The sequence below is a fragment of the Leptosomus discolor genome, chromosome 3 (genome assembly GCF_034619465.1).
Source record: "Leptosomus discolor isolate bLepDis1 chromosome 3, bLepDis1.hap2, whole genome shotgun sequence".
In the NCBI taxonomy this organism is placed as follows: Eukaryota; Metazoa; Chordata; class Aves; order Leptosomiformes; family Leptosomidae; genus Leptosomus; species Leptosomus discolor.
The window spans coordinates 69,584,928-69,725,028 of NC_141393.1; the positions used below are offsets into that span (position 1 = coordinate 69,584,928).

The 140,101-nt window shown below is 47.8% G+C and overlaps 6 protein-coding genes across 7 annotated transcripts; 3 read left to right on the top strand and 3 right to left on the bottom strand.

Moving 5' to 3' along the window:
• Positions 1–18,596: 18,596 nt before the first annotated feature.
• UCK2 (uridine-cytidine kinase 2) lies at positions 18,597–38,799 on the bottom strand. The gene is made up of 7 exons (XM_086462822.1): positions 38,701–38,799; positions 27,903–28,062; positions 26,898–26,994; positions 25,933–26,075; positions 21,334–21,431; positions 19,274–19,322; positions 18,597–18,743 (listed from the first exon to the last, which is right to left on the bottom strand). The coding sequence occupies exons 1-7, from the start codon at positions 38,797–38,799 to the stop codon at positions 18,604–18,606; spliced, it is 786 nt and encodes a 261-aa protein (XP_086318948.1). The 3' UTR covers positions 18,597–18,603.
• Positions 38,800–43,300: 4,501 nt separating this feature from the next.
• TMCO1 (transmembrane and coiled-coil domains 1) lies at positions 43,301–62,820 on the top strand. 2 transcript variants are annotated; one of them, XM_086462438.1, is made up of 7 exons: positions 43,301–43,424; positions 44,963–45,040; positions 48,406–48,465; positions 51,878–51,924; positions 52,529–52,596; positions 56,118–56,262; positions 62,467–62,820. In XM_086462438.1, the coding sequence occupies exons 1-7, from the start codon at positions 43,355–43,357 to the stop codon at positions 62,563–62,565; spliced, it is 567 nt and encodes a 188-aa protein (XP_086318564.1). In that variant the 5' UTR covers positions 43,301–43,354; the 3' UTR covers positions 62,566–62,820. The 2 variants fall into 2 exon arrangements, with proteins under 2 accessions (XP_086318564.1, XP_086318565.1); XM_086462439.1 differs by having other exon boundaries at positions 56,173–56,262.
• Positions 62,821–65,091: 2,271 nt separating this feature from the next.
• ALDH9A1 (aldehyde dehydrogenase 9 family member A1) lies at positions 65,092–75,464 on the top strand. The gene is made up of 11 exons (XM_086462440.1): positions 65,092–65,272; positions 65,893–66,038; positions 67,342–67,471; positions 67,793–67,927; positions 68,443–68,639; positions 70,183–70,323; positions 71,066–71,254; positions 73,888–73,975; positions 74,356–74,497; positions 75,055–75,167; positions 75,278–75,464. Exons 1-11 carry the CDS (start codon positions 65,092–65,094, stop codon positions 75,370–75,372), a joined length of 1,557 nt encoding a protein of 518 aa, XP_086318566.1. The 3' UTR covers positions 75,373–75,464.
• A 1,037-nt stretch (positions 75,465–76,501) lies between these two features.
• MGST3 (microsomal glutathione S-transferase 3) lies at positions 76,502–82,916 on the bottom strand. Its single transcript, XM_086463176.1, has 6 exons — positions 82,887–82,916; positions 80,222–80,345; positions 78,974–79,047; positions 78,226–78,283; positions 77,015–77,087; positions 76,502–76,664 (listed from the first exon to the last, which is right to left on the bottom strand). The coding sequence occupies exons 2-6, from the start codon at positions 80,336–80,338 to the stop codon at positions 76,543–76,545; spliced, it is 444 nt and encodes a 147-aa protein (XP_086319302.1). The 5' UTR covers positions 80,339–80,345; positions 82,887–82,916; the 3' UTR covers positions 76,502–76,542.
• Positions 82,917–84,233: 1,317 nt separating this feature from the next.
• LRRC52 (leucine rich repeat containing 52) lies at positions 84,234–88,446 on the bottom strand. Its single transcript, XM_009946060.1, has 2 exons — positions 87,822–88,446; positions 84,234–84,493 (listed from the first exon to the last, which is right to left on the bottom strand). The coding sequence occupies exons 1-2, from the start codon at positions 88,444–88,446 to the stop codon at positions 84,234–84,236; spliced, it is 885 nt and encodes a 294-aa protein (XP_009944362.1).
• Positions 88,447–89,554: 1,108 nt separating this feature from the next.
• NUF2 (NUF2 component of NDC80 kinetochore complex) lies at positions 89,555–103,108 on the top strand. Its single transcript, XM_086462948.1, has 13 exons — positions 89,555–89,677; positions 91,391–91,465; positions 92,949–93,025; positions 93,710–93,771; positions 94,705–94,802; positions 95,388–95,461; positions 96,470–96,566; positions 97,548–97,610; positions 98,396–98,533; positions 99,484–99,624; positions 100,415–100,590; positions 102,426–102,561; positions 102,959–103,108. The coding sequence occupies exons 1-13, from the start codon at positions 89,555–89,557 to the stop codon at positions 103,106–103,108; spliced, it is 1,410 nt and encodes a 469-aa protein (XP_086319074.1).
• The last annotated feature ends 36,993 nt before the right edge of the window (positions 103,109–140,101 follow it).

Consider the following 140,101-nt stretch of genomic DNA (forward strand, 5'->3'; position numbering starts at 1 on the left):
CCACTTTCCCCTGGGTGCCTCCGCTGCTGACCTGGTCTGGGATGCACATTGCTAGGTCGGTATGATCCCATCCTCCTCCCTCCCCGGGGAGTCCTCTCTCTGTCCCTGCCCTGCAAATTGTTTGCCAACACTGCCACCAACAAGTTCACCTCCTGTTCCTTTAACTTCCTCTTCGCCTTCTGCTCCTCTGTCTTTTGCCTCTCTTCCATCATGTACAAACGTGGCTACCGTCGGAATTTTTGTAAATTCATTCCCTGCCAACCAGGCAAATGTTTCTTAAAATATTTTGGTATGTCCGGGGGCACCTGATTCATGAATACACAGATAGCCAGTGCTTCAACAAAATTCCAAAGGTTCATCCCTCCATATTTTAATAAAGCCTATCTGTCTTCCTCAGTAATCACTGGGGTGCTCATCCAGTCTCTGTCTGCATTCCTGTACCTTTGTCTAGTTTACCCCCATCTCAGCACATGCATGGATTGCATCTATTACATTTTGTATTGCTTGCTCACATGCTGCTTTATTATTTCTATCATTATAATCCAAATTTGGGTTATTCATTGGCCAGAGAGTTCTTCCCCCTCCAGCCCTCTAAGTTAATTCTATATCTTTTTGAAGGATCTTTTCTCACTCATCCACTTTAAAGAGTTCTTTCAATATTACTTGTACATCTCCCAGTTTGGGTTATATCCAGTACATGTATTTGAAAAAGGTTGAGCACATCTCTCGGCATCCTCTCTCAACCCCAGCATTGTACTTCCCCAAGCAGCTAAATCTCCTGGGGACCAGGGACAGTGGTTGTAAAATGCTGATAGTGGTGTGGTATTTGGTGGAGGATTGGGTCACATGGCGGCGGGATTTGGTATCACTTGCAGAGACATAGGGTAAAGCTCTGCAGTTTGGAGAGGTGGGGGTGCAGAAACAGAAGCAGGCAAACGATTAAGCTCCGCAGTTCGAGAAGGTGAGAAGCAGAAGCTGCAGTTTGAGGAAGTGGGGGAGCAGAAGCAGAATCAAGCAAAGCATCTGAAGCAGGTAGTAGAGAAGCTGCACTGTAGGAGAAGCATCTTTTCCGGTTTCTGTTGCAGGTCCCAAGACTGTATCCGTCGTTCACTTTCCAATTTTTGTTTTAGGGTTTTTTTCAATTATCCCATATATACCAATAATCCATTTGATCAGGATAAGTGTCCTCTAAAGACCTTCTCAAAAATGCTACTTGAATTTGATTAAATGATCCCTAGCCTGGCCAGGCATCCCATGGATTTCTCCTTGCTTTTTTAGTAATGAGTGACCATTCCTTTTGACACAGTTCTATAGCGCTTTCTTGACAGTTCCTTTGTCCCATTTATTTCTTCCCAATCCTGGAGAATCTCGGCCAAGGGTGTCCCCTTTTTTACTCTGGCCACATTCCCCATTCTTACCTTACTTAGGGGACTTGAACCCCTTTCATTCCTTAAAATGGATTGTAGGGACTCAAACTCCACCTCCTTTCTGATCTCTGTGTCAGAGTTTACACTCTTTCTGCAGCCTTCCACTCCAGAGTTCTCAGTTGAACTCACCTGTCTGCCAGCAATGTGAACATTTGGAGTTGAGAGGTTCCAGAGACACGTCCTCAGGTCCCATCTGGGTCACCATATGTTACAGAAGAGTCCAGGGATACCTTCCACCGAGTCATGAGGTTCAGACTGGACCCCCTTGCTTTCTAAACTTCCTCTCAGAGAGGAGTCTAGGTGTGGCTGAATCCTGTCTTAGCCCCTGACTGTAAAGAAGACTTCAGACCCTAGGTTCTGCCACAGAGTCAGTTTTTTGAGCTCAAGCTGGGACCCTCCAAGAGGGACCCTGAACGAAGAAATCCTTAGGCAATTATACTCTTACAATGTAAGTTCCCCTTCCCTCACATAATGGTTCAGTCCAGTAACAACTTTTTGGTCTGGAGTCCTTTGTTCTTCATTGGATGCTTTTTTCTGTCTCCATCTTTTCTTATCTTGAGGACGCAGCTTCTGCTGAGAATATGGGCATCTTATTTTCCACAGAATGCAGTTTCCACTGAGAATGAGGCTACCTTATTTCTCCCAGGATGTGGCTGTCTTGAGGCCTCCCTTCATGTATTAAGATCAGCATAAGTTCACCACTTGTGGCCTATGGTTTCAGTAAATCCAGCTACTCATGCTAAGCAAGTTATGCTAAGTATTATACCAAATCACACAAAGCGATTCGTTGCATGTAAAGCTTACTTGAGCTAAATGACTAGTATTCCTTAATACAGGCTAAGCAAAGTCACTCATGCTAATCAAAGTAAAGCAAGTTTCAATTCAGCCTAAATTTAAGTGAATACACAATTAATTCTGATATTCTACAAGTGTACTATTTTAATCCCCAAAACTCACCCCATGACACCCTCAACAAGAGGGTGCCAGTGCTGGTGGTACCATCACCTCTTGCCCATGGCCCACAGCTTAACAGCAGGGTCATAACGAGGACCTCACAGCAATGGGCTATATGTTGCCCGAGGGCAGTTTGTCCAAAGAGAGAGGAGAATACAGAACATTAATTTTCGTAGCGGATCCACACAGAGAATCGAAACAGGGTATAACACGACATGACATCGTGCCAACAGCTAGAACAAGAGTTTTATTGATACAGTGTGGCATGCTCAGGTTCCAACAACCGGAAACCAGGAGCACAGCCAAGAGCAGCCAGTTGATATACCCTCCAACACTGCTCGTTCATGAGCTAGCTGGTGAAAAAGGGCAAACTTGCTGTTGGATGACGTTTGTATCATGTTCGATCTGTTTAGACTCCAGTTCAACAACGCCTCGCTTTGGAATAACTTGAGCGCGTAACTGGATGGAATTCCATTTGTTGCGTTGCCAGGGGGTTCTCTGCATTACACTTTTTGTGTACACGGTAGTGGTTGCGTAAAAAGATAAAAGTTATTTTTTTGGATTGGAATATATAAGGAACAAGATGTGCTATAGCACAAGTGCCTGCCCGCCACGGTGGCAGGCTTTTATAGGCATTGGTGCCACAGAGCCAGACACTAGGGTGTTAGAATGGTAGGCCACCAGCCTCAGGAAAAATTTTTATGTGCTCAACATTTCTTATGCCATTGATAGGTTTAATCTTCATTGCTGGGACAACCAAATTTGACTAGTCAAGGATGGCTTAGTCAAATAATGCTGAAGGGGTTGGCACGTATGCAGCCAGAGTTGTCCTTCATAGCGCAGCTCTTCTAATTGATGTTAGTACTTAACCAAGCATTGCTCTGTAAAATGTAATACATGGAGTTAGGACCAGTGATACCATAATACCTATGACAACTGGTGCTGTTCATATTCCAGGTGAGATTCCGAAGTGGCAAATTGTTTTCTAAAGTGTTATCTATAACTGATAATTTGTTGCTACCAGTCCAAGTGGTTTCAAAATCAGAATTGTTCTTATTACTGATCAGTTCAAATCTCATTTGTGTTTGATTGTAATACAGGTATAATTACAATTACGAGTTACTCCCACTCCAATTGAATTGGTGACATTGGGGCATAGGAATGCACCACAGAGCTTGATCGTAACAATGTGCTTTAAAAGGCTGGTGTCAGTAATCTGGGTCATCATTACAGAATTTCCAGGTTGTACGAGGTTGATACCAGCAAGTTTCATCAATAGGCTCTGCCAACCATCCAAGGTCAGCACTGGCAAGTTGAGGATGTTGTAAGCAATACCAACAGTTTGTTCTAGAACCACAGAATCACTAGGATGGAATATACCTCTAAGATTGTCAAGTCCAACCGTTGACCTATTACCTGTTTGTGAAATGATACTCATAAGTTGAATGATACAGTTACTGTTCAATTGACAACATAAGGAACAGCAAGACACAAATGAAAAGAAGGCCAATACAGTAGATGCCATGGTCGTCTTTCACAGATGAGGTTTCCACATGTTGTGGTTTAACCCCAGTTGGCAACTAAGCACCACAGAAAATGAAATGGTGAAGACGACTGGTATGGCTAAGACAAAAGCACTGATTCCCTGAGTGTACTCCAGGTTGGTCCAAGCTAAAGAATCCGTCCAAGTACAATTCCTTACCTAAAAGGTAAACAGGGACAAAACTTTGTAAAAAGGGACAAAAACATCAGGTCTTGAAAATTACCCAAGCCTCAGTGATAGCTAAAGGAAGTCCCCATTTGGAGGTGGTTCGCCTCATCCTCAGTGAACTTATAACATGAATCATAGAATCATTTAGGTTGGAAAAGACCTTTCAGGTCATCGCTGCCAGCCTTTAATTTCGCCTTACTTCTCAATCCTTTGTTGAAAATCCACTCCTCCACTTTCTGATTTCTTCTTCTAACTTGTCAGCCTGTTTGCTCTCAATTTTCCATATTGCAGCTAACAGCCAGTACATCCCTGCCTTCCCTCTATCTGTCTGTATTTTACACAATTCCTTCCAGTTACTCAATTCATTCCATACGGCTTTCAGATTGTAGCTCTTTGCTCTGTCACTCCTTATCCCACCTAGGACCTTGCCACCCATTTTCCATAATCCCCTTTTGCAATAGATACAGTTTCTCAGGGGAATCAGTTGTCATTCTAGCCCAGGGATCCTGCCTGCTATACCACTTGATTCTGTCACCCAGAGCTATGGGGATAAACAGGTTTGTTGGGGATCCTCAGTAAACCAAGGACACAAGAAGTTGTTACAATCAGAACTTTATTTTAACCTGGACCCTCTGCAGATTTTGGGTCCTTTTACAAAGCTAGTATTAGAGACCCTCTGCAGATCAGGTTGTTTGAACAAATTAAACATAACTTGAACTCAAAGTACACATACAAAATTCACTCAAGCCTCAGAGGAACCAGCCGACGGTGAAGGCAACACCAACCACTGGGTGATCACAGGTCTGCCATCTGGTAGCAGCCACTCTGGTCTAAATCCCACCTAAGTCCCCAGGCACCCAGGACCCCTTTAAAGGAAAAGCGGGTACATGACAAGCTTGCCCATATCTAATGGCCCCCTGCCCCCCAGTATGGCACGCTAAGAGTTAAGAGTAGGGGGCACAGTTTAGAGGGCTCGATGCAATTCCCCACTGGCACAGAGCAGCAGGCTTCCGACACTGGCCTTCGCAGCCACCCCGGCTGGGCCATGGCTGTGAGGTGCACTGCGGGTGCGATGTCCCAAGAGGAGCAACCCACATCCCAGCAGGGTGCCCACGTCCCAGTGAGGACCCATGGGAGATGCCCATGAGATGCCTGGTGGGTGCCCATATTGGAGTGAGGTGGCACTGGCCGCTGCATGCCCAGGGCCCCGTGGGTCATGTCCTTCCAGGGCTCGACTAATCATACTCCCCATGGTCAACGGTTAAGAGCACCTGCATGCAGCAGTGCTGGCTGGGCAACACAGAAAATCTCCTGCTTAAATGCACCCGACTGTCTTCATTTTCTAGCCCACTCCAGATCAACAAAATGTACGCATGTGTCCCATGCAAAGTGAGACTTTTTTCCTATTGACTCATATACTGCCCGTCTCTGGGTAAGGAAGTTGCTGGGCTTTCTTATAAGATTCCTGGCTGGTGAGGCACACGACCATTTCTTGGTACTCCGCAGTAATACAAGAGAGAAAACAGCAGGCCTCTATCACGTTCAACTTCAGTTGGGTCAGTCATAAAAGGGCAATAAAGAAAAGCCTTGTCTCAAAGCAAGGTGTTTTGGCCCATGCAATTCTCTCTTTGAAGCAGAACTGGCTGCTGATGTACACAATTCTCTGATCTGACAGCTGGACGGCAGCCAGGTGACCAGGGGAGAAAGCAGCCTTGTAAGGACCGTCAGGGAGCCTCGCAGATGCTCGTCTCAGCTTTATGCCCCTACAATCGTCAGATCTGAGTAGTATTTCAATATTTCTCTCCAAAGATGAGCAACAGATAATATCTGTCCCAGTTGCAACAGCATCCATGTTTTTTCTCTGAGAGAGGCAGCAGGAGCTCACGAGGCTGCAGCAGGAGCTCACAAGGCTGCAGCAAGACTGTGTGGCTCGGGAGCGGGGTGGTGCTATGGTCACAGCCAGAGGCCAGCTCTTCACCAGAGCAACCCTGTCCCCGCCTCGGCAGCAGCACAGCCAGGAGAGGAGAGACCCACCAAGGCCTGATGCACCTCACTTCTGTAGCCACAAAGGAAAATGCAGATTTCAAGGAAAGGAACTGCACCCAGCTTGGGGCAGCCGTTGCTCTGGTTAGCTTGAGGGAAGGCCGCGGTAGCCTCTCGTGAAAGCATGCCTGACTGCTGGCGTCTGTAACACCATAAAAGCTGCCCAGACCTAGGACCCGCAGTGTACCCACTCAGTGTCACCGTCTCTTGCATAGATACCTCCAGTTGGCACAAGACACCTGTATGCACACATACAGCAGCGACAGCTGCTGAGGGGGATACTGACAGTGTTTGGACATTGCCTTATGTAAATATTTTCTAGGAATTCTTTTGTACTTTTTAGCTTGATATACCCTACATGGGATCAAGAGTGAAACTTTGTGTAAAAACAAAATAACAACCATCAGGACTTGCAGTGGACGATGCACAGAATGCTTCTTGTCTTGACATAACAGCTTCAAGGACCTGAGCTAACTGAGGAGACAAGGATGTCTGAAGGCTGGCAAAGGGTTTCTGCAAGAATGAACAGGGGGTGCTTACCCAAACGACCACCAACGACCACCCGAGACCCCCGCACATGTAGAGTATAGTTTTGCAACGCTAGCACTATGCAAATACGGTGAAAGGTGGAGTTGAGTATGACAAGTAATGATGTGTGTGGCACGTAATCGAGAGATGCAAATTCTAGTACATAAATATACCAAGTTTCCTGTTTAGCTTTGCACTCGGTTTGGAAACTTTCCGTGAGTGTTGAATTCTGTGCACTATTGAATAAAGCAATGTCACCTTCCTAAACATGGTTTCTTTTCTGCGTTTCAGGAGTTTGCCTGAAATGGGAACAGTTTTCTGGTGACCCAGATGGGACATTCTGCTTGGCCTTGCTGCATACCACCAGAGGTGAACTCTCACTGCTCGGACTCCAGCACGCACCAGAGGATTTTCCAGGGACTCCTACAGTGATCGCCCTGGCCGAAGGGTGAGTAACGGACCAGAGTCCTTTAGAGACATTGCAACTAAGAACTTTGGTGAACTTCTGTTTTCTCAGGTAAATCGTACTCATTAGTATATGTTGAAGGAATAAAAGGGTTTTGGTAAATCTCATACACTGCTATGGTGACAACTTGAGTCTGGCTGGGGGACGCGTCTCTTGGTAGTTTTGGTACTTGTTAAAAACTTTTGCTTGCATCTTGTATTTATGTTGTGAAAATGAGTAATACACCCTCAGCAGAAGGTGATATTGCCAAATGTTCACTGTTAGGATGCATTCTAGGAAATTGCAATAAGTTCAGGGGTGATCCCCTTACTCAGAAAGAAATTATTATATATTGTAATGATTGGTGGCCACTTTATACCCTAGATGATGGGGAAGAATGGCCACAGCTCCGGACTGTTGATTATAACACCATCTTGCAATTAATGTTGTTTTGCAAGAGGGAAAAGAAGTGGGATGAGGTGACATATGTTCAGTTGTTTTTCACATTGCGAAATAATTATGAAATCCGGAATAAATTTGGGTTAGTTTCGAAAGATTCGCGTGTGCTATTAATGGAGAAAGATTAGAAAGTTCAGAAAGGATTGCCGTGATGTTGTTCAGCTTGTAGTGTGGGGTTGAGGTGCAAAAAGCTTCAGAAAAGGATCATCCGGGATGGGAAAAAATAGGATGCTGAGAAGGAGGAAAGCAAAAGCGACACGGAAAGCAGGGCAAGCAACCCTGTAAGTCCAATTACAAGAATGCAGGCAGAAACCTGATGAGGACCCTAGTGAATTTTGGGGACGGCTCCGCCAAGCACTGCCAAAATACGGAGAGATCGCAAAGGAGAATTTTAATGATGGCCTTGCAATTAGTATCTATGTGGATCAGGTGGCCCCTGAAATAGGGAAATATTTTAAAAAGCGTATGCCTGGGTGGCAGGGAGCAACTTTGCATAAGATTTTGAGTGTCGCTGTGTATGTGTATGATGTGTGTGAGGAAAGGCAGATGAAAGAAAGGAAAAAAGTAAAGAACAGAAGGCAGATTTACTGACGGTGGCTTTAGCAAGGAATTTACAAGCAGGAGACAAGGACTGGGAAAGGAAGAGACCAGACAAGGAGTCTGGACTAAGACCAGGAGTAAAGAGTAGTGGCTAGAGAAGGAATACTGGAAAGGAGTGATATCGTTGTGGGAATTTAGGACACTTACAGAAGAAATGTCCACTCCGGCTGGAGTAGAAGACAAGACAGGAAAACTATTACCGGGGAGAACTGCCCTGGGAAGCACAATGACTACAGCAAGGGGAAGGGGAATGAATTTGCCCATTCACTCCCCTCTAGGCTTAAATCAGTGGGCTTATTGTAAAAGGGATGGGCATTGGAAAAACTAATGTCCTTTTAAGAAAGGAAAAAACATCCAAAGGAAAACAGTCCCAGAGGCACATATGGAATGAAGGGGACCATGAGAGAATATTAAATTTCCTCAGCTGATCCTCTGGTTCCAGTGAAGCTGGGGAGTGAAACTATAGGTTTTCTTGTAGATAGTGGAGCAACTCATTCAGTTGTAACTAGTTGCAGAGGACCTATGAGTAAAGCTGATACGCCAATTGTTGGTATTACAGGAAGGCAGGCTTATAGGCCCTTTTTGAAATCTATGGAATGTACTATAGGAAACACCATGTTAACTCATGAATTTCTATATGTACCAGAGCGCCCCATTCCCTTGTTGGGATGAGATTTACTATGTACATTGAAGACCCAGCTAACTTTTTCTGAAAAGTCTATCCAGTTACATGTGCTGGAAGAGACAGCTTGGAAAGCTCAACTGTGTTTGCTGACTGAAAAGAAACAAGAGAAAATCAGGATCCCTGAAGAAATTTTGAATGCTGTAATGCTTCTGGTGTGGGCCTCCAAGAAACCTGGATGAGCAAAGAGCAACACTCTGGTAAAGGCTAAATTAAAATCAGGAGCTCAGCTGGTAAGATCCTATGAAATTAGAGGCCAGAAAGGGCTTAGAACCGTTGATCAATACTTTTGGGCAGTATGGACTGTTGCAGGCATGTCAATCAGGATCCAATACTCCTGTTTTACCAGTTAAGAAACCCCACTCTCAGGAGTATAGGTTGCTGCAGGACTTAAGAGAAATAAGTAACATTACTGTTGATGTACATCCTGTGGCACCTAACCCTTACAATTTGTTGTCAACTATCCCTGAGAACAATGAGTATTTTTCAGTATTGAACCTGAAAGATGCGTTCTTTTGTATCGCTCAGGAGGAAGAGAGCCAGAAGTTATTCGTCTTTGAATGGGAGAGTCCTACCACAGGAAGGAAAATACAACTCTGCTGGATCGACATTGTTTGGTAACGTACTTGCCAAAGAATTGGAAGAATGGCAAGGTAAGAATCCTTCTGTTACTTTGCTACAGTATGTTGATGATATTTTAATTGGAACACAGACTGAGATAGAGTGTGAATTAGCCACAACAGGTTTTTTTAATTCTTTTGGGACTAGCCGGATATCGAGTAGCTCAGAAGAAGACACAAGTTATGCAAACTACTGTGACTTACTTGGGTTTCAGAATATCCCAAGGAAAAAGAGAGTTAGGGGCTGAAAGAAAAGAAGCTGTTTGTTGAATAGCTCCCCTCAACTCAAGAAGGAACTTCAAGCATTTCTAGGAATGGCTGGATGGTGTAGGTTATGGACACCTAACTTCAGCCAGATAGCCAAACCCTTACATAAGGGACTTACTTAAGGGACTTGGAGAAACTTTGGAGTGGACATCGGAGTGTTGGAAAGGATTTGATTCAACCCTGAATCCAGCTACTTTAATGCAAATAGATGAGAAGGGAGAGCTGGAGCATGACTGCCTGCAGGTTACAGAACAGGTATACTCTAGCTGTCCTGACTTGAAAGATGTACTATTAATCGATCCAGAAACTTTTTGCAGATGGAAGCAGTTTTATGGTGAACAAAGAGCCGGATATGCTGTGTGTCCTAGGTTACAGTGTAAAATGTGCCCAAAAAAAAGGATTCTATTACCATCTTCAGGAGCTGTTGAGACCAGGTGGGGCGGTGCTCCCTGCCTCCCCCCTCTGGACTATCTTCTGTTAATGGGCACAACAATGCCTTATCGCCTGACCCATCGATAACTTGCTCCTGGACTATCTCCTGTTAATGGCCCATCAAGGAACTGCCTCACGACTCCCCATCCCATGGTGAGATGCTCCGCCCGGGGGGAAGGAGCCAAGCAGTCCATGCTAAATAAAAACTGAGATTTTGAACACCCTAGCAGCCTTCTTCCACTGGATTCCCAGAGGAGTTTTTCCCCTCACTGGAGTTCCAGAGGACAAGAGCTACCTACCTACCACTGGACCTTCGGAGGAAGACCAGACCCTTTTACAAGATCGCTGCTTCCACAGAACTACACCCATCGCTTCAGGAGGACTGCAGCCAGCATCTTATCGGACTGCTACTGCCACCCTAACAGGGTGTCAGGTTGTATTTCTGACTCTGTCAGTGTAAACCAGTGGGTTGGTTTTTTTCCCTGCCTTGTGTTACATATATATATTAGTAAAGAACTGTTATTTCTGTTCCCCATATCTTTGCCTGAAGGCCTGTTAATTTCAAAATTATAATAATTTGGAGGGAAGGGGGTTGCATTTTCCATTTCAAGGGAGGCTCCTGCCTTCCTCTGCAGACATCTGTCTTTCAAACCAAGACACTGTGGTTACGCAAAAAGCCACAGCAGAAGAAGGGTTATTGACTAGAGCGCTGCTTCCATAGAGGAAAGTTCAGTGGACACCTCCAAAATATCCCGAGGAAGAAGACCAACTTGCTAAATGCCTGGAATGTATTAAGGCAAAGGATGGCTGGTGGGTAACTAAAGATGAATGAATTTTGATTCACAATGGATCTCATATGGGAGCAGATGCTTTAGCTGCCAGTGTAAAAAGATACGCCATAGGCCCAAAATTACAGAAAACAGATGATATCAGAGTTCAACAATGTTGTAGGAATAATACAAAAAACAAAGAAAACTCCCTTCAAGAGAAGTTAAGCAAGGGCGATCTCCGGGAGAATGTTGGCAAATTGTATTTTCTAAGTTACTGCGGTGTAGCTGTTCCAAGTACCTTTTAGATACTTTTTGCTGGATGGCCTGAGGCATTCCCTTGTAGTACCAATAAGTCTAGGGAAGTGACTAGAGTATTACTAAAAGAAATAATCCCAAGGTTTGTGGTTCCCCAAGGAATATCCTCAGAGCAGGGTCCACATTTTACAGCTGAGATAGTACAAGGAGTAGCTCCAGATAAAACGGAAATTACATACTCCTTGGAGACCATAATCCAGGGAAAAATAGAGAGGATGAATCAAACTTTAAAAAGACACACTAGCAAAACTCGCCATGAAACAAACATGAAATGGTTAGATACCCTATCCATAGTATTTATTAAGGATAAGGGTAACACCAAGGTCAAAAGAAAAGGTCAGTCCTTTTGAAATCATATATGGGAAACCTTATCTGGTAAACAGTATTGAACCTACAGCTCTGACCATAGTTGGAAGCCAAAGTGCTGAATAAAATTTAATATCTTTAGGAAAAGTGCTATATTCTCTTGACAGGTATTTGCAGCTGAGAGCTCCTCTAAGGCTCAAATCAGCGGTTCATCCTTTCCAAGCCAGGGCTTAATGAAGAACCTTTAGAAGTGGAAAGGGCCTTTTCAGATTCTACTGACCACATAAACTGCTGTGAAGCTTGAAGGAGTCAAACCTTGGATTCATTACACAAGAATCGAGAAAGCTGCACCTAAAGATACATGGACAGTAACTCCTATAAAGAACATCCATTATGAATAAAAATCAAAAAGAATAGCAAATTAATTGCACTTGGAACCAAGGACTAACTTACACAGAATTAGAGTGTCCACAAGGGATAGTATTGTTCTTTGTAGTATGCATTCTGTTTGTCATTCTTGTGTCAAGATGGAGACCAAAACTGATTCTTTGGGGAATGATCAGCCTAGGAACAATGGTACAGTCTTTAGAAGATAATCTGATTTTTAAACTGTTACAAGGTTTTGGTTAATTACAAAATACCACTAGTATAACTACGTGTCTCCCTTCGCCAAAATCCAGTAAAAACCCAGTAGAATGGGGAATCTTTATGCTAAACGACACCACTTTGATGGATGTTAGTTTCAAACATGTTTATAATTCCAAATTACTGACCAGAGAAGTTCTCCAGTGGAACAATGACAATGAATGTAAAAGCATCAAAGTCAAAGCTCCAAATGGAGGGTCCATATGTATGACTTTATAAAGAAAGAAGGAGACCTTGTAAGTAGCCCTGTCTGAACCAAGGTAGAAACACTATGGAAAGGGCCTGAAGCTGGTAATTGTCAATATATTAATACAACTTAATGGTGTTTTCAATGGACAGGAAATAAACCAGCTAAATCAGAAGAAACCAATAATTATAAGGGAACAAATCCCCAAGTGGATCTTGGCCAAATAAGACAGGGTGGGAATTGTACTGAGGTGTTTAACTGTCCCCACCTTGGACTCTTGCAAAATATTTCACAAGTTTCTGATGTGATTACCATAGGCTGCTTATGTAGAAATTTATCAACAGAAACAAGCCTTGCCACTAGTGATCCAGTCCAAGGTAGCCTTTTAACGACACCTGCCCCAGGATATACAGTGTGGGTAGTGAATGATGGTACATGGACCAATCGGTTACCAGTCATTGGGACAGTAAATCAAGTAACTTTAGGGGTGTTAACACTGTGTCCACTCTGGAGAAAGAATCCTCTCACCCTGGTATATTGGGGAAGAGTTAAACAAGATTCTGAGGATCGGTGGGAAGGACCTTCAACTTCAACCAAGGCAGGGTAGTTCTTTGAGGCTTTATTTGCTCTGGGAGTAATGGCCTTACAAAATCAATTATTATTGGATAATTTGACCTGGCAAATGAAATCTTTATCAAATGCAACTGATGAAGGAGTCCCGACAGCAAATGAACAAGTACAGGCCAATGGTGAAATGACAACGCAAAATAGATTAGCTTTAGACTTATTATTAGCTAGGGAACATGGGTTATGTGGATATTTGAATCTGGACAAAGAGCATCATTGGGACAGGCTGAACAGGGAGGTGGTGGAGTCACCATCCGTGGAGGTGTTCAAAAGATGTATAGATGTGGTGCTTAGGGACATGGTTTAGTAGTGGGCTTGGTAGTGTTGGGATAATGGTTGGACCTGATGATCTTAAAGGTCTTTTCCAACCTAAATGATTCTATGATTCTATGATTGTATACATATCCCAAATGTAACTGAAGATTTGACTAAGAGATTGGATAAGATAAAAGCAGTGGCACATAGTTCAAGAAACTTAAGAGAATTGTCCAAAACTAGTTGGCTGAATCAAATTCTTCAATGAATCACTGGACAGTCTCTAACAAGATGGTTATCAAGTTTGGTACAGAGTATTACAATTATAATTGTACTCATTATCATAGTGAGTATGCTGTTTGGGTGTTTAAAATGAGCCTTAATGCAAGTTTTATTTAATAACAGAATAATGATGGTGCAAGATTATGAAAGTCCTGAAGATAACTGGTAGTGCAGCTACAGGACTTCCAAAGGGGGGAATTGATACTGACAGTGTTTGGACATTGCCTTATGTAAATATTTTCTAGGAATTCTTTTGTACTTTTTAGCTTGATATACCCTACGTGGGATCAAGAGTGAAACTTTGTGTAAAAACAAAATAACAACCATCAGGACTTGCAGTGGACGATGCACAGAATGCTTCTTGTCTTGACATAACAGCTTCAAGGACCTGAGCTAACTGAGGAGACAAGGATGTCTGAAGGCTGGCAAAGGGTTTCTGCAAGAATGAACAGGGGGTGCTTACCCAAACGACCACCAACGACCACCCGAGACCCCTGCGCATGCAGAGTATAATTTTGCAACGCTAGCACTATGCAAATAGGGTAGAAAGGTGGAGTTGAGTATGACAAGTAATGATGTGTGTGGCACGTAATCGAGAGATGCAAATTCTAGTACATAAATATGCCAAGTTTCCTGTTTAGCTTTGCACTCGGTTTGGGAAACTTCCCTGAGTGTTTAATTCTGCGCACTATTGAATAAAGCAATGTCACCTTCCTAAACATGGTTTCTTTTCTGCGTTTTGGGAGTTTGGCTAAAAACGAGAACAAGGGGAACCACAGGCTCTGTGGAGCTGGGCAGAGTGCATCAGCATCGGATCCAGCCTCCCAGACCTCCTGTACACCCCTGAACTTGTCCCTACCGACGGCCCTCACCCCCCACCCCAGAGCCCGCCCTCAAGGCGCGCTGCAGCAGTTCACCTCCTCTGGGGAGGGGCAGCAACTCGCCCGGACGCACCCCTGTCTGCCCACAGGCCCGCGGCTGTGGAGGTCTGCGCGCAGGGCGCGGCTGCAGCCAGCCACCGGCCCTGTCCCGCCGTTCAGCCGCTCCCTCACGCCCAGCCCCGGCCGGCCGCGGCCATTAACGCCAGCCCCGGCCGGGGGGGGGCGCTCCCTCTGGCGCGCGCTCCTTCCCGCCACGGCCCGCCCCGCCTGCGCCCGCTGCCCTGTCGCCGCCATATTCGGCACTTGGTGCCTCGCACACGGTGGAACTTCACCGGCAACTGGGCTGGAAGTCCCCGTGAAGAGGGACAGCGGCACATCTCATAGCCAAGCTGAGGGACACCGGAGAAGGGATGAGCTGGCACCAGCTCACCTCCCAGCTGAACCTGGAGCGGTGGCCCGCCAGCGCCATCTACCAAGGCCTCCCAGGAGCCCGATGCGGGCACCCAAGGGTTGTGCTTGTGGGGGAGGAGGCTGCCAGCAGGAAACCCTTGGCATTTCTAATGCTGAAAATGGCTGAGATTCGAAGGCACCTCTGGACGTCAGTTTGTCCAACCCCCCTCACAGGCATGGCTGCCTAAAGGTAGTTGCCCAGGACCTTGTCCAGACAGCTTTTGAGTATCTCCAGGGATGGAGACTCCACAACATCTCTGGGCAACCTGTGCCAGTGCTCAGTTACCATCACAGCAAAAGAAGTGTTTTCTGATGTTCAGAAGGAACCTCCTGTGTTTCAGTTTGTGCTCAGTGCCTCATGTCCTGTCATGGGCTCTGTCCTCTTTTCATCCTCCCTGCTGGTACTCATCTACGATTCCTGCCTAGCATTCTCTTCTCTAGTCTTAACAATCCCAGTTCTCTCAGCCTTTCCTCATAGGAGAGATATTCCAGTCATTTCACCATCTTCATGACCCTTCGCTGGACTCTCACCAGTAGCATCATCTCTTTTGTACTGCAGAGCCCAGAACTGGACACAGTACTCAGGTGTGGCCTCACCTGAGCACAGGGGACAGATCACCTCCCTCAACATGCTGGCAACATTCTCCCTAATGCAGCCCAGGACACCATCAGCCCTCTTTGCTGCAAGGGCACGTTGCTGGCTCATGGTTAACCAGAACCCTCAAGGCCTTTTCTGCAAAGCTGCTTTCCAGCTGGGTAGCCCCCAGCATGTACTAGTGCATGGGATTATTCTTCCTCAAGTGCAGGATTTTGCACTTCCCTTTATTGAACGTCAGAAGGTTTTCTCCAGCCTGTCAAGGTCCCTCTGGATGGCAGCACAACCCTCTGCTGTACCAGCCAGTCCTCCCGTTTTGTGTCATCAGTGGACTTGCTGAGGTTACACTCTCCCCCATCATCCAGATCTTTAATGAAGATCATGAACAAAACTGGATCTAGTATTGACCCCTGGGGTACATCACTAGTTACTGGTCTTCAACCAGATTGCATGCCACTGATCACCACACTCTTGGGCCCAGCCATTCAGCCCGTTTTCAATGTGTCTCATTGTCTGCTCATCCAGCCCATGCATCAACAGCTTCACTATGAGGATCTTATGGAAGATGGTATCAAAGCCTCACAGAAGTCAAAGTAGACAATATGCACTGCTCTTTCCTCATCTACCAAGGCAGTCATTTCATCATAGAGGGTTATCAGATTGTTTAAATATGACTTTCCCTTCGTGAATCCACACTGACATAAAGTGATTTGCCACAAAGTGATTTACCTCTTTGCTAAAAGTCTCACCCTTATCTGATACTCTACTAGTGCTAAAGCCAACCTGCCTGTGAGGTCTTTTGATCAAATTCACTTGACTGACATCTGTTCAAGAGACTTACTGGGAAGGGCTGAACTTGTCCCATCTCTTTGCTGTCATGAGAGCACAGGGGTTTCACAACAGCACTCCAAGCCATGTGTGCACCAGGACTTGCTGAGAGCTGGCTGGCCAGCCAAAAGCCAGAGCCACTGCCTTCATCACCTCCTTCTTCACCAAAGCAGTCTGTGCAAAGAGCTTTGCTCCAGGTCTGGCTTTGACTTGCAGAACTAAGACAATGTTGGCCAAGTCTGCACCCACACTGGGACTGCGGCCAGCAACACGCAGCACCAAACAGGAGACAAGAAGCACCAGCATCCATTTCTTCTGTCTTTATTTACAGGGGAGAAGAGGCCAGTATTTCACCTTGAGAGCTGTCTTGGCTGCTTAAGCTCTGAGAAGCCTCACCAGTTCTGCAGAGCTTTGGTCCCTCTTACCTACAGCTGTCCCTAGAATTAGCCAGTGCCAGCTAATTACGGCAAAGCTGACAAGTCTTGGGGAGTGTCTGCAGAGAGGAAAGGGCTGCCATGTGCTGCCATCACAGATCGAGGGGGAATGAGTTTGCCCCAGCAGCAGTCACTGCGGGAGGTGTTTCCTTTCTTGTTCTCCTTGTTAAAAATAAAAGCTTGTCTCAGCTCACATGGGGCTGGAAAGTGATGGAGCATTGAGTGTCTAAGGTCTTAGGCTTTTAGACATGCAGAGCAAAATCAATGCTCTGGAAAGACTGTAAATCATCAGAGGGACCAAGGGTAAGGGTCCCAGCTCCAGGCTTTGTGGGATGCCTATGAAACTTTTGTTTTCAGTGGGGCAAGTCAGTCCCAGGAGGATGGGCCAAAGGATCTTTCCTGGCTACCATCCCACCACATCCCCTTCCCCGGCTCCTATCAAGCCCCTGCCCCAGCCCAGCTGCCCCACCTTGCTCTCCACACATCCCCAGACCTGCAGTACAATTGCACCAGGCTCTCCTGGGACACGGCTCTTGCAGCACTACCAGGTATGGGGAAACAATTCTCACCCTGGGCAAGGGAGGGCACTGCCTGGGCAGCCCTGGGGAAAACATACTGCAGGGACACAGCGTCCTCCACCAGGATGCAACAAGGGACACAGGCCAGGCAAGAGCATGCTCTGAAAAAGGGAAGCAGAAGACTCCTGGACATCCAGTTTCATGCTACCCAGCTGGCACTTGTGGATGTTCTATATTGAGATGCTAGACAGCCCAGGAACCGCTACACACTGCTGCCCACCACCCCCCAGACAGGCTGCTCAGCAGCTGCCTTTCATCATCTATTGCCCCTTTCAGAAGAAGCTGGTTCTCCCTTAACCATATTTTACAGACCCAAAATCCTCCATTCAAGAGCAAAACCATTCCAAGTGAGGAATGACAGACACACCTCTGACCTTCTGCAAGCCAGCCTCCAGGCTTAGGGCTGAGCCCAGGGCTCGGCTGTAAGTCCCACCACACACATGGCCACTGAGCTTCAGAGAGGCTGAAGGTATCCACGCACCATCCTCACCCAAGCCAGGCAGTGGGACTGCTAAAGATGCAAGCTGCCATGTTTATAGAATCACATACCAGCATCGCCTACCAGGTCCTTGTGGGAGGGTGTGACAGCAGACCCACACCTGTGGTGGGAAGGGGTGTCAGACACAGAAAGTGATGCTGTTGAGGGACTGAGACGTGGAGGTGCAGAGACAGTCAGGGGAGGTATTACACATCACTCTCCCAACTCCCTGTGGCATTGTGCAGTGCCTGCCAGCTTGGACCTCAACAGCAATGGCAGGAGGCAACCCCAGCCCAGTTGCAAAATCCACGCCACACTCAAGCTGCCACCTCCACCACAGCCCGTCCCTTCCCCAGGATGGAGACCACTGCAATACAAAAGCAGTTGTTGAATGCTCTTCCTTCCTTACTGCCTTTGAGGTGAAGATCCTGACACAAACATCTCCCAGGACCCTCTTTCCCAGCCCCCTCCCATCAACGCTTGAGCCTGGCAAATACCTTATGGCAAGTAATTTTACGTTATTCTGCATTTACACAAAAATAGAGCAATTCTATATTTATAGAGATTTATAGCCGGTTCCGTGCTGGAGGAGTTATTGAGCAAGGCCAGGAGCTGTGGGCGGTCCAGGCTCCCAAGCAGCCGGCTGCTTCTCATTCGGCATTTCCAACATACAAAATTAAAAGGCATTCGTCTCTGTCTGGTTTCTTAAATAGATAAGGGGGGAATGAACGGACAGTATGTACAGAGGGGCAGTGGCAGGGCCAGAGTGCCCTCTGCCCCCAGCCTCACGCCTGCCGCCTGGGGTCAGTGAGGCCGGCTGCTGGACTCTGAGGGCTGCCGCTGACGGGGAGGAGTGTAGCCATTCAGGTAGCCGTTGCTCTGACGTTTGCTGAGTCCTCCATTAAGAATGTCCTGGATGTGCTGCACTATCAGGTTGATGGCCACTGTAAGCAAAAGGGAGGGAAAGACATGGGGGAGAGATTCTATTAGGATCACTGCAAATAAACTTCAGCCAAGCCAGAGACGATGACCCTGCTTGTCTCCCCTGCTCCCATGCCCTCCTATCACACAGTAGGGAGCTGCAACCCTGCATGCCTCTGCCCCAGCTGAGCCCAGCACTCAAGCCAGTACAGTCAGGCTGATACCAGCTAGGTGGAGACTTGGCTGTCCCAGTTGCACATCTGGCCTTGGAAAAGCAAATTTCCCTTTGTGTGGTGTGAACCAGGAGTTTGCCTGGACATAGACGGGCTCCCACGCTTGATCAGAGGAAAGCACAAACTCCCCATTACTAATGGTCCAGGCAGGAGCAAAAGGGAGAGGCTCATCTCAGCGCGTGTGTGTGGTAACAGCACTCTCTCAGGTGGCAATGGCCTGAGTCACCTCCGTGGCAGGTCCTGCTACCTCCTACCCAACTCTGCCACAACAGCAACAGTCCAAAGCTGGCTGCCAGGATATAATGGCAAGGTCCACTCACCTTCATTATCTGCTCCTCTGGGAATGATCACGTCAGCATACTTCTTGGTCTAGGAGGAGAGAGAGCAGTGTGTTACAGAGAAAGCGGAGAGTCACCACGCTGGGGCATCATCCCCACTTCCTGGGGCAGGTCCTTCCCCTCCCCTTGCCAAACCCAAACCCGCTGGGTGGTTGTGTCATTGCTAATACATCTTGGATGCTCTTATTTGTCTTGTGCTCTGTGTTTTGAGGGCCACGCTTCGCGCCTTGACTCCATTTTCATGAGCTCATACAGTAAGAGGCACCCTAACAAAGCCAGAAATTAAAAAGCTTCTCCATCGCAAGACTCCAGTAGCTGATGCTTTTGGGAACAACCTCCCCCTGAATTCAGCCAGACTTGGTACAAGAGCAAGAGGTGGCACGCCTGGGCTGTGTGGACGTGCAGGGCACACCCATATGATCTGCTTGGGATGTGGGGAGAATTTTCTACCAGCATCGCTTGCAAAAAAGGTCTGATTCGGGACACTGGTCCTGACCTATTTCACCTGCAGGTGCCAGTCTCAGTTTCCTCCCCTTTGTGTCAGCTTTTACAGTCAATAAGCTTCCTGACAGCCAAGCTCTACCATCAGTAAACAAGCCAGCCCACTGGGCAAAGGGTGTCATCTGACACCTACAGGTGCTTCCAGCCATATCAAAAAATCACATGCTGGACCATTTCAGTGCTGGACCACCTGCCCCAGAGCTGGTTTAGGAGTCAAGTAACAGCAACAGTGGGTGCTGAGCCTGTTTGACATCTGCATGCAATTGCTCTGCAGCTAAGCCCCCCACCAAGTTGGAAGTGGGAGCAGACCATTGCAAAGCTGGTGGGCAGGGACAAAGCAGTTGTTTTCTACCCTTGTTTCACATTTCATCCTCCTACAGCATCTGTTGCTTTGCAAAGCTGTGGATTTACCTTGCTGGAGACTTGCAAGGAGGGAAGCCACCAAGTTGGACCTGCCTCTCAGGAAAAGCCTTTCTAGGATTACACTGGAATTGGACCTTGGTCCCTAGAGCAACAACTGAGTGAAACAGAGAAAAGGGTGCTGCCTAGGAGCCAGAAAAAGATCTCGCAGCACAGAAAGGATCAGCCCCTCTCATGGGAAAGGGCAGAGCTGGCCACATAGACAGACACAGAGATGTTCCTGAGGCTGGAGGCACAGGTTCAATTCCTGCCTGTAGTGCTGGCCAACACTTCCCAGGTTGCAGGACTCTGCTGGCTCAGTTCCTCCAGAAAAAGAAGAAATTCCTCATATAACTACCAGATCTGCTTGAAAAGCCTTGAGAACCAAGGCACAGGCTCCTAGCTCTACAAGAGCCAGGAGAGGCGTGCAATGGCTAGTCCTGCAAATGTGCTATTTCACCTGCAAGTTCTACAGGACTGCAGTGGTCTCCTGCATGCAAAGTCCCTGTCTGCTAGGGAGCCTTGCCTCAGTTATCAGCTCCCAAAGTAGCTTCCTTTCTCCAGGCAGACCTTGCAACCCTGGCCCTGAGCGAGGTCTGTCTGCTCTACACCTTGGCCTCTCACCAGCCAGGAAATGCAACCTGCAAGGCCACGTCCCGCAGCACAGAGCGAAGGAAGCTCCCCTGCTTTCCCAAGCATCCAGCCAGCAGCACTGCAGGGTGAAAAGGGCAGGCAGGACAGCCCAAAACAGGAGGCAGACACAGCAGACACTGCCTGGGGGCAGGATCTCCCCTTCCCCAGACAGATGCAGCCAAGGATCTTCCCTCCTGGGCTGGCATCTGCTGAGCTGCCTGGTGTTGGTTTGTCAGACCCTGTGCAGGGAGGGGTTTCTCCTGCGGTGTTGGCCTTTCCATAAGGGAGGGTAATCTCATCAGGGAGGCAGTGGCTGTATAAATAGTCCCCATCTCACCCTGCCCCAGCCAGCACTGGCATCTCCATTTTTGCCAGTGGGTGCAGGGAGGGAGCAAGGCTAGGCAGGCTGACCTGACCTCTGGGGCACAAAATGCTCCAGTCTGAGAAGCTGGGCAGGGTATAAGGCATTTTGGGCAGACTCCCGTGGGTGGCAGACTCCCCTTACTTACTGGCAAACAGAACTCCTCGAAGGCAGGCTTGACGAAGGTGATGTACTGAGACAAGATCTGCTCAAGGTCCCTGCCTCGCTCACTGATGTCTCGTAGCACTGCAGAGAAGATGTAAGGCACAGTCAGGAGCTAAGACACGAATCACTCCATCCCCCTTCCCTTCACTACAGCCTTTGGCCAGCCACCCGGGTATATTGCCTGAGGTCTCTGTTCCTGGAAGCCACTGCACACATGTCCAAGCACAACCCAGCCCAGCTACATGCTTTTAACCTGCTTCCAAGCTTTTCCAGGAGCCAAAGGCTGGCTGACGTGACTGAGGGCTTTTCTTGGCCTCCCTCCATTCTCAGCTCTGCAAGCAAATTCTAGCTGTAACGAGTGCCATTGCAGTCCTGACTATTCCAAGCCTCAGCCCTTGCATCCCTCCTGTCACTTTGCCCTGCCCTTGGCCTAAGGATGGGGTATTCTCCCAGTTGTCCCAATGCAGATGTGCCCAAAGAATACAAAAGCAGTGGGGTTCATCCATACACACATTAAGGCACAATTTAACTCAGGTCTGCAGAGGTGAGGAGAGTAAAACTCACCCACCTACCCAGCTCTGCCAGGCTCCTTGTGCTGTCCCCAGCTGAGTGGGACGGGAAGGTGAAACAGGCTCCCACAGATGCTGAGGGGTTGCTTGGAGGAGATCAGCTCAGGAGGAAGCCAGGAGGCAGGACAGCAAGCTGCCCTCCTGCTTGTTCTGCCATTTGGGCCTTACACCCTGTTTGCACACGGTATTTGGGCCATTGCCATCTCCGGTCTGAAGCCACTTCAGCATGGACGAGTGCCCCACTTCAGCAGGAATTCAATCCACAGGTAAGAGCCAAAACGGCCCTGTGGCCGAGCAGACGGTTCTTGGCTCTCCCCAGGGGACCAGCTGGCTTCTCCCCAGCATGCTAGCGCCTGGCGCTGCGTTCAGAGTGAGCCTTCTCCACGTGCCAAGCAGAGTTAAGCCACAGCACTGCCAGCCTGTGTGACCTGCTGGGCAGCCATTGCCCATGCGCTTGCCGGGCCAGGACAGTGCTGTTCTCCCAGTGCTGGTTTGGCACCGTCCCCACGGCTCCGTCTGCCCTTGGCCAGCAGCTTTGCAGCGTGCCCTTTCACAGTCCTGCACAGGGGAGGTGATGGAGGGAAGAAAGGACTGGCAGCAGGATGTGTGCCAGCTCCCTGCCTGCTCCAGGAATGGCTCAGCCCAGCCCAGGCTGCGGTAGCCAGGTCCTTGCCTTCTCTAGGGAGCGGGAGCAAGCCCCAGCTCAAACAATACAGAAAAAAAAGGAAAGGAAAATAAAACAGAGAGACTTTTGTTTCCCAGATCCCACACCCTGTTTGTTGGCTGCTCTGGGGCAGGGAAGGAGCACAGCGAGGGTGTATTTACAGCACAGCCGGCCTGGGACGGCGTGCGAGAGGCCTGCAAGCTGCACAGCATGAGTGCCCAGGCTGCAGGGGGTGGTCCTGACAGGGTAAAACTCTCCTGACTGCTCCCAGGGCAGACCACAGCAGGGCAATCACCCCCGACACAAACACAACTCAAATACCCACTGTCTTGTACCTGGCCTCAAAACAACAGGTCCCAGCAACCCAGGCTAAGACCATGCACCCTATCTGGAGGTATCGCCCTCTACTTGCAGGGCAGGCAAACGTCCCAAGGACAGATCGGCACCCGTCCAGAGCCAGCAGGCAGACATCACTCAAATCAGGCCCAAAAGATGCACATAACACCTGACTTAGCCTTTGTATTAGAGAAGCTGGCCAAGGACAGGGCAGTGAGGGACCTCAGCCAGAATCAGCTTTGCACAGACCATGCTGTTTGAGGCACCTGACAGACCTTGCCACTCGCGCTCGTTTTTCTTGGGAAACGTGCTAAGGTGGGGACAGTGCAAGTTGCACGTACTGAACCCCAGCACTACTAATTAACTGAGCTGTCAGCTACATTTCCAAGAACCTCATCTCCTGCTGCTGCCCAGCTGAAAAGCCCTTTGCTGCAACCCTTCAGGACTTCTGGGAGAGCAAGATGACTCAGGGCCATGTCGCAATGCAAGATCCTGACTTTTGCCACAAGCTGCCTCCAGCTACGTTCCAGGGACATGATTATACCTTCAGCACCTCACATAGAGGCCCTCCTTTCCCAGAATTGCCAAGGAGACATGCAGTAAACATATTTGCTGCTGCAGTGGTCCTACCAACTGCTGATGGCAGGCCAAGAGACTGCCAAATGGTCAGTTCCCTATCAAAAGGCCAACGATTTGCCCTAACTAGGAGACACGAGCACCTGAACCAGCCTACTTGCCCCTTTGCAAGGCTTTAGTGATTGATGGTGGGTGGGAGAAATACCGCAAGAATGGCCTGGGACCATGTGGCTGTCCAACAGCTGCAGCATAACAGGGTTTAGCTCTGTATTGTGGTTGGCAGCTGGATGGTATCTGTTCTTAGTCAATGGGATCTCAACCAGTTCTCAGGCCCTGAGCTCACAGTTCTGTACCAAGTCCGAAGTGACTGAACCACACACTCCGGAGTATGATCGGGATGCACACAGTCATGTGGCACTGCAAACACACAAGGCAACGCCTTGCCTCCACACAGCTGGTACAGGACACTGCCAAAATCCCGTGCTACCCCGTGGCCGGGTGTGAACCCAAGTTCCTGCACAGTACAGCCTGCTTAAGGGATAAGGCTCACACTGCAGGATCTTGCAAACGTGTTGACCTGCTAATACAACTCCCTGCAATGACTGTGCTGTCATCTCCCTGGATGAGTCATGCAAGAACAGTGGGCAGGGTCAAAAAGGATGCGTAGAAAGGACCTTTTAATCAGCACTGATGACATCCCAACAGCACAGAAGTCTGTGTATCTGTCTGACAGCAGGAGGGCAGGCAAGACCAGTTCCATCACAGAGTGGAAGTCCCATGCACACAAGCGGTCCCAGGCTGACGCACTGAGGCATGCTCCTCTCGTCACAGCACAGAGGTCTGGACAGGACCTCTCCTCTAAGTCATCTCCTGCAGCCCCAGACACCCTGTGGAGGCTGTTGGAGCCAGGAAGGGGTAGGGACAGTCCAGACAGAACTGAATTCTGCCCCAAGAGTCTCCAAATGCCTTCTTAACCATCCAGGAGACCCAGGTGCTACATCAGGGACCACACTCCTAAAGGCTGCTTTAAAATTAATAGCATCTCAAGCCATGCAGGCCCTGCAGAGCTGGAGTGCCCAGAGCTGGCAACCCGCAGCCAAGCCAGCTGGACACAGGGAGTTCTAGAGAGGGACATTCTGGTTCTAGGACTCTTTTTCCCCCTAAGCCATCACCCCAGTGCTAAGTGCCACAAAGAGGCTCCACACTGCACTGGCTGTGCTTGCATAGATCAAGATGCACAACCAGATTCCCTTATCTGCATCATCCACGATGCAGCTCTGCAGAGAAGGACCTGGGAGTCCTGGTGGAGAACAAGTTACCCATGAGCCAGCAATGTGCCCTTGTGGCCAAGAAGGCCAACGGCGTCCTGGGGTGCACTAAGAACATTGTGGCCAGCAGGTCGAGGGAGGTTCTGCGTCCCCTCTACTCTGCCCTGGTGAGGTCACATCTGCAGTACTGTATCCAGTTCTGGGCTCCCCAGTTCAAGAGAAACGGTACTATTCAAGAGTCCAGCAGAGGGCTACGTAGGTGATCAGAGGACGGGAGCATCTCTCTTATGAGGAAAGGCTGAGACCTGGGGCTCTTTAGCATGCAGAAGAAAAGACTGAGAGTGGGTCTTATGGATGCTTATAAAATATCTAAAGGGCAAGTGTCAAGAGAATGGGCACCACTGAAAAGAGCCTGGCCCCAATGACAGGACAAGGGGCAATGGGCACAATCTGGAGCACAGGGAGTTCCACCTGAACATGAGGAAAAACTTCTTTACTGTGGGGGTGGCAGAGCACTGGAACAGGCTGCCCAGGGAGGTTGTGGAGTCTCCTTCCCTGGAGATATTCAAAACCTGCCTGAACGTGGTCCTGTGCAACCTGCTCTAGGTGAACCTGCAGGACCAGACGATCTCCAGAGGTCCCTTCCAACCCCCGCCATTCTGTGATACCTTAGACTCAAATGCTATCCTTGGAGCACACCTATACCCCAGGTCCCAAGCAGATCCATCAGGCACTGCCTTCCGATTGAACTGTCAAGATGTCCCTTGCCCCTTGCACCCTTCCCTGCAGGCACCTGCTGACCTGGGGTATGTAGTAGTAGCTGCCATTCAGCTGATGGCACAGGGCTGGTGCCACTGGGCCATGTAAGGACACAGCACACTCAGTAGCCACACTGCTGCATGCATCAAATGAGGAATCCCAGACAAGGCAGCAAAAGTCCCACTGAATCCTAAGAGACATGGAGCAAGGTGCTCTCTAGTGCCATAAGCTGCCCTGTGCAACAGTCCGCACTGGGAAGGAAAAGCTCCCTGAATCTTTGCTAGCAGCAGCATAGCTTTGTGCCAGTTCCAGTTCTGCTCTGGTCACGGTCACCTGCCTCTGTGACCAGCTGCCCAGATCAGTTAAGTGACATTTCTGTCCCTGCTGCACAAGGCATGCTCGAACCTCACCTCTGCGGGACAGCCGAGTGTCTGCATCCGTGTCCACAAAGAGTTTCATGCGGAAGAGATCCCGCACCTCCTGGCTGTAGAAGGCCAAAATGCCTTCGAAGAGCACCACGTCGGCAGGGTAGACAGTCACCGTCTCCTCTTTCCTAGCAGAGGGAAGGAGAGTCAAAATATGCTGGTGGGGGGAAACAAGCCAAGAGAGGTGGGGGGGAACAGCAGTGCTCCTAGGCACTGCTCCAACCCTGGGACATCACTGCTGCACCAGGGGGGCGACCAAGGAGAGGGCAGACCTACCCCACCATGGCGAAGGGAATCCAAGGCATACGTACGCTTCCTAGAAGGACAAATGGCACAGCAGGAAGCAGACTAGCCCTTCTCCCCCCACCTCAGCCAGCTGCTGCTTGCAAGCATTATGTGCCAAGCCATAAAGCCCAGAAAGCCTATGCATGGGGCTTGACTCACAGGAACCTGCAAGGGCCAACTCTGCTTCCCTGACACCACAATGCTTTTGTGGGAAACGGAGCGGGGTCACACTATCCATGGCCAACACAAGCATGCAAAAACAAGCTGAACACATGCAAGGGAAGAGTTACAGGAACAAGAACTGTCGTCCTACTCCCTTCCTGGCAGTGCCAGGCTCTTTGAGCCTGGAACACTTGTTAAAGCTGCAAACACAGAGTTTATGTGGAGAGGAAGTATGGATGGAGGAAGAAAAGGGGGGTCATAACCCCCTTCCAATGATGCCCCTTTGTTGCTGGATGACACTGCAAGGCTGTGCAGCTTTCCAGACCCTCAGACTGCGCCCATATCTGCTCTGGATCCTCTAACCAAGGGGTCTGGAGTAGTTAGGATTAAAACTTCCTAAGAGCAGGCGCAAGCGGAGGGGCAGGCAGTTTGGGCTGGCAGGGCTGCGCGCTGCGCCACAGGGCGTTAGCAGAGGCACAGCAAGGCAGGAGCAGCTGTTAGACCTGGAGTGGGAGACAAAGTCATAGACAGGAATCTGGACCGTCTTCCCTTCCGTGATCTCTTTGAGCGTTTTCACGATCAGCTCGTTGTCAAAGGCATCTGAGGAGAGAGGAAACGTTACCCGAGGCAGCTTTGCAACCTCTCCCACCCACCAGATGTTGAGCTTAGCCTAGCCAGAGCCACTGGCACCCCACATGGGGGACAGAGACATCCCCATGGGCATAGCAAGGCCAAACTCTCCCGGAGGCTTTACTGCTTTGCACCAGCCTGGGATCTGGCCCGCTGACATCAATACTGCCCTTGTACGGTGGCACTGACGGCCCAGGCTTGGGAAGGCATCTCCTGCAGGGCTCCAACCCTTGGAGACTGGAGCAGTGTTTCAACCTCAAGTCGCTGGACAGACAGGGCTCTGTTTGCTTCGTGCTCACTGCCTCCAGCCATTGTCCTTGTGGGGCAGAAGGCACAGCGGCTCTGGAATTTCCCCACTAAGCTCAGAGATGGTTCAAAGAATGCCTGTTGTAGCAACAGGGTACAGCCCCCTCGGTGAAGGGATTTGCTGAGCAGCTGCACAAGACGGTTCCCTCCTTGAAGGAGGGACACAGAGCTACTGGCTGCAGAGGGCTGTGCCAGGCCAGATGTCCCTGGTCTCAACCCAGCTGCATCAGAAAGGTTTTCAAACTGGGGGATGTTTTTGCAGGGAGACGAGCATCTTAAGAAGTTTGAGGGTTCACAACCTGCCCTTCCTGATCCCAAACAGTCCACCCCAGAGGCAGCTTCTTTCCCAAAAGAGACAGAGGTTGTACTGCAGGGGACTCAGGTGGCCCCCAGCCACCCTGCCGGGGATGCACCTGGTTCCACAAGATCTTAACTAAGCCATCCACTCCTGCCCCATGTGGAGACAGAGTCCCAGTATCCTTGCAAGGCTCTTTGCTGGTGGAGCAGGGGGGTCCCACTCCAGCCCTCGCTCCCCACTGCGTGGCAGAGCCCCGGTGCTGTTCTCCATTCACCTGGGTGGTCAAAATTGAACTGGCCTTTGAGCGCTTTGGATTTCTGCTCTGAGGTGAGGACCCGATAGAAGCTGTCTTGGCTCACAATCACTACTTGCTTCTGGCGGTAGTCCACTTCATTCTGGCCCAAAAGCTGGACGATCTTGGAGCATACTGAGGACTGTGAAAGGAAGAGCAAAGAAGGCAAGTCAGTGGTAACTGGTGTCTGAGCCGCACAGGGAGGATGTCCCCAGGTAACAGCCATTCCTAGGTGCATGCTTGCTGGACCTCCAGTTGAGAGTTTGTGGTCCCCTCAAAGGCATAGCCCAAAGCCACTGAAGGAAAAGTGCTCCAGAGGCATCATCGTGGGGCCCTTCAGTGTGAAAGCAGCACCAAGCTTGCACCATGCCTCCCTCTCCTCCACCGCTATGGCCTGCCCACAGCTCCTATTCTGGGCACAAACGACAGCATGAAACCAGTCGACTGCCGCCTGGGTTCAGCTGTAACCCCAAGGCCCTCATGGCCAGCTCCAGCCTGCCCAGCAGCTCCCCAGGGGACAGAGCTGCATGTGGTACCAGGGCTGAGCCTCCTCCCTGGGAGGCAGCCTCAGTGCCTTGGTTCCCCCAGCCCTGGTCTAGCCCTGAAATCCCACCACAACAAGGGCAGGGAGGGAGAGAGTCCTCAGAGAGGAATAGAAAGGTTGTTTTTATATCCTAAACAAAGCCCAGGAAAAGACACCAGGAAGAGAGACCTGGGACTTTACGAGGGATCCGTCACAGCTGCCAGGGTTGGGAGGAGCAGCCACGAGCATATCCTGGTGCCTCTTGGCACAGCAAGGCTAAGGGCACTGCAGAGCCAGCAGCTGAAGAGCCACGTGGCTCTGACTGCCGGTGCAAGATCCGCACGAGCGCTGCTGGCACAGAGACCAGCACCACGCACACCACAGAGCAGGCTGGGTGCCGGTGCTGTGTGGCTGGGTGAGTATCACGCCGGACCCCACTCTCACGATACAAACTGGAGCCCAGCTTGGGGGACAGATCCCAAAGCCTGCTTCAGTCCCTTCTCCTTAGTCACACGAGTCCTTAGCTGATGTGCAACACAGCAGTGTTAAATGCATCACTAACTAGCAGCTGGCACGTCTGCCTCAGCCGGTGAGAGCCAAGGTCAGGCCAGCGGGGGAGTGCTCTGCTGCCTGTGGGAGCCCTGCGTGTCAGCCCTGATTCTGCCCCACAGCCTCCGCTGTTCACGGAGAAGCGGGTGCTCTTGGTGCCAAACTGAGCTGCTTCACCTCCTGCGAATCATGCTTGCTGCAAATGCCCAGCTGAGCAGCTCCTGGCCTCGGTTACCACAAATACTCTCTGCTGAGCAAAGAGAGGTCTGCTTGCCCCAGCCTGCCTCCCCCAGCGTGCCTGTGGCTCCTTCCATGCTCCCACCTCCCTGCTGGCTCACCCATCTGCTCTATACCTGGCTGGCAACCTCCAGATGCAGAGCCGAAAACAGTGGTGGCAAGAGGGAACAGGGAGGGGAATGCATGCCTGGCAGAGGAGGTCACCCCAGCAGGCAGAGGGCAAGGCTGTTTTGCCTGAGAAGCTGGAAGATTTGACGGCATTCCTGTCCCCAGAGACCGTCTCTTCCCCTCCAGGCCAGGCTGACCTGACTTGGCTGTGACCGCTGTGCTGTGAGTCAGCTCCAGCCCGGCTGGAGAGCCTCCCCGCGCACAGCACTGCTGCAGAGTGAACTGGCTTGGGCTGCCCGATAGCAGTCCTTGCGGCCCTGGGCACAAGTTTGGGTTTTGTGTCAGCGACGGGGTCTCCCTGAGCATCCCACCTTCTTCTCCTGCCTCTCATGGCTGGCAAGTTGTCCTTCCCCAGCCACGTCGGCAGTCCTGCCCTGCAGCAAGCTGCTACCACCCAGAACAAAGCACTGCAAGTCAGTGCCAGTCACTCACCCTTCAGCACGCACAGACACAAAGCTGGAGCCCATTCTCTGGTTCCTCTGTTTTCCCACTCCCCACATACTTCTCCAGCCTGTATCAGCCCTATTGCTTATCCAGCTGTATCCCACAGGTTTCACAAAAACAGGGTGTGCACAGTGCCTCTCCTCCACTTTTCCTCCCTCTCTCCCCCGGATACTGCTGCCTTCCCATGCTGCCCGTGCAGCGAGGAGACGCAGCGCAGCAGGGCTCAGCCTTGGCCACAGCTGCCGAGGACACCGAACTTCCCAGGCCCTTTGCAATCAGGAATAAACTACTTTCCGGCACAGCCACCCAGACACATCCCCAGCCTACAGATCAGCAGGTTCCATGTGGATCTGTGCCAGAAGCTGCTCTCTCCAGTCTGGGGGAGGGAACAGGGCTCCTTTACTTTGGATCAGTGGAAGCAACACACCTGTTGCACTCACACTGTCCCCTTGGACCTCAACATGTGGATGGACTATAAAAATAATTTGAGGGCATTGGACAGTTCCTGACAGTCTTTCTTCTGCCTTATGCAAACTAACGTCTGGTTTACTGATCCTGGAAAGTGGAGAAAGAGTCCCCATCAGCTCTGAAAATCACCCTCCTGTTCCATACCCCATAATTTGAGACACCCAACGGTGAGAAAAACCCAAGGAGAAAGTAGCCCTCGGCAGCTGGAGACAGGAACACGTCCTCCCACCAGGGCCCAGAATGAGGATCACAGCGTATCCTGGCTGCATTTACCATCCACTGCTCTGGGGCGGCAAGTGCCTCTTGCAAAAAGCATCCAAGCAGATGCTACAGACCTTTCCCTTTTCTCTGGGGGGCTTTGGAGAGCTACCAGAAGTGGTGGTCAAAGATGATCACAAGGAAATCCTGCTCTCAGGACCAAGCTCAGGTTCAATGTACCGTGTTGCCTGGGTGGGCAGGGATGTCATCTCTGGGCTCTGGGAAGAAGCACATGTGTCACCTTCAGTCCTATAGAAGGCAGAAGGTGTGGGCCAGGGCACTGCTCACGCATTATACCTGCATAAATTCAGCATGACGTAGGGACAGTGGGGGACATGGCATGTTCCTCCAACCCAAGGGTTGCATTCAGCTTGCTTTAGTGGGGCAGCAAATCTCAGCAAGGTCTAAGTTTGGACATTAGGACTTTAATATGAGGGTGGTGGATCACTGGAACAGGCTGCCCCGAGAGGTAGTGCAAGTGCCATCCCTGGAGACATTCAAGGTCAGGCTGGATGGGGCTCTGAGCAACCTGACCTAGATAGAGATGTCCCAGGTTATCGTAGAGGGGTTGGACTACACGACCTTTAGAGGTCCCTTCCAACGCAATACATTCTATGATTCTAAGTGAAGAAAGTTTTTCCTTTCCTCACGAATGGTTCATGAGGGGCACTCCCTGATGGCAGTCTGACTACCTCCTACAGCTGGACAGGCAGTTTTTCCCCTTGGTCGATAAACACCCTATGGCAGAACCAGGCAAGAAGGGGAAGAAAAAACAGAAACACGGAGGTTACAAATTCCCCTACACAGTGGGAACAGAAACTCCCAGCTCAGGAAGCATCCCTTCAAATGAATGACGCATGTCCCCTGCTTAAACCCCCTTCTCCTAAACCAGCACTGCATACATACATGTGACTGGTGTTTCAGAAGCGTGAAAAATTCACTAATAACTGGAAATGAGAGCAGTTAGGCTCTGGGGAGGCCTGCAGATGCACAGAAAGACCAAGACCAAAGCATGAACTAGATGATCTTTGAGGTCCCTTCTAACCCAAACCGTTCTATGATTCTATGATTGTGAAGTACAGTGCCAGGGTGCAACCAGTCTGGATGCATGGCAACCCAGGGGACACGTGGTGCTGACACATGCACTTAGCATGCACTTGAAGGGATGACCTGGGCTCAGATTCCTTCCTTCGCCAATTCCTAAATGCTTCTTCCAGGGGAGAAGATGACAATTATTTCTTCTCTGAGAAGTCCAGGACTGCAGAGGCAAACAGAGAATGACCTGAAGAAGACGACATGATGCTATAGATGAATCCAAATACAGAAACTCTGGGATTTGAGCTCCATCCCTAGCTCTGCTCTGCATGACACACCTCATCTGCAGGGAGACGAGAGGCACGACAGGGCTCCTTGCCTCTGCTCAGCCCCTTCCCCATATCTACACTGCCCATGCCACAATCCAAGGCAAACAGTGATGGTGATTCAGCCACATTGCACTCCCGGCAACAGGATGCTTTCTCAAGCAAGAGCCTTTCCCTCCTCCAGAACTTGTTTAAAACTAAATATAGACAGGACACAGCAGCCTCCAAGCCTCCATGTTTGCCAAGCGGACCTTTCCCATGTTAGCCACACAAAACCGATGCAGGACTTTCCAGGCATGCAGGCAGGGAGGCCTGGCCTCTCTGCCACCGCTCATGACTTCCCGCATGCCGCAGTGAGGGGAACTCAGCTCCAGGTCTAAGCAAACTGGCTGCGACCTACTGAGCTGCACTCCCCCAGACTTTGTGCTTGAGCTGCTCCCTGGGAAAGTTGTGCAAACCAACCCACACCACACACAGATGGTTGAGAGGGAGGTATCTGCACATCACAGTGCAAGAAGCGAGCTCAGAGATGTTATTCCTGAACAGAAGCAGCTGCAGCTCCCCTTGCAGGATTCCTCCTCTGAACTAAGCACACAAATAACCAGTGTTTAAGGAAGTACAGCTTTATTCTGCTGGGAGGCAAAGATGCAGAGGGCACCTGGGGAAGAACTCCAGCATATTTTCCCAACAGAGAAGAGGAGAGGTGTTGCACAAGGGAAGAAACTCAACAGACCCCTTACATTTATTTGAAAGATACTAATTACATTACATATTTAATTCATATTCACTCACAGCCTATAGCCAGCTGCTCAGATATTCTTCAGGAGTTGACTAATTCCCCCATATTATTATGCAGATTATCCCACAATTTCTGTTGGGTAGCTCTGATCAGCCAGTGAATTACAACTTTATATGGGTATTAGAGAGAAGGCTGATGGACAGCACTACAGTTAACTACCATGTGAAGGTACCTGGCAGGACACAACTGATGCTTTCAGCCCCAGGTTTGCTACAGCAGATGGGGCAGTATGGGTACTTCTGCCCTTGGCTGTTTAAGGCATGTCCTGGGCTAGGAGGAATCCATAAGCCTTGTGCACGTGGATATGCTAAAACCCACTCAGAGCAATCCACCTGTCCCCAGGGAGCCTAGAACTGCAGAGAGACATCTAGACCAAGCTGCTCACTTGGCTCACGACACAGCAGCAGGGAGGACCTCACATCCTCCCAAGGACTCTAGACTAGACACCAAGCAAAACTGACTTATACCAGATAAAGTCACTCCAGCCCTAAACAAATACTGAAGCTGCCGGTCTCCTCAGGAGCAAGTAAAGGGAGAAGCGCTGTGTCAGAAGCAAGACCTACCAGGAGAAGCACATGCTGGACTCCAGGAAGAGAGGCACAGATTCCTGCCACTGCTGCAAGCTGCTCGCCCTGAGCCAAGACGCTGCTCACCATGAGGACAGTCCTCTCCAACAGAGCAATGCCCTTGGTCCAGAACAAAGGCTACAGCCAGGAGCAAGGACAGTCTGCAGCAGTCCCATCTCACCTCCCACCTGGGAAAGAAGGCCAGAGGTTATCTCTAGGGACACCACTGCCATAACCCCCTTCCTATAGGATCTGGATGTGAGCAGGATTGGCAGGTGGCCGTCAATAGCTTTGCATCCGCAGCAGCCTGGCTGAGGTGTCCTCATCACGTGCTTGTGGATAAAACAGTCTCCAGTTTGGAGATCTGGCAGGATTTTCCCTCAGATCACATCAGGGACCACTAGGATTACTTGTGGCATTTCTGACGTCTCCTGTAGCATGGCTCCCTTTCCCGGCATCTTTTACTCAATTGGGTCCCTGAAATCAAGAGCTGTGGTAATGCTGCCCTTCTCTCCAGCAGCACACTAGTTATGGATTTTAGTCTCTTCTTGTAAGGTTATGTCAATTATAGAGTATTAGGAAGTGCTTGATGGACTGGGGTGACACACAGAACAGATACCAAATTGGGAAGGGTCCCAGAGCATCTATTAAATGTTTGCCTGCAACTGCATACAGCTAGTTCATGACCCATGCAATCCTTTCCAGTCCTAATGGAGCACATCCGTATGGCAGCACTGGGACTGGAAACTTGCTATTCTTGTACCAAAAGCCTGGGCCTCCACCCAGAGCTTTCCCAGGCAGGTTCACCATTCCTGCCTTTCCCTTTGTGAGCCACAAGCCAACCAGTTCAGGACTGGGGTAGCCAGGTTTCTGTCCACTCACCCTAGGACGCTGTGCATGTGATCAGCAGTCCTGGGCTGGAGCATAAACAGGCACATACAAACACAGAGGAACTGCACACAGATTACGCGTGGAGAAGAAAACAACCCCCCCTAACACAATCTCTCCCAATCCACCAGTTTTAGACACAGGATATTTTTCTCAAGCCCCTGCTGCAAACTCCATAGCCTGGAGCTGGCTGAGCCCATGGGACTACAGTAAGCAGGCTCCGTAACAAACTTGCACATATTCAACCAGTAACAGGAAAGGGCTGACCCATCAAAATGTCCTGTGTATCAGTCTGATCAGGGTCTGGCACGGAATAATGTTCTACTAGAAAGTTTGACGAGTCTCTAGCACACGTTGACATCAGTGTTTAACAAGTCAGACCTTGTGATTCAGGGCTCCTGCCAGCCACAGAACAAACGTCACCAGGAAATGGTGCTGAACTGACACAGGACTGCTGCAGTGCCTGCTCGTCCCCCACCCGTGGCTCACCCCCGGGTCACTGCCAGGTCTCCCCTCAGCTTCTTTGCCTGGCTTCCAGATGGTGACACAGTGGCAGTGACCTCCAGGCTGCTGTGGGGAACTTCAGCCCTTGCTAGTACAAGGGACTGAGCTCTGTCATGCAAGAATCCCCATGTGGAGAGGGAACTGCCTCATGTGGAGATGCACTACAGCTGGGGCCACTGCTTCCCTGGGGACCAACATGCTGGCTGTCCCACCCTGGCTGGGTGATAACAGCCTTCAGCCTCCTGGCTAGCTCACTCCAGGCAGCCAGCTCAGCCTCAGACAGCGTTTTTGGGGTTTAAAGTAGAAGTGCCTAACGGATTAACAGCGAAGAATACACCTGGCTGAACACATGCTGCAATTTTAGTGCGCTGCAGTCCAGAAACTCTCAGGCTGCATGTTCAAACAGACATTTCCAACTTCATGTGCTAACTCAAGACCCAAAAGATGTAGCCACTGGGCCACAGTGACACCCATACTCAGCCCTCGCTAGTTTGGTGGCCAGGCAGCCAACAAAAGCGTTCAGCCTTTTGTAAATCTGTCTTTTCTTACAACCTCCTGTCAGAAAGCAGCAATCACCACCTCACTTTGTGGCACATGGGGACAAGAAATTAATGCTTCACCTTGAGTTCAAAGAGCTCTCCCCACCCCTGTAACCACCCCAGCACCAGATACTTCCACTGCTGCTGGAAGTGAGCCACTCCAACACCGCCGTCAGAGCTGCAAGGTCCCAGAAGCTAAGCTGAAGGGAGGACACGTGAGGAGCTTAAGGAGGTATCCCAACACCTTCTAGCTCATCTCAGTAGTCAGTTTGCTGAACTTTCCTCCAGCCCGCAGCCTGGCTGCCTGCCTTACATGCAGCAGTCCTTGGTAGTCAGGAGTCTCTTGCGGGTGGGAGGGAAGGAGCTGTTAGCACAAAGATCACGGGTATAAGAAGGAAACAAGAACTTTAGCAGAGCACTTGAAAGCCTATAGGAATCAAAGAAAATGCTATAACCAGCCTTGGGAATCCCTCTGAGGAAATGAGGCAGTTGCACAGGAGTGGGTCTTAATGCTCTGTCATCTCCTCCACATCAGGAGACTGCAGCAAGCTTTGCCTGGGCTGCACAGTGCTTGGATTTTGGGGGACAGTGGAAGAAATGCTGCCTTCCAGCAAGCTTTTGGGAAGAGCCTGTCCCAGCTGAGCCGACACAAAACAGGCACCATGCAGCTGCCACTGCCCTTGCAGAGGCTGCAGCACCACAGTCTGCCCAAGACCTCTGCAGCTCCCCAGTTTTGCACCCAACGCAGTCCAGATTTCTTTTTTAAGAGCCAAAACCAGGAGAGTGCTCAGGTTTCTACCTCCCATTTGAATACCAAAAGTTCCTCAAGCCTCTTTTGCTCATTAGGGAACAGCAGTCAGCCTCTGAACTTCAGTTCTCACCAATTTGCCTTTAAGAAATACCAGCCAAACACTCCCCCCGAGCTCTTTGGGGAAGGCTGGCTGCTTCAGATGCCAGCTTTCCCAGGGCACCACAACAAGTTGCAGCAAGCTACAAACAGGATCCCTTCCTTCCACAGCCTGACTGTGCTAGTACATCAAACGGGATGGGGGGCGGTGGGGGGGAGCTGTGGAGCCTTTTTCCCCATCTTAGACTCAAATGCAGTGGGAGGAGCTGGGGGGATCCTTGGAAGGCAAATGCCCTCCTCCATTATCTTCAGACTGGTGTACTGCCAAAGGGGTGTGTTATGACAACAACCCTCAACTGGAGTGAACACGAGTCTGATGGATTTGCTACTCTCCCAGTGGGAAAGGTGTTTGCTTCACTTTCCCTTTAGGAGCATTTTGTTTTCACTCAGAACCAGTACACCAGCACAGCAGCCCCTGGGCTGGATTTTAGCTGCAGACAAGCCCTTAGCTGAGCAAACCACAGCAGCCTCATCACTGCTTTCCTGGAGCGTGCTGCAGCACTCTGCATGGCCTAGCACAGGTCACTGTCACTAGCCAGACGGGGGACAGCCCCACTGCACCCCCGCCTTGCAGCTGCATCAAATGTGAATTTGAAGGTCTGTGTGCACAAACCCCAGCTACGTTTTTCCTGACGCTTCTCCTCAGGCAAGCTTTTTTTTTTGCCAGCGTTTTTCTTGCAGTCTTTTCCCACAAACTTTGTACTGATCTGCTGGATTCCCTTCAACAGGCAGCACTGCGCAGAGGTTTTTAGCAGCCAGCAGTCACTGGAGGGGGGGGGGAATCAAAGCTGAGACAGGAAAAGCCAGTTAGTATATCTTCCTTGCTAGAAAGACCCATTTCCCTAATTTTTTTTTTTTTTTCTAAGGCAGCCTGCTGCTACTAAGCATTTTCACTCTGAATTTGAGAAGAACTCTGGCATATTGTACTGTAATCACTGCATTTACCTTGTGGGCTAGAGGCACAGTGTTGAGGCACATAACAGTTCAGCAGTGCCAGACACGATGTTATTGGGACAGCTACAGAGAGGCAGACCCACGCATCACAGAGCAGACAAACCCAGCACGTTTGAGTCACCAGGAGCTGTACTGCAGGAACAATCCAGCTTTGGTTCCCAGCAGAGGAGATTGCATCCTCTCTTACCATCCCTCCCTTGTTATATCTGGATTCTTCCCCCTTGCAGTAGCAACAGCAGTCCAAGAATCAATAGAGTACTTAGAGACACATTTTTAAAACACTCTTTTTATGGGCTGAGGTACAGCAGTTGGGTTACACTATCCTTCAAGAAAAGAAGGGACCCCCCTGCAAACACAAATCAACCCAAAATTATAAGGGTCTGTCTTCCTCCTGTGACAGTCCACATTCAATTTCCTTAGAAAGATGTATTTCAAAGGTATTGCTACTTCCAAATCTATTCATGCTCTCTCAAATGCATCTTAAAAATGCAGGTAGAATGTCTGTGCTGCCCTGCATAAGAGCGCTGATGAGCTGTGGCTCTGGTTTTACTGCTCTTAAATAAGAAAAATAAGTAAATTTGTTTTCATGATAGAATAGAAAGCAACCTACCTCAGGTTAAACAAATAAAGAAAAACCCACTGTATGAAATAACTACAAAAAAAAAAAATATAAAAAAGAAAAACCCGTAACGTTATCGGAGTTGCCCTGCGCTGCAGTTTGGGTGTAGCAGCCCTCCAGAGAAAACCCGCATTAACCCCGGCCGGATCGGCTCTCCCCAGCGCGGCTGGCCCCGCAGCCCTCCGCCCCGCTCCTACCTGCCGCTGCCAAGGACCATCCCCTCCCGGGCAGAGCGAGGAGGTCGTTCTGCCGCTGTGAGTCAGCATTTACTGCAGAATTTCCACTCCTGCTGCCCCAAAGTTGGCTAGAAAAGGGCACCCCCACGCACGACCGGCACCATTAAAAAAAAAAATTCAATAATTGCATCGCACCCACCGCACCCTGCGGGTCTGCCGCGGGGCGAGCAGCCCTTGGGGTCGCCGTAAGCGCAAGGGTGGCAGAGGGGAAGCGCTCATTAAAGCCACGGCAAGGAGGATTTTGCAGGGGGGATGCCGCCTCCATCCCCGCCGGGCTGGGGCCGCCCACGCCCCGCGCAGCCCCCAGCCGTGCCCGCTGTCCTCCGGCAGCCCCCCGCCCGGCGAGGCGGAGGGGAGCAGGGTCCCGGCCGAGGGGGGAGTAAAGCCTACACCCACCCCCCCACACACACACCCTCCACGTGTCCCCGGGGCTCCCAGCCGCCGAGCTCCCGCAGCCGCTGCCTGGGCAGAGGCCTCGGCGGCCCCGCTCTCTCCGCCGGCACGTCCTTCTCCGAGCCGCAACGAGCACCGCCGGGGCAGCGAGCCCGCCCGCCGCCTCTCCCGGCCCGGCCCGGCCTGGCCTGGCCCGGCGGGGCCCCGGGGCAGCGCACGTGGCGGGGCGGCCGCTCGGACCCGCCGCGCTGCCATGTGGCCGCCGCGCCCGGCGGGGGGAGGCTGCGCGCCGAGGAAAGGCGCGGGGCTCCCCCACACCCACCGCCCCGCCGGGGCTCCCCCAGACCCCGCCGCGAAGCCCCCGCACCTTGCCGCTGGCCGTGCCGCCGCTGACCCCGATAAGGAAGGGCTCGCCGCCGCTGGGCTGCCCGTGCTCCTCCAGCCTCTGCTCGCTGTCCCCCGCCATCCTCCCCTGCTAGTAGCAGCAGCGCCACCGCCTCGCCTCCTCCGCCTTCGCTCTCCGTGCGGGGCTGGATTTATCTGATGAGTCAAGGGCCTTCCTCCCCGCCTGGTTCACATCCCCGGCGCTGCGGCTCCCTGCCAGGTGCCTGCCGCAGCTGCACATGCTCCGGCCCAGCCTGCCGGCGGGCGGCACAGCACGGCACGGCACGGCACGGCACGGCGGCCACATGGGCCCGCACCTCGCCGCCGCCCTCCCCCGCCCGGGGACAAAGGCGATGCGGCCGCCCGATGCACCGGCCCTCGCTCCCTCTCCCTGCCGGCGTGGTTGGCCCCTCTGCCCGATGAGTCTCGCTGCCCACTTGCCACCAGCCTCCAGCGAGAGCTGGGACCACACCACGGTGATCCCCTGCAGGACCTCCATTAGATGTCCCCCACCCTGGCTTCTCCCGCCCCACCCAGGCCCTGGTCCTTAGGAACACTTATTAATGACCCAAAACCAGGAATAAAAATTAGCTTATGTCTTTGGCAAGCGCGACCCGGCTGGGACGAGACACAAGCACTCGGGAGGCCAGGATTCAAAGTCGAAATGCTCTTGACAAAATGGAAAAAGGCTCGGCAAAATGTAGCGTGCAAGTCCATGTGGTAAAGTGCCAAGTACCGTACTTAGGTAGGAGTAATCATCCATGAAAATGCAAGAAGGGAACCTGCTGAGTAGCCAGCCCTTTTACAGATAAAGATTCGGGAGTACAGTGGATCAAAGAGTCAATGCGTGCTGCTGTGAAAAAGGCAAACATCCCACTGGGATGTATAAACGTAGGCAGGACATGGTAGCTAACTCTGTGCTGAGTACCAACGCCACTGGGTACCATGTTTTGAGAAAGGTGAGGCCTGATGGAGAGACTCTAGCAGGGTCTGGGGAAGAGCCTGGGGTCTGGCTTTGCAGAAGGACCACAGGAACCGTGTGTGATTAGTCTGGGAAACAGATAGCTGCAGGGACACGTGATAACTGTTTCCAAATACATAAAAGGCCGCCACAAGCAGGAAGGGAATACATTTCTCTTACTCATGGGGATTAGAACAAAATCATGCCAGCTCAAATTGCAACAAGGGCAGTTCAGGATAGGTATTCAGGGACATTTTCTAAGCTTGAGAATGGTTAATTCCTGGAATAGGTTGTTTAGGGAGAGTAAGGACTCTCCACCACTGAGGATTTTAAAAAAATGCACTAGGCTAAGCTCCTGTATAGAAAGTTTTTAGTGCAGTTGATCCTGCGTTGGGGCACGGGGTGGCCTAAGCGATGCCCTAAGGTTCCTCCCAGCCCTGTTCATAATATCGTTAAGTTCAGTGAGGTTTTTAACTTCCCACTTCAATACAGCGAAACAGGTGTGGAAATGTTTGCCAGGTGGGTCCCACGTCCCAGCCCTCATCACGCAGGATGTGAGAGAGGCTCTCCTGGGAAGGTGAGGCCCCTTTCCGCTCACCGCTCTCAACTCCTCTCCCACCGTGCCCCTGCGGACTGCAGCGTGTGGCATGGGAGCGTGGCACCGTGCGCAGCCGGTGCCAGGGGAGGAAGCGCTATATGTGGACGGGAACTTCCTGCAGGGTTGAATTCCAGCGGATTCCCACGGCCCCATGCCAGTTTCCAAGTGCTGACTGTGGGCACAGCTCCCGTGCACACCACCGGGCCACAGGAGCTGTTCAAAGCTCGCTCTTACTTGCCGCCACACCTATGTCTGAATGGGAAAACCCCCTCAGCATGTCGTGACCTCCAGGTTATTTGGTTCTCCCTGTGCCTACACTCACTGCTGCCAGCTTCTCTGCTGCCCTGCCTGGGGACAGATCAAAACCTCTGCTGTGCTAGGGCTGTTTCAGACTGTGCTGTCCATCCACCTCAGAGCTGAGCGTCTCTGTAGGATGCCCATCGTGGCATTTCATCTCCAGTTCCCCTTCTAAACGTTTGACACGTGGCAGAAGCAGACACACTTATAGAGGGAAGGATAAGTAAATGCCTCTTGATGGGCCCTCAAGGGGTACGAGCTAAGGATATTCAAGGTTTATTCATACAGAACACAAGGAGAATTTGCAAAGGTCAGATTAACAGCTCTTTCAAAACCAGGCCAGGGCTGTAAACTGGAAGTGAATCAAATCCAAGTCCCAGTTAGTTTTAGATGGCATCTTTCCTCAAAACTTATCTGAGAATTTTACACACTCTTCTTCCTAGCTGCCAGTCACTAACATACTGTGCAAAGCAAATTAATCTTTTGTTCAGTCTTAAGTCTGGAGACTTCAGTATGTGAAATCTGTTTGGACATGTGTCTCTCATCTGGTTTTGAGGTTACCTCCATAAATATTACTTCTGCTGTATCTGGAATGTTTGCAGGCCTCTAACTCATACGTCCAGAGCTATGTATTATGAAAATGCTTTCCTTTTTCTCATATCCCAGGCTTGTTAGATCAAATCAAACTGCACTCAACTCTTCATCTGTCCTTTACGCATTGATCAAAGCACAGAATGCTGTTTTAAAAAGGAAATGCCATTGAGACTAATACGCATTCTGTTGTCTGAAAAAACCCTGCTGATAAGGATCCTGGTGTGATTCAAAATGACAGGATGAAATTACAAAGAGCCCATGTCACCTCTACCTCCCGTTCAAAGCACAGACAACAGAGAGGAAAGAGGTTCATGTCACTGTCTCTGCCTGGCCTGGCTTCTGCCACCCAAGTGTTCTGTGAAAGACCATGTTCGGTACCAATAACAGGTATCCTGTGAATCTTTTCCCATAGTGGTGGAAGAGAAACTATTTCCAAATATTGCCTTGATTGATACTGACACATCTCACAGGCAGGAAAGCCAGAGAGTTCTCAAGAAAGGGAGTGGGGGCGGAGGACAGCATACAGCACAGCCAAGTGCATGAGGTGGCACACAGCAGGGCACAAAATATTATCATGGATTCTGCCACATCACCAGCTGTTAATACGTTCCTGCTGCTCGCCCTAAACTGAAATACCCATCCTTAATTCACCCCCGTCTCCCTGATGGCTCTCACTCCCTCTGGACTCTGGTTGCTCACAGCCAGGTTCTGCTCCCAGTTCTCCTGCAATCTTGCAGAAAGCTCCCCGTGCCAGGCGGCAGCGCTGGGACTTCCCTTGGGGCACAGAGGCTGCTTCGCTGCAACTTCCAGTGACTCCCGACTCATTGCGTAGCCACCCGCACACACGGGGCTTGCGTGTTTCCTTGTATCCAAATGTCACCAGGCTCCAGAGGATTTGTTTGCTGCCAAATCTCACGCCCTCACTTATTACTCGTGTTTCCTTCTCCGAGCTACGGTTTTGTCACCATCTTTCTGCATGGAATGATTAAGGGCAACGATGGGGCCTTTTACCTTCCTTATTTTTCACTCCGCTCTGCGCATGTCATCCCACAGTGCATTGCTCTTCGCTGATGGCAAACTCCTCCATTATGCAAGGACAAGCACAAACCTGCCCTTCCCCGCCTGCCCTGTTTCCTTTTCTGTATTTCTGCTTTCTAGGTCTCCTCATGCCATTACAACTTGAGGATTTGGTCTAGTTCTGTTGCTCCAGGTGTAACCGCTGGAGCCTCAATAAAAGTCAATTAGTCTCTCTGCTAAATCCTTGCCATTATTTCACTGTCCTCGTTAGTGTTCTTCTTAGTCTCATCCCACCCGTGAATGTTTCACACACACAGAGCAATGTTAGATTTACTCCCCTGCTTCCAGCCCTTTGAATTACTGAACGCAGTACTCCGCTGCTGGCCGTACGAGAACTGGCCAGCAATGAATCCTGATAAAGGTCAGGCAACAGTATTTGTAAATATTTGATCCCAGAAAACGCCTTCCGCTGCTGTGCACTAACAGGATATTCATGCCATTGGCAAATTAACCCAGGGCACAATTTTAGAAACCAGGAAGGCTGCTCCACACAAGCCCTTGGCGACTGTGGTGGGAACGCTCAACAAAAGCAAACGCCCCGTGTGTCTTCCCCTGGAAATGGCCTCAGAGCGGCTCAGAGGGAGCCGTGTGGGCCGCCACGGCCTGGCAAGATGGTGGGCAAGGCAGTGTTGGCAGCAGAAGCCCCCCCACGGGCCCTGCGCAGGGCCTGGGCACCACCAGGCCCAGGCGTGCAGGACTCGTACGGTGCTGGGGCGGGAGGACGGCTCCCCCGGCCGCAGGGAAGGCGCCTGGTCTCGGGCCCGCTCCCCAAAGAGCACCGTGCCCGGGGACACCCCTGCCGCCATGACAGGCTGCGCGGCGACACCGGGCCGCGCTCCCCGAGGCCAGCGGGGAGCGGGGCCCCGCCACCACCATTGACAGTCGCCTCGCCCAATCAGAGCAGCGTCTCCTCGCGCTTTCCCCTCCCCTCGCTCTTGCCGCGGCTTCTCGATCAGCGCCGCGTCGATTGGCCGGCGTCCTCTCCCGGAAGCTCCCGCACTCGCTTCCGGCAGTTGCTAGGCAACGTGCCCCCCAGGTAGCTTCCGGGTGGCGGGGTCTGTTTCCGGGAGCGCGGCGGCGTTACCGGGGTGGGGGGGTGCGGGCAACACCATGAGCACTATGTTCGCCGACACCCTCCTCATCGTCTTCATCTCCGTGTGCACCGCGCTGCTGGCCGAGGGTGAGTGCTGGGCCGCTGCGGGGCGGGTGGCGGCGTCCCCTCCTCGGCGGGCCGGTGGGCCCTGTCGGCTGGGCTCTGGCGGAGCGGGGAGGCCTTGGGGCCCGTCCTGGCCCGCCGGTCCTGTCAGCGGAAGGCATAGGGAGGGCCCGGAGCGGCTCGGGGGTGGCCGGGAGGGGGCTGGCAGGAGGCTGCTCCTCGGCTGTGCTGCGTCGGCCCCTGAGCGCTGGGAGGGAGCGGGTTAAAGGCTGGGCTTGGGAACACCGGGGAGGGAGGGCGGGTGTCGGAGGAAGAGCAGGACGGTAAGGGCGTGAAACGAGGTTTAGTTACTCAGGGCTATCTGGAGGCCTGGTGCTTGAAGGCCGGTATAGGCAGCCCATGGAATACCTCTTGAGCAAAACCGATCTATGATGCAACGCGGTGGGAATTGGGCTTGTTTGGTCTAGATAAAAGAAGGGGGGGGGGGCGGGGCGGTGGACTAACAGTTTTCAGTGTGCCTGAAAGAGATCACTGGTGATTTTCTGTAGCTGTTGTGGGAAGCATGTGAAGAAATCGCTTGAACTTGCAATGATGGTGACTTAGGCTGCTTGAAAAGACTTTTTAAATTGTAGCGTATTCAAATAGGTGCAGCTTTTTAAGAACAGGTTGGATAGATGCCTTTTGGGGTAGTCAAAGTCAGAGGCTGTTCCCTCTTCCTGGCACTGAGCTATATCCCAAAATCTCCCAGAGCTTCCAGATGCTGTCTTGGGCATTCAAGGGCAGGGAGAGTCCCAAGTGGAATATGATACTTGTTTTTTAGGAGCCCTACTGCATTGCATTTGGTGTTAGATTGTGTACGTGTCTGTTGCCTTTCACAGCACAAAGCTGCCTTGACCTCAGAAGCATCTCCAGGGTTCCCTTCTCTGCAGCTGGTCGTCCCTGGGACCCGGTAGCACAGTCCTATTGTTAAACCAAAGCCAAGAAAAAGACACAAACCGTTGTGTAGGACCTTGGATTAAACTGTTTGCAAACCACTGGTTCTGTACTTGTGGCACAACTCATTTTGATCATGTTTGAGTGCAAGGAATTAGACTGGAGAATCTCTTGAGGTCTTTTCTAGCCTAATACCTCTATTTGGCTTTTCAAAATGTGCTACTCTTAACGGGTAGGAGCAGGAATTATTCCTCAGGCCTTAATTAAGTAGTATGAAAGTGCAGAACACAAAGATGGTTATTGCTCCTGGTTTTAAGGTGAGCAACAGCTCAGTAAATATGAGCATGAAGGAACTGAATTAGTCCCACAAAACAGCAGTGCTTGGTAAGATAGCCGATAACTTCTAAAGACATTTATTTTGATAGGTGCCATTGCTACATGGAGCTAGAGGCGGGGATTTGAAGGCAAGTGATAGCAGAACTTTCTAGTGATTTGTGGTACCTTTGCTGTATTATAATGTGGTTTTGTAGACATGACGTGTATTTTTTGCATATGTATTTGCTAACTTGTATCCCTGTTATTGCAAGAGGTCTTTACTCATCTAGTTACTTACTGACTATTTGTTTCAGGTATAACTTGGGTGCTGGTATACCGAACAGACAAATACAAGAGATTAAAGGCTGAAGTGGAAAAACAGAGCAAGAAATGTAAGTACTTTTAAGGCATTGGAGAACATGTCTTGCTGCTCTTGTTATATTGTGCTTTAGCAGATGTCAAATTGAATAAAGTCTGTGCTCTGAGAAATTCCTGCTGCCTCTTCTGCTGAGGGAGAGAACTTTCTTCAGCTTGGATTTCATAGGAGCCTCATTTTACAAGTTACACAAATCCGTGCTGAGGGGACTTATTTCTGTCCTTGTCTTTTGCTGGAGGGAAGGTTAGTACAAAGACCTGTTGCGTTGTCTGAATTGCCCCCCCTCTTAATGGAGGGCAGGAGGCAGTAAGAGATCAGTACTGGCGTCTTTTTTTCTAAACATGAGTAGCCAGTGTCTGTATATGTAGATTCCTTTAGATGCCTAAAATAGGTTCAGAGATGCAGTTTCTGCTTTTCAAGGGCAGTGGAGAATTTGAGATTTATAGTAAGAAAGAACTAATGGATACATGAGAGGCAAGCGTAATACGTAAAGAGTAAAAGTGATGATTAATGGTGGATGATGGGTAAAGACAAAGCCATGATAGAAAGGTCTGAGCCATCAGCTGATGTAAAAATAAACTATATGGAAACAAATGGAGTTGATTAGAAAAAAATCCCAGGTAACTTCCATAGAGAGGAGATCTGAGAGGCCTGGGAGGGGTTGAATGAATGACGAGGGAGGGAGAGAAAAGGGAGCAGAGGGTGAGCAGTCAGAAGATACGCATCAGGCATTAAGAGGAATGGTAAACCGGACAGTCTGAGCATGGAGTGCTTCAGTGGACCTAGCTGTATCAGAAGCCAAGGAGCAGAGGAGAAATTCATGTGATCTTTCAAACTCAATTGTATGTGCCCTACGCAAGTTGCAGCAGGAAGAGACAGCACACAAGAACTAGGGCCAAACCTGAGTGGTTTTACCTTAAAAATGTTTCACCATGATGCCGGCGCTCTTAGTGCATGAGAGAACAGTATTATCAAAGAGTGCTCTTTCCAGTCTAGCTTATTCCAGCCTTCCCCTGGGCAAAATAAACTGAAGAGTTGAAGTATAGTCATGCTTGTGTGTCAGCTCCTAAATTAGGGGCCTTTGTCATCACAGCAGTATCAGATGGGGATTGCATCTCTGCCTGCCTTTCTTTAATCCCACTTGGCTGACAAAAAACGTGTAGGCTAGAATTAGCCCCAGAAGAGCAAGTTAGAGAAGTAGTTGAAACCCAGCTGAAAACTTAAATGTCCTAGTGTGTTTGTGCTGTGGAGTTTAATGCTGTTTGGTTTTTGTAGCTCTCCTGATATGCAGGCTATAATTTGTGATGGGAAAGATGTGAGGTTCATGCATCTCAATTAGTTTCTAACTTCCTTATTTGATTCCCCATGTCCAATAACAACAACAAAAAAGTAGAACAGAAAAAAAAATTGCTAAAAATTCAGCTTGGATTCCCACCTCCCTGCCTCCAAGGACAGCTGGCTGACCTGATGGCTTACAGACAACTTGCAAAGTAGACCACTTGAGCCACACCTCTCAACTGTTACCTAACACATCTGAAAAAGGAAAAAAATACATTTGAGATCTTTAAGCTGTCCCATGAGAATCCTAGCAATCCTTAGTATTTGCAAAAACAGATGGGCTGAATAGTGTGCTTGAGCAGGCGTTGTTACTCATAGTCCTTAGTTTCCTCTCTTGCTGTCCTCTCATTTCTGTTGAGAGGCGCAGCATTGTCTGAGACTGCTGCAGAGATTATAGTAAGTGTTCTGGGGCAAATGTAGTGGTAAATTTGCAAGGCTGAAAGCTGTCTCTAGAATTGCTGCTGTGTTGTCATGTGTGTTCCCACAGACAGGTTTGCGAGACTGCCTGACAATTATTTGTTCTGCTCAAACCATAACAGAATTAGGGCTGTAGAGTTCCTGGGTGTGGGCATAAGGCTCAATAGTGTTATCGAGAGTGAAGCTGGGGGCTGGGAGCAACAGGTAGGCCTGAAAAGAGTCAAAGTGTTCTCCAGTTGGGTTTAGAGTTGGGGGCCATGGCATTATGTGGACTAGGGTTGGGATGGACTGATCAGGATCCCCCAGCTGGATTTGGCGTGAGGAAGGTTATGGAGCAAGCATTCTGTGAGTACTGGGCGTGTTGTGTCATCTGGCACCTCTCTCCAGCATTCCCTCTGAGCAGACTTCCCTGTTTTTTCCCCTTGTGCTAGCCTGCCTATCAGAGATACGCTTGTTCTTTGGAAAAAAACCCAGTGTGTCACTACATTACCGCAGAAGAGATGATGTTTAGGTATCTTGTCTGGGCTAGTGTGGTTTTCTTGGCGGTTATGACTGACTCGCGTATCACAGACACTTCAGAAAGCAGCACTACAAATGCTTGTGTGACTTGGAAGGCTGACTGTATTGCACCTGCTTTGAAATCAAGGATAGAATATCTGTGCTGAGCTAGTACTTCATATGGGAGAAGAGTCCTAATGCTCAGGTCTCTAAGCTGCTTATATGAGCTAACAAGGAGCCAAGTCTTTTCATTGGTAGAGTAGATATGGTACAGATACATGGAGTTTAGAATGAAGAGGGACTGCTGTCTGTTGTTAGACCATAGTCATGCTTTATCATCCTCACTTGTTGTAGTACTCTTGTTATAAGTCTTAAATTAAAATGTCTCTTACTTCATGGAAGAGCTCTTCTAGCTGTCAGCAGAAGAGCATTTGCAGATGAGCAGCCCATTTACTGCGTTACAAGTTCACTGTGCTGGCTTTGTTAGCCTTTTTTGCTGCAGTGGTAGTTGTTTGCAGATGCTTGGTGAGCGTCTGATTTGGGGTTTTAGTAACTTAGAGCTTAGGCTTCTACTTTAAAGTATTGGAAATGCTTCAGTACTAATTAATTGAAGAATGGAGAGGCTGTGACCGACTGCTTGGACAGCATTTCCCCTGAGAATGCCTGCCTGTGAAGAAGGGATGTATGAGAACACAGGCTTTCCTGTATTCTGCTTCCCACTGCAGATAATCGGGAGCAGAGCTTGCCACAAAGCTCTTTTCATTACACTTGCTGAATCAAAAGTACTGTCTAGTACTAATGACAAATCAGCAAGGGTCATTTGAGCCAAAACTGTCCCCAGACTGCTCAGTTAACAATGTGATGGGCTCTTGACAGAATTTAAAATTAACCCTTTAAGTATTCTGATACCTCGTCCAGGGTTTTGATTTTTTTAAATTATTATTTCTAAGTGTTTGATGGAGTCAGCCTTGGTGGTTTAAAATTTATTGATTCTAAATATGTTCTCAGTCATACTCAGCTTCCTTTTGTGCCCTGTTCTCTAAAGAAATAAAATGTTTTATTTGGTGTGTGGAAAAAGGGTGGTGGCGTCCCTGTGCAGAAATGATGGAATATCTTTTCGCTTGGCAGTGGAAAAGAAGAAGGAGACGATAACTGAATCAGCAGGCCGACAGCAGAAGAAGAAAATAGGTAAGACTGGTAGAGGAGTGCAGTGTCCCAAGAATGGGGGGAAGTTGAGAAGCCTATGGAAGTGATTATCCTTTCCTTCCTTTCAAAACTACTTATTTAAAGTGGTACTAGAGCTTATTCTTGGCCTGATGACTGGAATATGAACACTTCTGCCATACTGTTCCAAGACAGGAGATTTCTAGCCTCCTGATGGTTTTAGTCAAATGCAGAGAAGGGCAGCGTCACTGGGAGGAGCAGCACTTCTTACTGAACTGGTTCCCTTTCTCTCCAATTTGAGCCTTTATATCCATGACTGTTACTAACTTCTGTTGACAAAGCTCTTCGCTGCAGTGCACTGTCAGCTTTCAATAGCTATATGACTGTGATTTTTTTTGATCTTTCATTTTTTTCTGATTTGAACACTTCAGAGCTGAAGGTGTTTGCATGTTAACTGTAACTGTGCTTAGATTTATTTCAAGTTTGATAAATTAGTTTTGCTCGATGTTAAGTAGTGGTTTTTTTTTTACATTTTTTAAATTGTCGATAAGCTTAAGTCTTTCTGGGTAAAAGTAACTCTTAAGTACTGAACTATACAAGAACAAGGTGGTAGATGTTTAATGGACATCAGCTTTAGAAAGTTCTGTTATCTGCAGGACTCTGAAGTAAAACGTGCAGCAAAGCTCAGTTAAGTTATTACAGAAATCGTGGCAGGAACATTTCTGAGAGCTCCTGGGAGTTGGTTTCCTCATTCCTCTGTAACACCAGGTAGCTGGATTAGTCATTTGATCTGTACAAAGCTTGGGAATAATTATAAACATATCTTCAAACAGTTCTTCCTAGGTATAAAACCTGTTATCACTAGACTCTTGAAGGAACAGGAGCCAAAATTCTTCCTCTTGTGCGTTTTTGGTTGCTAATATTGAATAATGCCTGCATGGGATGAATACCACTTGGTGGATAAGGCAACTTTTTAATATTACGTACTGTTGTTACATACGGTCACTTTTCAATGTGGTGTTGCAGGGCACCATCCAAACTATATTCCTAGCAGAGAATATTTTACTTGTGCTTTGGACTAAACTAATAAACAGTAGAATCTGAGGAATTCAGATGCTCCACCAATTTTTTTATACACTGAAATAATCTTGTTTTGCAAATGAAAAACAAAGCACAAAGGAACTAAGAACGGAACTTAGGAAATGACCACTGATTTTGTTTGCTGTGATGCTTGCTGGCCAAGCCTAAGATACCAAGACTGATTTTTGTTTTTGCAAGTGCTGCATAACTTCAGTGTCATTTGTTTTGAGGCGTTTTCAGTGTTTCTGAAAAATCAGTCTGTAAATGTCAAGCTGGACATCCCAAAAATGACTCTCAGCTGTTAACTGCTTCTGAAATCTCTGATCCCAGTAACTTGTGCTGGAGTTCCTTTAAATTCTACCATAAGTCACAGCTGTGGTACACACCTGCCTTGGTTGCCATTCTGGTTTGTGCACAGAATAAGGCAGACGGTCTGTGTATGATATTAATTACTTGGTTACGTAAGGGATGAATCATGCATATGCACAAGGAGGTAGGGTGAAAGTTGCATGGGAAGGCTTGATTTGGTGTTTCCTATTTATCAAACTTTTTAAGTAGAGAATGAGCCAACTTCAGTCACATTGTGTCTAAATCACCTTTCGTACTGCTGGAACAGGGCACCCTTAACATCATGGTGCAGCCTTCTGCCTTTTCAGCTTAAGGAGTTGTTAGCTTAAACTTTGCTACTGCTTTCTGTGTCCATGTGTCCCTAGAAGAAAAGACAGTGACGTTCCCAGGAGCCCACGAGTGCTATGTAGACAGCAAACCAGAAGCAAACCAAAGAAACAGTGCTAGCAAATAATATTATTGCTGTATCCTCATGGTTTGTGTTCCACTGAGCGGAATTAGATGATTTTGGACTCCATGGTGCTGCTTGTTGACCCACTGCTCTTTCTCTGTGCCTCTACCCAGCTATCTAGCAGAGTACTTAAATGCTGCTTATGTATGACTTGGGCAGGAATAGACCATTTATGTAAGGTGGTGGGACACCCAGAGCCTGTTTGTTTCGAATTTATAGAAATGGGTGAGAAACAGGTCAGGTGTATTGGGGGATCAGGGCTGTATTCTTTATCCCTATGTAACCTTTAGCCCGTCTCGATAGATGGTTAGTTATGTAGCAGAGGGGAAAAAACAAGTATTTGTGCCAAATGTGATTCCTAAAGAGCTGGCCTGTGGTTGCTGAAATTGCCCAGAACAAAACTCTCCACCTGGATCAGGAAGCAGGTGTCTGGAAAGTTACTGCCAGAGGGGAAGGTTAGTAGTTAGGTGCAATTGAAAACAGCAATGAGGATTCTAAGAAATTGGATAGGGGTGTTGCTGTTGCTTTTCATAACGCATACTGCAAATCCCTGTATTTAGCAGGGGCTTGAAAGATAACTGTTGAGCTTCTGTGCTGTGGGCCTCTTGTACTGAAACTTCAGCAGGGATCCGCTGGACAACTCACATGCTGAACAGCCTTTGACAGTCCTTCTGCATCCCCTCCTCTCTTCACTCGCACTGTTCTTTGGCTATTTCTGCATTGTCCACTTCCTTACTTCAGCTAGGTGTTGCTTCCAAGGCCTGGCTGCCCCTCTGGATCCTCAGTCTGAGAGGAGCACAGTGGACAAGGGACAAGATGGTGACAGGTGGCGGATAATGCTTGAGGCCAGAGCAGTCCTCCAGTGAGGGGCATGGAAAATTCCTTCCCAGAAAACTGGGCATCTTTGAAATTTGTCATGACTTAAGGCCACACTAAATTTCCAAAGTAGTATTTTGAGAGTATTCTCTGCAAAGCATACTGTTACACACACTACTAAAATTACTGTAGAAAACATCTTTCCTCTTTGGAGAATCTTTTAGGTGTGACAAGGGTCCAAAAGTCATTACTAAGACCAGCAGGATGTTAGCCTGGCTGAGGTGCAGCTCCCAGCTCTGTGTGCGGTTTTGGAGTCCCTTCTGACGCTCCAAAATGAAATGCTTATGTAATGTATTTATAATGGTGAGCCTGGTGTGCAGTAAATTGAGACTGCTCTCTTTCGGAAGTGTGATATAGAGGCACTGTCTTTGTTTTCTGGCAACAGTGCTCGTGCTACTGTGTTAGTTGGTTGAGTTAGCAAATTTGACATTCTATGCATTTCTTTCAAAAGTGCTGAATGCATGATTCTAGCCTCCTTCTCTTTTGTGCCTGCTTTGCTGCATGTTGCTGTGGTGAAGCAGTTGGCTATGTACAGTTTTTCAGTTTATACTGTCTGCCATAGAGAGCTGGAGGTGGTTTTGGATGTGTTAATTTGTTTAGAGTGCCAAGAAGGTTAAGTATTGCTGGAAATGAAATCACTCTGATAACTGGTTATAACTGTTGTTGGTTTTGTCATTCCAGAGAGACAAGAAGAGAAACTGAAGAATAACAACAGAGACTTGTCAATGGTAAGAAAATTAAAGCCAGTTCCCAACTGCTGAAGATTTTGGTCAGCTTTCCAATGGAAAGACTTTGTTCAATTGGCAGATATAGCGGCTTTTCCTCCTGACAGGTCCTTCTGGATTATCTCTAATAGCTGCAGATTTTTAATATGAGCCACAGAGTTCTCCAGCAGTTACTGCCTCATCTCATGCCCAGCCTTAGTTGTTTTCATTTTTATAAGTCTCTGTGATGTTTTCAAAGTAGAATTGCTTTGTCTGACTTCCTCTTGTAAGTTCTGTCTTCATAATGATCCCCTGCTGGTTGGTTGTATAGGCTTAAGGAAAAAAAAAACAACCTGTGGAAGGTAACAGGACAATTCTTGAGCGCTCCCCTGCCAAGCAGCTCTTCACATCAGTGGTCCATTCTGTGGCTGCCTTTATACCCAGCTGTTGACCAAACTTCTCTTTGGGAGTTCTACAGTCACTTCTACAAACCCTCTGACCTTCTGGGTCATCTTTTTTCCTTCTGGATTCCAGTGATGTTGTACAAAGCGTGTTCTTAAGGGTATGAGCCCATAATCCCTCGGTGTAGCCCTGTTGTTTTGATTGTCTCTGACCTTTCCGCTTGCAGGTTCGGATGAAATCCATGTTTGCCATTGGCTTCTGCTTCACTGCCTTGATGGGAATGTTTAACTCCATGTAAGTGTCAACTTATTGGGTTTTTCTTAAATTTTCATGGTGAATATATTTTCCACCTTCCCTCTATCACCTGAAGTGTTACAGTGTCAGAATCCCTACCAGAACCATAACTAATCTGAGTAAAATGGATCAGTGTTTCATATGAAGATGTGGTTGTTTGGTTACCATACACACGTTGTGCTCAAGAGGGAACCCTGCACGCTGGATGTATCAAATTGAACAAACTACATGTAATCCAGACAACTCCAACATTCTTTCTGCTTGGGAACATCTTGATTAGGGCAAGCTTGGTAGATGTCAGGGCAGCAGCTACAATCTTCAGCTGCTTTGGCTTCACTATAATAGCGTGACCAAAGAATGCTCTCGCAAGCAAAACTGGGTCAGCTCCCTTGCCCTTAGAAATAAGCTATAATTGCAGAGTTTGTCGCCCTACTTAAGGTGATCAGAGTCAAGATACTAACAGGTCCAGGCTTGGGTTTTTATCTTCCTTTGCTTTAAAAATGACCTGAGATAGGTCTGGTTTAAAAAAAAAAACAAAAAAAAAGGCCGAACTGGTTTGCATGGTTATAAACAGCTTTGTTTCAGACCTGCAAAACTGAAAGACTGATTAGCTTTTAAAACTTGATTCAGTCTTGAAATGTGAACTTCCCATTGGCTATTAAATCTGAAGATGACATGAGTATGGTTAGTATAACCTCTGGGAGGCTGCTTAATATCTGGGCAAGGTACTTGTCCTGCAAACCGGAGTTTATGTTCTTGGGCACCAAAACCTTTGGCCTTTGTACTAGCAGTCCCCAGGATACAGTCTATTGTTGTTTTACTGCAGATCTGTGGGTGGATAAATTGCAAACAGGGGGTAATAACAGAAGTGCCACTGTGTGGACTCTTTATTTATTCAGCTTAGTCAGACTTCAGCATCTAGCATTCTGTGGAACACTGTGAAACTGAGCAGAGGAACACAGCGCTAAAGAACTTTAAAATTTTGGTACAGTCTTGAGTCATTGATGTCTCATTTCACTGGAGCCCTGAGCAGGGATGGAAGTGCATCATGAGTCATGTGCCCAGCAACATAGTGTCTGTGTGGGATTTGTGGTGCTGCACCTGCGGCCTTCCAAGTGCTTGCCTAGCTGTTTGGGTGCAATACAAACACCACCCTGAAACAAACTCAAAAGCAACCCTACTCTGCCCACTTTCCTAGAGTGGGAAGAGGCAGTTCAGGGTATGCTGCGGCTGGTAAGTGTTACAGGACTGTAACTTCATTAAGAGATTTAGGAAGGAATTGATTTTGGTTAAATCCTGTGTGGCTCCTCCTTCCATATATATCGACCTGAAAAAAAAACAGTTTATTGGTTTCTTCTCCTTTAAGACAACCAAGCTTGCTTGTCTTACTCCTCTTTTGAGGATTCCTGCCCACGGAGACCACGCTACAACCCACAGAGTTGACACAAAGCTTTTTGGGCATATATTTCCTTTAACTGTCCCTTTCTGTAAAGGGAAACTGAACATGAACAGCAGGAGTATCCAGAGAGCTCACTGATTGTTTGAATTGAAATAGCTTTCTTGCTAATGGCTGAGGCTATTGAATTAAAATCTAAAGGTTTGACTGTCTTGCCTTTGGGGCTAGCTAGTTAAATTTTGCTCCCGATATCAATACAAAGTAGCTAGTGCGTTTGTATCTGTATGGCAGCTCTAGTGGGTTGTACTTGCACTGTTTGAAGCTGATAAAATGGTTTGATGGAGCTGGTACTGTCATTCTCTTGATATGGCATAAAGAGCAGCTGCTTGTCTCGGGAGGAGATTACTTCAGTTATGAATTCAGGAGGCTCTTAGGCTCCCTCTGGGAAGCTGCTACTGCCAGGTCATCCATGGAGACCCTGTGGGTGTGGTATGAAAAGGAGGAGAAGGGTGGCTGACACCTGCAATGGCTGTAGCCTCATTTGCTAGTCTTTCCTGTTCTTGAATGAGTTCATTGCTTTGTGGGTCAAAAGGAGCAGGAATTGCATGGAAGTAACATGATGTGCCAGCCTTTGGACAAGTACTGTGCAGACGTTGCTACTCTGTGGCTGGGTACCTCATTTGCCGAGTGCCAGCTTAGCCAAAATGGAAATTACTGTGATGACTGGCTCTCCTTAGAGCGTCAGTAGTAATGGGGCAGCAGGGTGGACCGTGCTAGAATGATGTGTGTCAAGGCGGCTGGTTTAAACCCAAAGAGGAGAGTGCTGTGCTGAAGATCGGCAGCTGAGTGACTGTTGTGGTGTAAAAGGTATGCTAGGACAGCAAGATCTGTAGTGATGGTGGCCCCCAAGCAGATGGAGTTTCTCCTGGAAGAGAAAGCGACTTCTGTGTGTCTCCGTTTTCTCTTGTCAGAAACTTCTTGATGCAATCAGTTCTTGGTCTTACTCAGAGTTGTACATTTCAGTACCCCTTCACGGTAACTGTGAAAACCTGATGGAATTAAAAGCAGGTACCTCGTGGTGCTACTGCTGAAGTACTTGTCATTCTCACAGCAGGAATAACGCAGAATTTTAAGCCACTGGGGGATGTTACAGGGAGATAAACATCCGTTCCTAGCTCTTTTGCCAAACTGCCTGTGAGATGTAAACAAAGTTGGTGTGTGTTTGAGTTGTAGCTGTGTGAATTCATCTCCACAGGAAAGAACGCTCATTTAGGATCTCTTGAAACAAGAAACACCTGTTAGAAAATCAGTGCATGCAGAGAAAATAGCATCCAAATATGCACATGCTGATGAGGCATCATACATGCTTACTTCAAAAGATTGGGTCGACTGCCTGGGTTGGAAGAAATCTTTGCAAACTGGCCAGAATTCACACTCTGCCTGATGCCCTGGAATGTGGACCTGGAGGAGTTCCAGGAGCAGGACAGCCTGTTTGGAATACGTGGTATCGTCCTGCCTCTGCACTGCCTTCATCTTCAGAGCTAATGCAGAGAAGAGTGTTGGTATTAAAAAGCATTCTGTTGATGCAGCCTTCTTGTGCTGAGAAGTATAGCTGCTCTAGGAAAGGAAAAGGCGTCTTTGGTTTATGCTGTGCTTAGAAAATACTCTTCTGCTTAAAGCAGAGTCCATCTTCTTGCAGTTGCTGCAATACAGCAGGGTGATAGTCATCCATCTTTTGTTCAAGTGCTGATGTATTCTGGGAAGTGATCTGCTAAATTTGACTTTTAAATAAAATACACTAGTAAACTGCAAAAAACAACCAAGATTTTATGAACCAACAGCTTGTCCAGGTGATCACTTAAATCACTATGAAACACTTTGTCTTTGACTATGGCAAAACTGTTCCTGAGGGAAGCAGGCTTACCCTGTGGATGATTGGGTGTCGAGGGCTTTATGACAGAGGTGTAGTGTGCATAGAGGTGGGCTGGAGAAGGCAGCATGGCTTTTTAGCCTTCTGTGTGGTCTTACCTGCTCTTCATGGGCTGTTGAAGATGCTCACTTGTTCTTTCTGTAGCCAAAGACACTTTTACTCTCCCCAGTTTTGATCCAGTGCTCCCTTTTCCAGATTTGATGGCCGAGTCGTGGCAAAGCTTCCGTTTATCCCCCTCTCATACATCCAGGGTCTCTCCCACCGCAACCTTCTGGGTGAGGATTACACTGACTGCTCCTTCATCTTCCTCTACATTCTCTGCACGATGTCAATCAGACAGGTGAGTACATTGCTGTGTCTCTTGCATGCCTGGAGCAGGGAAAGCACGTCTTCCTCCATAAAGCGGAGTCTGTTACTGCTGTCTAGTTTTGCATGTATAGTCTTTGGTCTGTTTGTGGTTTCTGTGTTTGCCTTCATTCCTATGCTTCATATTCAAAGCAGTTCTAGGTTGGGATCATAAAAAAAGCCACTATCCTGGACTGGTGTGGAAGACTTGATTGGAGACTTGCACCAGGGCACTAGGACAGAGCTGGCAGAAATGGTTCCTTCCTTGTGTGCGTGTGTGTCTGATAACTTTGTGGATTGCCATACCAAGAGATTGTCTCCATCAGAAGCCAATCTTAAGTACTACTTCTTAATAATTACTACTTTTGCAGTAATATGAGAAGTGTAGTGTCTTCAGGGGAGACTTCCTTGGTGGCTTGAGGTTCTATAAAGTTTCAATCAGTCCATAAATTTGCTAGAAAAGTGAGGAAAGAGTTAAACCTGTTCTTTTGGGTTTGTCCTTCCTGTTTTTGCTGACCGATATTTTTTTTTTCCAGAGTCTTAAGGACTTTACCTTTGGTGTCAAGTCTCCCCTAGTATTATGGATGTGACACAGAAAGGGGGTCTGAGTATGATAAGCCAAGAGTAGGCTACATATAGCTCCCCAGCAAAGCTGGTTAGTCCTATCTTTTGAAAAGGGAAGCAGCAGTGAGGATAAGGGAAGTGCCTGTTCAGGAAGGTTCGCTAGCAGCTTAAGTGGCAGAATGGTTGGTAAGGACAAGTGGGCCTTCTCAGTGCAACCAGAAGTCTAATTTGTTTGCCAGATTTCCCCAGAGAGTGCTGGGGATGAGTTAATATAGACTCTGGGGCCTGGATGAATGCTGGTGCAACTAGCTGCGAATTATCTGCTCTTCTGTCTTTGTTTCCTTTTTCTTTGATTCACTTCCTGAATTCTTGCTGCTTTTCTCCTTGACAGACTCTGTTGCTTTTCCTCAGGTGGTGCCAAGGGACTTTGACTTAAAGCAGATCAGCAAAGGGAAGTGGCGTGTTATGCCAACTGCTGTCAGAAGTTTGGATGAGCTTGATGGAGCAGCTTAATAATAGAGAGTTCCTTTGGAGTCACAAAGTGCATGCTGGTGAATCGAATTCTCCATAGACCTCTGTATTGGGTGCTTGTGTTGAAATGGATCTGTGTCTGGTCCTAGGTGAAAGCAGTTAATGAATTGTAGAACAATTTATGTTGAAAGCACCACCTGGAGATCATCTGGCCCACCCCTCACTCCAAGCAGGGCCAGCTTCAGAGTACCAAAGGCCAGGGGCTTCCTCATTATCTTCTGCAAGCCAAATCTTGTTTCGCTTCCCAGTGACTGGGAGCGGTGCTTGCTGCTTTGAAAGAAATGAGACCTTTTTTGGTTTTAGGATTAGCTTCCTGAATTCCTGGAATTCTGTGGTTTGATGCTGTTCCTTCAGGGGGTCTTGTCTGGTACTGCTCTGTGTTACCTGTTACATGAAAAGCCCCTTCTTTCCAATGTTGCAGATTATTATATGGAACGAGGTAGCACTGTCAGCAAGATTTTTCTGCACCCATTGGCTTGATCGGGGAACTCCCTTGCTGAAAAATCCCCCATGAATTTTTTTTGTCCAAAAATATAATTCCTGTGGTTAGTTCTAGTCCTGGGCATTTCCTGGTGTTTCCTATTGTGAAATCAGTAGATGGCATGAACTGAGTGGTCGTCTGGTCTGGTTCTGGGCAGAAATGTGGAGTTGTTTACAGTGGGTTGGGCTTTCAAGAGAAATTCCGGGAAAAAAAATTGACATTATGCTTGAGAGTTCATGCTGATGGCCCTATGGAGGACAGAAGTTACTTTATTGCTTTGGAGAAGGGTGTTTTTTGCTCTGAAGTATTAGATTACAGTCTTCACAGTGCTGTCTTACCTACGTGGTCTTGGTTAACTACATCTGCTGTTGTCCAGCTGTTAGACAGCTCAGTTTCTTCCTCCTTGTTACATGGAGGGAAGGACAGAGACCAGACACTGTGCAGAAGCTAGGAACTGAAGCTGTGATTGCTGGCATCCTGCTCTTGGTTTCATTACTTAATATTTGAAGGAGCTTGGGTGATAACAGCATTGGGAAGAGGACTTTGAAGGGCTGTGAGAGGTTGGGGGGAGGGGAGGGAAGTAATTAAGGGCTTAAAATGGTGCCAAAGACTTGCTTTTGGTGCTTTCAATGACCTTGTAGGTGAAAGCTTTGTGACCTTTTGTGTTTCGCTGTGTGCAAAAGGTGAAATCTCTCCAAGTCAGCTTCAAAACAGCGGTTAGCCCAAGGGAGGAGAACTGACGTGGGAGTTAGTGTCTATCTTGATGCTGCTGACACAACAGAAGTGGAGGTATACCAAAAGTCAGGGAACAGGTTGCAAACAAACTGAGGAGACCATACATCCCTCGGCCTTCCATTAAATCCTGAAGCTGCCTGTGAAGGGGTCAGAGGCAGGGAAGAGAGATGTCCCTGTGGAGTTCAGAAGTAGAGGAACTCTTGTGTGTGTGGAAAAAAACAGAGACCTGGAGAGAAATGCAGGGCAGTATGTGGGGGTGGGGAGACTTAACTGGACAGTGAGTAAACTGACATTAGTGGGATGGGCAGTAGCAGCATCAGGCAGTCTCTTCATGTGGTCCTCAGGCATGTGGGGGTGATAAACTCTTCAAACACTGACTGGGAAGCTTGCTGCCTGTGACCTGGCCAACATCTCCCAAAATAGTCAACTCGCAGTGAGTAACTTCCTTTGCACTGTTCCCAGCTCTCCTTGGCACGTAAATCCTGTCCCCTAGTTCCTCCTGCCTTCCTGTTTGGAGAGAGGAGGGTTGCTGGGAGAGGCCTTCCAAGGGTCCTTGAGCTGTTGGGTTTCAGCTGGGAAAGTCTGCTGCTGGGCTGGGCGGGAGACATAATGTCAGGGTTACATCCTCTGTTCCTGCTCCTGTTTCTGAGCTCCCAGCCTTCACCTGTGCTGTTTGTGAAGAGGAGTATGCTACTGTTCCTCAGGCGTTTGCTGGTCTTCACTTCCTTTTCACACGTGCTTGAACTGTAGATTAGGCTGTTTCTCTCTGAAACTTGTTCCCAGTGGGGAGGGGAGCCAGCAATTATCCCTACTGCCAGGAGTGCACTTTCCCACACGGCCTGATCTTGGGGCAGGGAGCCACTCGCTGCCTTGTCTTTGAGGCCCCTTCTGGGTTTGAAGACAAAAGCAGGAGCAGGTTTTGGCCTTCCTGCAGTCATTTGAGGAAAGTTCAGAAGAGCTCAGCTGAGGAATTTGGATCCTTAAGTCTTAAGTCTTCCTGCCCTGTTCCTGAAGGTGACCGTCTCGTTTGTGTTGGAAGTAGACTCTGCAGACCCCTGTGCAATGTGGCCGACAGCAGACAGGACAGGTTTCTGCTGGACCTTTCACCAGCCCTGGTGTTACCAGCTGTGTAGGCTTCAGGATTGCTGTCCAGCAAAACTTGCTTTGCAGCTAGTGCAGGAGGCTAGCTGCCTTCCACAGCGAGGAGGGGACTACTATGGAAGGGTAATGCTGGAGAGTGACTGGAGTCTTGAGTCCACATACAGACAAGCTGTCATCTCTCTTCCTCTTGGAACTGTTCAAGCAGAAGGAGTAACCTTTAGCACCACGGTTATCCTCTCTCTTGATTCTTGAAGGGACAGGGAGGAGGCAGTGCATCTGCTCCATGGATGAGCCGGTAGGAAGCTGGTAGGATCCAGGTCCTGCCTGCTGCTGGCTCTGCAGCACCCTCTGGTGATGCTAAATCTGTCCCTTAGCTGCTGCTTTTGTTTTCTCCTTTCTGTCCATCTCTTGACTAAGGAAGCTCTGAGAAGAGGAACCACATGAACGAGTCTCCCACAGTGAAATGCTCTCATATGTATTCAGTTGCTGAATATCAAACAGTGGCTGCTTTATGTAGGCCATGGATTAAACCTGGTGTAATTCCTTTTCAAGTGTTCCCCTCCTTTACTTTCATGCTTGTGTGTGGGCTGAAACCTTCCTTTCCATCCTCTCCACCAGGTATGAGTCCCAATTTTTAATATATTTTTTTAATTTAGCTACTGTGGGATTATGAAGCTCTACCTTTTCCTTTTTTTTTTTTTGGTTGGTCTCCTGTGATCAAAAAGTTCAAGAACTCTATGACCTTGCTATCTGTCCTGTCCTGACAGTTATTTTGGAGAGGGCACTTGGGTTTGAAGAGAATCCTCTTTTCGTTGTCCTGATAGCCAGGACTCAGCTGGTGACATGAGGAGGACACAGTTGTTTTCTTCTTTCCCTTGCATCAGATGGCCCTGTTTTGCCAGCACTGCATAAGCAGCATCTTGAGCTGTAGTTATTTACAGTGAAGGATGAAACTGAAAGAACTGGTTGCTCTTTGTAGTTGCACTGTTGCAAAATTTAAAAGGAATTTCATAAAAATCAAGAAAAACATCAAATTTAAATATTCTGCTGTGAGTTTTTTAACTAATGCCTGGCTCTGCTACTTAATTCTTTCCTTGTTTGTTGTTTTCCACTGAAATGCCCTGCTCAGATGCAGATGAGGTCATCTCAATAGTCAGGTTTTGGGTTTTGCTACATATGTCCTGTTATACTGCATGTCTCCACCGAACCATTGTTCTGTCTGCATCACTAGCATTCATTTTAATTCTGTGCCTAAGCTCCTGACTTGAACTTGGCACACGCTCTGGTTGCCATGTTGCTGACCCAAATTCCGGCTGCATTAGGAGAGAGCCTTCCTTGCCAGCTTGCAGACCTCAGGCCCTGATGGACACCATCAACAGTGGCTTCTGGAACTTGTGAAAACCCGAGGGCTGCTGTGGTTCTGCTGCAGGCAGATGCTAGGAACCTGCTCTGGTGTGCACACTGCAGTTAAATTGCAAAGATGACTATTGTAGGTTGTTTTTTAAACATGTATCGATGATCTGGATGAAGGGATTGGGTGCTCCCTCACTACGTTTGTAGATGACACTAAATTGGGTGGGCGTGTTGATCTGCTTCGAGGGTAGGAAGGCTCTGCAGAGGGATCTGGACGGGCTGGATTGATAGGCCGAGGCCAATTGTATGAGGTTCAACAAGGCCAAGTGCCGGGTCCTGCACTTGGGTCACAACAACCCCGTGCAGTGCTACAGGCTTGGGGATGAGTGGCTGGAAAGGTGCCCGGCAGAGAGGGACCTGGGGGTGCTGGTCGACAGCCGGCTGACCATGAGCCGGCAGTGTGCCCAGGTGGCCAAGAAAGCCAACAGCATCCTGGCCTGTATCAGAAATGGTGTGGCCAGCAGGAGTAGGGAGGTGATCGTGCCCCTGTACTTGGCACTGGTGAGGCCGCACCTTGAACACTGTGTGCAGTTTTGGGCCCCTCACTACAAGAAAGATGTTGAGGTGCTGGAGCGTGTCCAGAGAAGCGCAATGAAGCTGGTGGAGGGTCTGGAGAACAGGTCTTATGAGGAGCGGCTGAGGGACCTGGGGCTGTTTAGTCTGGAGGAGAGGAGGCTGAGGGGAGACCTGATCGCTGTCTAAAACTACCTGAGAGGAGGTTGTGGTGAGGTGGGGGTCGGTCTCTTGTCCCAAGTAACTAGTCATAGGATGAGAGGGAATGGCCTCAGGTTGCACCAACGGAGGATTAGATTGGACATGAGGAAAAACTTTGTTACAAAAAGGGTTGTCAAACATTGGAACAGGCTGCCCAAGGAAGCGGAGTCACCATGCCTGGAGGCGTTCAAAAAATGCGCTGATGTGGCACTCTGGGACATGGTTTGGTGGGCATGGTGGTATTAGGTCAATGGTTGAACTTGATGATCTCAGACGTCTATTCCAACCTAATGATTCTATGACATTAACGAAGGACCTGCCAGCTGACTGTGTGTGGTGTGTAGCTGGAGGTGGAAAAGTTCCCTCAACCAAAATGTGGATTTAATGATCATAAGGCTTTTGTTGAGGTGGGGGAGAGTGGCCCAGCTCTAGTTGTAGCCATTGTGGATGGTTGTCCATCTCTGTGCTAAGCTTTTTTGAATGTATAGGGATAGAGGTTAAATAAATAGTACCCAGACTGGTAAATCTATGTGGGTAAGAATCTGAATCTGTTGAAACTAGTGGGAAGGTTGTACTTGTAAGCAGAGTGGGGATTTCTTCCTCTTTGTCTCCCTCATCATGGTCTGACACTGTCCTGTTCTTCTGTTCATGTTTTCGCAGAACATCCAGAAGATGCTCGGTCTTGCTCCTTCCCGGGCTGCCACCAAGCAAGCAGGGGGCTTCCTTGGCCCACCGCCCCAGGCAGGGAAGTTCTCCTAAAGCACAGTTACAGCCTTCATGGAAGGTCTGACCAGTGCACAAGACTGCCTTTGGGAAGTAACAAGATGGGATTCTGCACCAGGCTTCATGTGTCCAAAACCAGCCTATGCAGTATTGGCCATGGTCTTGGAAACATCTTCCATTTGGAGTATTCTACCAGCAGTTGTTTGCTCATCGAACCAAGAAAGTTCTCAGAAGATAACTTGACATTTTGTTTCTGGTGTTTCTGGGAAATAAATGGCATGGGCATGTTTACTTAGATGTCTCTTAATTGTGCTCTAGGACAAGTAGAAATACATTGATGTAGTGCAGTTGATTTAGTTTACGGCATGGAAATCAGCTCGGATAGCAAGAGTGAGATCTGCAAAGTGGACGATTTTGAAAATTCAGAACGATCGTGCTGTGAAGTGCTGCTCATGTCTTGGCCATACTGGCTATAGCCCTGTGGTAGGCAGCTGGGCAAGTAGGTGTGCCTGGTCTCCCTTTGCAAAACTTCCAGCGTGGAGGGTGAGGTTTTCTGCTGGCTCAGGTGACTGTAGGCACTGGAACCTGCCCCTGTGCCAGGCTGCCCTCGGAGGTTGCACGTGTTTCTGGATGTACTGTCAGCCTGTGTCTTCCTGGCAGAATACAGCCCTGCAGAGAGTTTTGTGGCATTATACAGCTTCTGTAAAAGTTGCTTGCTTAGGCAGAATCTGCTCAATTGCAGAAACAAACCTGGCCCTCAGACTTGAGCAAACTGATAAATTATGTCAGTACCATCCACTGCTACTGAACCCTGCATTGCCTGAGTAGTTATGACAGGAGCATGAACGAAAATGCTGCTTAGTTTACTGCTGAACAGACTGATGATCAATCAGTATGTCTCTTGGAAGGCTTCCATCTTAGGCCAGGAAGCTCTCTGCACTGTCTTCTGCTTCACCAAATAATTATCTGGATCGGTCTTGTTGGCTGGTACCTGCTCACCTTGTTTAAAAGGGGTGAATAAATCTTGCTGCCACTCTCAAGTTAGACTGACAGTTTTCCTGAAGCAGGCAGTACACCTAAGGGGTTATTTCTTTCTTCTGTGACCAGAGGTTTATCATGTGGTGCCTTTTAGTGGGAGTTTTTGACTAGATGCATGACAAGAGGATAAATCTGAAACACCTTATGGCAGGGTGGAGCACATGCAACACTGTATTAAATACTGAGTATTGGACTGATTATCACTAATACGTGTGGGGCTTTTCTATAGGGTTATTTAAAGAGAAATTGTGAATGTAGAACCTCTATTCAATGCTCTGCTTCTCAAAAATGAGTATTTGGCAGGTAAAGGAGAGCATCTGCTGTATGCTGATGCTGCCTGGCTCTAAAACAGCATCTCTTTACTTACCATTGTGTCCGGTGTAGCTACAGCCTTCCACGGGAGCAGTCCCGGTTGTATAATTCCCATTTCCCTGGTGTAGCATCTCTTAATTCAAGGGCCTGATCCCACAGCAAAGCCAGAAACACCCCAGCCCGTTACCTGCATGGATCAGCCTTGTTGAAGTAGTTTATTCTGCAGCATGTGGGTGTTGAGTCTGACAGGATCCAAGTAAGACAGCCACGGCAGATCAAGCCTAACGACAAAGTGCACCTTAACAGCTTGGTGCAGAAACCTCCCCTGCTGCTGTCAGAAGCTCCACCCTCAGCAAATCTGGACACATTGCGTCACACCACATTGTCGCCTGGGGAGGGCAGCATTTGCACATCCACAGATTATCTGGGAATTGCTGACTTGTGGCTGTATTCTGGTTGCTTTCTGCTGTCCTTTGTCTGATACAGCAGTTCCTTGGGCGTTGTTAATTGTTATAATGAACTGAGAACAGCTTTCCTTACCTCAGCCACTGAGAGGTCTGAATTCAAAGAGTCTACAAATGGAATGAAAAGCAACTCTGACCACATGAAGACTCCAGTTTGGAGCAAAAAAGTGATGTTCTTGGGGTTTTTTTTTGGTGGATAACTTTTTCTTTTTTTTTTTTAAAAAAAAAAAAGCTGCACGTACATCTCAAGATAAATCGAAACTGTGGAGGTTTAACTACTGCCAGCTGGATGTTCTGCAAAATGAACGCAGACCTATTCGTTTGCTCTTTTTCTTGTCCTTTACACAAGTGGCCACGCAACCTCGTGTCCCGTCCCTGGCCGCAGCTATTAGAGGAGCTTCTCAGCACCTCCGCCGTTAGATGGCCGTGAGCTATGTCCGTGAGCGTTTGCTTTTTTTCCCCCTGCCTTTTCGTTTTCCGCGAGTCTTAAAATGTACCAAAAAGCCTTTAAAACCGTCAGCGTGCCCCCTGGGTGCGATGGGATACTACCGCCAAGCCGCCAGGGGGAGCTACAGCGGCGGGCAGGGCCGCGGGCTCCGCCCCACCCCGGCGGGCACGCGCACGCGTGCCCGCCGGGGTGGGGCGGGGCCCGCGGCCCTGAGGGAGGCGGCGCCGGTGTCCCGGGGGTGGCCGCGTCGTTCGCGGGGCTCGGAGGCTCCTCTACCCTGGGCTTTCCCCGGCCCAGCCGATGCTGGCGCAGTCCCGGTTGCCGACCCTCCTTCCCCGCCTCTGCGCTTTCCGTCCTAGCCTCGCCATGAGCAGCGTTACCGGCACCGTCAGCTTCCACCAACCCCTTAACTACCGGGCGGGAGCCCGCGTTCAGCCCGCCGACGGCAACCAGGCCGAGGAGGTGTATGAGCCGGCCACAGGTACCGCCCCGCTGCCTGCTCGGGGTGTGAGGGGGGCGTTCGGCCTGCGTTGGGGCGCGGGGCCGGTGCCCGGGAGTCGCCTCGGTGTGACTTGCCTGCGAGGGTCGGGTGCTGTGCTGCTTTGGTGGCTGCGTTTTGCCTCCTGCAGCGCAGGTCCGTCATCAGACTTTCTAGCATAAATCAGTTCTGGCTCTCAAAAAAAAAAAAATCGAGTGGTGCCTCATCTTGGCAAAGGACACAATTTAAACCTTTCTAAATTGGGGGTACCTCGGTTTCAGCAGAGTCGCTTCAAGAAAGAGAGTGTTTAACTAGGCTGTGGAATGTGTAACAGAGTCCTGAAGCTGGTGGTAGAAGGATAACCAACTCCAGTGGGAAATGGAGGAATTTTGTAATGGCTGGAGCTAATTAGTAACTGGAACATAACTGTGGAGAATGGCAGATCTTTTACTTCAGACCAGCTGAATTACAGCACCCCTTCTATAGCCAGTTACAAATCAGTGGGAATCCATAGCATGAAGTTCTGGACTGTAGTCTTCAGGGTTTGATGCAAGATAAACCATAGTCTGTGCCCCTTTTCTTAGATTCCCCTCTTACTTATTTCCTGTTTGAAATGTGCCCAGGTCGTGTGATATGCAAGCTGATCTGCTCCGGGGAGAAGGAGGTTGATCTGGCTGTGCAGAGTGCGAAGGCTGCCTTTAAAATATGGAGTCAAAAGTCTGGCATGGAGCGGAGCAGGGTGCTGCTAGAGGCTGCCAGAATTATTCGGGTATGTTGTGGGAGCTCACCTCCTCTTTTGGAGCAGGGTGGTTCTGTCTCTGAGCTTTCTTGTGGGTTAATGTGGCTGTTGGGGAATTCCAGCAGGACTTCCAGAGCCTCAGGAGGAACGCAGGAGTTAAAACCCACCTTTGACCAGAGGAGACAGTAGGTTGCCTTGGGCAGGGCTTCAGTCTTATCACTGTTCAAGGCCAGTATGTACCTTCTTTGCCTAATTCTGCTAGGAGACGTAAAACTGAAGCCATCCCGTTGAGATCTTTCAGGGCTTGTAATTGTTTTCACAACTCCAAAGATTAAACTTCACTGTGCTGTGATTTCAAAGCTGAAATTGCATAAATCCCACCTTTGACCAGAGGAGACAGCAGTTTGCCTTGGGCAGGACTTGGATCTTATCACTGTTTAAGGCCAATATGTATCTTCCCTGCTTAATTCTGTTAGAAGACTTAAAACTGAAGCCATCCTGTTGAGATCTTTCAGGGCTCGTAGTTCTTTTCACAACTCCAAAGATTAGGCTTCACTGGACGTGATTTCAGAGCTGAAATTGCATTAACTGTCACGTTGAATTTTCAGCTTGTCAGACACTTGTCACATGACTGGAATGTGTCTTGTTTTAGCAATAAAAAAATGTAAGAATGCTGGGTTTTATCTTAGACACCAGATAATACACATGGGAGAGAGAGGATACAAATAAGCTAGCTTTATGACAAACTGCTTTATGAGATAAGGTGTTCTTGGACATCGAAGTTAATCCCCATGGAGGCACAGATCTGTAAGAAACCAGACCTTCTCTCTCCAATGTGTGTATGTGATGAGAAAGCTGTTTTCTTTCTTCTAAGCTTCTGCTTTTGCCAGACTTCTGCAGCAGGGTAATATTTCTGCCTGGGAGATGGTCTGTTAAGCAGCGCTTCCCAGCTGCGTTGCTTTGTCCGTCCTTCATTAAGTCATCTGGTTCCATTTTGAACTTGCTGTTTGCTGTTACTCCCCGTTTAGTTCTGTGAATTCTAATCATTGTTTGCCAGCCGGCTTCTAAGTTCAGGTTTGCTCAATAAACAGGGATGTTAAGCAAGACTGGACTGTCTGTGAACCCCAGCAACCTGTGGCTGTTTGACATTCCCCTGTGATCTGTCACCCCTAGGAAACTAATAAATAGCAGTTGGGACTCTGCCTTTTAGAGATGACAATTTCTTATGGCAGAACCTGGCTTGGGACTTGCATGCTTGAGAAGAAGCTGTCTCCTTGTGGAGTTGTACTACAGGCTTCTCTAACGCGTTGTCATTGTCCTGCACCTCTCACAGGAGCAGAGAGAAGAAATTGCCACCTTGGAAACCATCAATAATGGGAAATCCATCTTTGAAGCCAGAGTGGACATCGACATATCCTGGCAGTGCCTGGAGTATTACGCTGGACTGGCAGGATCTTTAGCTGGTGAGAACGTTACTGGAGTTTGCTCTTTACTCTCTGTCCTGCCACTTGCATCCTGGTAACTTTCATGGCACAAGACTATCTTTGGTGCTGATTTCTCTAAGAGATGGACTACTCCTTTTTCTGAAGATCTTGGAAGGATTTTCAGAGATCTCTACCTAATGCTGCCATGCTCTGTGGGCACTTAGGTACCTTCTGTGAGCTTGCTGCGGTAAGAGCTGTGTGTCTCTTGTACCCAATCAAAGCAAGATCTGGCCCCTGAGGTTCTGGTAAGACAGGAAGGGGCTTTGCTCTCCTCTACCTTCTGGCTGTTTTTCTTTGCAGGTGAACACATCCAGCTTCCCGGGGGATCCTTTGGGTACACCCGGAGAGAGCCTCTCGGGGTGTGTGTTGGGATTGGAGCCTGGAATTACCCTTTCCAGACTGCCTGCTGGAAGTGTGCCCCGGCCTTGGCTTGCGGTAATGGAGACTCTGCCCATGCAAGCTTCTCTTTGAAGCCAAATAATCCTGTGAGGGAGAGTGATTTGGAGGATAAAGTCTAGGATTACCTTGAAGGAGGTGTTGAAGGATTATCAGAACCTTCAGGCTGTTACTCTGGCATGAGGAGAAAGGAAATAGAAGCGGGAACACAGCAGTTGCCAAGAGGGTGGGAGTGCATTAGGAAAAAGGCTGATTGCTTGGCTTTGTACCAGATGAGGAAGGTCTCTGGAAATGTCTGCAGTGCAGGACCAGCAGCCCCATCTCCCCGAGCCCTTCCCAGCAGGAAGGTGCAGTTCCTCCCTTTTGCTGGTTGCAGTTTTTAGCTGAAACAGTTTCCTCCTCTCTTGAGGGGATCTTCTGGGATCTGTCAAGACAAACTCATTGTGTGGGGTGAGGGTTTTTTACTTGGTTGTTTGGTGTTTTTGTTGTTGTTGTTCTTTCCTTAAAGTAGTTTGGCTATTAACCCCACCTTGCCTCTGTCTGGATTCCCCTAGGCAATGCGATGGTCTACAAGCCTTCTCCCTTCACCCCTGTTTCAGTCCTGAAGTTGGCAGAGATCTTCACAGAGGCCGGTGTGCCCAAGGGGCTCTTCAACGTGGTGCAGGGTGGAGCGGCCACCGGCCAGTTCCTCTGTCATCACCCAGATGTGGCCAAAATCTCTTTCACTGGCAGCGTGCCAACTGGCAGCAAGGTGGGGGCACAAGGGGTCTGTAGTGCCAGCCTTCCTGGTGTGCTGCAGGCATTGACACCTCCTGGAGCTTTTGTGCACGAGGCTTGTAAAGATGGCTTACAAGTGGGCATTTTTGGGTCTGAGCAAGGAGCTTGCACGTACAGGGTTACACTGGGGCTCCAGTTAGTCTACTGGGCATGGGCTTAGGCCCTTGGGCCTTTCAGAGGAGCCCATTGGTTGTCTTTGTTTGTTTAGCCCCTGGTTGCAGTGAAGTCTCTGAGCTGCTAAAGTGAGTATCTGTGTGGGGAGAGGAGGGTATGTGAAACAGCAGCACTGGGAAAACGTGTGAGCGTTTCTGGCAGTAATAGTTCAGTTTAGCTGCATACAACCTACTGTTTTTAAGCAAGAGGTTAGCTTCTGTGAGTTTCTTACTTTTAGTTTATTCTTCAAAAAACTGAAAGTCCCTGAGAAGACTTTTAGAAACAAATTCTCATTTGAAACACAAATTGAATGCTCCCTACATGTGTGTACCTGTGGGGTGTGTGCGGAAAATTCTGGCACCAATGGTCAGTGTTCACAATGGAGACAGAGGAGTCCTGTATAATAAACTTTATTCAAATAAAGAGAGAGTCCACTGGGCATATCCTGTGGGGTCTCTCAAAGTTGCTGGGGTTGCAGCCCCCTATTTATCCTAATTTCCCAGCTGCATAGGACCCTCTCCTGTTCCCCATTGGCTAAGGTACTAGGAAGGTACAGACTTCCTGATCCACCTACTACATACACTACATTTTTACCCCTTAACATGTACCCGCCTCTGCATCATGCATCGTATGTTTCATTATCATATCATTATGCATCTCCTGGGTGGAGAAGTTAATATTAATAAGTCTATTAAGCCTGCGCACTGTTTCCTAAAGTTGAGAAGTTCAGACTTCCCTTGAAATTTTCGAGGAAAAATTTTTGAATGATTTATTGTATCTAACAGAGCTTTGTAGTCTTGTTCTTGGTTGCTGTTGAAATTCTCTCATTGCTGAGATATGTGGCACCTGCTGTTTTACAAGGCCTGCTGAATAGTGTCGTGTATCTGTCAAGACCTCCTTGTCTTAGTCTTGTTACTTACTAAACACGTGGCTCCTCTGGATAAACAGTGCCATGTACTTGCAAAAACTTTCTCCTCCTTATCTATTCACTATTTAGGTCTGTGGTATCTTGTACCAGCCTGGGGAAATGGTACTATATTTTTGTAAAGACACTCATAATCCTATCGGGTGCAGTGCCACAGATGCAGTTACAGCTGTCCTCAGCTTACGCTGAGCGTGAGGCTTCCTGGAAATGACTCCTCAGGTGTTGGTTTTATCTTCAAAAAAAACCAAAACCCAAACCCTCTGAGACTGTCCTCAGTCTGAACTGAACACACCTAGGAAACCCAGCTTGCCTCTCGTGCTGCCTCTGCTCTTGGTGAAGGGCCTTACGGGAACTCTCCCTTTGGGTGTCTCTTCCCTCCCTCCACCAGCGTTCCCTTTGCCAGTGGGTCACTTGTCTTTTCTGTCCTTGTTTCCCTCAGATCATGGAGATGGCAGCTAAAGGGATCAAACCAGTCACCCTGGAGCTGGGGGGCAAATCCCCCCTTATCATCTTTTCAGACTGTGCCCTGGAGAATGCCGTGAATGGAGCCCTCATGGCCAACTTCCTTACGCAGGGCGAGGTGTGTGTCTGTGGGGCAGGACCGGTCCTCCCCAGCGAGGCAGGGTGGTTTGGGGATTGGGCAGTAGAGCCAGCCTGTGGCCTTGTGTAGTGAGGGATGCCCTGAAGCTCCTGCCTTGCCACGCATTTCCCTGTGCAGCATCACAAGGGATGAGAAGGGATGCTCTTGAAGAAGCCGGTGCAGGGCATCTCAGCAGAGTGTGCCTTAGCTGGTGCCCTGTCCTTCCCAGAAGTCAAGCCTCTAATGCCTGGTACCCAGCTCAGAGCAGCTGCTCCTGTGCCCTGGGCTCCAGTCTGGTGCACAGGGGTCAGAAGAAGCTGCGCTGATGTCCTCTGGGGGGGGCAGCAGGTTCCAGTCTGTTGTGCTGAGTCACAGCCCTATGGGGCTCTGTCCATCCCAAATTTGGGCTTTCCACACGTGCAGCGGGTTTTGTGTAATCCTGCTGGCAAATTGACTTACTGGGGTCATCTCTGGGAACTGAAAAGTCAGCTCAGGTTCCCTTCTGCTGGTGGCTTGATGCGTTTTTGCCACCTGGTGGCATCAGTACCACTATGACCAGCATGGACTGCTCAGTGCAGTCATGAGCAGAAGGGTGACCTAGTCGTCTTTGTACACAGGAACATAGTAGCTGTTTCAGCGGCTGTGGAGCAGCTTTTCTAAGAGCCTCTGTAGCAGGACCCAAGCAGGACAGGACTGTGGAGTGCTGTGTGTCTTACTCTGAGCAGCCTGTCCTGTATCCCAGGTGTGCTGCAACGGCACGCGGGTGTTTGTGGAGAGGAAGATACTGGATGTCTTCACAAAGGAGGTGGTGAAACGCACCCAGAAAATCAAAATTGGAGACCCACTTCTGGAAGACACACGGATGGGAGCCCTCATCAACCGGCCCCACCTGGATCGTGTCCTGGGCTTTATCAAGCAGGCAAAGGAGCAGGTGAGATTGTGATGCTGCCTTGTGACTGCCCTGAAATGTGTCTTTTTCTTGTTAGACAAACAGATGGGCAGCTGCTTTCTTGCCCCATATCCTCCCAGTTAAGCTGTTGGGTTTTTTTTTGCTATGGTTGAATTACTTGGTAGGTGTTGTGGACCACTAGATACATAAGTCTATGGGACCTGACGAGGTGCATCCCAGAGTCCTGAGGGAATTGGCTGATGCAGTTGCCAAGGCACTCTCCATGATATTTGAAAAGTCATGGCAATCAATCAGGTGAAGTCCCTGGCGACTGCAAAAAGGGAAAATTTGCACCCATTTTTAAAAAGGGTAGAAAGGAGGACCCTGGGAACTGCAGACCTGTCAGCCTCACCTCTGTGCCTAGGAAGATCACGGAACAGGTCCTCCTAGAAGCTGTGCTAAGGCATGTGGAGGGCAGGGAAGTGATTCAAGACAGCCAGCATGGCTTCACCAGGACACATCCTGCCTGACCAACCTACTGGCCTTCTGTGATGGAGTGACTGTCAGTGGACAAAGGAGGAGCTACGGATGTCATCTATCTGCACTTCTGTAAGGCTTTTGACACAGTCCCCCACAAACATCCTTCTCTCTGAATTGGAGAGATGCGGATTTGATGGGTTGGCTGTTTGGTAGACAAGGAATTGGTTGGATGGTCTCATCCAGAGGGTAGTGGTCAACAGCTCGATGTCCAGATGGAGATCAGTAACAAGTGATGTCCCTCAGGGGTCTGTACTGGGACCAGTACTGTATAATATCTTCATCAGTGACATAGTGGGATCGAGTGCACCCTCAGCAAGTTTGCTAATGACACCGAGCTGAGTGGTGCAGTTGACACGCCTGAGGGATGGGATGCCATCCAGAGGGACCTGGACAAGCTGGAGAGGTGGGCCTGTGCGAACCTCATGAGGTTCAACAAGGCCAAGTGCAAGGTCCTGCATCTGGGTCAGGGCAATCCCCGATATCAGTACAGGCTGAGGGATGAGGGGATTGAGAGCAGCCCTGCAGAGAAGGACTTGGGGGTGATGGTGAATGAAAAGCTGGACATGAGCCAGCAATGTGCGCTTGCAGCTGAGAAAGCCGACTGTATCCTGGGCTGCATCAAGAGAAGCGTGGCCAGCGGGTCAAGGGAGGGGATTCTGCCTCTCTACTTGTCTCTGGTGAGACCCCGCCTGGATACTGTGTTCAGTTCTACGGTCCCAACATAAGAAAGACTTGGACATGTTGGAGCGAGTCCAGAGGAGGGCCACAAAAATGATCAGCAGGATGGAACACCTCTGCTAGGAAGAAAGAGAGCTCATTCTGCTGAGAGTTGGGATTGTTCAGCTTGGAGAAGAGAAGGCTCTGGGGAGACCTTTTTGCAGCCTTTCAGTACTTAAAGGGGGCTTGTAAGAAAGATGGGGACAAACTTTTTAGCAGGGCTTGTTGCAGTAGGACAAGGAATAATGGTTTTAAACTGAAAGAAGGCAGATTTAGACTGGATATAAGGAAGAAATTTTTTACATTGAGGGTGGTGAAACACTGGCACAGGCTGCCCAGAGAGGTGGTAGATGCCCCATCCCTGGAAATATTCAAGGTCAGGTTGGATGTGGGCTCTGAGCAACCTGATCCAGCTAAAGATGTCCCTGCTCACTGCAGGGGGATTGGACTAGATGGCCTTTAAAGGTCCCTTTGACCCCAAACCATTCTATGATTCTGTGATTAAAAGTGGCCCCATGCATGTCTCTGAATTGGCATTGAAGTTGACATGGTTTTCATATCCTGGTGTTGCCAAGTTCTAGAGCTTGTAAGATACCCAGCATAGTGTGTAAATTGGGATAATCTGTAACATTTGGGCTGGTCCTAAATTGTGGTGACAGCTTGCACACTTGGCTGTTATCTCATTTGGGTTCTAGTTTTGTTGATTGGAGAAAGAGCTTACTAAGGGTCAAAGGCCAAATTTACAGGTTGCTGGAAACGATCTCTGTAAAAGCAATAAGACCTACCCAGGCTTTCTTGTTTGTTGGTGGTTTTTTTTTCTCCAGGTTTTATTGTAAAGCGTAAAGATGTTTTAAATGTTAGTGCTAGGTAAATGGCTCGGTGTAGCTGATTTGGGGATGGGCTGGAGAAGGGGAACTGTGAGTGAAAGCCAGGAGGGCTAGAGGAGGATTCAGAAACAGGATGTGGAAGGAGATGTGGGGAAGGAGAGGAGAAATCCCCATCTCTCAAGTGGAGCATTTGATGGAGGTAGGTGTTTCTTGCCAGGTGGAGTGCTAAGGGACTGGTTGACTCACTAACGAGGGAATTCACACCATGTGAAGATGTGGAAGTTTATGTGATGGTAGCTGAGGATCTGTTCCTAGTTGTAGTTGCTTCCCTCCACCCTCTAGTGGCTCCTGTGGCACTTGCACCCCAAACTAGTGGTGTTTGGACTTTTAGAATGGGTCTCGCCGCCAACCCTTGATCTATCAGTGATGCTCTGTCAGCAGTCCTGACCTGGAGAGACACCAGGGAGGGCACAGGCTCAGTTTATCCAACAGGACTGTAAACCCAGCAAAGAGTATCAGCAAGCCAGAGCTGCGGCAGCTGGGCAGGGTGCTCCTGGACGTGCCTGCCTACCTTCTCCTTGGCTTTTTCAGGGGGCAGAGGTGCTGTGTGGTGGGGACCTGTATGTGCCAGATGACCCAAAGCTGAAGAATGGCTACTACATGCGACCCTGTGTGTTAGGTATGATCCTTCCTATTCATGGTGCTGTGGTCTTCTGTGTGGATGTTACCGTTCTCTTCCAGAGAAAACTGTGTTCAGCGTAACCTGTCTCTGTGTATGTCCACAATGTGGACAGGCACTCACGTGTGTGTACTAGGGAGAGCTGAGGCGCCCAAGAACTGCATCCAGAGAAATACCTGCTGTTGGAAGGCCTGGCAGGGCAGGTGCAGTTAGTGCCTTTGCTGCCTTGAGATGCAGGATGGGACTTGTGCCTCTGGTAGCCAGGCTGGGCTGGCTGTGCAGTGCCGAGCGCTGTCTTGAAGGCTGCAAGGGTTGCTGAACGCCCAGGCTGTGCTGCTAGCTCTTCCTCCTGAAGCGCATGTGCTCTGCCTTGCTTCCAGGGAAGTGCACGGATGACATGACGTGTGTGAAGGAAGAGATCTTTGGGCCTGTCATGTCCATTCTGCCATTTGACACGGAGGAGGAGGTTGTGGAGAGAGCCAACAACACCAAATTTGGCCTGGCAGGTGGTGTCTTCACCAGGTATGACTGGGTAGCGTGGCTGGTGCGGAAGCGGTCTAGGAAGGGGAGGAGAAGGGAAATACTGCAGCAACTTGATGCTCCTCTTGCGGTGCTGACGTGGGCATGGATATCCTCTCCCAGAAAAGCTGGAGCAAGGGATTGCCAAAAGGGAACTTTGTAAATGACTCTGCATCTCTTCCCATTTTTTGCTGAAGGGTTAGGTGGGCACAGCTGTCCTTCAGGCTCCTTCTAGCTTGCACTTGGCCTGCTGCCCGCCTTCCTGCAGCTCCAGGAGACATGCAGCCTGCCACCCCGCTGAAAGCGTGCAAAGACAGTTGTTGGCGGCTTGCTGTAGACTGCTTTGCTGGTGTCCTTGTCCTGCCCTCTCAAATCAGATGCAGTTTTGAGTGTCCTTGGGAATAGGTGCTACATCCTTTGGGCAGGCAGAGACAGAGTAGGGCAGGTCGGGCTCCAAGAACCACTGTGACCTGCTGGCCTTTCTCTAGTGGGATGTTAGCTGGCAGGGAAGGAAGGGATTGAATGGGAAGGGATCCAGCTGAATTGCCCTTTTCCTGCAGGGATATCCAGAAGGCTCACAGGGTAGTGGCTGCTCTCAAAGCTGGCATGTGCTTCATTAACAACTACAACATCAGCCCTGTGGAGCTGCCTTTCGGAGGATACAAGGCATCAGGTGAGCTCTGTTTGACCTTCCCTGGTCTGACTACGTGCCAGTAACAGGTAGTGTAAGTGGTACCTGGCACTGCCTGGAGCTGTGTTCTCACTTCTGGCTTGTCCCTGCAGGATTTGGCAGAGAGAATGGGCGGGCAGCCATTGAGCACTACACGCAGCTGAAGACGGTCTGTGTGGAGATGGGTGATGTGGAGTCTGTGTTTTAGGGGCGTTGGGGCCTTGCTCAAGGGAGCATCAGCCAGTTCTTGCCCAGAGATGCAGATCATTTACACAGCAATAAAGTGCTCTAAAATTGTAAGTGCCTAGAAGGGAACAGTGCTGGAGCGGCATTTAGCCACCCTGCTCCTGCAAGGGGGAACGTACACACCAGGCTCAGCCTGTGGGCCTGCTCTGTCCTGTTTGGTGGAAGATGGGAGCCTCGGAGTAGGAGGCACCAATATGGCTTTCGGCAGCAGCTTGTCTGGCTATGTTGGTGTTACCAGAGTCTTGTCAGTGGCCGAGGCATGGCCCAGGCTGCTTCCCCTGCTGTGTACCTTGAACCCCATTGCCTTCCACCCTCAGTCAACTTTGGTTTTGGCTTCTCAACAGATATGACCCTATTCAGTGCACATAGAAGCTCCTGGACATGTTGATATCCTGTAGCTATAGGCTCTGCCTATTCTCTGACTACATTAAAGCTTAAGGGTAGGATTGTTTATTCCCTCTAGCCCCCTGTAAACACAAGTTTTGTTTTTTCTATCTGTACTTCACTTCCAAAGTGGGACAAAATAATGTAGGCTTGGCTAGCTGATGCTGCCTGGGACAGGCATGGCCCTGAGAACCATCTCCACACACAGAGTATGGAGCATAACTGGAGTGGTACCAAGCTCTAGCATAGGATAGAGTGCTGCTGCTCTTAAGTGAAAGCTGTTTGACTTCCTTCCTCTAGACCTACTGTTCTCTATAAACATGATGAAGCAACAACTTTAAATGTTTGTCTACATCTTTTTTTAGCAATCAAATAAATGTTAATTCTGTTTGCAACATCTTATCGCAGACTGACATGAATTGAGGGGTCCAGAAATAGGGCCGCTGCTGTATGGGTTAAACAGGTTGCAAGATAGCTTTTTGGTCACTAAAATCATATAAGCTAGAACATCTCTGCCTGACGGGCAGATTGCTGTAGTCCTACACAACCAGAGTCGTTCTAGCATTCTGCAGAACTTAAGAAAACCTTCTGTAACTTTAGAATGAAAATACCCAATTGACAACTTCATTTTATTGAATGATGAGAAAAGAAAAAAATCAGGAAATTAAATGTTCTAAAAGAAAAAAATCAAAAATCCCTTTAGTTTCCCAGGCAGCCATCGTGATGGTCTTCCTGATGCTCTGCATCATCATGATCTGCAATGTGCCTGGCAGATCCAGCCGAGGTGCTGGCAAGCTGAATACACGCCTGTGCCCACCAGCCCAATGAGTGCAGCTGAACCAATGGCCCCTCTCCTTCGGTTTTTTGGATCTGGAAAAAAGACAAGTTTTGTCAGTTTGGCAGCCCATCACGGAAAGGCTAGCCCATCCTGAAAATTAAAGAGGGAGCAGGAACCCAGAGATCAATCTCAAGGCAAAACAGCAGGCACCAGCTCAGGCCATGTACCTACTCTCAGTCTGCGCTAGCATTACTAGTGCTCTTCCTATCAGTAGGAAAAGCTTACTGCAGAGTTAGCAGCCTCTGGACCTGCACCCTTTTCTCTACACCCTGATTGGAAGCTGTATGCTGCCTCCTTGTGAGCTGGAAGGGCGAGCCCCGGGGCTGCTGTAGGAGACTGCAGTTCCCAAGCACCTGCTGTGGGCTGCAGGGTAAAGACCTACCTCCTGTGTAGTACCCATAGGCATAAAGGAGTCTCCCGACGATCCAGGTGATGCCAAGCCCTGTGGCAAGCCGCTAGAGAGAAAGGAGAAGCATTAAAGGTTTTGGAGACTTGCCACTTGCATATGCTTAGCTGTTCTAGCAACCCTGCTTCAAAGAAGCGACCACCAACTACAGCGTGGGTCCTGACCTTGCTAGGACCACGGGCAGCCAGCGTGGGGGAGGCAGGTGACTGATGTGGTGTGCTAGGGCAAGTTCTGTATAGGAGGAGTTGCTTTCATGATGCCTAGGGGGAGGGAGCATGTGATGTGCTGCAGATCCTTGCTCTTTTACAGCACAACTCTTCCCAAGCAAGAAATGGTGTGTTCAGCATAACCACACAGGCAGCAGGTGCCAACTCTCATTTCACCACTGTCCAATTAGCAAGCTAGACCTTGTGTCAGGATTTTGGAGGCAGCTGTTGCCCCAATCCACTGCCTCCTGCACTTGTACAGGTTTTCTCTTTGCAGGTTACAAACTTCCACCTTGCCTCTTAATTTAGAGCTTGCTGCAACCCTGGCAGCAAGATTTGCCCATGCTGCTTCCTTTCCTCTCTGAAAAGGAGTATTCGTGAAGGACCTGATTTGTTTATTGGTGGCAAGAAAGAGCTACTGGTTTTGGCCTCTCCCACAGGCCTGCCTCCTCATGAGTTGTCTACATCTTTCAGTGAAAATTAATCCAGGCTTTTTTTTGATCCTTTGTGCACCTCCTTTGGTGGTGGAAGTGAGTGGGAAGATCACCATGTTCCCCATCTATTCTTATTAGACAAACTCCTCATAAAAGTGTGCTTAGAAGCAGAGGGAAGGGTTCCTGTCCCCAGCTGCTGAGTAGCACTGCTGTAAGCCCAGCAGGGCTTGTAAGAGCCGGGCAGGGTTGGAGGGACCCTTCTCACTGACAACTGGAGGCTGCGAATGCTTCGGTTTGTCTGACAAGGCACCCTTAGGGGAAGAAAAGGGCTCCAATAGCTGAAGCAGCAGTAATGAGTTCATTAAATACTTACGATTCCACTGCACAAGACCTTCTACAACTACATTTTCAGAAGGGGCACAGCTGTGAAGCGTGATGTGGTTAGCAATGCAGCCCGCTGCCTCCGGAGGGGCTGGCTTGGCCTGCCCCAGGACAGGGAGCGAGAGCAGAGTTCGGTCACGCAAACCTGCACTGTAGCATCACTCACCGGATGGTAGACTCCACCGACGGCTAAAAAGAACAGGAAGGCAGGGTAAACTTCCAATCTGAAAATAAAAGCAAGGAGAGGTTGTGTTTGTGCTCAAGTTGCTTACAAGGAGGAAACTCCAGAAACGCAGAAGCTCCGAGCATCCCCTGCTGAGGTCTCTGTTGGGCCTGGCTGTTATGAGTCTCTGTGCTCGATGCTGTGGCCACAGATGGGTGAAAGAGGGAATCTGAGCATGCACAGACTTTTAGTGACTTCCCCCTGTCTATGCCTCTCTCCAAGGCTACCCACCCGCCTGCTCTTTCTGTTTTGTGCCCTAAGCCACTGCTAAATACTACTTGCCACCAGCTAACCCAGGAGGAATTGTTCCTCCCACCACCCCTCTGATGTGGTGTTGCAGCCTGGTCCACAGTAGCTGCGTGGACTGAGACCTCTCCCCAGGGAGACCTTGGGAGCCCGACAGATCAGCAGCCCCCAGACAGGCTCTTCTGGAAATGAGATTTCTAGTGTCTCAAGATCCCCCCGTGGAGGCAAAGAGCCAGGCACTGAAGGAGGCTGCTTCGCTGCCCCATCTCACGTTTTAAAGCATGGTAAGGAGCCAGCATGGCCTTACTGCTCAGCATTATGTGGCTGTGTCTTCCTCAAGCGTTCGGCCTGAACCTAAGCACTTGGCAGCAGCGAGTCTCTAGCTGCAGGCCCTGCTCCACAGCCCTGTGCATCTTCAGGGTCTGCATGCACGCGTGTTACTCACGTGTTCTGGTGTGCACGCTGGATGCAGTTGAATATACGCCCGTGTTCAGCGTCTGTGCTGTACATGGTTGGATACTGCCAAAAAGAATAAACCAGCAGCAAAATATGAGCAAGCGCAGTCTGGGCTCAGAGCCTGTTCTCCAGCAGCGAGGAGCGTGCCCTGCAGCACCTCTCCCCAGGGAGCCCAGCGCTGCCTGGGTGCTTGCAAGACTGACTTGCACTGGCAAGTTCGAGCCTGTCTCCTGCCCCACGGCGCACAATCGCTTTGTTGAAATAGCTGCTTGCCCTGGGCCACTTCCTGAACTCCCTGAGCAACCTGAGCATCCCCTGGAGCTGGCCCTGCTTCAAACAGAAGATAGCCAGGCGCTGGGTGACCTTCCTGTTTAAATCCCAGCTTGCCAGAGGGGAGAGCAAAGCAGCCTTACTGAGGGCTTCCCGCTGTGTCTCCTCTGGGGAGCTGGCAGCAGCCGATCACCCAGGGACAGGCCGGGAGGACAATGCCTTCCTCGCCACCACAGAGCCGAGCAGGCAGCCGGAGCTGCTGCTTGGCTGCAGAGGCTTGCCCCAGCCCGAAATCCAGTGCTCTGTCCGCCATATGCACTGGGTGCGTTTGCTGTAATCCTCACTTCATGCAGCAGGAGTGGGGTCACCCCAACAGGCACCTGGGCCCTGCAGCACACATCCAGCGCTGTCCTTGTTCCCAGCCCTGCTTATCACTTCCCTGAGTGACTGGGGAAAGAGCACAGTTTCTGCTGGGAGCCAAGTGGCACAGCAGTCTCTGCATGCCATGGCCCTGACTCACGGACAGGACAGGCTGCCCCCACCCAGCCCACAGCCCTGCCCAGCTCAGAGGCTCGTGGATGAATGCTGAGGGAAGGTCACTTTGACAGACTTCTTGTGATAAGGCTCACATGCTCCCCCTGAGTTTGAGAAACCCTCCTGTCATTTTTTGTTGCACTACGATCCCTTTGCCCCTGCTGCATCGGCCTCCTTTGCAGGGAAATGGCTGTGCGGCTCATCAGTGTTTCCAAGCTCAAAGCTGTCTGAGACAAGCGCCTGATGTCCCAAACCCCCAGCTCTGTTGTGCTGTCTGCTCCATTCCAGAAAGCTCCACCCCTTCTGCATCCGTATGGTGGGGCGGGAAATGTCAGCAAGTCACCCAAAAATAAGCAAGGTGTCACCTAGCTTGTCTGCAACACCCCCCGCAGACCAGCTCCGACCCTCCCCTTTCCTTAGCTGGAGCACTCACCTCCACATTGTACTTCTTGCGGGCCTTGGACACTTTCACTGCAAGGTGCGTGACCAAGACGAAACTGGCAGCCCCCGTCAGGATGACGTAGCCATACTCCTTTGAGAGAACAGCCATCTTGGTGCTGTCAGAGAAAGAGAACCCGTTACTGTTCCAGGGTGTGACTGGAGAAGTGGCAGCTTGCTACATACAGATATGCGTGTGCGTAAGAGCTGCTGAGCGTGGACCCAAGACCTCCCAGCACGGGGACTGGCTGAAAGAAGAGAGAAGCGGTGAGTTGGGCAATTTTCACCTCTTGGTGCCTGCTGGGTATTGAGCACCACAAACCAAGGGCTCTTGGCTCAGTTCCTGTCAAGAAAGCCTTAAAATCACTTCCGTGTTGGTGGGAGGCGGTGTCTGGAGGACTCTAGTCCAGCCTCCGGCTCAGAGCAGGACTACGGCCAACAGTAGGTCCCAACAGCTCTCGTTGCGGCTGGCTAGGTCCCACGACCTCGCTGACACAGTGCTCTGCCTGCAGGGAGGTGGATGGAAACTGATTGTTCACAGCCACTTCCAACCCCAGAACTAGGGGCCACAAATGAAGTCAGGAAACAGACTTGAAACAAAGCAAAAGAGGCGGTTTTTTATGCAGTGGGAAACAGACCTGTGGAACTCCCTGCCGAGGGATGTTGCAAATGCAGGCGGTTTTCATAAACTCGAGGGGAAACTGGGCAAGCTCTGGGAATAAGGAGTAAGTTGGGAGTTCTAATACAGACAAACACAAACTGGCTCAGAAATCCCCTGAGCTGAAAGGAGCTGGGCTACATGAATGGTTAGTTTGTACCACTAAGGTCATCCTTACATAAAATAATTATAAACCCCACCACAACAGCAGTAATAACCAAACCTTTTTGGTAAAGAGGCACTGGCCAGACGAATGATGCTCACCCCCGCAGCTTCAAGGAACCCTCTCAGAGCCACAAGTCAGGGAACAGCCCCCAACAACACGCCGCTGCTGGCATTTACCAACATCTGCATGAGCAAGTCTGCTGGCCAGGAGACACCAGGGCCTGTGTGGTTTGCATTTCACGGTTCTGCGCTTCCTCGCACAGGTCTGAGACAGAAGCAGGGAGCAGAAGGTGCATCCAGCCGCCTCCACCACACTGCCCCACAGCAGGCTGCGTTGCGTGCTTCTCCCTCTTTCCTGCTCCCCATCTGCCAGACCTGCCGTCAGCTTGTGCTGCTGGGTTCACCCTCCCCAGCTGCAAGTGAGCACAAGGGCCCTTCCCCACAATCCCAAACCTCAGATGTTGTCTGTCTGTGTGACCCAAGACGGTGCTGCATGATGCAGCAGAGCAGAAGACAGCAGGGACCCCTCTCCAGCACTGGGACGATTCCCTCTCCAAACCAAACCCCAGCCGATGATGCCTATCTCCATCCGGTAGCCCCATGATGCAGCCAGGTTTTGGTGGCTCCTGACCTGTCCCACCAACACAATCTGTCAGTGCGGGGGAAAATGGGCCACATCACAGAACCAGTTCAAGCAGCCTTCCTATTGCAACAGCGCCAGCATCCCTCACAGGGGATCTTCAAGGACCAGACACTTGTATTTCTCTTTCGCAAAGGGATTATTATTGATGGAGCTTTGTCCATACAAAGTCTGGTAAACAATTATCAGTAAGAACGTTCAAAACCTCAAGTAACTAAGAAATGTCAGCTGCACCCACATGTAATAGAGGTTAGCACCTGCCAGATGAGACACTGAAAATACAGCACACTCCCACCCGGTAGCGCAGGCTGACGGACACATTTCCCACTTCAAATTACAAGGTCAGTGGAGAACCCCGCCTGCCAGCAAGGACCAGGCATTTTATCTTTACAGTGCTAAATTATCACCCTGGGTTTTATCTTAGCAGCCAAGTGCACAGCAAAGCATTAAGCCAGGTGTATTACAAAGCTGCCACTCTTACACCACCGGTATAAAACCGTGCCTCAAACCTTTGCTCTAGTAATCTGGAGCCAAACACAGCACTCTAAAGTCAACAGGACTTTCGGCCTCTCCAATCGCACGCCTTGTGGCTCTTTCCGGATTCCGGCACCTGATGCCTCAGCAACCTCGGGCTTTGCTGACAAGTGCCGGTGCGGTGCACAGGGCTGCATTTGCACCTTCAGTGTTTCAGGCCAGAGCTACAGGACCAAGAGGTTCTGGAGCATGACACAGCACAGCCCAGGAGCAGTACCAAAAGAGCTCCCCGGGGGTGCTTTCACTCCAGAAGAAGGGTTCTTACCAAATCTGCCCTAACACTACAGCCACTCCGAGCCAACAAAGCTGATTAAGCCTCCTCGTGCTTGGATTCTGACTGGACTACCAGGCACAAGCTCAGGCTTTCCCTCAAACCCTTTGCCCCCCTGTCCCCAGGCGAGCCCCCGAGGCACGGCCCCTGCAGGCCCCGCGGGCCGGGCCGCAGGCCGGGCCGCAGGCCGGGCCCCGCCGCGCCCCGCTCGCCCTTCCGCCGGAGCCGGCCCTCGGAGGGCCGCAGGGGCAGCCACCGAGGAGGCCCCCAGCGCTTGCCGTGTTTCCCTCACCCTCTGTCAGGATACTAAGCCTAAGGCTGCGTTCCGAGCACCGCCCGGCCCCGGCCCGGCCCCCGGAGGAGCGAGCTGGGGGTCCCGGGCCCGCACTCACCTCAGGCACGGCGCGGAGCAGCCCAGCACGCTGCGGGACCGGGGCGGGGAGCGGAGCCGGGAGCGGAGCCGGGAGCGGGGCGGGCTCTGGCCGCAGGCGGGGCCCCGGGGCGGCGCTCGGTGCGGAGGGGCGGCCCTGGGCAGGGTTTTGGGGGTGGGCTGGGCGCGGGCTACTGCGGCTCGGCAGGGGGTTTTGCCGTGCCAGTGCCTTCCAGCAGGCCACGGGGGTCGCTAAGGGGGCCTGCGTCCTCTCCGGTAGCTCCGCATGTGTCCCCGTCCCCTTGGCAGGCTGTGCTGCCATGCCTACTCTCGACCATTTTTGGCATACCGGTTATACCTGAGACTGGAGATTTCAGCTTTGATTCACGGTTCAGTGGCTCTAAGACAGTATGGTATTTTATACCACGCTTGCTGACATCTTCTCCTGATTTTCCACTTTATTTCACCAGATCCTGCTGGTATCAGATGAAGAAGCCAGTGTTTCACACGTGGAGTTGCTGTACTTGGTCATGCAAGCAGATACGTCTCTTGGCAATTACCAGCATTAGTGATAAGAAGGATCTTATTTACACCTCCCTTTATTCTGGTCTGTATATGCAACCCTGGGACTTTGGCATCAAAGCACAAGCCATTTCCAAGAGTACTTGGAGTGTGTGTAAGCAGTGTTTTTTACATTAAAGAAAAAATAGCCAGTTTTAGGGATATGTGATACAAAACTGGAGCTGGACTTCCCAGTAAATGTTCATAAACCAGTGAAGGTACAGGGGGTCTGGCCGCAGGGGGACAAATGGTGTCTTTTGCAGTCACCAGTGTAATGGGGAAGAAAGCAGGACTCGGTGGGATCCCACGCCCCTAAGGTCCTAGTTTAATCTCTTTGCTCGTGTACCTGCCTTTCCACAGTAGAAAGTTCTTGGATTCCCTGGGGCTCCAGGGAGATATCTGGGCTGGTCCCACTAAACCCTGCTGGGCTTTCTGGCCAGAAAGGCTGTGGTGAACTCCGTGGCTACAGCATGGTGCTGGGGGCTTTCCTGCATTTCAGGTCATACCACTTCAAGCTGGTCCTTATGACCCTGCTTTTCTGTGGTCTAATGGTAAAGTGGGAGTGTAAATGGCTGGCACTGTGGACAACTCTCATGCCCCTCAAAAAGGAGTAGTTTGCCAGTGTGCTGAGCCCCAGTGGAAGAAGACAAGTGGAGGTAGCACAGTGAGTGAAACTGGAGCACAGAGACTTTCTTCTCTTGCAGTTTTATTTCACTTCAAACAAATAGCATCTAGAGTGGGACATCATGTGGGAAATCAGGCAGGAAGTTCCCACAATGGGCCTTCAGAAGAATTTGTAGGGCCAATCCTAAGTGCCTCTGTCTTCCTCCTCCTCCTCCTCTTCCTCCCTGCCCTTTGAAGTGTGGACTTCATAGATGACAGCACAGACGCCAGCCAGCCAGGCTGCCATGGTGCCAGCAAAGAATATGCAGAAGCCAATGAGACACAAAAAGATGTAGTCTTGTTTGTACAGCTGGGTCAGGCAGTTGAAGTGAAGCTGTGCCTCCACTGCAGGCATTTTCAGGGCACGCAGGCCTTCTGGGGTGTAGCAGGTGATGTTGTCAGCATCTGCAGAGGGAAAAGCAAAATCAAAGCTCTCTTGCCTGTGTCTTAAGCATTAAACAGAAGTCCTGCTAGAAAAATGATGGAGGAGTTTTCTAAACTCCTGAAAAATGTCTACAGATTTCACACCCTCTCCCTCTGTGGCTTAGGTAGAATCAGACAGGCAAACCTTTGCCAAACCCTGCTAAACCACAACTGTCAGAGTGATTTCTGCCAGGTTGCCAGAATGATTTCGGTGGTGTTGCCTCCACAGGAAAATATTGCCTGTCAGATTATGCCACTGCAGCAAACTGCTGTCCCTGTACTTTTCATCTCTGCTGGTTGAGCGCTTTTATTTTAATATAAGAGCACTTGCTTTTGGGTTTTTTTTCGTCTCAAACACCTTATGAAGTGATACAGCCTAAATGATGCTGGAATAATGAGGGTTGTGCACATTGAACAACTAGGGTGGTTTGCAGTTAGACATAGCCTTACCTGCTCTGTGAGAGAGGAAGAGGGAACTCATCAATGTTTCAGTTCCACTGAAATAACGACTACACCCTGTCATATTGTGTTGATAAAACAGATGCTGGCTTTTCCCTCTTAAGTTAGTGAAGGCTGAGCGTGGTGAAAGCTCCATCACCTTTTGGCGTCTACAGAAGCATGGTGTGCCCTTGGCCACGGCCCTTTCCTTCCCTGCAGGTTTGGAACTCCCCGGGCCAGACACAGTTACTGTGCCAGGCACAGGCTGGGCACTGCTTGATGCACTAGATGGATGGGCTTGAGGGAAAGGGAGTAGTGGAGAGGAACAAGCTACAGGGGATTTGTATTACATTATATTATCATCTGTACTACTGAGTGGTATAGCTGCAGTGGTTGTTTGTGCTGATGTCTCTCACTGTCCTGAGTATAACCGGAGAGCTTTTATGTCTCCATCATGCAAATCCATCTAGACCTGGGCAGCTTCGTGTCACCACCTAGACTGCACAGATCCAGCTGAGCACAAACTAGTGGAGCAAAGGTGTTCTGCAAAGCAGCAGCAGCTTTTTAAAGGCCAGGATGGGGATCTGCTCGTGGCAGATTTCAGGGCTCTCTCCCAGGACCTCTTTGCAGTCAGCTGTCAGCCCCTATAACACCCTCAGTTTACGGCCGCCTCGTCCCGATGAAGAGGGAGCTGCCTTTCCCTGCCTAAAGGCAGGCGGGTGTTTGTGACACAGGGTGTCGAGCCTGTGTTCCCTTACTGGCAGCGTGAAAGCTTTGCAGGGCTCTCACACCAGTCCCGGGAGGCACACGGCCTCCTGCGGCCTCACCCACAGCGTCTCGCCAGGATGCAGCAAAGCCCAACAGAGCAAGGAAGCGGAGCAGCCTCTGCGGGCTCCCTGGTTTCTTTGGCTCCCTCCTTTCCCAGAGCACAGTGCAGGGATCCATACTCCTACCTCCAGTCTTTGCTGCCACTGCACTTCCTACTCCTACCCTCCCAAATTGCCTGCAATTAGCTTTATTCTCCTGTTCCAGGGTTCAGTGTGCTATATCCAATCTTACTGCTAAGAACAGAACTTTTACACTGTTCCATAACTGCCTGTAACCTGTATGAGGAAAAAAAAAAAAAACAACTATCTATAGGGAGCTTAGTACATTTAGTAAGACAGAGGGATATCCTTAATTCGGTTCTGTCCTAACACCAGCTTTCATTTCCCCTTCCCTTTTCTCCCTTGGGGCTCTTTTGTGCCCCTTATTCGATGGACAGACTTTCTCAAACAATTCCTCTTTCGCAGCTCTCTCACTGGTGTGTCCTGCATTACTGAAAACCAGGCTTTCTTCCTCAGTATGTGCTGTGTTCCTTTTCAGTTTGGAAAATCAAGTTCATGTGCTGCAGCTGCAGAACAAAGCTTTGCCCTTGGGACCAGTGTTTTTCTGGGAAAGGGAACTGGTGATCACCCTGCCTCGTGAACACTCAGTGTCCACAGCCCAGTTGCAGAATCTCTCAACATGACGGGAAACAGCTGGTTTTGGGACCCCAGATGATGTGTAAGGAAAGAAGTCTTGGAGACCCTGTTTTCAAGAAATGGCTTTTATTCAGAGGCAAGTCGTGCTGTGCTACTGCAGCCCGTGGGACTCAGCGCTCACCTGCATTGCGCATACATTTCTTATTTTGTAAAACTTAAAATAAAAGAGAGCCAATTTGCTCTGGAGTGCTGGAGGAAGAGTGGGAACATATGGAGCCTCCCAGCCATAAGGATACAGACACTTTTCTGCGCACAACTTGCATTCTGTTTCACTCTGTCAATCAAATTTCATCTAGGACCCAAACCAGAGCTCCCATGGGAACAACAAAAGGGCTTTTGCTGACTTCTGAGCATTGGTCACAGTCTGATACAGAGGATCAGTAAAATGTACCTGCGCTGAGGGCTGAGGAGCACTGTGAGAGCTGGAGGCTGAAGGATTTGTAATTTTTATCTGTCTCAGCATAATGGCTGCTCTGCTCCTAAGGCAAAGGGCATTGTGTTCACTCTTCATGTACAGAAACGGGCTGGCGAGGAGAGGCGTGTGACCACAGCCCCACGGAAGTCAGCAGCTAGAATCTCACTGGCTTCCACGCTACCCCACACTTTTCCTGGAGACCCCATCAGTGAGAAATGAGTGCAGAAGAGGAGCTGACTGGCTTTCAACCTGGCTTTGTTTTCAGCATTGAGCGGAATTGCTGCTGTAGAGGTTGCACGAATGAGGTCTTCCTGCCAAGCACGTTGAGCAGGAAGAGGCTAGTGGGAGGTGTCGGAGGTGAAGGGGATAGGGGCCGAATGGTGGAGAGCTCAGGGCTGGAGAGGCTGCCCTGAGCAGGTCAGAACAGAGGCAGGAGAGCATTTCCACAGAGAGAGGCGTGTTAACTGATCATTACGGAGATACCGGTACTGCAGCAGCACCAAATGATCAGAGCAGATGGAGACAAGGCAAGAAATTCAGAGCAGCAGCTTTCCCAGGGCAGATCTCCCCAGGGCCGTATCGAGCTCCTTGTCCTTGGCACTGCAGCCACGGGGTGCTGTGACTCATAGGCACAGGGACACCTCCTGAGGCTGGAGCTAGGTGTTTTAGAAGGAGCAGCAACGCCCTAGCTGCAGGCTACACCTTCCTGACTGTCCTGAGCGTGTGAGCAAGCGTGACTCTGTGGGTGGAGCACGTGTAACCCAGCTGCTCCGATCCGTGTTTTGTGCAACACCAGAAGACAGGACCCACAGTCGACATGCAGTGGCACAGCCCCGTGAGCTGAAGTTTTGGGAAAGAAAACAGAGGGCCCTCTCCATTCTACACAGATCTGTAGGAGCAGGGAGGAGAGAGGTCCTGCTCACACAGCCCTCACCTGGAAAATTAACGTTGCTTTCTGTCATCCAGGTGATGAAGTCCAAAAAGGAACAGTTGCAGTGCCACAGGTTGTCACTAAGCCCCAGAAACCTCAGGTTGGGCAGGTCCCGGACAGTGCTGGTGTCCAGGAACGTTAAGCCTGTCCGGCTCACATCCAGGTGCCTCAGCCAGGTGTTGTTGGCAAAAGCATCCTTCTCGATGGCCACAAGGTTGGGATTGTCTGAGATCTTCAGCACCACCAGGCTGAGGAGGTGTGAGAAGGTGCTGAAGGTGACCTGTGTGAGGTTGTTGAAGCTGAGGTCCAGATAGACAAGCTTGGCCACACCAATGAAAGTGAAATCCAGGTCATCCCCCAAGAGGTTCTTCCTGCAGTCCAGATAGATCAAATCAGCCAAGAAGCTCAATTCCACTGCCGGCAGGTACGAGACATTGTTTGCCGCCAGAATCAGCTGCCTGGTGTCCAGCGGGATGGCCGCAGGGAACTCCTGCAACTGCTGCCCCGTGCAGTTCACTTCCAGGTACTGACAGCTACACCTGCTTGGGCAGCTGATGCTCTCTGATGCCATCCCCATCCCCAAGATAAACATGAGGCTCAGAGGCCGTGGTCTGCCTGAAGGAGACATGGTCTAACACCTGCCGGGCCGCTCAGCCCTTTGGGGACGGCAAGCAGCCCTGTGGAAGCAGCGTTACCGTCACGGCTGTGCCGAGGAGGTGTCTGGCTGCAAGGCTGTGGGGAAGCGCTTTGTGTCCGTGACCCACCTGACTCCTTGGCAGAGCGCCTGGCTGGAAACCGAGCCCGGTTTCTACATCGGCAAGTGCGGAACAGTGGCCGGAGCGTCTCCATATCACACCCGGTGCCAGCTGACACCTCCGTGATGCCAACACCTTGCGAAAGCTGCCGGGCTTCGGGGACAGGGCTGTGACCTCGAGCAGGTGCCGCCTTCAGCCGAGTGGAGGCGCGGGGAAGGCGCGCAGCGGGCGGGAGACACAAAACTGTGCAGGGCGGGTGTGAACTGTGCGATTTTTGTCACAAAGGGTGTCAAAATCCAAGAGGTGGCCACTTGTACTGATTAAGCAAGCCAGCCCTGGGCAACGCTGCACCGGAGTGGCTTTGTCTCCTTTCAGGGGGCAGGAGAAGGCGGCTAAGGAGGTTCTTCCAGAGGCATTTTTACCGACGGCCAGTTTTCCAGAGCCGCCTCAGCTCCCCCTGCTGACTCGCCATGCCGACTCCTCACGGTGCTCAAGACCCGCCCTGCCCCTGCAGAGAGCCGCTGGCGCTGGCTGCCCGCGCCGCGCGCAGCACGCCCAGCCGGCGGCCTTCCGCGGCCCCGGGGCGGCAGGGCGCGGGGCTCGCCCTCACCGCGGCGGCGAGCGGAGCCACCCCGCGCCCCCCGACGTGGAGCCGCGGACCCCGCCGCCCGGCAGGGGCCAGGCCGCGCCGCTCCCAGCAGCCGCGCGGGCCCCTCCTCTCCCTTCCCCTCCCCCGCTCCCGCCCCTGCTCCCCCCGAGCGCCGCCCCGCTGCCCCGCCCCTAACGGCCACCGGCTGACGCGCGCCGCGGCGGGGCGGGGCCTCGCCTCATCAAGCCCCGCCCCCCTCCCCGGCGCGGTCGCGGATAGGCCGTCGGCGGGCTGACGCGAGGCGCGGGGCGCGGGCAGAGGCGGTGCCCGCCAGATTCAACCCGCGGCCAGCGGTGGCGGTTGGCGGCGTGGCCGTTGCCGGTGGCGGCGGGATGGAGACGTTGACCTTCCCCCGCTACAGCCCCGATGACATCATCAGCTACCTCCGCAGCCACGTCCTGACGGGCGCCGAGGCCCGGAACCTGGTCAAGGGCGACGTGTTCGGCAGCCCCAAGGTGCGTGAGGGCGTTCCGGGGGGGCCGCGGCCCGCGCTGGCGGGGCGGTGGTGGCGGGGGGAGCCGTCCTGGGAGCGCCGCCGCGCTCGGGCCGCTTCCGCCCCGCCCCGCCCCCCCCGCGTGCCGTAGCGCCGGAGGCTTGCACGCTGGTTGGTTTCTTGCGTGATGGCTGCCCCGGCTTTGGCGGGCAGCAGCGCCTTCCGAGGGAGGTGATGAGGCCTTCCGATGCGGCAGGCTAGCTCTAGGGCTGAGCATAGAGCTTCTCCTCCCTTCAGCTTGGGAGAGGCTTGTTCGAGCCCCACCAGGAAGGGCGTGAGTTTGTAAACGGACAGACGTGAAATTACATGGTCTGTCTTTATCAGTGCTGTGTGAACTAGATCAAAATAGCCACTGTGTATGGCATAGTGTCATGATTTCAAAAGCACTAGTTGACCAAGTAAGCTATTATACCAGTCCTGTAAAAAGCAACTCTTCCCTGCTCTGCACCCTTTTTTCTTGTGTCATCTGACCATTAATGTTAGTGCAGGCTTGCAGCGTCCTCAACAAAGAAGTGGATTTAAAACTGAATTGATAGAAAATAGAACAGAATTGTAGAACAGTTTCGGTTGGAAGAGACCTTCAAGATCATAGAATCTGACCTTTGTCCTAGGTCTACCAACACCACTAAACCATGTCCCTAAGTACAACACCTACCTGTTTCTTAAACACCTCCAGGGATGGTGACTCCACCACCTCCCTGGGCAGGCTGTTCCAATGCCTGACAACCTTTTCAGTCAAGAAATTCTTCCTAATGTCCAGCTTGAACTGCCCCTGGTGCAGCTTAAGGCCATCTCCCCTTGTTCTGTCGCTTGTTACTATAGAGAACAGACCGACCCCCACCTCACTATACCTTCCTTTCAGGTAATTGTAGAGAGCAATAAGGTCTCCCCTGAGCCTTCTCTTCCCTTCTCCAGGCTAAACAGCCCCAGATCCCTCAGCCATTCCTCATACAAGACCTGCTCCAAATCCTTTACTAGCTTGGTAGCCCGCCTCTGCACCCTCTCCAGCACCTCAGTGTCCTTCTTGTAGAGAGGGGCCCAAAACTGCACACAGTACTCAAGGTGCAGCCTCACTAGCGCCGAGTACAGGGGCACAATCACCTCCCTACTCCTGCTGACATCACTGTTCCTGATACACGCCAATGTTGTTCCTTGTGCTGCTGTGCAAGTGCTTATGCCTGCTGAAGGAGGAGGCTGGCCCTGCTTGCATAGGGAACGATGGGATGACTGTTTTTAAGAGGCAAGATTGATTTGAATTGATCATGGATTAGTGCTGTAAATGAATAACTGTTTGGCCTGTAGGTATTTTTTTGCCCCTCCGTTTTAATAACATTGTGAAGGGCACTCTTTGCTATGGGATTATCACCTGTGACCTTATTTAGATTTTTGGTGTCACTTGGTTTGAAAACTGCTCAGTGAGCAGCCATGTAACGAAAAACAGCGGATAGCTGTGGCAGTTAGGACTGTAGTTGCCCGAGTGGATTGCTGTCTCTTATAATTGTATTACAAGATAATACTTGAACTGCAAACTATTGGAAAGTAAAAATTCTTAGCCTTGGTGGCTCAGTGAAATTGGTTTTCATGTGTTAAAGGCAGAACTACTTTTATGGCCTAGTCTGGGAGCCCTGAATAATCAATCATGTGGAATACTGATTAATGTCCTTTCTTCTTGCAGCTTGAAGTTTTACACATGATTTACATGAGAATCCTGCAGAAGGTATATGGAATCCGCCTGGAGCATTTCTACATGGTATGTCTGTAGTGGCAGGTGTAATGAAATCTGAAAGCAAAAAAATATTGCACTTAAGAATTAAATGTTGAAGTATCTCTCTCTTCTCACTAGCAAATGGCAAGTAGCTTACTGTTTTGTACATTGTAGTTGCATGAATGAGAGCTTAGAAATTCTGCCTCTATTGCCACAAATGTCTGTGTGAGATGCTGTATGCCCATGGGCGTTCGTGTTCAGGGAGGCAACTAGTCTGTTCACTTAGGCAGGAATGCGAGTGAAGTACTGCAGTGCAGTCGTCAGCATGGGTCATGTACCAGAGATAAATGAACCTGGGAGCATCATCTGTAGCTGTTGCTGAGGCCTTGCTGATTATGTCTGAGAAGTTGCTTTGGTCATTGCTTCTAGTCTGGAAGTTGGCTTCAGCTCAAGATACTTGCAGAAATAGTGGTTTTGTGGGTGCACTGCCTCTGGGTTTCCTGGTGTCTCTGTGTGTGTTGTTTTTTTTTGGTTTGTTTTTTTTTGTTTGTTTGTTTGTTTTTTTTATGGAAAGGAGACTCCCTTCTTCACTGTGGGAACTAGTGGGCATGAAGAGGAGCTCACTTACCGCTGTAGGCTGTAAGGAAAGGCTCTGTGGAGAACCCTCTCCTTCTGTGGTTAAGCTGTGAATTCTTTTTTTTGAGATGCTGTGGGTGCTAGAAATGTCTGTAAGGTCTAGAAGGGATTGGACAAGCTTATGAAGGGACACTATCTCTGCCCTTGAAAATATGTATTGTCTCCTTGGGCATCTGCCTTTGCCATGGCTGGAGGAGGGTCTCTGCTTAGATGTTAGACTGGTCCGGAAGGAAAGTAAATGTTGCTTTTAGTGTTTGATAATCTCTACTTCTCCATTAGCTGAGAGGAAAGTAAGGAGAGGTGTGGCAGGAGGTTAATTGATACCTTGTTGATTAACACTTAATTTATGTTCTGTCTCTGTTAGACAAAAACTGATTCCTGAAAGTGAGAATAAATAGTATTGTCTTGTGCCATTTTTGGATAAACTGAAAGGGAAGATCATCGGTGTGCAAGATAACTCAGTTCTTCAGGCAATGGCATTAGCTGGGATACTGTATTATGAGGTTTAAACTATCAGAAAAAGGTGACGGTGTACCACTATCTTTTTCCTTTTGACTTCATAAAACAGTTGAGTGTGTGAATTGCAGGGTCTTTAAAGAAAGAGCTTCATGTTGTTAGATGTGTAATGCAGAAACTGTCCTTCTGCACCAGTGTTGAACAAATTAAAACAGAGGGTTTAGATTGAATTTTATATTTTGAACAGCCAAAACTGACACTTAAAATAGTCTGCTGATTAACTTGATGGCATTCTTCAGCCTCTAATGTGTTCCCTGTGGATGGGGAGACCATCCTCAGTGTGTTTAACATATTTGAATTATCTTATATTGTGGAAACAAACCTGTGTATTTTTAAGTATTCTCTACTTAATGCATTGACTCTCTTTACTCTTTAGATGCCAGTCAACGTCGACATAATGTATCCACAGATATTTGAAGGCTTTCTACCTGTTTGTAATTTGTATATTCACATGTAAGTAGAAGATGCTGCATCTATTCAGTTGCTACTCCCTCTGAAGGTCCATTTTATTGCAAATAGTGGGTCTTTATTCCTTTTTGCTGATGGTGATTCCACTGCTTGTTGGCTATGAGCGAAGTGAAATGTGCAGATGAACAGGGGACAGCAACGTTTAGAGTAAATTTCTCAGCAGGCAGCTATCTTGTCAAAATGAATGTGTTAAATAATCCAGCCTCACCAAGATGGAGCAGAAATCTGTACTTTGAATTGCTAGAGGGTTGTCATTACACCTGGAAGAGGGATCTTAAGTACCTGTTGTGTAAATTGGCTGTCTGAATTCTGTGTAGGTATTTGTTTGAATGAGGTGGGTGTTAGACTATAAGCTTCATTTCAGTTGTAAGGGGAGGACTGACTAACAGCTAAGTGTAGGAGTTCCCTGATTAAGCTCAAAGTTGTTCTACAAGCAAGTATTTCGTCTATAGAAACATTTGTGAGATGCTGTAAGAATACAAATTTTTTTTAATGCTGATCTGTGTGTGGAGCCTACTGTGTTATTCTCATGAGACTTACTGTTGTCTTGTCCTTACTGTACATGTGCTCTGGGACGACAGGACGAGATCTGTTTTGTGGTAAATGGATATAGCACAAAAACTGAGTAATGGTCACTGCAGATAAGGTTGCATTTTGTTTTCCTTGCAGGGAGCGCTTACTTCCAGTGTGCCGGATTAATGATTTTCAAATTGCTGATGTTTTAAACCCAAGTAAGCAAGTGCATTGTGATTCTTGTGTTTCCTGGGGTGGTAGGTGTCACTTGATATCCAGGTACTGCTCATTTGGCTTAGCCATATGGGCATCTCGTACAGAGACCTGTCCCAGGCTTCTAGCTACTCTTCTGACCCTTGCTGTGGCCTGCAGACAAGCTGGTTCTAGTGAGCAGTTCTCCTCCTTATTCCTTGTGTAGGCTAATACAGTTAAATAACTGAGGGGAGTTTTGAATGCTATGAGTCTGTTGAATTGCTGGTCTGGAGAGTGGACTGTGACATATTTGAAACAGTGTAAGAACAGATGGTAACGAAAATTATGCTGGCAACTCTGGAATGCTGTAGGATTTGTTATGCTGATGCCTATGTAGGAAGCAATTTGGATTTTTTTTGCTTCACCCTTTTCAATATCCAGCTGTGGTGATTCTGGTACAACACAAACAACTTGGAAAAGGCTTTTCTGAAGAGCTTTTTCACTTCTGGCTCTTTACTAAGACATTCAAGGCCTTTGTAATCATCTTTCACAAAGTTTGCTTGGAATAGAGACAAAAAGTCCCTGCAGTTCAAACTGCTGTCTTTAGTTAGCCTGATAGTTACAGTGAGATTCTGTCTTCAGAGTTATAGTCCAAGATTGACACTCTCTCCCTGACTTCAGTTTTATTGTGGGCTGTGTTTTAATACTCCTCCTAGGTGCCATTTTCATTTGTTAAATTGCATAGAATTGTTATGATATTGTAAGTTCATAGCTTGGTGCTAATTTTTGTGTAGCCTGTGAAATCTTTCCAAGGTGAGTACTGGAAGAACTAATGTTGGTTCTGTTGTTTTGTAATTTCTGTATCTTCTCTGAACTATGTTTTGCCTAACTTTTTCTAAACAACTGCGACCAAAGCATGTGGAAACCAGAACAGTGATGGCTTGCAATTCCTGTTTCAGAAACAAAGAGGACAGTTCGCTTCCTGAGTGGCATTCTCAACTTTGTAAATTTCAGAGAATTCCGACGTGAGGTCTACCTGGAGTTACAACTAAACTATGTAAGACTGCATGCCATGTTACTCCAGATAACATTAATTATACTTGAGTAGGTAACCTAGAACTGGGAGCATAAAGCTTGTGGTTTAACTGCATGTTTAAATAACACATTAGACTCTTTAAATGTAGCCAGGTAATACAGGAAAGTATCAGTTTAAGATTATGTAAAACTTGTACAACTGTATAACATGTTATAAGCGTACACAGCTACTGTAAATGGTTTAGAGAAAACCTTTGCAAAGCCCTTAAGGGAATATGTTAGTTTAGAAGAGTGGAGGAGCTTGTCAAAATCGTGAAGGTTTCTGTATAACCATGATCTGGCTATTATCTGAAGGCTTTTTTCCAGTAACTTATTGGATAGTTTAGCTTGGTAAGCCAAGGTTTGACACCTTGCATTGTTTTGGTAAGACAGATGTAACAGTTGGTGAACTGAAGCTAGGCTTCCAGGTGGTTTCTCTTCTGAATATCTCAGTAGTTAGGGATGGTGCACTTCATGTGAAATAATGATGAGTAGGGGTCTAAAAAAAGCCCTGAGAGAAGCCATATTCCTCTAAAATAAAAAACATCTCTGAATACTTAATTTGCAGAAATCAGCCATGGAGAAACACCAACAACTGGAAACATCAAATCGTGAGGCAGCACTGAAGCTGGAGAAACTGAAGTGAGTATGAGGAGGAGTAAGTAAGCACTGTGAGATGCACTTGACTTGGCTGACTTTCCTTGTTCAGTGCACGTGATCCAGACAGGCTGGATCAATGGGTTGAGGTCAATGCTATGAGATTTAACAAAGCCAAGTGCCGGGTCCTGCACTTGGATCACAACAACCCCATGCAGTGCTACAGGCTTGGGGATGAGTGGCTGGAAAGGTGCCCAGCAGAAAATATAGCAATGTTGCTGTTGGGCTGAGCTCAGGGTTACAGAAGTAGCTTAATAAAAATGTGACTTTGGGAGTATATGGTGGCTTTGAGAGGTTACTCTATTTTGTATGTTGGGGACTACGGTGAAACTTTTTGCTGTTATAATTGGTTTTTAGTGGTATGTCTTTATCTCTTCAATAGCTGTAGGAAGCTCATCTTTAGCTTAATAGATGGGTAAAGTTGTCTTCCTTTAGTTATTCAACATGTTTCCCCCATTCTCCGTTTCAGGCCATTTAGTCCTATTGCCTGTGTCTTTGCACCATTAAGTTTTGTTTTCGCTAGTGGATAATAGGATGAAGAGATGGCTAGTTTCCAAGATAGCTTTCAAAACAGTTTTTTCTCTAATAGCTGTGCTTGGTATGTGCTAGACAGGGGGTTCTCTAGCTAGCTATAGGTCTACTGTAATACAAGCTGTTTCTATGGCAGGTAATATGCAAATTTCAGAAATGAAAATCACCATAAGAATTGGTAGAAGTATTGTTCTTCTGTGCTTTGCTTAACATGATCTTTAAACTCAATCCTCTATTATGTTTGTGCCACTTCTTGACAAAATAGTTCTTTAGATTATGCTCCAACTGCAAAATCTTACTTTTCTTTGCTTGTAAGACTTACTAATTTGAGATGGTCTTGCCCTCCTTACTAAAGTTACTGGTTGTAAACTCTTTGGAGATAGTGATTATTTTATCTACTGTACTCTGTTGACCTGACTGTTATGATGCTGAAGCTGTCCAATATCTTTATTTTTTGCTTAGTACTGTTCCAGTTGAACACCAAGCAGAGGTCAAGCAACTGACAGACAACATTCGAGAACTGGAGCAACTACTAAGGCAAGACTATCGTCGGAAACAAGTATGATCTGGTTATGTATTTCTCTGGAATGCTGCTATGGCTTTTCATCATGGGTATTCCTTATTTCTGTTGATTCTGTTCCCCTCTCCCTACTTCTACAAAGTATAAAGGTGACTTTTCTGATTTAAAACAAAGGTCATTGCAACACAATGTCTTGTCGAACCCCTAGCACCAACTCCTCATTTCACTCTAAAGAATGTGAAACGTACTTGAAATTAGACTTGGGGAATACAAAAGTGTATCTGGCTCTTTCTTTTTGAAATGCATTACTGCAGTGACTTGGGAGATAACTGTTATTTTTCAGAAGTGTGATGTGTATGTTTTTCTTTGTTTTCCACCTGAATTTGAAGAGTTAGAACTGGAGGTGAGCCATGGCAATAAATGAGGCCTAAGAAGGGTCACCCAAGGGAATGCCTGGCAAAAAGGGTAGGGTTGATTGCAGGGGTAATTCTCCAGCAATGGCAACTTGCCTCTAAGGTCTCATAGGTAACCTTTTGAGCTGCTTTGGAGGAGGGGGGGGGGAAATCTGTGGTTAGATGGTTTGGTTTTTAATGGTGTTTTTTTAATCATGGTAATTGGTAACTTTTTAAAGTCTCATGCCTCTGCTATTAATGTTACTAACCATGTGTTTGACTTCTGTGTTATTGGGGACCTTGTATTAGTTTGTTCTCAAGAACAGTGCCTCTTGCGAAGAAGGTTGTGTGTGTATAACGCTGCCAGGATCAGTAAGAACAGAGATAGTCCGACTTTTATCCCTGTTCTTAGCTACTTACTGCTGGCTGCATCCCTAGTGCTCCTGGTGGCTTTTTCAACAAAGATGTTCTTCTCTGTTTTTTAAATCTTAGATTGCAATTTTGTCTGCTAATTATGGTACTCCAAAGAAACCATAAATGGGATTTCTCTTGTAGATAGATCTGTGATAGAAGGGTAAATGGGGTAGCAGTTGTAGAGATGCTTAATTAAAATTTGTTGCTTTTTTAGACAGCTTTGCAAGAAGTGATTTCGCAGAAGAAGTCAGATATTGCGGAGAGTACCCGAAAACTGGTAAGTACACCTCTGTGTAGGTGTAGGCTGTAGCTTGCATCTCAGGTCAACTAATAGATCATCTCTTTCTGGGATCAAATTATTCTTGGAGCTAGGTAACATTCAGGTGGTGATTATTAGTGGTTTTTTTTTTTTTTAAAAAAAGAACTTATTTGGCTTTGCTTTTCACCCCCATGGAAGCCTTACTGCAGTAGCTTGTTTTGTTGTTAACTTTAAATGCACAGCTCTGCAATGTAAAGCTCTGGCTGTGTCCAGGAAGCTGATCTGTTAAAGGGCAAGAAATGTGGACTTCTGAGAAGCTATGTGCTTACCTTGGGTGCATAGAATGGCTAATGAGGCAGGCACTGACCTGGTGGGGACAAAACAGGTTTTTGAGGGGCTGCTCAGGAAGCTTGTTGCTCTTACAGCAGGTTGATACAGCTGGCTTTGAAACTCTGCAGCGACTGCCTCAGTTGCCCTAGGTGAGGGGTTCTGAAGGAGAGATCTGCTGGTAATACGTATTATCTGTCAGGCTTTTTGTGGAGCACTAGTTAAATGCTCTTCTTGTGATTTAGTATTGCACCCTGGTGAGCATGAAGCAGGTTCAGGGAGCAAAATGGACTATTAACTGCTTTGGGAATGTTAATGCTGAGGATTAGAGGAATTTATTTTTTAAACAAATTTGCTAATGAGGAATGACTTAAAACAGAAAACCTGTCTAGTCATAAGATCCTGGCAAACCATGCTTCACAATTTCTCTTTGTTCATCTAATTGCTAATATTGACAGTGTGTTTGTCTTAACTAGAACGAACTTAAAGTGACAATGGCTACTTTGAAAGAAGAACAAGAGCAGCTGAAATCAAAAATTGTGGAGAGTCCAGAGGAACTGAAAAATTACAAAGAACTGATGAAAGAAACTGTTAAGAAACTCAAGAAATCCAAGGTGAGGTTTTCCTCTGTCCACGCAAGGAGGTATTCTGTTAGAAAAAGCACAAGTTTAATTGAACTGTCGTCTAGAACTGCTTTGTGAATGACATACAATTCTAGTCAAAAGTGGACAGATCTGTGGTTAGTCTGAAATGAAGTCACAACTTCAGAGAAAACTGAATTTGTTGTGGCAATGGCTTTTTTGGATGTGTTTTTGTGTTGGTGGCTTTTGGGGGGCGGTATGGGGGGAGAGCAGGATTGCAGTCACTGCTGCATTGACCTTGATGAGTAACTGTTTATTTGTGAAACTAGGTGTAGAACTCTTGAATCTATACTATACCTGTCTGGCTGTTTGCTCTCAAGAGAAGACAATATTTTGGCAGCTCACAAATGTCCTTGGATTTGGAACACATACTTCACAGTCTCTGTTATCATTCACTGTTTCTGGAATTGGTGTCTGTCTCTGCTAGTATGCTGAGTACTGAGTTCCCTTCCTAGATTTTTTTTTTGGGGTTTTTTAATAGTGATGTCCAGTCTTTAAATGTTTGTGGTTCATGATCGCTCATACATCAGTGAAGCTTGCATAACTTTTTCTCCCTAAGTGTTTTTGTTCCAAAGGTGTAAACTTTATTGCTGTAATTCCAGACATCTGTTTTTATGTTGCTTTACGTAACTGCTGTTTAACCAGTATAGAATTTCTTCACTGTACAGCTTTTTTCTGTCCTGAAAGCTGTTGTAACAAGCTAGTTAGTTCAGTGTAAAACACTTGCATGTCGCTTTTCCTGTGCTTTCCAAGTAAATGCCTTTTTTTACAAACTGAAGATGTCATTTCAGTAACTTCTAGATATTAATTCTAGTATGTTAAACAATGAGCGAATGGGTACAATAGTCAATATGCATTAATACTGTACAAAATGAGTGCTGAACCTCAAAGCTGTTTCATTAATAAGTCTGTTCTCTTTAAAGCAAGAAGTTATTGAGAAATATGAAGGTTATAGAGACCTAGTTGAGGTTCTGCCGTCGTGCCAAATGGAGGTGCAGTCATATCAAAAGAAGATGGAAAGACAGGGAGCAAATGTGGAGAGACTGGCTAGTGTATTATCAGAGGTTTGTATTGAAAATGTATCTGGTTAAGGAGAACTTAATATCTAAGCAAGATGGGTGATCATCAGTAAATGTCTGTATTTTGAAAGATCCCATCTCTCCTATTACCCAAAAAGAAAGAATTTGGGTAGAATCAATATCTCATTCTTAAAAACATCAGTAGAACATAGCTGCTGCTTTGCTGCATGCCCCTAGCTAAGGTACTGTTGACCACTTTAACAGTCAAAGCCTTTATTGCCATAGAAACCTGACCTAAAATAGTTTGAACTGTCTTGGAATTGTTGGTAGGAAATGATGGAAGAAGGAAAGTGAGAGTCAGTTCCTTCTGCCTAGAGAGCAGAAACTAAGAGCAAGAAATTACTACTTCATGACGAGTCATGTCTTAAGTGCCTTTAATTTTACTTTTAATATTACTAAGCCAGCTTTTCCCTGGTGAAATCTTTGTCACAACACAGTACCTTGCTACTCAGTTTTGGGAGAATGCAATTGTTAGGAGCATTTGAAAAATGGTACGCAGTCTTTTTGGGTATTTATGTAGCATATGTTCTAATTACCCTTGGCTAAGAGCTATAGCAGAACTCATAGCAACTTCTGAAAATCATTTTAAGTGATGGGGTATTGTCCATTTGGATGCATAAAATCACATAAAGACTAGGGAACTGGGCTATGACTGGAGAATTGGTTAGAAATTAAATCTTCAAAAAGCGGGAAGCTACTTGTAGTATAACTGGGTATGCTGTTTTGATTATTTTTCCCTCATTTAATTTATTTCAATAATTCTTATGTATTCTAGGTCAGAAATCTGGAGGACCAGCTAGAGAGTGCTCAGATAGAGCTGAAAAAGGGGAAGACAGATGAAATGTCCTTAAAGAGATTGGTCACTGCAAAACATGAGAAGCTGTCTACAGCTGAAATAAGGATAAAAAAGAAGCGTGAAGATGTTGAGCAATATAAGCACACTATATTTGAGTATGAATGAATTGATATTTCTGCCTGATGCTACTTTATGTCTTCGTTATGTGCTACCAAAGTTTGTGTCTGGTGAAAAAAAATGTAGCTTAGCAGTAAGAAGAAAATGAGCGATGTGGGATAGCTTTGTATGAAGACCAGTAATGCTGCAGGCAGGGACTTGGGGTCTCAAATCAATAATTGCAATGTGACTTGACAGCAATTCTTTTATTGGAGCGCTAATTTAATTTATAATGCTTATTCTTGATTCTTTTATCCTCTTAAAGAGAATGTCACATTGGGATAATTTTCCAACTTATCAGACTTCAACAAAGCCCCATTTGCCTTTCATGAATTTTTCATAATTTCCCTTGCCACTTTTGCTCATTATCAAAGATGTTCAAGACCCATGGGGAAATGGGGCTTGTATCTCAGAGGAGTATTATCCTGACATGATGCTTCTAAAACAAAAGGAAAAGTGTCATTTGATCAAAGCCTCTTAGCCCATCTTCCTTCCTACCATATGCTAAAGGCAAGTTGCAAGGCAGTGTTTACAGCACAGCAGTCACTTCTGCAGCAGCAAACTGCAGCGTTGTAAGGTTGTAGCTTCGGTGTGAGGTTAGAAGAGCTGAACTGTTACAGAGAAAGCTTATTATATAACATTTTTTTTGGTACGTGGATAGGAAAGGGAATATGGAAAATTACTGGCTGGGTAGGTGAACTCTGGAAAAGAGCTTTTTCCACATAGCTGAGAGGGTCAACCAAGATTTAGTCATGCTGATAAGGTTTGTGTGGTGTGTAGAATGGCAGCAAGATTCCCAGGCTTCCTTGCTCCTCATTATTGCTCCTACCAGCTAAAGGAGATTTAATTAAAAGCTACTTTTCCTTCCAAATAAAGAATAAAAATAACATAATCTAATGCTCCTTTATGTTAAAACTTACTGTTGATTTATCTGGTTTTAATGTTTGCTATATCCCTTGAGTGATGGAATTAGATGCTTTGATAAGCAAGAGGGGAAGGGAGGTAACCTTGGTTTGAAAACAAGAGATTTTGCTGGTGAATAAGAGTATGTGTCCTGACTGTTCCCTCGAGGTAGGAAGATGTAAGTAAGCTCTTGCTAAGTAAGAGTGATTTCAGCATTCTTGAGAGAAAGCAGCTGCTACAGTTCCAACTGTAATTATTGTACAAATGCTTAGTATAAACTGCTGGGTTTTGCACTTGAAGTCAGAGTAAATCTGTTCCCACACTAACCCTTTGCTGATTACATGGCAGCTCACAGCTGGAGCTATCCGAATTTACCTACAAGCTGGCAAAATATTATTTGATCTTTAGGATGCAGTGAAATGATGGACTGGATGTTGCATACAGCATGCTTCAATGTATGAGATTAGAGCTCTGACTTGGGGGGGCGGGGGGGGAGCTCTTGGGCTAAGGAAAATGTGTGACTTTCAATTATGCTGAAACATCGAGTGCAGCTATATGGCTTTTAACCTGGTCCAGTGGCTGGCCTTTAGGTAGGGCTCTCCACTGACACCTGTACTGCGTTACACAAAGGCAGGAAGATGCAGTGTCCAGCTGTCTGTTGGGCTGGTGCCACTGGAGTCGCTTGAGTTGTCCTGATTGGCATCAGCTGCGGTTCTTCAACGAACTCAAGTCCACTTTGAATTTGACTTCTTGTGCCTAAGCTGTTCTAGTTTAAGAATTGGACAAATTTCCAAGCAAGTGAATTCTCTATAGCGCTGCTTCTAGAAGCTGCCAGTTTCATGCTCATAAAATGCAAACTTTGCTTGTGGTGGGGTTTAATCTGCACTTATTCAAATGGCTCAGGACTAACTTTTTTTTCTCCCACCTTTAGATATTGTAACAGAGTTCAGGAGAAGAGGGGTGCTGTGTATGATAAGGTGACGGCCATTCACAAGGAAATCCAACAGACAAGATTCAAAATTCAGCAGCTGAATGAGAATGCTGAAAAAGAAGACATGAAAGCCAAGGTGAGGGGTGTTTTTCCTAAAGGAATCCTGTTTGGTGTTCTCAAAACTGATTTTTGACTTGGGCTGTGTAGATAGAAGAATACTTACTGGCCCTGAAAATGAGTAGGCTGTGCAGGTGGTGTTTGGGTGGATAGTGCTGGTTGTTTGACTGTCTTAATAGTGACCACTAGAATTACAACAGAATCATAATATTGGGATTTTGTTTGTGGCTGCCCTTATTCTTCTGATGTTTTGTAACTTTCCTGTGTTCTGTGAATGCTGCATCTTAAGCCAGGGATGAGGTACCTTTGAAATCACTTGAGACCACTAGGCCACTCTCACTTAGATCCTTATAAACCATGAGTGTTAACTTTGTTGCTGTTGGTTTTGTTTACCCCCCTTTATCTCTTCTTTGTAGGAAATATACCTAAATCTGAAGGCTGGGTTGGAGAAGCATCATGACTCTCTCATTAAGACAGCAAAGAGTTACGCAGCCTCAAGAGAAGATAAAATTGCTGAACTGAAGAAGGGGCTGCTTAGAGTTCAGTCTCCCGGAAATAGTTCTTAGACCTGTCTTCGCTTGTATTCCACTTGCGTTATGTTTATGCTCATATCTGAACTCAAGAGCTTGTGCTTTGTATGGGGTTGGTTAATTATTGTAGGCAAAAGACAGCTTTCTCAAAAACCATGTCAGAACACATTTAGCTATCTAGACAGATCCTGATGTTGTGAGCTCACTAATGTGGATAAGAAAACACTTGGTTTAGCCTGTTTGTATTGTTTCACTCAGTCTCTGATTTTAGTGGTAATAATGCAACTCTTGCCAACACCAAATTGCTTGACACTTAGACAGAATCCTGCTCTTCATAGAATCTGTTCTGCAAACTTTGGTCTGAGAAGACCTGGTGCTTTGGTCTTGGCCTGAATGGACACACTGTTTGAGATAAGTCAGTAATAGCTGATATTCTGCTACCATTACTCAATTAGGATTAAATCCTGATGGAGCAGTAGCATCCATGCAAATGTTAACTTACTCTCATCATGAATATTGGTGACTGTAAACACTCAAGAGTATTATTTTAGTTAACAGTGCAGTACCTCTAGGTGCTTGAACTCGTTGTTTCTGCTCTGTGGGGTATTGAACCCTCATCTGTGTTTATTAGAAAGTCTGAGTGCTCAGTCCTATAAAAAAATTACATAGATGAGCATTTTGTACCTTAGTTTGTGATAGCACTGTTTGCCACAGTGTTTTTAATTATTTCAAAAATTAAAATGTTGTTTTTTAAAATAGATGATAGAAGGATATTTAACCCTATTTATCTTATGTCTTTTCCCTCCCCACTCTCCCAACTGACTTGGTGTAACATTCCAATTTAAAAGAGTTTGGTTTGTATGTTTCTAGGAATGTGTATTACTGGAAGCTTTTTATAATGAAGGGTGGAGGATTCAAGCCTGTATAGATAATATCTTTCTGTGTTCATTTTATTCTTCTTTACTGCTCTCTACAACTACCTGAGAGGACATTGTAGAGAGGTTGGTGCTGGTCTCTTCTCACAGGTAACTAATGATAGAACAAGAGGGAATGGACTCAAGCTGCACCAGGGTAGGTTTAGGCTAGGTATTAGGAAAAAATTTTTCACTGAAAGGGTTGTCAGACACTGCAATAGGCTGCCCAGGGAGGGGGTGGAGTCACCATTCCTTAATGTATTTAAAGGTCGTTTAGGTGAGGTGCTTGGAGATAGGGTTTAGGGGTGTACTTGATGGAGCAGGATTGATGGTTGGACTCGATCTCAAAGGTCTTTTCCAGCCTGAATGATTCTGTGATTCTCTTATGGGCTAGAGGTGCTAGCAAGTCAGTTAGGAACAGCAGGTGATCGTTGCTTCTAAAGCTCTTACTGAGGCATCAGACCCTTCTAATGTTTTGCTTTGAAGTTTTTTTTCTTACATTGTAATATGCAAATCTTAACTGAGTACAAAGCTTCTTGTACAGTTTTCCCATAGTCTGTGACATGCGTGTACTGTCATGGTTTAACCCCAGCCAGAAACTAAGCACCTCACAGCTGCTTGCTCACTCTTCCCCTTACCGTCACACTGGGAGGGGGGAGTCGGGTGGGTGGGGGGGGAAGGTAGAACTCATGGTTTGAGATAAGAACAGTTTAAGTAAAACAAAATATAATAATAAAATACAATAATAATTGTAATGAGAAGGAATATAACAAAATGAGAGAGAGAAATAAAAGTGATGCACAGTGCAATTGTTTGCCACCCACTGACCAATGCCTTAGCAATGATCCTCCCTCCCTGGCCAACTCCCCCCATTTTATATACTGGGTGTGATGTCCTATGATATGGAGTGTCCCTTTGGCTAGTTTGGGTCAGCTGTCCTACCCGTGCTCCCTCCCGGCTTCTTGTGCTCTTCTCACTGGCAGATCATGGGAAACTGAGAAATCCTTGACTGAGGATAAGCGCTACTTAGCAACAACTGAAACACCCGTGTGTTACCAACATTATTCTCACCCTAATGCACTGTACCAGCTACTGGGAGGAAAATTAACTCTGTCCCAGCTGAAACCAGGACAGCAGCACAACTTTGTTTTTAAGTGAGTGCGCTCTTCATCCCAACAGTCCTGCAGTGTTGTGCAGCAGCATCTGCTGTAGAGACTAGTGAAAGTCTAACTGCTGAGGTAGATGGTTTTCCAAGAGTTAAAGATAAGTACATGCAAGGCACAGAAAAAATCCTTTTGTTTTTGATGCACTAGGCCACATGTAGAATAATTACTGATGTTTTGGGTATTGTGCTTTGAAAGTGAGGTTTTTAAATGAATCTCTCCTTTTGCGCTCTGCATTAAAGCATTTTGTTCTTCATGTGCAGGTGTGCTCCGCTCCCTTTGGCAGAGCATGGATTCTAGTGTGACACAGATACTAGCTACAGGAAGCTGTTGCTTCTCATTGGCAGTACTTGCTAATGAACTTGATGTCTGTGCAAAATGGTGTGATAATTTTTAGGCATTTCCAGACTTACAATACTATGAAATTCTTGAAGACAGATGGCAAGGCTTGTGTAGAGTTTTTCCCTGAGCTTTCTTGAGATCCCTGCTTCTCATATCAGTCTAGCCTATATCCCAGCTTGACAAGATGCTAGAAGCCAAGCATTCCTCCTTTTAACTAAACTGAGAATTTTGGGACGTGGCCTGTCTTTTTTTTTGGTGGTGCTATAAGGATTTAAAGTAAATTCATGTGACTCGGTCTGTAAATACAGCAGTCATATCTGCTTTCTCATGAAGACTGGTTGGAGTGGGCTGTGCTCAACAGCCTGGATATTATAGCAGCTCTTGGGAAAGGAGTTCCCAAAAGCTTCAAATAGATACTGCAAGGGATTTCTCCAGCTAGCAGATGACTTTGAGAGGATAAGTTTACTGTCCTTCAGGAGACTGCATGTAAAGATCAAGATTCTTAGGCTAGAGAGTTCATGCTTGTGTAGCCCAGTAATTAGGAATTTGCAGGACAAAGAAAATGCTAGGTTCTGGTTCCTGCTCTCAGGGGTTTTGCAGCACCGACTGTTGGGTAAAATAAAAGGCTGCAGTTCATGAAGAAACAAAACTTTGATTTCCAGGGACAGGCTTATGTATTTCCAATAGGCTGTTGTGGCCTTCTGAGTGGCCTAATTGTTTGTACCTGAAATACCTTAAAACATAACCAAAACTGTATTTTATCTAGAGATAATTGATTCCTAGGTGTGAGTCTACTGCTGCTTTTCAAGAACTTCTACTCGTCTTGAACCATACGGCAAGGCAGTGGGGGGAATTGTAGTGTGACCTGAACAGCAGTGAAGGGAGGATGGCTTTGCTAAGGCGATACAGTTCAATTTCCCTCAAGAGGGCAGCGTTATTCAAAGTTTTCCCTTTTTTGTTAATACTTCTGTCTAAATGCCTAGAACCCTCGGCCAAGGCCTAAATCCAACAAAAATGCAGAACTCCTTTATTTTGAGACACTGGTGTGAACTAATCGAATTATAGATCGACATCTATCATGAAGCTGATAGTCTAGCCTGGCTATTCTTAGTGGAATGAGACCTTCACAGCCTTCCCTGTGGTCTACCTGTGAGAATAATTGAATGCCAGTAGCTGCTACACAGCTTGGCGTAACACTGTTCGAATGTGTATTCTGGTAGGGTATTTTTTGTTTGTTATTGCATGAAATGTCTTTTGCTACTAACGTTCTGTAAGCAGTGAAGAAGATGGTCCTTGAAAATAGCAACTAAAAGTTGTTACAGACTTTTGAAAAGGTTATGCTCAGCTCTGTATTCTTTTCCCTTAGACAAGCATAAGTGATCCTCCCTGTATTAGTATCACACTCATCTTGAATATATGTGAAACTCAGATTCTTTGATAGCCCTTGTTAGTTTTCCACCAAGGTTGGCTTATGTGGGAAATGACAGAGGTTTTTTTAGGACTGGCGGAGCGGCAGGGGGGAAGTGTTCCGAGGTGGTGTTTAGGAGTATCTGTGTCAAATGATATTTTTAAGGAGTTTTTAAAACAAAAATACCCAACACCCACAGAAAGCCTATGTTGGTAACAGTGGCATTCATGACTACATCTTATACCCAGCTCACGGATTATTTCAGGGTGAGGTCTTGAGCAGTAGAGAAATACAGACTGCATGCATGACTATATTTGTAGCTAGATACTAGACTCTGAGTAATATAAAAAATATTCTTAGCTCCCATCTTGTAAGCAAATGTGTAATTTCTACTGAGGTGAGAGTGCTCCATATGAATGCATTAGTTAGTAATATATGTATAGTGTCTTCCCTTCTCTGAGCGCGTATGGTATCAAGGCATTTTGGTTGTCCACCTGGGTTGTAGCTCAACAAAGTCCCTAACTCTTACTGTATTCATGCTGCTTGTTTTATTTTCTTACTATACTCCTCTCTCCACTGCTTTCTTGTAGCATAAGTCTTTAAGTGAGAAAAGATACCTTGTTCTCCTCTGGCCATAAAAGCCTGGTGTTACCTACAAACTTTTCTTCTTCATAAAAAAAGAATGCTAATGTTGTAAGCAATGTGTATGCTAGGAATGTGCTGTTTTGTGTATTGCTGAATTGAAAAATACTTCATTTTTCCGATAAATGTGTCTGCTAGACTTTTTTTTTAAGCTAAAACGTCCAAGGCAAGCAGTAATCTTTTCAGTGGTCTTGTGAATTGATCTCTGTTATTCATTGAGTGTGGAGAAACTTCTGTATCAGCCTTTGTGCTTGTGGTGGGTTGACCCTGGCCAAAATGCCAGGTGCCCACCAAAGCCGCTCTATCACTCCCCCTCCTTAACTGGACAGGAGAGAGGAGAGGAAAAAAAATAACAATAGGCTTGTGGGGTTGAGATAAGGACAGGGAAATCACTCAGCATTTACTGTCATGGGCAAAACAGACTCAACTGAAAGGAAATGTGATTTATTACCAATTAACTCAGAGAGGAGTAATGAGAAATAAAACCAAATCTTAGAACACCTTCCCCCCACCCCTCCCTCCTTTCCCGGGTGTAACTTTGATCCTGATTTTCCTCCCTCCTCCCCCCCAACGGCACAGGGGGAAAACAGGGAATGGGGGTTGCGGTCAGTTCATCACTCTGTTGTTTTCTGCCGCTCCTTCCTCCGCAGGGGAAGGACTCCTCACACGTTTCCCCTGCTCCAATGTGGGGTCCCCCTCACAGGAGAAAGTCCTCCATGACTTCTCCAATGTGAGTCTTCCCACAGGTTCAGTCCTTCATGAACTGCTCCAACGTGGGTCTCCTCCATGAGGTGCAGTCCTTCAGGAACTGACTGCTCCAGCGTGAGCCCCCCTCACGGGGTCTCTAGCAGCAAACCTGCTCCAGCGTGGGCTTCTCTCTCTCCATGGGCCACAGGTCCTGCCAGGAGCCTGCTCCGGTGCAGGCTTCCCACGGGGTCACAGCTTCCTTCAGGTACCCACATACTCCGGCGTGGGGGCCCTCCACGGGGTGTAGGCAATCATCTGCTCCACCGCCCATGGGCTGCAGGGGGACAGCCTGCCTCACCATGGTCTTCACCACAGGCTGCAGGGGAATTGCTGCTCTGGTGCCTGGAGCATCTCCTCCCCCTCCTTCTGCACTGACCTTTGTGTCTGCGGGATGTTTCTCACACTTATTCTCACTTGCAGCAATTCCTGCTGCACAACAACTTTTTCACTCTCTTAAATACATTATCACAGAGGCAAAAAATGCTGTTGCTGATGGGCTCGGCCTTGGCCAGCAGCGTGTCTGTCTTAAAGCCGGCTGGCATTGGCTATATCTGACATAGGGGAAACTTCTAGCAGCTTCGTACAGAAGCCACCCCTGTAACCCCCCCACTACCAAAACCTTGCCATGCAGACCCGTTACAGTGCTTACTGCTGGCTGTACTTCCACTTTTGACCTTGGACTTAATCTTGCTGCAGTGCTGATGTCTGTTCTTGGGTAGGTCAACAATGATAGTATTTGGATGATGTGAAGTAGCATCAGTAACGTACGAGGTCCAGCAATAGTGTGTTATTAAGGTGGCTTTATACTGTATCTGTATTCTAAACATCCAGTGCATACCAGCAAGTCTTGTTCTGAATTTCTGTAGCTAATCTAATATCTGCAAGATCTTTTATTTGTTTAGATGTTACCTAGATCCAGATACGAATGCTTATATTTTGGTTGGGCCACACACAGGGTCAACCTGAAGATGCCAGGCCTTTTCTCTTTGGAAGAAACTTAGCTCCCTTATAGTTGCATAGGGTCACTAGAACTCAGGCTGGCCACTGCTGTGAGGCAACAAAAAATGTTTCTACAAATACACTAACAACAGAAAGAGAACTGAGGAGAACATCTATCCTCTATTGGATGCGGAGTGGAACATTGTCACCAAGGATGATGAAAAGGCTGAGGTACTTAATGCCTTCTCTGTTTCAGTCTTTGACAGTCAGACAAGCTACCCTCAAGGAAATCAACCCCCTGAGCTGGAAGACCAGGACGGAGAGCAGAATAAACCCCGCATAATCCAGGAGGAAGCAATTAATGACCTGCTATGCCTTAGGACATTCACATGTCCATGGGGCTGGATGGGATCCACCTGGGAGTACTGACAGAGCTGGCGGAGGAGCTGGCCAGACCACTCTCTGTCATTTGTCAGTAGTTCTAGTCAACAGGGGAGGTCCCAGATGCCTGGAGGCTTGCCAATGTGACGCCCATCTCCAAGAAGGGTGGAAGGAGGATCTGGGGAACTACAGGCCCATCAGCCTGACCTCAGTGCCAGGGAAGGTTATGGAGTGGTTCATCTTGAGTGTGCTCCCACTGCATGTGCAGGACATCCAGGGACTCGGTCCCAGCCAGCGTGGGTTCATAAAAAGCAGGTCCTGCTTAACCAACCTGATTTACTTCTATGACCAGGTGACCCACCTAGTCGATGAGGGGAAGGCTGTGGATGTCATCTACCTGGACTTCAGTAAAGCCTTTGACACCGTCTCCCACAGCATTCTCCTAGAGAAGCTGGTGGCTCATGGCCTAGAGAGGCGCACTCTAAGCCGGGTTAAAAACTGGCTGGATGGCCGAGCACAGAGAGTTCTGGTGAATGGAGTTAAATCCAGCTGGCGGCTGGTCACAAGCGGTGCTCCCCAGGGCTCAGTATTGGGGCCAGTCTAGTTTAACGTCTTTATTGATTCAAGTGCTCCCTCAGTAAGTTTGCAGATGACACTAAATTGGGTGGGCGTGTTGATCGGCTCGAGGGTAGGATGGGTCTGCAGAGGGATCTGGACAGGCTGGGTTGATGGGCTGAGGTCAATTGCATGAGGTTGAACAAGGCCAAGTGCCGAGTCCTGCACTTGGGTCGCAACAACCCAGTGCAGTGCTACAGGCTTGGGGATGAGGGGCTGGAAGGGGCTGCCTGGCAGAAAAGGACCTGGGGGTGCTGGTTGACAGCCGGCTGAACATGAGCTGGCAGTATGCCCAGGTGGCCAAAAAAGCCAATGGCATCCTGGCCTGTATCAGCAATGATGTGGCCAGCAGGAGTAGGGAGGTGATCGTGCCCCTGCACTTGGCACTGGTGAGGCCTCACCTCGAATGGTGTGTGCAGTTTTGGGCTCCTCACTGCAAGAAAGACGTTGAGGTGCTGGAGCGTGTCCAGAGAAGGGCAATGAAGCTGTTGAAGGGTCTGGAGAACAGGTCTTATGAGGAGCGGCTGAAGGACCTGGGGTGGTTTAGTCTAGAGAAAAGGAGGCTGAGGGGAGACCTTATCGCTGTTTACAACTACCTGAGAGGAGGTTGTAGTGAGGTGGGTGCTGGTCTCTTCTCCCAAGTAACAAGTGGTAGGAGGAGGGAATGGCCTCAAGTGGCACCAGGGGAGGTTTAGATTGGACATTAGGAAAAAATTCTTCACTGAAACAATTGTCAAGCTGCCCAGGGAAGTGGCAGAGTTGCTGTCCCTGGAGGTATTCAAAAAAAGATAAATTTAGCACTCCTAGACACGGTTTAGAAGGCATGGTGGTATTAGGCTGACAGTCGGACTTGATGATCTCAGAGGTCCATTCCAACACTATGATTCTATGTAGATTATATGTTGCCTCTTCCTTCCGTATAGCAAACAAACAAACAAACAAAAGCTATATACTGATCTAGAATGTCTTTTTAAGCAGTAACCACTTTCCCTCTGATGCTAACAATTGTCAGATCTTTTACTCTAAGATGGGCTTGTTTAATATCTGACTTGTTCATAACCCTTTTGTTGGTCCATATCTGTGTGTCTTTCATATGTGCAAGGTTGTATGTGTGCTGCTTCTGGTGATCCTTGAGAAACCAGAGCAGGATGTAGCTCTGATCTGAGCATGCTAGCCTATGTGGGAGATTTAATGTCTACTCTATCTTTGTATAAATATCCTGTAAACTGGGCTGTACACGCCTGCTTGTGGGCTGGAGTAACCAGGTAACTTTGGTGCCAATTCAGATTAATGTAGAGCAGAGCCTAGGCACTTGCTTTGTGCTCTGGATCTTACTAGAGCTTTTCTTTAGGGAACCTGCATAGATCAGGTAGTAGCTTAGATCACCTGGAAGATCAATGTGAATATAAGTTACAACTCAGAAGGTCACTTTCCAGAAGCAGGAAGTTTAAGTGTGATTGTCCGTTGATTTGTCCATAGCCTGTCCCCAAGTCTCCTTCTTTAGAGCTGAACAGTTTTAGCCTAATTTTTTTTTTTTTTTTTTTTAAAAGTGTGTATGGGGGGATTGGGTAGAGGAGAGGGCATGGAGCTTATCAGCAGAGTTTTATGCAGCTATTGTACTACTTGAGGAGTGCTGTACATTAACATCAAGGTGAAAATACTTCCTCTTAATGAATTCAGGCATATGAACATCCGGAATATATGTATGGACAGCACAGCTTGAACTTCCTGTTATTTGTGAGTATCCTTTGCACAGACGCCATGCCATAGACTATTAAAAAAGGAGGATATGTTGTCTCAGAGGGAGGACAGGGCTTTGTTCTAATTTTTTGAAGAATTTAAACCAATTTTGATATCTTTGCAAGTAGAAAAAATAGTAATGGGTAAGATGGGGTAGGCAAACTTATGTTATGGCTTGGCACAGCATGTGAACATAAGAGGCTGTGTGATACCTTTTCCCCTGCTTGTGTGTCTCGCTGCTTTCCTTGTGAAGGAAGGAAGCCTTTTTTTTTCATTGCTGCGTTTTGCCTTTACTCCACAGCCTTGCTGGAAAGAAGATCTCCAGGACTGCCTCGGAAGCCCTCTTTCTGTTAGGGGTTGGGCAAAGTGAGTAGGGCTGGGTTAGGTGAGCAAGTCTTGTACATTTGAACAGCTCTTTGTGGGACGTTTCTGCTTTGGTTGCAGGGTGAGCTGGAAGAGGCGATGTAGGTGTGTTTGGCCGCTTGGTGGGGCTGTTGGCACAGACAGGGGTGCTGAATTCACGTTTTGCTTCTGCTGAGGAAGCCAAAGGAAACTTGCTGAATCTGCGGCTCTAGAATAACAACTTTGCAGCTTGACAGTCATATATTCTAGGACTAGCCAGGAGCAGGTAAACTAAAAGATAAAACTTTTTTTTTATATTAAGATTTCGGAAAACTGACGGTCAGTTTTGCATGAAGGCCATCCAAACAACTGCAAAAATCTATTGTGTCTTTCTTGGTGTTGTCTTCTGACTGGAGGATATGAAGGGCGTTTTGGGGCTGCCAGTACCCATGGAATCACTCAGCTTTGAAGTGTCCTTTTACCTTTAGTAAAGCTTGCTCAGATACTGGAGCCACTTTTAGCTGGCGCTGAGTCTCCAAGTCTTACTGACAGATATTTCCATCTAAGGATATGACCCTTTATGCTGCTGAGGAGATAATAGAGCCTGCAATTGGCAGTGGCTTCCCTGTATTTTGTACAGGTGATTATTTTAGGAATGAGTGTGAAAGGCTCACATACATGGAGCTGTGTTTTGATGTTGAGGTGAACTGTGTGTGTGTGTAAGTTATGAGGTTGTGAGGTGCAGAACAAACAAAAAGAATCTGGCAGATAAATGTTCCTATGCATTGAAGTCTTGTATCTGGAGGGACATTTTCCTTTTGGGAAGATTCTCTTGATGTTTCCATCAGACTTGTTAAGGGTAATCCTAATAATCTAAATGGGGACAACTATATGTGACATGATGAAACTCCACAGCATTTCACACTTAGTTGGTCTCTCTTCTGTGGCATTCAAGGGACCCTCTTAATTTGTGGTATTTTTAGTGCCAACATTTCTATGAAAATGCTTGCAGAATATTGATTATGGTGGACTTTCTTGATGCCAGTGGGTGCAAGAAAATAAATGGTAAGCATGTATAAGCACTGCTGAAATACAATTCTGTGTATTCTGGGCCAGAATCGGGTTTGGCTCTTGCAGGGCTGTGTATTGTCTAACAGTCCCTGATGGTCTTTGCCCTATAGTGCTGACAATCTAAAAGAAAGTGTGACAGGTAAGGTGAAATGGCCCTTCCAGGGCGTTGCCAGCGTCACTGCCTCTATGTGGTTTGTTGCCAGTGTGTAGTAGTAGTCCTCGATTCTCATCTGGCATCCTCGACTTGCACACGTATAGTCGCTGATGAGGCCTGGGCTAACACAGAAGAATCCACAGGACCTTGCTTTGATTCTTGCTAAGTTTCTTGCTTTGTTGTGGCTGTCTGACCCTGCTGCAATTACAAAGTCTGTTTCTAGGGGTTCTGGGTTACTTTTTGGGTTCAGTGTCATTTGCTACATGGAAAGTTCACGGGCAGAGCTATTGCAATTTAGGAGTAAATGCCTGCAATGCCTAGAGTGAGACAGGTCCTTAAAAGTGCTAAAACACAGTCACTAGAGGTATGCATTGCTGACTCTGGGAGAAGGGAGGTTGTAGATGTGTGGTTTTTTGTGTTTTTTTTTTTGTTGTGTGTCCTGTGTCGTCCGTCGTCTTCCCTCCCCCCCGAGTGAAGCCCAGGAAGGCTCGGCTTTTCTCCCTTTTTCCTGAAGCAGAAAGAGAGCAAGGTGTTTAGGAGCAGAGTCTCCTAATGGGTAGCAAATTATACAGCACTTAATGCAAAATAAGTGTTTGGAGGTTGTGGCAGTGATATTGTGAAAGATAAGGGACTGAAAAATATACTCACGAAAAGCGGACATCAGAAAAAAAAAATTGTTTTTGCAAGCCCAACTGGAGAGGACTGGGAGAAGCCAGTGTTTGTAGAAAATGAACAAACAAAAGGAGGGAAAACCTGGGTTATGTTGAGGTTTCCATAGCAACACAATACTTTTCCTGGAAATATCAAATGATGAGATCTAATCTATCTGCTATTTAACTCTTGCATGCAAAGCCCTCTCGTTTCTCAACTTACCTGCATCCTTCATACACCCTCTTTAGAGATGTCACTATGCAGTGGTGGTCTGCATGGGGAATGATGTTCCTGGGACAAGGCTGTCCCTGTTCTGTTCACCTGTTCCAAAGCACACAGAAAAGGAAAAGCTTACGAGGCAGAGGTGTGTCTAATGGACTGAGAGTAGGAATGACTTACCAGCTGCACTGATCTTGAGAAGCTTCTGTTTCCTGCAGATCCCAGAGAGGATGGGCAGATTGCAGTACTGACAGCAGAGTTACCAGGCAGGTATATTGCTGAAATGTTCCATAGCCTGCAGGGTTTACTGCATAAGGATGTGTCCTCCTTGGAAATGATGTGGCTTTAGTGCCTGTCTGACATCTGTATAAAACTTTCTGCGACTATTTGGAGAGTTCATTGAAGTAGCCTGGCAGCCCATCCTTTGAAGAGCCTCATATTTGAGGAATGGAAATTCTTGATGGCGGGGGAGGTTTGTGAAGGAAGGTGGAAGGGTAACAGTTTTTACCTGATAAAAAAGGACAATTCAGAGAGTGGGCAGCATTAGAAAAGTCCATGAAATTACTAACGGTACCGAACATGTAGAAAGGCGTGTCTGTTCTTCCTGTGCTGTGGAGAGAAGCCCTGAATGGGTGTGGAAGACCCCATCCTTGTACAACAGAGAGGAAACAGATTCTGTTCCTTGTGTTCTGCCCATAGCAGCCACACCCTTTGCTCCGTCCCCTTGCCTCTGATGTAGGCTCTGGCAGGCAGGGCAGAGGAGGTTTTGCCAGCGGGGCTGCTGTTGGAGGCGAGAGCTGTCTGCAGAGGGAGACAGGATGGTGGTGGTAGTGGAAGACGGAGAATCCCCACCCCTGCATCGTATCTGAGGTCTCCTGCATGGTAACTAGTTACAAGGAGAGGGTGGTAAGGGAAGGCAGGTATCCCAAATGATGTTATGTATATCATGTATATACCTTTATAACTGCATTTTGTGTGGAAGAGTTCTTAACCTTCAAAGGAGTGAAATTTGGAAACTAGCTTGCAAGCTGCTGTTGTTTTACCCCTTTCTAGCACAGTACAAGAGCTGAGGGCTTGAAGATTTGGGGGGACTTTTACCTATTTCTAGGAACACTTCTACTTCTCTGCGTTTCTGCTGGTGAAAGCTGGAGTGCTGGTGATGTTTTGTCAGATGTTATGGCCTTTGCTTTTATTGCAGGTCTTAAGTCTTTGGGCTCTGGGCGAGGTGCTGTGGTCTGTGGTGTGTGGTATGCATGTAGTATAGGCTATTTTCAGTCTCTTCTGTTAGAAACCTGTTGCCTAGCTGGCCATAAGTGCAACAGAGGGAGTTCAATAGCCTGTGTGATCTCCCTGGTTCTCTGTGGCTTTGAGGGGAGAGCAGAGCCTACAGAGTACGATGTACAGTATGACACAGGACTTCTGTATCTAGATGTATTGTGTTACAGCCTTGTTAAGGCCCTGACTGTGTCTGACCCCTGCAATATTCAACGAAAGCAACATTCTGTTTTAATAAGTGAGCTTCACATTTTTTTCTGACTGTTATTCTGGTACTAACCTGTTAATGCTTGTTGAGCCCTCAAGGTTTGCGAATAGAAAACAACCATTGTTACGGTATTTAGAAGAAAACCAGTGCAGAGGGGTTCAAAGAACAGTAATCCAGGTATGTGCCAATACATAGGAAGCAGTACTTTAATATCTCTTAACAAACCATCCCCCATCTTTAAGCATTTACTGTATTTCCTCATATTTCTCCTGACAGCCACCTGTTCAACTTCTGACCTGTTTGTAAAAATCTGCACACCATCTATCAGAGGGATATGCGCACTTACAAACTTCTGTTCTGTGGGCATTAAGTAAATTATTTCTTTAAGATCATATGGCAGATCTATAATTAATTAAACCCTCTATGATATTAGCGCAAAATAATTTAGCCTTTCTAAAAAGGTAAATGTAATTTGCCGATCTGGTATTTGGAAGAATGCTTTCCCCAAAATCAATTCCTTTAGTTTCCAGAGAATAGAAATGAGAAGCAATCTCATTTTAATTATATCTCTTTATTGCTAACAAAGGAATGATTTATGCAATTAAATTAACTGGCTAGAAAATTATTCTCAGCTGGGCTGTCCTAATTCTTTGCTTTCTGAATTGCAGGCTCTTACACTTCTCTATGTAGATTAATTTTTCTGATATGCAAACAATGCTCCTTGTGTTCATTTTTAACATTTTTTATTCACAGCTCCCCTTTTCTTAGTGTCAATGACATGAGTAATATTTGTGCACTGCTGGGCTCTGATTCAGGCCTTTTTATGTAGAAAGATTGGAAAAAAATCTTTTCTTTTGAATCTCATTATTGCCAGTGCAGAGCAAGGTTTTGAAGTTTTCTTATCTATTGCTGAGAAACAGCATCAGGAACATGGAGGGACTGCAAAGATGTCAAAAGATGCAAACTTTTGAAGGAAAATGTATCAGCATTGAGGAGACAGGTGTATTTGCAGCAGGTGTTAAGAAAGCATTTTTTTATGTATTCCTTTTAAACCCCTGTCTCCTTGCAGCCAGGCAAAAAGCTGAAATGCAAGGAAAAAAAAAAAATCTGTCTTATATTGTACACAGACTTAACAGAGAAAGAATTTGGGATTTTCTTTCTGCCTGGGATTAACTTGCAGTGGCTGGCTAGAACATCAGCTAGTGATATTTGGGCTGAGGGGAAAACTACCATGTAACAACACATTGTGACCATGTGCCAACACAGTCTGACATCTTCTGAATGGGGCATTGGTGTAATCTCCTGTTTTAAAACAGCAGTGAACATATTGCGGAGCACGTGTTAGCTCTGTCTGAGCTGTCCTGCCCTGTATCAGTAGAGATGTGTCAGCTGGTCAGTGTTTGCTGTGTTGGCACTTCCCCACTGCTATCAGATGGTTTTGAAATAAATAAAAAGAAAGCAGAGCTTTTTCTGGGTTGGTATGCAGTGCTTTGGGTGTGGAAAGTTCTGTGCCATTGGGATTTTGAAGGCTTTTGAACTGCCAGACAGGAAGGATCAAGTTATCATGATTTGGATGGGACAAGAAAGCACTCTGAGCCTGTTTCCTCTGAGCGTGGATCATCCAAGGGGAATCTTCCTTCTGGGCTGAATAGCTGCTGGGTGGGTGAGTGATAGGGTAGTTAGTGCCATGCCTGCTGCCTGCATCTGTTGGTGTTATCTTTGAGTACACCACTGTAAAAGCAGCACAACCTGAATTTGCCTAGAAAGTGGTATCACACTTATTGAAAGAACCTTTCTCAAAGAACAGTTGCCCTTGGCTTACTGTCAGAGTCATTAATTTATTTATTTTCCCTAGTCCTGCAAGCTCTCTGCACTGGGTGGTACACTTCTCCATGAATACCTTGGCTTGTACAGGAATGGGTATCCTACAATGCCTGAGGAGGATGCCATTGAGGCAGAGTTTACAAGCAGTCTGTGGAGCAGGCTTTGAGTTCAAAATGATCTAGACTGAAGGAATGTTTAGAAATCAATAAGATTAAATTCATGACAAACATTACCTTTAGGGAGGAAACATCTGATTAAAAAAATGAAAAACAATTGCCTAGGCAAGCAGTACTGCAGGAAAGGATTTGGATTCATGGTGAATCGCAGCCAAGTGAGTCAGAGTGATGCTGCTTTAAAAAGAAACCTTGTTCCTGGAAGTATTAATAGGAATGTCATGTACAAGTTGTGAGGTCGGAGGAGAGATGTGACTACTCTGTATTACTTGGTGAAGTCTAGCTGGCAGAATGTATCCAGCTTTGCATGCTGCATTTCAAAAGCCAAAAACGGAAAAGACACGGGAAATCATGACCTGTGGGATAAGTAATGACAAGACTTACAGAGGGAGAAGAACAAACTTCACTTACAGCAGGGGAGAATTAAGCCGATGCCAGGAAAACCTTAACCATAAACTTCAATGCTCACCTGTCAGCCTTCCAGGAAAAAAAACTTGAACACACTGGATGTATCCTTTGGTGCCCCACCTCCACCTGCTTCTATTCTTAACTGTGCAAAACTGAGCTTCCTCCTACCCTGCAGTTGCCCTGTGTTCCTATAGGCTGTGTGGGTAGATGGTTTCATACCGCTTCCTCATCTTCACTTAGCTCCTGTTCCCTGCTACCTGTTTCATTCTACTTTGCCAGCAAATTCCAGTGGGGGCTTGTGCTGAAAGCTGCTTCTAGTGATGACTAAGGGAAAGGTTTTGCTTCTCAGTGCCAGAAATCCTCCACTTCTTTTGGAACAAGCAGTGTGTGTAAACATACAAGGAACAGAATAAGCAAAAAAATATGCTCATAGTGGAAGGGAATGAAAGATGAGGAAGGAAAATAAAATTAAAAAATCAAAACAAAACACACAAACCCACAAACATAAAATTACTCAACCAAAACAGAAAGCAGCTCATTTCCTAGAGCTGATGGCAAGGTGGTGCTTCACTGGCATCTCAGACCAGTTCTCTTGTGAAGGGCATACTGGGACCACCAGAAACCTTTTAATGAGGGGTTGAAATGTTGAAATAAGGTAAGTGAATGCTGTGGTAATGTCCAGTTGCAGGTATATCTCCATGGAGCCACTATGGGAGGGGAGGGAGAGCCGGAGCAAAGCCCTCAAACTTCCAAAATGTTAGGAAATGCAGAGTTTAAAGTGCACTTCTTACAAGCCCAGCCATGTAATAGTAACACTGTCAATAAAAGTGACAGTTTCAAGGATCAACTCCAGAAGAAACTCTGCTACAATCCGAATTCTGGACTCCTTTTCTGTTCCTTAGCAAAGGAAATAAGAGTGAGTTTCCTCCAGATCCTCTAATAGAATTAGCCATCTCTCCATGGACCATTTCCCAAATGCACCAGGATTTAATTTCACACTGAGTGATATCCAGATGAAAATAGAAGGAAACCCTCCTTCTGTAAATTATCTCTATTACAGGTGGCAGATAGGGCGTTAACCTGGCATAAGAAAGGTGTGTGGACCAGGGAGGTGTGTGGTTGAGACTGAGTGCTATCTGGAAAACTGTGTGGAATTTGAGGACCTTGTTCACAGTTTCCTTAAAATAGGAGAAAAATCACTAGAAAGACCCATTTTGCTTTTGCTTCATTCTTTACTCTTTGCTGTTATGTTTTGCCCAGGATTTTTTTTAAAGTCTAATAACTTCTATTTTTATTTCTGATCAGCTTCTAGTGAAGCAGGATCCAGCTAGACGGAGTTTGGACTTGTTAGCATCAGAGCAGTATTTGAAGTAAAACAAATTTCATGGGGTTTTTTTAATTGTGTAACATTAAAAATTTAATGACTATTTTAATAAATATTAAATGAATAATTAATATTTCATTTTAAATAATAATGTGATACTTTTGTTTATATCAGATTCCAGACATCTGAGTGCTAAAATCAGAAGTTAAAATAATCTGGCTCACTACACTGAAAAGCTTTATGTTGGCCTTGTATCTTCATTTCTTCTGACTTTTCATTTTTAGTCTTTCCCATCTCCCAGTAAATTACTAAGAGATAGCTCCTAGCTATACCTTATGAGCAGCGGCAGAAGTGAAGCAATGTAAAATGTAGATAACATATACTGAACCATACTGTATGTAATTAGGCTACGTGGCTGTACACGTGTGTGCTCTCTGTCTCATTGCTTTTCGGAGAGAAACACTATAACGATAAGCTTAGGGGTTTTACACTGTGGCCTTTTAAAATCTGTTTTGTTATTCTTGTTGTCTTGAACGAGATCTAGTTTGGAGCTGAGTGATCTCCTTAAGGTGCCTTCCAGCCTGAACTACCCTCCGCTTCTATGAAGATCCGTGTGGCTACTGCGTCCAAACTGGCGATAGCTGCGTTGCTTGTATCAAGCTTTGTACCAAAAGACAAAACCAAAACAGCTCAGTGAAGGTATCTGCCTCAGAGTGTCAGGAGGTTCCTCTCTCTGAGAGTCAACCCCATCCTCCAGTGTACTGACTTGCTCCTGCTGTTTTGGTGTTTTCTGCCTACCTGCTGAGGCTGCTCTGTCCCGTCATATAGGTTATTAATAAGGCCATTAAACAATATTGGTCCCAGTGTCCATCGTTTAGGGATTCCACTGGTAATGGGCCATCAGTTGGACTGTGTTCTGCTGATCACCAGTTTTCTGCTCACCCTGAATTCTCTTCTTGATTTTTTTTTTTTTTCTTTCCCTTTTGATCCAAATAAACTCTTTCTACAGGAGTCTTAGCATCTAGAGCTGTCTTGGTAAAGTATTAGCCACTTCATTGATTCTAAAGAGCTCTTGCAAAATTTTAAATATGCAAATAATAATAATAATTATTGCTGGTAATAATGGGAGCAGCATGGGATTTCTTTATTTCTTTTTTAGATTTCTCTGTCCTCTACAGATGCCACTTTAATGCAAATCAAACTTTGTGGATTGTGTTACCTATTGAAAAATAGTTTCAATTAGAAATTCAATTACACTGTCTTGGGGGGATGGAACTGACAGTTTCTTTGAATTTTGCACGTTATAGAGGGCTCCAAAGTGCCATAAATCTGCTAATTGATTTCTGTACCTGTAATGTTTGATTAGGTGTATTTTATTGTCTTCTTGGTTTTAATTAACCCCAGGCTTGTCAAAATGCTTCCACTGACAAAGGATATATGATGAACTGAGATAAACTCTATTAACAGAGGCTGACTTTTGTCAGTAATTGCTATCATGTGTAAGAGTTATTAGAAATTATCACACACAAAAAGAAACTGTACTTTTGGTAACAACTTTTATGGACTACTATAAATCTGTTGATTGCCCCCTACATGCAGGAGATAAGCAACTGTGAATGACAAGGGGTCTGAAGGAAAATCAATCACTTGTGAGATGTCTTATAAATATTAAGAGTGACAAAATGTGAAGACTTATGAAGTCTAAGTGCTGAAAATTGAATGGAAGCTAATGCACCTAAACTTGTTCCCATTAGAGATTGTGAGGGCTGTTGAGACAAGGGCATGACTACTTCAGGAAGCTCTTGGTTTTAGCAAAGCAGAACATGTTACCTTGGATGTGGAGCTCTGAAAGACTAAAATGACACTGAGCCTTTTGCTTCTAGGCCCTTGGTTGGGGTCCAAGTCTGGACTGTTACCACTTGGCGGCTGCCCATTGCCTTAGAGGGAGGCACCCGACAGGGTCATGTCTCTAGTGGCTGGGGACAGAGGCATGCAGAAGGACTGAAGGGCTTATGATACATGGGTTTTACCCAAGAAGCAATTGCAGAAACTGTAGTTGAGACATGTTTGCTGAACATGGAGGTACTTAGCGATGCTGCATGCTGTTTGTATGACCTGTTGTTAGAAATGTTTTATCTAGGAGTACAGTGGCAAACCTGAGACAAACCATCTTTTAGACAACACAGCAAAGAAGGGTTAATATCCCCATTTTTGCTAACGTATCTGGCTGTAAGGACTTGATTCATGTAAGATGTTTTGATAGTAACATATTTAAACACATGGAGAAGTCTGTGAATAAGTATTTTTGGCTGAACTGCAACTTCAGGTGTTGCAGATCTCTGTGGTTGTTTGGTCTCTGGACCCTATGTTTGTCTGGGGCTCTGTATGAATGGGATGTTGATGCAGGTATAGTCCTGAACACAACTGATATAATATTGCGATTATAAACAGAGTGGTAATGAAGATGTGCAAAGCTGTAAAAGTATGAGACAAACTTTCTGCAACATAATTGTTGAAGTTGATATGATGACTTACTAGAAACACTGTATAAACTTATGTTTTGTATTGGTAAAGCATGTTTGTAAATGCTTTGCTCTTTTTTTTAACTATGTGGGGAGAGCATATACAGTCCTCAGCAGCTTCAGAGACCTGTTTTCCGCGAACTTCTGCCCAAGTGTTGGAAACTCTTGGCTGCAGAAATTTTAAAGTTGCTTGATAGGTCTTCTGTCTTATTTAATCATTAATTTTAGCTTGACTTTTTTTTTTTTTTTTTTTTTTTTTTAAAAAAAACCTGTAGTTGGGAGGGTATTTTAAACAGACCTTAATTTTCTTTGCTGCTTTTTCTAAGAATTGTCACAATGACTTAACAGTACATTGTGACAACGTGCTTGGAGAAAGGAGGAGCAGAGTGGACCCTTCCTGTGCAGAGGTCACGTGCAGTCCTAAAAGCCATTTGAATTAGTAGTGTTAGGATATTTATCTTAATATTTTGGGGAGCTTTAAAATACCTCTGGAGCTTGTGAAGTGTGATATTCTTACTTTGCTTAGTTTAGCCCAAAGTGGGTCTTCAAATGCTTGGGGCTTTTTGGAGCAGTCCTTTTTCTTCCTTGGCACTGGGCACCACAGTGTTTGAAGTGGTAGGAGTGGCTGGAGTGGATCTACTGCTCTGTGTGTGTGTGTGGGTATGCTGCAGTGGACAGGCACAGCTGGCACCAGTGAAGTGCTACCACGGGCACATACATCCTTCAGTTCCCAGCAAGAGAAAACCTCTTAGTCCTCTGATCCTCAACGACAAGGCAAGAAGCCTCACTGTGCTTGAATCTCCGTTCCTGAGGATCATTCCCCCGTAGGACATGCAGGGAAGGTACTCTGCAGCATGCCAGGTTCCTAAGGACCATGTGTCTTTAAGTCAGTTGCTAGAGTAAGGGCTGAGTCACTGGTGTCTGCAGCCCAGCAGGGGATCTTGGTGCTGGACCCCTGGCATGGCATAGATGGGATTTCCTGTGGGATTCTTCCCTCTCAGCTCCTGTGAGAGTGGGGAACTCTAGCAGCTGAGAGTTGTGATCTGGCTTGATGTTCTGTGGACTGTCAGAAGAGTCCTAGGCATCCCATAACTTGTGGTGTGGGAATGTAAATTGAGACCAGCAGAGGAGAGAGGTGCAGAGAGGGCTAAGGATGCCCTGTACTGAGGAGTTGAGACAGATCTTTTAGCCTTGGTGTCTTCAGAAAGGTTCTGCAGGCCAAACAGCTCAAACTGACTTGCTGTATGTGGCATCAGAGTGCTGCATCACAGTATTGCAGCTCTCCTACCCCACTTGTTAATTCCCCCAGCCTTTAAGGGGCAGTTGATATGTTTAGTAGCTGCACCCTTCTTTTTGTTTGTCTTGGTTACATAGCTCGGTTTTACAGTTTCCATGCAAGTCTCGTGTGTGTGTGAGAGTGCACATATATCTGTATTGCCTCTTGGGGTATGCTGAAAACAATCCATTTAGAAACCAGGTGTCCTTGTCTCTCTTGGCATCTGGTTAAATATCAGACAAGTAGGAGAAGGTAAATCCTAGGATGCTTTAACAACTGCTGGGGCTGTGAAGCCCTCGGCTCCATCTGATGGGATTTGAAGGTCACGGTGGTTGCCCACATGTGAAAGATGTGTCCTTATTCCCATAGATAGAACAGACCAAAATGATCTATCTTAAGGTGTCTCTAAACTGAGCTGATAGACGTGTGTTTCAGTCTGCTGAGACCAGAGGTCGCTGTTTAACTGGAAATGGAGACGCCCTCGCTTCTTCAGAGCCACCTTCTCTCTATTGTGTCCAGCTCTTAACCTGCTCTGTAACACCTCAGGCTTCTTTTCCCTTAAAAAGACTGTTCTCTCAAAATCGCAACACTAGGCTTCTGCGAGTCAGTGACTGAATAGATGCAGCTAGAGGAGCACATAGAACAGTGCGGTTGAGCTCTGTTTCTCTGCAGTTAACTCTTGCCCTGCTCACCTACCAACATGTCCTGCAAATACCCCTCAGTCTTAATCTGCAGCTCCTCCATTTCATTCATTCCTGGTCCCTGGCATAGCCTTGTTTATAGCAGACAAATCTTCTGTTAGCCCTGGTGGCTGCCTAAGAAAGGAGAAATGTATGTAGTGTGGAGCAGCAGCCAAGGCAGCGTGATAGTGATGGTGGAAGGATGAGAGGGGCATGGTCTTGTAGGTGATGTGGTCTCCCTTCTGTCCGCAAGTCTGGAGGAATGAGACTGGTCAGAACCAGACATACCTTTGGGTAACATGGCCATCCTGAAAGTGCGGCCCTACAGGAGGGAAGCACGTACAGTAGCAATGCTCAGTGTTCGTGTTTAGGTGGGCCGTACACAAATGATGGGGTATGGGAGGCTATATGCCATGGCCCTTCTTCATCACACAGTTGAACTCCAGTGACTGTGTATGAGCAAGAGATTCAGTGAGGCTCAGAAACCTCCTTGAATATGGGCTCTGCAGGTGAGTCCATCTCAGCCATAGGCTGCTGGAACAGCAGTGTGTCAAGCATGTCCTGTTATGTGGACAAGCAGTGGTTGTGTGGGTCCTGGTTAAAACCTGGTCTGAGTAGCAGCACTGCAGGGAAACCCATTTTGAAGCTTATTGAGCCCCTTTTGGCTGTACTGGAAGTTCAACTACTGCTGCTGCACTCCTGCACAGGGGTATCATCCTCTGCTGGGCAGGCCTCTGGCAGGAGGCATAGAGTTATATCACTGTAGCACCAAGGCTGAACCACTGAGCCCAGCTGACCCTGACCTGGCTGTGAGTGTGCATGCACCAAGTTCATTCCTAGACAGGGAGAGCTGGCTGAAGGTGCTCAGCTCCTTTTATAAATCTCCATAAAATCCCATAGGTCACAATTGGCTGCAAGTTGCACAAGTGAATTAGCATCTTATGTCAGCATTCCTTACTGCTTAAAAACCCCTTGACTTTTGACTTCATTGCTTCTCTCTAGAGAAAAAGTGAATGAGACCTTCTAGCAGAGATAATGGACACTTGTGCCTTTCTTCAGGAGACTGGTCAGGAATGCCCAGGCTTGACAAGATGGGACATCCATGGCAGCAACAGCCTGGGAAGTTAAACTGCTTCACATCACTCCACTAATTCAGTATTCACAGCAGACTGAGATGCAGCGGTATGTTCTCAATTGGTTTGTTATAGTCAATACTTATTATTAATAGATATGAAACAGACAAGATCTGAGCCTTTTGATGTGGTAAATCGATATAGATCTGTTCACTCCCTGAAACTACAGTCTATTCTCAGCAGAGCCACAAATCCTTAGTTAAAAATTCAGTCTTTTGCCTAGACATGTAAACTTATTGCAGATACCTTTGCCTTGGCAGAAACAGGTCCTTCATTAGTCCTGCTATTCCAGTACATGTGGGGAATAAGCTACCCAGCAGAAGGCACTATTTGGCTAGGAAGATTAGCATGTTGTGGATATTTTGGCAAATGCCACACAGCTAACCAACACAGTCACAGCAGTGCAGCTGTCACGTTGAACATCACCTGTATTTGGGTGGACTGGAGTTGTGCCCCTCTTTCCTTGGGAGCAGAAGTCTGCATTCAAAGCAGTGGGAGCGTAGGAAACTCTATGGTGTCTAAATAACTTGCAACATCCTGCAACATTACTGCACAAAAGGTCTGAGTTAATGATCCAGTTGATTTACAAGTCAACTGCATGACAACAGAAATTAATATTCACTGATGAGCCAAACTGAGAGGCCTTGAATTTTTTTTTTCGTGTCTAATGGTTTTGTGTCAAATCTGAGGGTGAGTTTATATACCTGTGTATGGATCGGAGGGTATCTGGGGATAAGTAGCATTTGATTAACTTTTTGGGCTATCCTGGAAAATACAGTGCAAGAAATCTTGTGTGAAACTGGCCAAGTTCTGTGCTGTTCTGAAAACATCTCCTAGTACCAGTGAATGAGTAGATGGAAAAGGAGATTCCTGATCAAATGTGGCTTTGTTTAGGGGGCAAAATGTAAGTAGCTGAGGCCAGATTCTGCTCTCATTTTTTTTCCAATTTATACCCAGTTGAGCTTGCACCATTGTAAAATCACAGTAAGAGAAACGCTGCGCTTATTAAGAGAAGGAGGTGGCACTTCTCTTTAACTGATTTGTAGTTAAAAATAGGCTTGCTGAGTGAAAGCTGCTGGCTGTGGCAGAAAATACCCCTAGTGCCCAGGCCCAAATAATATCTCGTCTCTGAACTCTGGCAGTTTCAAGAGTCTTTCTTTATTTCAGGTGACACCTGCAGCAGGAGGCTGTATGGGAAGGACTTCTGTCTGGCATACTGATAGTCGAAAGTGGCTACTTAAACTATGCGTTTAGCCCAAAGAACTGTAGCGTCAATCACCTGCCTGATACACGGATAGGTGTTGGCTGGCTGAGAGCAGTTCCTTGACATCTGCAAGAATGGCTTTGGACATCTCTGCTTTTAAGGCTTTTCTCCTTCCTCAGGTTGGGCTGAGCTGAACTGAATAATGTCCTGTGCTGTGCTTGAGGTCAGAGGTTGCATGAACAGTTCCCCCTTCAACCCTGGGCCATGTAGGAGATAAGGCCCTCCAGGGACGTACCATCCTTCCTCCCTCCTTGCACTGAACGTGTCTGTCTCAGAGAAAATGGAGATGAGCTTGTCTGATTTCCCTGTTCTGCTGCTTGGCATTAGCAGGGACTGGGTGCAGATAACTTGTCAAAGGGTCAGATAATAGGGAGCTTCTGGCCCTGCTTTCTGCTCACCAAGGCCCAGGAAGGTCTGTAACATCCCCAGGCTGTCCCTTTCCTGTAGCTTCTCTCTTGCAGAGCCAGTGCTTAGCAAAACTCCTCTAATAGCCTTTATGGTCTTAACCCAATTTCCTTCAAAACTGCCATATGCTGTGAGCTTTGGGAGGGATTAAGAACATGAGAAGGCTGCTCTTTTAAATCCCATGGAAAGGAGAAAATGTGGCATTTTGAGTGCCTGCAGGCAAGGAATAGAGAAATCTCATCACTTCTGTTTTGGGGCAGAAAAAACTTATGCCCTTACCAAACTTAAGACCGCCGCTTCCAGCAAGCATTTGTCCTAATCAGAGGAAATGTGAGGGAAATCTCACTTGCTGTTTTGTTGTTATATTGGGTGATGCTCTGAGATGCTTCTAAAATCTGTGAAGAAATGAGACCATGGAGAGAATCATGAACTCCAAAGAACCGGATGCTGCAGAGATGGAGCTGAGCCTCCTGCTGAGTAACCACTTCCCTCCATATCAGCATGAGATATCTCAGCTGTTAGGGATACTTTGTCAGGGTGCTGAGCCAGCCAGGTGCTGTCTGTTGAATCAATGTTGTGGCATGTGATGCAAGGTAGTACTTAATCTGGGAGTTAAAACATCTGGTACTGGGGATGGCCCTTCAGACTGGGCGAGATAAGACAGATTTCAGATGCTGGGTCAGAGGTGACCTCCTGGCAGCCACGCTAGGAAGCTGGTGATCCTGGAGTTAGGCTTGGAGGGTCTACACATGATAGGCTCAACCTTTTCAGGATTTGTACAGTAGTGCTGAAATCCATGGGCTGGAGTAGGGCACCCTCTTTTCCAGATGGCTCAGTGCTAACATGTACTGGTCCTCAGTACAGATCAGCACGTGAGGCTCTGGTGCCTGCCACCTTCCTGCCTGGATCAGGACAGGAAGCAGCATTCTGTGGCCGGAATGCCTCCATCTGGGTGAGAATGAAGTCTGTCTCTGTAGCTGTGGGTAGATTTCAGGCAATGAAGCTGAAATACCAGAAGGTGGGCATTTCTTACATATGCATGGAGGGTCTGTGCATCACATAAAAAGATTAACACTGGTAGTATTTTTTTCACGCAAAACACCTGATCTTTGGTCCTGTGGTTTTTGTAGCCCTGTGCAGGGGGTGTTGCATCACAGTGCTAGGGTAATGAGTGAGATGGACCCTTTCTCCTGCTTTGGAGGTCTACGATATGAGGTTTTTTCTGCATTTAGAGAGTGCCTGAGATCCTTTGTTGCAAGCTGTGTTTGAAGGACAAAGTGCAGTGATGGAAACAGTTCTGAGAAGCAGGATCCAGAGGTCAATTAGTGAATGAGCAGGGATAAAAAAAAATGGAGGTTGAAAAAGAGTCAAAGATATTTACAGCCTGCATGGCCTTCCCTCTCCTGGTGCTTTATTTTTAATGGCTTGCTGCTTTTACCTCTCTTTGTTTAATGAATATGTTGCTGAGTTATTGGAAGTGCAAACTGCATCCAAAAGCAGGACACTGAGGGTTTATTATATTCATATAACTCAAAAACAGCCAAATTGATTTTTTTTTTTTTTTTTTTTTCCTGCTTCTCCACCTCATCTTTAAATCTTGCAGCAGGTTTAGTGGCAGTGACAGGTGTGAGACTGACAGCACTGGAGATGGAGAAGCTGTGTTCATGTAATGACCCAGCTGTGGGTGGGGAGTGCACCCTCTCCTCCTCACCTGATGCTCTGATGCTTGCTTCACCTCCAACCACCTCTTCTTGTGGCTTGGGGCAGATGCAATCCATGGCTGCCTGCTTGATATTCTGTTCTCCACTGCTGTTGGAAAGGCTTTGAGAAGCTGGGCCTGTCTTTTCCATCCATGTACCAGCATGGCTTTATGCCAGCGTGATCACCTGCTCTCGTATGACTGGAGAGTGGGGGTAGTAAACATCCTCAGTCATCACGGCACAGACCGTGGACCTGCAGCTCTGTGAAGGCTGTTGGACTTGAAGCCCCTAGGGTGGCTTCATCTCCCCTTGCTGTGGGAGATGAGTAGCTTGTGGGAAGAAATATACGAAACTGTTGCTCTGGGTGGTCTTTGTATCTAAGCATCTCTGGGAGTCTCCACTGATTGTCAGGCTCAGACCAGGTAATCCTTTCTGTGAAGTGGGGGGTACATTTGGTGGCTTCTGCCCTATTTAAGGCAGTGTGCACAGACCTGTAGTCTGCCTACCCTCTCCCGGGGGTATTCCCCTTGCTAGCACAGAGGCACACGGCAGCAAAGTGCAGGGCAGTTCTTGAAGCCACACTAGCTGCTGGACCCTGGGACTTTGTCCTGCAGCTACCCCACCTGTCTGATGGGAGTGTAGCACCGGTGGGCTTCAGAGGCACCCCTGCCCTGTCCTCCCAGGGTAGAAAAGGGGCAGAGGAGAAACCCGGGGGGTTGGGAGATGTCTGCTCTTGGAGAGACCCCACCCGCAGTATGAAACAGCAAGAGGTTTTCATCTCAGCCCTGGTTAATGAGGGCGTTTTGATCTACAATTGTTGACTGCAGAAAGAGCCTCCCTGATAAAGGGGGAAGGGACGTCCTGGGGGAGAGGGTCGCTGAATATGCATGGCCCCGGGTCTCTTTGTTTAGCTGATATCTGACTATATTTATTCTTCTAGATTACACATTCTGACTGCGGAACAAAGGGCTGGCAGGAGCTGCTCTCTTGTGCTTAATAATTTGAGTGAATTTACATTTCAATGCAGCCCTGTGCCACTTCCCACCCCCCATGGAAAGAGCAGAATTTCCCTGTTGCGGGGAGGGGGAGAAGAAACTCCCACCCCAGTGGCCAGGCTGAGAGATTTATTGATATTCTTCTCTGAATTTATTCCTTGCAAATCCTGTATGTGTGTGCCCACCCGCCTGATGCAGAGATGTTTTCTTCCCTGCCACCCTACTCCATGACTTGCTCTGATAACACTGTTTGCCCCACCTCCCTGCTGAGTAGTGTGATTCATTGTCAAGTGATTAACCATCAGCAGTACAGAAAGTACCTGGCTAGGCAGAAGTGTGAAAACACATCTACACCTACTGGGAACTGGACGGAAGATTTCCAGTTTGAGTGACACCCAGGGAGCTGCAAAGTGACAAAAGGCAGAGTTAGCCATTGCCAAAACTCCCCAAACAAGCTCTGGTTTCTATGTAATGTCCTTCGCACTCTACTTTGGGGCCTGAAAGTGCAAAAAATAATTTGCTGAGTCGGACTTAGTCACGGGGGGTCTAGAGGTGGCTATTTCTCACTTGTCTGCGTGACCAGGCTTGGATCCCTGCCGTAGTGAACGGCTTGACCACGGTTTGCCTCATCTCTTGCTTCTGAGATTAATTTTTCCTGTTCTGCGTCCCCTAAACTTATCCAGAAGTATGATTTTGTGTCCCTATATAGGATCCTGGGCCTTGTGTGCTGCCACCCAATGTTGACTGAGCCACAGTCTTGCAGTTTAATGTTAGGACAGCTGCATACTTTGTCTCTTGCCTGCCTGATGGTAACCTTACAGAGACTTTGTACGCTGACAATCCCAGCACGCTACACGGCGTTTGGGTTTCTTGCCACTACTGCTCTGTGTTAGCCCATTATAACAAATATTCGATTATAAGAACAGATCCTCATTGCTATTTCAGAGAACACCTCTGCTTGTCTTGAGCCCCTTAGGAGATGGGTTGTGAGCCCAGGAGCACAGGACTGGGTGGGATCTGTGTGGTGAGGTGTGGATCAAGTAACACTTTTCTCACATTTGCTCTTCTGTCTAGTCCCACGTTGTCTCATATGGTGCAAAATGAGACGGACTTTTCCTGCTCTTGAGACTGAAGAAGCAGGGCATGATGGAATGAGGAGCCTCAGAGTTACCTGAGTCTGGCAGCAGCCTCTTCCGGAAGCTTGTTGCACCTGCACTGGCCCCTTTGGGCAGACAGAGGACAGGTACTTTTGTTTTGAATACATTTCTTGCCATCTTTTTCTTTCTTTTTGAATAGGTATGAAGACCTGTGCGTGGGAGATGCAAGTCCTTGAGCTGAGCTGCAGAGTGCTTCCACGTGCAAGGGAAGCCTGCTTCTAGGCAGCTCCAGATGTGTGACCAGTGGCCTTTAACACATTCAGTTCAGGCCTTCATTCTGAAGCACAGAAGAACTTGGAAATGGATTTTATAGCTGGGTTTCACCACTTCTATGTACACTGGGATGTGTCAAGCTTGCCGTGGATGTGCTTCCCTATGCTGCTGACAGCAACAGGGCTGAATGCTTGGCTTCACAGAGTGATGCGACAATCCTAACTTAGCCTGTGCTTATAAAGTAAGAGCTTGTGCATGTGTGATGCTGCTCTTCTTACTACTACCCTTTCTAGACATAGTTGTTCAGCACTATAGAATACAGGATATAATGTCCAAGGAACATGGGCAGAACCAGGACCTTGCACTGTGTCCTGCTCGAGCACAAGAGAGGGAATTTCCCACCCTGTGAAGCTTTGGTCTAAAGGGTGAAACAGTGGGTGGTTGTCAGAAATTCTCTCTGAAACTCATGCTGGAACAGGTAGTGGTGTTTATTTTAATAGATAAATGTATACATTCATTATTTTTCATTCATTTTGCATTGTGTAGGTGCATAAATGTGGAAACATACGTATATATGTTCCATATCACACACATATACACAATCTGTAATATACATGAACACAACGCAGCATTAAATCAGGGGGTTTTGCTTCTCTTAATTACCTAATTATATTGATTTTTACATTCTGTACATCTTGGTTTTATCTGAACTTTACAGAAGGTGTAAGCAATACACATCTTGTCACATCCCATTTTCACACTAGCGCTGTTGCTGTATGAACCATTGCTAGAAATAAAACACGACTAGAATAGTCAGCCATCTGTCTGGAAAGCACATGCGGTCCCAGATGGCAGTTTCTCTCCCGCTCGCTGGTAGCAAAGTCTTCTGTCTAAGGAACACAGCAGAAATGTGTAACAATTCAGCGGGGATATGTATAATGTGCAGCCCTCCCCCAGGCTGGGGCCGAGAGCCCTCCAGCAACGGAAGAGGAGGGAAACTTTGAGCACTGAGTCCATCCCTAAGGGGGGCAGGTGTTTGCCTCCTGCCAAGCAGAGAGATCAGCATCCAGAGCTAGCTGACTACAGAGCTAGCTGACTCCACAGCAAGGCCCTCTGCCGCTCAGCTCTGTATGAATGAGGTTCCTCATCCCATCTGTCTCTATGTGTGAATATTCCTTTGCAAGGATGCGGTGGGGAGCAAACAGAAGAAAGTCAGCAGGACCTTGGCTGGTAAGCACGGGGGGAGATGAAAGCCCATGAGCTGTTGTCTCTGGCATTGCAGGACTGTTCATAAGAAAAATGAGTCTGTTGCTGCTGGAGAGCTGGGTGCTTGGTTCTCAGGCAGCTTGCCCACCAAGAACTGACACTTGTCAGCCTCAAAGGCCCTCAAACTGCCTTCGCAACCAGCCTCCCTCAACTAAGGAGTTGCTCTGTATTGTTCAGAACAATTGCAATGTGGCGTTGCTGCCTGCCCTGAGTTGGTGACACTTGTGAGAAGACAGCATGGGCATGTCTTTTCTGCCAACAGAGGTGAGTGTGTGATGAAGCACCTCTAGTTAGCAAAGCACGGTCACTACTTCTGGACTCAGCTTCCAAGAGTTGCTTTCACTGATCAAAATGAGCAGAAACAGCCCAAGAACATGAAAATCACCAAAGTCTGGGAGTGACTCAGTGAGAATGCAGCTTCATCATCCTTTGAACTCTTCGCCCCTTCATGCAGTTTTGAATCTGGCCTGTGGGAGGGATAAAGGATAACAGAACAGGTTTCTGCAGAACTGAGGAACACAGAAGAAATCATCACAAAAAGAATGGCAGCACTCCATGCCTTTGGGAGAGACACTTAAAGCCATCAGCCTCTTGGCTGTGGCTTTCATTCCTGCCTTCAGAGGAGCTGAACAGTGGTTCTGTGAAACAATGCTGAATTTCCTTAGATCCTGATCACTTGTCTTTGCAAAAACATCTCTTTCATGGATTCCAGTATTCTGGAATGTCTTTCAAGCCTGTCTCCATTCCCAGAAAAGTCTTTGCACCATCTACTGACTTTTTAACCTCATGATATCTGTTTCTATCTGCTGTTTTTCTGCTGGGAGACTCATGGATGTGGTGTGGTATTGCAGAGGTTGATGTGAGTCGTTTTTTACAGGGGCATGCTGCTGTGTGGGCTCTGTGAAACCTTCAGGAGCCAGTAGAGTTTTGTTTCAAAACCTGTCCTACGCTGGGGTGTTCTCTGTCTGGAGATCAACCAGCTGTTTGCTCTCTGTACTGAGCGAGGGCTGGCAAGGAGCCCTGTCACCGCAGTGATACAGCAATGATGGTGTGTGCAGGAGGTGTAGTGAGTGATGTGGTCCTCTAATGCAGTGCTTCCCTCCACAGAGGCTTTGTGGGAGCACCAGAGATGCCTACCCCATGCAGCCACAGAAGACTGCAGCCACTGGAGCTGCAGGTTCCCAGCTATCCCTTTTGCACAAACACCGTCAGGAGGAAAGACAGAGTGCATCAAGAAAAGGTCCTGCTGAGACTGGGCAAAGGGTCAGATTGTTTTGGAGGCAGGAGAAAAACTGCTCCTCTTTCCCTCCTCTCGGAAATGATTTTTGCCTTGGCCCAGCCTGTGCAAAATGGAATTAGAAAGCCTTGCTGAGCATTGGGAGCTGGCGGGAGCCATCACTCAGCCAATTCATCATAACAGGAGCTTGGGATCTAATAAGCAGGTAATAAATGTGCTAAGTGTCCACCTTTAACTTGCCTGCGTGCCTCCCCATAGAGGCAGACCCTGGGCTGCGGATGCTGATGAGGAGACGTCACCCTGGCTGATAAGCAGATGATGTCAGGCCTGCTGGAGCGATAGCTGTCTGGCTTTTCTCTCCTGGCCACAGGCATGGCAGGGGAGAGCACAAGCAGGGCAAGGTGCAGGGTTGGGGAAGCAGGTTAAGGCATGAAAGCCTCATCCTGTGTAAATCAGCCGTCGAAGCAGTGGGTCCTGTCTGATTTCTAAGAGTCATGCAGCAGCTTGTGATAGGGAATGGGTAGGGTTTCACTTTGTCGTGAAAAACTTGACATCTTTGCTTGAGGTGCTAGAATTGTGATCTTTCCAGTTCTATTTAAGTGCAGGGGGTGATGGACAAAGGACAGCTAGAGGGAGATGCCTAGGAAGTAGTATAAGAGGATGTTGAGTGCAGAAGCACAGGGTGGTGCTCCCCCTGCTCTGAGAAAATAACCGTGGGTCACAGTGTGGTACCAGGAGGACCTGGGCCTAGGTGTGGTGTAAGAGAAGCTCAAGGGAAGGCTGTGTCCCAGGGAACTACCCGTCCCACCTCCCCTGCTGTGCCACAGTGGGTGGCTGTTCTTGCTGGAGGACGAGGGTGGGGAGAGGTGATCCTGCAGGAGGTGACAAGTCCAGAGGAACAGGTCCTCCTCTGACCTCAGGGAAACACAGATCCCAAGTGGCAGTTATTGGGGACATATGGACTTGCAAGGGCCTTTGGCATCAGACAGCAAGGACTGGGCCACCAGAACAATCTCTCTGGTGGCACTGGGAACAATTCTGGCTGGAGGAGAGTGTACGAAGGGCAGGAAACAAGGACCCCTTTACATCCTCAAAGTGAGAAGGACGTACCAGGACACAAGCTCTGGAACCACTGCCTGTGGTTGACAGCTCCCTGGGCTGTCAATCTTCTATCCTTGCTGGGGCTTTTCCCAGGGCACCCACCAGCACATGGGGGATGCTGCCCTCCCCAGTCTCTGCTGGTCCTGCCTGTCCAGGCTCCAAGCAGCCACTGGCAAGGAGGTCGTTATTGCAGGGCCCTGCTCAGCAAAGCAGGGAAGCCCGTCCCTATTTGTCACCGAGCGTCGGGGCCTTGGAGGTGAATCAGATGCACTGTATTAATAGATCTAATCATCGCAAGCCTTGGTCGTGCTGTATGTAGCAATCTGTTTCCTGGCTGACAGCGCGCTCGCTGCTAGCAGGAGGGAGAGATGAAGGAAGAAGCATCGCCCGTCCACAGCTCCGTGGGGCAGGACCTTGAAGGTGGCTGAATGGAGTTTCTTTTCACGTGTTGGGTGGGTGAAATCCTGGTCCCATGCTCGTAGATGGCAAATCTGACAGGAGCGGATCACAGCCACATGGACTTTAATTTTTGGAGAACTTCCTGTGCTTTCAGGACAGAGGTTTCTCTTTTTCTTGAGTATCCTTGAAAAAGAGGTCTGCTTCTCCTTTTAGCTTGCTGCCAGCCCCTTATTTTGCATTTGTCTTCCTTGCCAGCACTGGTGGTTGGTGCCACTGCTGGCTGGTGTTTCAGACCAGCCTGAGATCAATAGGGGAGCACTTGCTAGCATCATATTAATTGAGTGTTATGCTGAGAGCCCCTGTGTTATTGATTGTAACAGTAACTTCAGCTGGAATTTGGGAAGCACTTACTTGAAGTCTAAAAAATGAGAAGAAAGCAGAACACTGGGTGATTGGATTGACTTCATTTCCAGCGGATTACACTGTAATAATTGCATATGTCCAGTCTGCTTTCATTACTTGTCCTTCTAATAAAAATACCAGGAATGCTTTCAAATTTCAATATGCAGGATTACAGGACTTGCTTGGAGCAAGCACCAGAGTACACTGGACAGGAGCAATATGAAAGAGTTTGTCTTAATAACCAGCAGAAGATACCCACTCACCCTGCTGTCTGCCCCATTCACATCCTTTGCTTTCTTTCCTCTTAAAAAAGGTAACAAAAATGCCAATTACTGACACAGAACATGAATTTTTCATTGACCTCCTGTAATTCCCCACAAAGCTTAGGAGCCTGGAAGGTAATGAAATGAGATTTCTTCAAAGAACAAATGAATGAGAGAAGATGACTGCCTGAACCAAAAGCCCGGTGAGATGAGGGCATTGTCAAGGGCCTGTCTTTGGGGTGAGGGAAGGACAGAGATGCGCTGGGGTCAGGAGGCATAAGAAGGGGTGGCTGGAGGCTCATCACCCTTGCTTTTCCTCCCAGGCCAGGGGTAGCCCTCTCTAAGCAACTGCTGAGAATATGGGATGGTGTGAGATGCCCTGAGGGGATGGGGCAGTCTTAGTGTGAGTATGCAGGGCTGTTGTGGGTGGGTTTTCTGTTGTGGGGTGTTTTTTGTTCGTTTGTGTGTGTATGGTTTTGTGTGGTGGTTTGTTTTTTTGTTGTTTTTTTTTTTTTTTTTTTTTTCCTGACACACAGCCTTCCACTATTGCTTTTGGTGTGGGGCAAAGCATCCTGAGTGCACCCAGGCTGTGGGTGCTTTAGCTGTCAAATATCTTGGCTTGTTTTGCAGAGCTCTGCAGACAAGCCCTGCTTGCTCATGGCTCCAAGCTTGCTGGTGTCTCGCCACCATGCTGGGACTTTCTAGGATTTTTTGTTATTTTAAATATGCTGCTTTGAAACAACCCAGCAAAACCTGCTCTCAAACTCATTTATTATTTTTTATAAAGGCTCCCCCCCCACTTTTTTTTTTTTTAAAGATGCTGTCAAATTGCACTTCTTAAGATTCATGGTGAATCTCCTCTGCCTGACTCTATTACCCAATTTAAATACACAACAGCAAGAGGGGTTGAATGCCACTATGTTAACACAGTGCCAGAGACCTCTGTGAGGTTGTTTGTTAAAAGCAAATTGTACCTGTTAAGGGGCTGGGAAGGGGAGCACAGCTGCTGTTAACTGCTTTACCAAATTGACTCTGACTCATTCGTTTCAAATGAAAATTGAAATGCTTTTGACTTCTTCTTTTTCTTCTTTTTTTCGTCCTTCCAGTGGCAAATTTGCTTTACTTAACGCTAAGTGGGGATCATTTCTTGTGATTACTGAAAAATGCATCATAACTTTTGATTACGCTGCTATTAAGGATGCAGAATGGCAATTGCTGCTGCTTGCAGAGAGAGGAAATGCTGCTGGAAGAGCTGGTGTAACCCTTTACTATGCTGAGCACTGCGGAGAAGGTGTAACTGCTGTTGGTCTGAGGCTGCAGGCTGGCGGGGCAGGACCTAGGGGGTTGAATTCAGGCTGGGTGCAAGTGAGCATGAATGCAGGTGACCTCAGAGGGGTCAAGTGAGGGTTGGAGCGTCACTGAACTGCCACAGCTTCCCAGAAGTTTGCCTTTTGCTGGGGCTAATGATCATCTCTGTGCTGTTGTTTGGAAGAAGGAAACGCTTTAGAGAATGGAGAGGGAGTGCTCCTAGAAGCAGGATAAAGGACACACATCCCAGGGTTGTAGAGAACCTTCACTGGGACAGAAGTTTCTGGCAGGGGGATTCAGATTTACAGTGGGGGAATGGGGAAAACAGTGTAATCAGCCTGGAAAATGCAGCAGGAGAGGGATTGTGGAGTGCTCACAGGCCTTGCTTACAGTGCTGGGGAAACTGAGGCAGTGAAAAGAAGGCAGGAGAATGAGTTGCTTTACACTGTATTGAGTTTTTCATGCAGGGATTTCTTGTGTTTAGGGAGCACCTCCTCTGCGATAGGGAACATCTGCCCTCCCATGTATGTGAACATCTCCAGGGTCTGAGCAGAGCACAAGGAGATGATGTAGGATCTGAAAACGCTGTGTGTTGGAACTGGTCAGCCCTGCTTCTTGAGCAGCTGGGCTGCAGAGCAGCAACGAGGACTTGACCTCAAGATAAGTGCCAGCGAAGCTGATGAGTATACTAGAGGTAATACCCACTTTGATGGGGAAAACACTTGGGGCTGCTGCAGGGAGCCCTTTCCTGGCTTAGGAAAGGTAATCAATGTTTTACTCCTGCTGCTCAGCATGGTGGGCTATAAACAGAGCATGTGTGGACTGGTGTAAACCTATCTGTGCCCAACGTTGCACAGGATTTGTCCAGTTACCTGACTCGGGAGTTAAGGAAAGGAGGAGAGGTACTAATTTTGCACTGTCAGCCTACAAACAGCTCATCAGAGGGGCCACTACGAGCAAGGCAGGGAGTTTTGTTGGCTGGTTGCTTAGACACTTGCTCCTTTGCAACCCCTTTCTAAGGGGTCTTGCTTCACTGTTTACTGCCCCTTTTGTAGCTCTCCCAGGACAGCACAAGCCCTCTGTGTCTGCTTTAGCCCTGTTTTTCCACCGGGAACTACGTTTCCCAGAGTTCCTGCTCTTAAAAGGATTGAAGTGCTATAACAGGCTGTGCTGAGCTGCCTTTGACCAGACATAACAAGAAGAAGATATGTTGGAAGTGAGGCTGCACTTAATTAAATAACAAGCACAGAAGAGCAGCCAGAGAAGACATTTAAAACAGGTTTGGAAGATGAGGCTTTCAAGAACAAGGGAAGGAACCCTTTCTTTCTGCTGCAGTCCTTGTTGCTCGTGGGAATGCTGTGGCCAGCTGCAAACAGCTGGTTCTGTCTCATGCCTTGAAACAGCAGTGTTCTTAGTAGGATTGGAAGCACAGGCTGAGTTACCGAGTCTGTGTTTGTAAATGAGCACTTGTGAGGCTCTCTGCATACTCAGGAAGAGGTTTCTGCCCTAGCAATACCTGCCTGTACGCCTCCTAAAACCAGGAGCAGTGCTTTACTAATACTGCAAGGCTGGAGAAGTTAAAGATGTATCAAGGACAGAAATGTCTGGCACAACTGGATGCAGAGATCGACCTGCAGAGCTACAAAGGAAGAAACAGCTGCTAGTATTGATGAGAAGCCAGTGTCCTCCATGGAGAATTATCTCTGTTTTGTTTTCTTCCTCCTCTCTGTTCTGCACTCAGTTTAGTGCACAGACTTGGTCGGTCTGTCCAGTGAAACCTGGATACAGGAAGGGGCCTGCTTAGAAAGCGTTGGCAGCTGTGTGAGTTGGATTTCTTGGCTGTAAAGCTCTCGAGGGATCATACCTTTACCAGCTCACCACTAAGCCCAACCCCAGTTGGAGGGGACATAAACCAGTCCTTGCAGCCCACCCACCTGCCACCTCTAACATGGACAAGTAGGGGTTGGCTTTGTCTTGGCAGAACAGGGACCCTCATGGCCAGAGGCTGGGGCTTGCCGATACACGGAAGATCAACCAGTCTCAGCATTCCCCGAAATACGTACGTGCGTGCATACTTACCGATATACATATATAAGTATATATGTGTGTGTATATATATAAAAAATACATATATATATTTTTTTGCTGGCAGCTGAGATAAAAGGGATATAATGAAAATGTAAACGAAAAACTTTACACCAGGCATGGCCTGACAGAGGGAAGATTGATATCCCATGATGCTTTGTCTTGATGAGACAATGAAAAATAACCACCACGGCAGCTGTGTCAATATCAGACTTGGTAATGCACCACTAGCTGTGGGTTTTTATTTAATCCGCTTTGCTTTAAGATGATAACGGTTGTTACTTTTCAATGCCTGTCTGTCAGCACCCTGGCATTGCAATATTCCTCCGCAGCTTTGCGAGCGGGTTTCATTTATTTTAAAATACCATTTCACACACTGCTGACTTTTAACAGTGTTCCATGTGAGTTTGGGAGATTGAATAGTGACAGAAACAACACTTTTTATGAGAATACAGAATATTAAAAATGGGGCACAATATACAGATGGCAGTTTTCACTACAGCTTGTTTTTTTCCCCCCAACCTGCTTCTGCTACTCAGCTTCCCACTGAATGCATTTGTAGTAACACCATAAATGTCACTTTCGCTGACTGCCTTTTGGCATTTTATTTAAATGGGAATTCAGCTCTTGCTGCTGCCGCCACTGCATTGAGCTCATGTTTTGCAGGAGTGCCACTGTGCACGGTCCTCTTGCATCCAGTGCATTTTCGATCAGCTCGGATCTGGGGGCTGCCAAAATAGCAACCCCAGCTGTGGCAGAGTGATGGTGTGTGCATCTGCGTGTACACACCTGTGTATCTCTGGGAGGACTGGGAAGGCCACTGAAAGCCATCCAAGAGTGGTTTCTATTTGGTGAAATACTTTTCTTTCTGTTTGGCTTCTCTAAGACTCTCATCTTGCCAGCAAAATGCAAAATTATTTGCTGCTGTGACGGCACTAAGAGGCAGATGATATCTGGAGTTAGTGATTCTTCGTTTTAACTCCTGGGGCTCTTTTGGCTGCTTTCTTTCTAAAATCTGGCTGTTTGCTTTAGCTCAGTTGCTGTGGTGGTGGAGGAGCCCTGTCCCCTCCAGATTTCCTGGGG

Excerpts from the sequence above, each read along its gene's own strand:
- UCK2 (XM_086462822.1), bottom strand. The coding sequence starts at position 38,799 with ATGGCGGGGGACAGCGAGCAGAGGCTGGAGGAGCACGGGCAGCCCAGC. Across the intron at positions 26,076-26,897 it reads GACTTTGTCTCCCACTCCAG|GAAAGAGGAGACGGTGACTG; the intron begins GTCTAACAGCTG and ends TCCCTCTGCTAG. Across the intron at positions 19,323-21,333 it reads TCGAGGAGTTCTGTTTGCCA|ACCAAGAAGTATGCTGACGT; the intron begins GTAAGTAAGGGG and ends CTCTCCTCCTAG.
- TMCO1 (XM_086462438.1), top strand. The coding sequence starts at position 43,355 with ATGAGCACTATGTTCGCCGACACCCTCCTCATCGTCTTCATCTCCGTG. Across the intron at positions 43,425-44,962 it reads CACCGCGCTGCTGGCCGAGG|GTATAACTTGGGTGCTGGTA; the intron begins GTGAGTGCTGGG and ends TATTTGTTTCAG. Across the intron at positions 51,925-52,528 it reads ACAACAGAGACTTGTCAATG|GTTCGGATGAAATCCATGTT; the intron begins GTAAGAAAATTA and ends TTCCGCTTGCAG.
- ALDH9A1 (XM_086462440.1), top strand. The coding sequence starts at position 65,092 with ATGCTGGCGCAGTCCCGGTTGCCGACCCTCCTTCCCCGCCTCTGCGCT. Across the intron at positions 66,039-67,341 it reads AGGCTGCCAGAATTATTCGG|GAGCAGAGAGAAGAAATTGC; the intron begins GTATGTTGTGGG and ends CACCTCTCACAG. Across the intron at positions 75,168-75,277 it reads CGGAGGATACAAGGCATCAG|GATTTGGCAGAGAGAATGGG; the intron begins GTGAGCTCTGTT and ends TTGTCCCTGCAG.
- MGST3 (XM_086463176.1), bottom strand. The coding sequence starts at position 80,338 with ATGGCTGTTCTCTCAAAGGAGTATGGCTACGTCATCCTGACGGGGGCT. Across the intron at positions 78,284-78,973 it reads CAGCGTGCACACCAGAACAC|ATTGGAAGTTTACCCTGCCT; the intron begins GTGAGTAACACG and ends TTTTATTTTCAG. Across the intron at positions 76,665-77,014 it reads CTATGGGTACTACACAGGAG|ATCCAAAAAACCGAAGGAGA; the intron begins GTAGGTCTTTAC and ends TCTTTTTTCCAG.
- LRRC52 (XM_009946060.1), bottom strand. The coding sequence starts at position 88,446 with ATGTCTCCTTCAGGCAGACCACGGCCTCTGAGCCTCATGTTTATCTTG. Across the intron at positions 84,494-87,821 it reads AAGCAACGTTAATTTTCCAG|ATGCTGACAACATCACCTGC; the intron begins GTGAGGGCTGTG and ends TTCCCTCTGCAG.
- NUF2 (XM_086462948.1), top strand. The coding sequence starts at position 89,555 with ATGGAGACGTTGACCTTCCCCCGCTACAGCCCCGATGACATCATCAGC. Across the intron at positions 93,772-94,704 it reads TGCTGATGTTTTAAACCCAA|AAACAAAGAGGACAGTTCGC; the intron begins GTAAGCAAGTGC and ends TTCCTGTTTCAG. Across the intron at positions 100,591-102,425 it reads TATAAGCACACTATATTTGA|ATATTGTAACAGAGTTCAGG; the intron begins GTATGAATGAAT and ends TCCCACCTTTAG.